This window comes from Scyliorhinus torazame, chromosome 5, assembly GCF_047496885.1.
Source record: "Scyliorhinus torazame isolate Kashiwa2021f chromosome 5, sScyTor2.1, whole genome shotgun sequence".
NCBI lineage: Eukaryota > Metazoa > Chordata > Chondrichthyes > Carcharhiniformes > Scyliorhinidae > Scyliorhinus > Scyliorhinus torazame.
The window spans coordinates 205678984-205823162 of NC_092711.1; the positions used below are offsets into that span (position 1 = coordinate 205678984).

Sequence of the window (144179 nt, forward strand, 5' to 3'; positions counted from 1 at the left end):
TAGAGGTTAGCTTAGGTTGTCCTTGGTTAGGATTGATAGAAATATCCTTTTGAGTGTAGGATCAAGCTGAGCACAAGGCTTCACATAGAACTATCTCACGATATGGCCCCGCGTCACTGTCTGTGTGGAGTTTGCACATTGTGTGTGTGTCTGCGTGGGTTGCACCCCCACAACTCAAAAAGATGTGCAGGGTAGGTGAATTGGCCATGCTAAATTGCCCCTTAATTGGAAAAAAAAGAATTGGACACTCTAAATTTTTTATAAAATAATTTACATTAACCACTTGCAGTACATCTCTGTCAACTTTCTGATTATATATGTGATTTACATTAACCTCCAGACACCATCCAGGACAAAGCAACCAGTTTGATTGGCACCCCATCCACCACACTAAATATTCACTCTCTCAAACACTGATGTACAGTAGCACCATACACAAGATGCACTGTAGCAACTCACAAAAGCTTTGTTGACAGCACCTTTCAAACCTGTGACCACGACCACCAAGGCGTCAGAAGATGCATGGGAACATCACCACCACAGGTCCCCCCCAAGCTACTTAGAACGGCATTGCCTTTCCAATCTTTCAGTCACTTAGGAAGAAAGTTCCAGGATTTTGACCCAACAGCAATGTGGGGGTACCTATACCATAGGGACTCCAGCAGTTCAAGGCAGCAGCCACCATCACCTTCTCACTGGCAACTTGGGATGGGCAATAAATGCTGGCATAGCCAGCAACACCCACCATGTAAAATAAATAAAATATCTGAAAAGCTGCAGTTGTCCCAGCATCACAAAGCCCAGGGGGAGGGAAAAGAGAAGGGGAAGTTCTAGATTTCTACTATTCTTTGTGTAGCAAAGTACTTCCAGTTTTCACTCCTGAATGGCCTAGATCTCGTTTGATGAACCCCCCTTTGTTCTTGATTCACCAAAAAGGTTTGATAAACTCGTGAATCTATACAGTTCTGTCAACTTACACGTCCTGCAATATGGTGCACAAGCATAATGCTCCAGACGGGCTCGAACACAAGTCATACTTCCAACAGGTTTCCATGCTGCCCCAGCCCTCCCACCTTTCTGTAATATCTCTATCTCAGCTCATGCCCTCTCCAAACTCAACTTGCCCACGAGTCCATCTCCTTTCAGCTAATTCCCACTAAACTGACCACCCGATTTCCATTCAGGATCCCGTGTCAGCAGATAGTAAACCCCCCCCCACCATCAATTTATCATCCTTCTGCTCAAAAAAACATTGATCTGACCTTGTGAGACCATGGTCAACTGTCTCTCATCATCCTTCTTGATCTCTCTGCAGCCTTCAATATGGTTGACCATACTGTCCTCTTCCATAGACATTTCTCTGTTGTCCTGTTGAACAATGACTCCCCTCAATGTGATTCCTTTTTAATCCAGTTGTAACCAGAGAGGCGGCGGAATTGGTTTCTCTTCCCACTCACAGCAATTCCTGGAGATCTTCAAGGATCAATCTGGGACCTCTTCTATTTGTCATCTACACTATGCCCCCTGGCAACATCATCCAAAAACACATCAGGTTCCACATGTATTTTGACAATGCCTAGCTCCAACCTCCACACAACATATTTGACATCCAGTCCTGAAGGAGCAACAATTTCATTTAAATATTGGCAATGCTGAAGCAATTTTTCCAGTTCCTGCCACAAACTACATTCAACAATCATCAAACACAGCCCACTCTTTATGCACTGTCTAAACTAAACAGGTCAAAACTGTAACATCCTACTTGACACAACAAAATTTTGATCAGATGAACACCAGCACAAAGACTGCACACGCTTACTTCTGTGAAATTGTTCATTTCCAGCCTTACTTCAGCTCATTTGCTGAAACCCTCACGCAGGCCTCGGTTAGCACTAGCTTTGACTATTCTGCTGCTCTCCTGGCTGGCCTCCCAACTTCACCCTCTAACCTTCTGCCTGGTTCCTGCTCACCAGCTCCATTTACCTGTCACCCATGCTCACTGGCCAACAGTGGATCCTGGTCCAGCAATGCTTTGATTTTTTTCATCCTTTTCAAATCCCTGCCTTGCCTCGCTCCTCCCTTTCCCTAACCTCCTCCAGCCCTAAAGCCCACTACATTTGCAGAACTCCTTACATCCTGATTTCCTTGAGCATCCCAACTTTTAATTGTCCCACCATTAGCGGCCTACTTCCAATTGCCTGGGGCCTAACCTGTTGAATTCCCTTCTTTCTTTCTTTTTAAAAAATAAATTTAGAGTACCCAATTCATTTTATCCAATTAAGGGGCAATTTTAGCGTGTTCAATCCACCTAGCCTGCACATCTTTGGGTTGTGGGGGCGAAACCCACGCAAACACAGGGAGAATGTGCAAACTCCACACGGACAGTGACCCAGAGCCGGGATCGAACCTGGGACCTCGGCGCCGTGAGACTGCAGTGCTACCACTGCGCCACCGTGCTGCCCTTGAATTCCCTTCTTGAAGCCACTCTCTCTCCTATCAAGATTTTTCTTAAAACTTACCACCCCTTTGACCAGGCTTTTGATATCTCATGTAGCCAAGTGACAAATTTCCTTTCATTAAGGTCCTGTAACATGCCGTTAGAATTTATTACATTAAGCGCACTATAAACTGCAAGCTCTTGTTGCGAGGACCGCTGATTTCCACTCTACTAGCATCAGTCGTATTGCCTATCGAACCCAACAAATATCCTAGTGTGCACATGTCCAACAGGAAATGAGTGTGCGAGTGAGGGCACACAGAAAAGGGAGGCTGAGCACGAGCAAGGAAGGACGAGAGGGAGAGGTAAAAAGCCTCAGGCAGTGTGCAGATGAGGGCATGGAGCAAGGACAGGCCTGTATCTGCTTGATGGTCAAATAGATAATTGACATCACTTTGGACACAAATGAATAATGGCCATCTGTATCAAGCAGAAGGACCATTAAGGGCCAAGCAGAAACAAAGAGTCCTCAGGACAAAGAAACACAGCAATCACTATTTTGCCAGACGTCTCAGTAGAGATGCTAGATATCTCTTCGCTTGAGCAGCTCTCCTTTATCATTTTGCCAAGGGGTCTGTGCCAATGATTTCCGAGCAAGTGGATCTCAGGAACCTGAAATATCCCAATACACAGCAAGTCTTTCACCGCCATTTTCTGCAGAGGCATTGGCACAATTAAGTACACTTGACCCAGGATTTTCAGGAGGAAGCCAATTGTACCTCCACTCTGTTCCTCATCAGACAGGTATGACCATTAAAAGAGTTAAAGAATCCAGAATATTTTTGGAGCAACCTTTATTTATACATTTTGCTTATTTCAGACGTTTAAAACCGTCAATAACATTTTCTAGCACCGCAGATCCAGAAATGTTATTTCATTGGTATTGAATAGTCGTATTTACACAGGCTCTCCTATTTGAGAGCCCTGTGTTGCAATAGTACACATTTTCGCTATTTACCACAAAAAGTCGAATTCAATACTTTTTTATACACACTGTTTGAACATCAAATGGTCTTAATACAACCCAATATAGTAAAAGGTCATCCGTTCCGCCCAGTTCTAGTAAAGTAACATTTGGCGAAAACAAAAAGGAAATTTGACACCTGTAAAGTGGTACATTGAGTAAAAGGGAAAGCACAAGAATTGAACATACAAAACAAAGGAAAGCATGTGGCTGGATTATCAGTGCCCTTGCACTCTTAAAAGAATGCACTTTGAGTTTTACAACAGCTCGTTAACACCAACCCCCCCCCCCAAAAAAAACACTCCCCGTTTCCATGGCTGCAGCAAACGGAATTAAAGTTGTATTTCCCAGTGATTAGTTTGACTTGGCACCAGTTTTTAAAAAAAAAATGCAACACTTAATTTTAGTGACTGAATGTATATGGTACTTTTCTGTTAAATCAGTTCAGCCACAACATAGCAGAACTTTATTATACAGCATTCGCTATTAGTATAATTAAGATTGCCATCAATATGCTTAGCACAATTCTACCAGAACCGTTTTTAAAATCAGCTCCCTTACAAGGCACACTATGATCTATGGAATAAATTTGCATTCTTTGAAGCAGAAAATCTAATAATTGATTCCCAGGCTGGAACTTGCACACATAAACAACTTCAATACATAAACAATACTATACTGCACTTGGACACAGAGGAACTTAATGGACTAGTCTTCTGCCCTTTAAGACCCACACATAAGGATATTTACAATAATTTCTGTAGCCGTCAAAATAAACACACGGTTTGCCAACAAAGCTGTTCTCTAACATCCAAACCAATTTCTATGTTAAATACTGAGGGTCATAATAAAGTTGTTGGCCATTGCAACACTTTGATTTCTGCTTCAATCCATTGGTAATTAAAAGCCCAGGTGTTTGCAACAGATTATAATGTGCCACATCAGAATTCAGTTTCGATACAATGCCAGAAAGCAATTAGTTCTTCTTTTTACTGATGAAAACTTTGATTGCTCCAGTGAAATCGGCCGACAGGAGTACCTCGGTTATATCTGCTTTCAATGCACCTGAAATGAAAGAGAGATTAGTGACAGATCTCAGTCTTTACCATATGCACATCTCAATAGAATGCAACAGTTGCTGCTCCTCCACTAAAGATCACTGTACTACAGAGAAAAAAAAATAGTTCTTTAAAACACAATTGAGCTCTCCTTACAGCTTCCCTCCCACCTTCCACACCCACTCTACTTTTCTCAAGGACAGTACTTCCTCCCAAGCCCTTTGAACTGATCAAGATAGGTTATGTTGCCTTCTGTGGAGTTGGTCTCACTAGTGTTACTTCCCGTCCTGCAAACATATACAGACAGTCCCATTCAAAGAATTGGGACAAAACACACTCAACTCTGCCCAAATACCAACAAAAACACATCTATTCAGGACACCCAGCTCAGAATGAACAAAAGGACTGGGGTCTCGAAATAGAACCAAGCTCCTATAAACTCCTGAATTGACCTTGTGGATTACTCAATTGTTCCTACTTTCTCCATTTTGGGTAATGTGACAATATCACTACGAAACTCTCCAAGATAAAACGAGACTGCACCATCACTATTTACCAGTCTGTAACAATCTATGCAAATATTGATAACATACCAGAAGGTATATGATCTGTATCAATACCGACACCATCACCCTCTGCTTTCTCGGACTGTGGGACATCAGATAGCATCAAACTTGGATTTGGTGCAAAAATCGCTGAAGTGACAACTGCATTATGTGCTACACAAGAGAAAAAGAGATGATTAACGAAAGAAATAATGTTGGTATTTTCAGGTGTTCACGGATTTGTTAAGACATATTATCCATAAGAAAAAGGTTTCATATTCAGCAATGTTCAAAACATAGTTAAGCCAAATATAGCAGCTTAATCTCAGATGAAGTCGGAGAAAGGAACAGTTATTGTACTGCAATGTTTTCAAATGGCACTGTTCCTGGAGAAGCACGTTGACCTCAGAGAATAAGTACAATGAGTAATACAGAGTTACCAGCACAGAGAAATAAAGGTGCAACTAAGTACAGTTACAGACATCAGCAGAGAGGGGCGGTGCTATGGGGATAGAGAGAATGGGATTGATTATATTGCTCTAGAGAGAGCTGGCATGGACTTGATAGACTCATTGTTCTCCTTCAGTGCTGTAATGACTCTATGGCACTAAATAAGTGATTTAACAGTGAGCAGAGGTGCCAAAGGTGTGGCTGAATACAAGTAAGATAATTTCATTCTGCAGTGCAGCAATTTCATCACTCCTCAAACCATTTCTAACTTCCTGAAATGAGAATCAGTCCCTCTGAGTGAAAGGAAACTACATTATGTATAATATGCATGAAGTTGATGAGAGGGGAATGAAACCCTTGTGTAACAATACCTGGATTGAGAGCCAATAGGCCACTAGTAAGCAAGGCAGAATTTCCATTTTTTCCCCCCCCGTGTACATGACCTGGCCAGGGTATGTGAACGTCACAACATTAACTGCGTTGGCAGAAGCTATACCCTTACAAATGTGCACACAGAATCAGGCCACCTGGTTAACAAGACAAGCTTTAGACTCAATCCATTTGATTCCACATAATTAACCATAATTTACTCAAGACACTGAAAAGAATGAAGGAAAGGGACAGGATTTCCAAGAACATTTTCAACAGAACTGGACAGTTCCACGGCCACTGAACTCAGGTCCATCAGCTGTGGCTGCCTGGTCAAAGGTAAATTTTCACACGACTGCCCTCCATTGATCTGTCCATCTGGAGATTGTGTGGATTCAATAGGAGAGCCCAGTTATATTATAAAAAATGTTTCAAAGGAAGCAAGGTAAATTGGGTAGAAGGTCAGAGGTCTAAAGCCTGTCAAAATCTCTTCAGAAATGCATACTGCTAAAGCTCTAGACAAAATCCACCCACACCCAGTGCTTTGACGGAACAAAACTAAACCTGGTGAATGATCAGTATCCACCACCTCGACTTATTCTGTATTTGGAGGGTTAGGATAAGAGAGATATACGGATCCTCTTCCAGAATGAGGGAGCATATTTACATACAAACTCCACCCATTGTTTGAAATGAAAGGTTTTAAACCAAAAGTAACAGATCCAAGATGATAACCATAATTCTTTGTGATCACTTGGCTTTGAGCTAAGTGAAGGAGGTTTCAATAAACTGGCTCCCAGGGAAATGTTCAATGGTTTCTTTGTTAAAAAATGCATTTAAGGGATGTGGGCATCACTAGCTGGGCCAGCATTTATTGCATATCCAAAAATTGCCTTTGAACTGAGTGTTCGGCCATGAGTCAACCACATTGCTGTGGGTCTGGAGTCACATACAGGCCCGACCAGGCAAGGACAGCAGATTTCCTTCCCTAAAGGACATTTGTGAACCAAATGGGGTTTTACGACAATGGTTTTATGGTCATCATTAGGCTTTTAATTCCAGATTTCTATTGAATTCAAATTTCACCATCTGCCATGGTGGGATTCGAACCCTGGTCTCCAGAGCATTACCCAGGGTCTCTGGATTACTAGTCCATTGACAATATGACTATGCCGCCACATCCCCAAATTTAAAGTACCTGCTTGATTGAAGTGATCTTAAAAAGCATCAACGTTCTTTGAAAGAGAATGACAGACTGACGCTTAAAAGGCTTAACTGGGAAAAATCAGAACAATTTTGTAAGATGCATCTTTAGGAGATCACAGTTTTAGCAGATTACAAGTTACCTTTAATCCCTTCCCAAAAGTCATTACGATCTCTTCGCACTGAAGTAAACTTGCTGACATCATGGTAAGTGCTCCAAATGTAAAAGTATCTATCTTCAGATCCACTTATTATGTAAGTGAAATCATGGCTAAAAAACAAAAATTAAAAGGACATAGAAACGCATAGTTACAGGTGCAAATGGAAGAACAATTTAAAACTATATTAGCAATACAAAATGTAACGGTAACAGAATCATCAGGGATCAGGTAGAATGATTTCTGGTCAAAAGCAATGTCCATCTATCTCAGTTTAATCAATGCAGTACAGACAATGGCTGTTCAAGGAATATTTCTAATCGGAGGCTGAGCTTCATTTGCTGCTGGGCTACACAAAAACAAAAGCATCCCACTGCCATGCCGGCTGATCCCAATTTTCTTGCACCACTGGCTCACTTGTCAAACAGGTGAGAAAATGAATGAGAATCAAAAGCGCCAGAGGGAGGAGCTTACCCACAAGGGAATCTCTCCCTTTTGCCATAACATTTCAGTGTTGCAAAGTCTCTGCCAAGCGTAAGTCAGCATCACTTATTAAAACCTTTAAATAAATAAATAATGTTTATTGTCACAAGTAGGCTTACTGCAATGAAGTTACTGTGAAAAGCCCCCAGTCGCCACATTCCGGCCTCTGTTCGGGATTCTCAGCTGGTACAGAAATTGAACCCGTGCTGCTGGCCTTGATCTGCATCACAAACCAGCTGTCTAGCCCACTGAGCTAAACCAGGTCCAACAGTGTTTGAAATAAAAAGATGCCATAGAAATCTTTAAATAGGACAGGTTGGCCACTCTATTCAGGCCTACAACAGAGGTTAGTTTCATTTGCTAAAGTCTGGTATGAAAATGATGGCCAGAGATCAGATCTCTGACAAATTCTTGGGCATTGTTTGAAAGCTGTACCATAAACGCAATCTAGTAGGAAAGCTTGAATTGTGATACTAGATAGTAGGGGAGCACAAAAGCCTTCACTGGCCAAAGCACCAATTGGTAGGTCAAGTCCAAGGCAAACATCTCATCAAGATTACAGGCTAGGTACAAGTACAGTTATCCTTGTGTGAGCCATGGGTAAATTGCCAAATATTCATCATAATATAAGAAACAGGAGCAGTGGTGGGCCACTTGGCCCCACAAGCCTGCTCTGCAGGGGCTGGTTTAGCATAGGGCTAAAGAGCTGGCTTTTAAAGCAGACCAAGACAGGCCAGCAGCACGGTTGAATTCCCGTAACAGCCTCCCCGAACATGCGCCGGAATGTGGCGACTAGGGGCTTTTCACAGTAACTTCATTTGAAGCCTACTTGTGACAATAAGCGATTTTCATTTCATTTCATTTGAGAAGATCATGGTTGATCTGATTGTGGCATTAACTCCACTTTCCTGTCCTTACAGTCTTAAATGGGTGGCCGCTTAGTTTGAAACTGTGTCCCAGCTCCAGATTCCCCATATCCTCTCGGGTTCGAACTTGTTAAGCCCCCTCACACTCTTGCATGTTTCAACAAGATCATTTGAAGCAGATTTAACAATCTTCATTTTCCACAAGACTATTTTGCCGCTTCCTAACTTTTTCTCCTATCGATGCATTATTCGCCAACCAATAGACTAGATTGCCAATACTTTGTTGGAACAAACGTCAGAAATCCAATTCAGGACTTGAGCCAGAAATTAACCAAAGGTTTACACTTAAGCTACTGTCTTTAATATGGAAAGACATCCAAAGCACTTCACAAAGGCACAAACGAAACTGATGTCAAGACAAAGGTGGCATGTGTGGCGACTACAATCTTGGTCACAAAAGGTGGGGCATAAAGAAGGGGTTTCAAGGAGGAGAGTTAATGAAATGGTTTCAGCAGAAGATTTTCATAAAATGAAATAGGCAATTGAAAGCACAGGAATGCACAAGAGACTATGTCAGAGGAGTGAAACGTCCATGTTTGGTGGATGGCGTTGGATTTCAGGTGGTATTGTAGATGTGGAGTGGAGCCAGACGATGAAGGAATTTGAGAGCATCAAGAATTTAAAATCTGAGATTCTAAGAGACTGGGAGCTCCACTGATCAACGAAGGCAGCTGTGACAGTCAAGGTCCTGGTGTAGGTTATGGATTTTGAACAAGCTAGTACTCTTGGACACTGAAGATGAGAGGTCGGCAAGCAGATTGCTGCAGCAATTGAGATCAGAAGCATCAAATACATTCAGCAAAGTTTCATTAGCAAAGGAGATAGGCGTCAGTGGAAGCAAACAGAGTCAAAGAATTGGAAGTAGTTGATAGAACCAGGCACTTGAGAGCAGCACTGAGGGAGAGCTGGGCTGCTGACGGTATCGTTTTTCAGATGTGATGTTAGTGCCTTTGCTTGTTCCAGTGGTTCAATTCCACATTTAAAATCCAACAGGAAGAGCAATGAGTTTTGTTAACACCCTGCACCCTGTCTAATCTTCCTCCCTTAGTCAACATAACGGAAAACAGTAAACTGATGTTGTTGCTGTTTGCAACATATGCTTTGCAAAAAACAGCTGTCATTTTCCTATGTCACAATCATAACATAGAACAGTGCAGAAGGAGGCCATTCGGCCCATCGAGTCTGCACCGACACACTTAAGCCCTCACTTTCACCCAATCCCCGTAACCCAATTACCCCTCCTAACCTTTTTGGTCACTAAGGGCAATTTATCATGTCCAATCCACCTAACCTGCACGTCTTTGGAATGTGGGAGAAAACCGGAGCACCCAGAGGAAACCCACACAGACACGGGGAGAACATCACAGACAGTGACCCAGCAGGGAATCGAACCTGGGACCCTGGCGCTGTGAAGCCACAGTGCTATTCACTTGTGCTACTGTGCTGTTCTCCGTAACAATCTACAATAATGCCAAACTCATGAAGCCATAAGACTTTGCTGAAATCACGATATAAATGATGTGGCGATGCCGGCGTTGGACTGGGGTGAGCACAGTAAGAAGTCTTACAACACCAGGTTAAAGTCCAACAGGTTTGTTTCGATGTCACTAGCTTTCGGAGCGCTGCTCCTTCCTCAGGTGAATGAAGAGGTATGTTCCAGAAACATATATATAGACAAATTCAAAGATACAAGACAATGCTTAGAATGCGAACATTTGCAGGTAATTAAGTCTTTACAGATCCAGAGATAGGGGTAACCCCAGGTTAAAGAGGTGTGAATTGTCTCAAGCCAGGACAGTTGGTAGGATTTCGCAAGCCCAGACCAGATGGTGGTGGATGAATGTAATGCGACATGAATCCCAGGTCCCAGTTGAGGCCGCACTCATGTGTGCGGAACTTGGCTATAAGTTTCTGCTCGGCGATTCTGCGTTGTCGCGCGTCCTGAAGGACGTCTTGAAGAACGCTTACCCGGAGATCAGGGGCTGAATGCCCTTGACTGCTGAAGTGTTCCCCGACTGGAAGGGAACATTCCTGCTTGGTGATTGTCGCGCGATGTCCGTTCATTCGTTGTCGCAGCGTCTGCATGGTCTCGCCAATGTACCACGCTTCGGGACATCCTTTCCTGCAGCGTATGAGGTAGACAACGTTGGCTGAGTTCCACGAGTATGTACCGCGTACCTGGTGGGTGGTGTTCTCACATGTAATGGTGGAATCCATGTCGATGATCTGGCACGTCTTGCAGAGATTGCCATGGCAGGGTTGTGTGGTGTCGAGGTCGCTGTTCTGAAGGCTGGGTAGTTTTGCTGCAAACAATGCTTTGTTTGAGGTTGCACGGTTGTTTGAAGGCAAGTAGTGGGGGTGTGGGGATGACCTTGGCAAGATGTTCATCTTCATTGATGACGTGTTGAAGGCTGCAAAGAAGATGTTGTAGTTTCTCCGCTCCGGGAAAGTACTGGGCGACGAAGGGTACTCTGTCGGTTGTGTCCCATGTTTGTCTTCTGAGGAGGTCGGTGCGGTTTTTGGCGCGTTGGAACTGTCGATCGATGAGTCGAGCGCCATATCCGTTCATACGAGGGCAACTTTCAGCATTTGTAGATGTCTGTTACGCTCCTCCTCGTCTGAGCAGATCCGGTGTATATGGAGGGCTTGTCCATAGGGGATAGCTTCTTTAATGTGTTTAGGGTAGAAGCTGAAGAAGTGGAGAATCGTGAGGTTATCCTTGGGCTTGCGGTAAAGCGAAGTGCTGAAGTGACCGTCCTTGATGGAGATGAATGTGTCCAAGAATGCAACTGATTTTGGAGAGTGGTCCATGGTGATCTGATGGTGGGATGGAACTTATTGATGTCATCGTGTAGTCATCCATGGGTCCAAAGGAAAAAAAATGTCATCGATGCATCTGGCGTATAACGTCGGTTGAAGGTCATGTGCGGTGAAAGACGCCCTCGTACGAATGGGATATGGCGCTCGACTCATTGATCGACAGTTCCAACACGCCACAGCAAAAAAACGCACCGACCTCCTCAGAAGACAAACACGGGACACAACCGACAGAGTACCCTTCGTCGTCCAGTACTTTCCCGGAGCGGAGAAATGACGACATCTTCTTCGCAGCCTTCAACATGTCATCAATGAAGATGAACATCTTGCCAAGGTCATCCTCACACCCCCACTACTTGCCTTCAAACCACCGCGCAACCTCAAACAAACCATTGTTTGCAGCAAACTACCCATCCTTCAAAACAGCGACCACGACACCACACAACCCTGCCAGGGCAATCTCTGCAAGACGTGCCAGATCATCGACATGGATACCACCATTACACGTGAGAACACCAGGTATGCTGTACATACTTGTACGACTCGGCCAATGTTGTCTACCTCATACGCTGCAGGAAAGGATGTCCCGAAGCGTGGCACATTGGCGAGGCCATGCAGACGCTGCGACAACGAATGAACGGACATCGCGCAACAATCACCAGGCAGGAATGTTCTCTTCCAGTCGGGGAACACTTCAGCAGTCAAGGGCATTCAGCCTCTGATCTCCGGGTAAGCGTTCTCCAAGGCGGCCTTCAGGACGCGTGATAACGCAGAATCGCTGAGCAGAAACGTATAGCCATGTTCCGCACACGAGTACGGCCTCAACCGGGACCTTGGATTCATGTCGCATTACATTCATCCCCCACCATCTGGCCTGGGCTTGTGAAATCCTACCAACTGTCCTGGCTTGAGACAATTCACACCTCATTAACCTGGTGTTACCCCTGTCTCTGGATTTGTAAAGACTTAATTACCTGCAAATGCTCGCATTCTAAGCATTGTCTTGCATCTTTGAATTTGTCTATATATATGTTTCTGGAACATACCTCTTCATTTACCTGAGGAAGGAGCAGTGCTCCGAAAGCGAGTGTTCGAAACAAACCTGTTGGACTTTAACCTGCTGTTGTAAGACTTCTTACCACGATATAAATGCAAGTCCTTTTCCAACTTCTGGACCAGATCAGAGAGCGCACAGCTGACTATTAGAAACTGGCTGGTTCACCGCCTATAGTTTTCCAAAACGACCACTGCCTTGAACTTCCATGCAGATTTTAGCTTCTTCTGAAACGGAGATTCATTTAAAAACAAGAAAATTACAACGTTCCTGAACTTCGCTTGCTCCTTGAATTGGCCAAAATCCTCCACATAGTTGAGTGTCCTGGGTGTTCGTTACATGTACATGCTTCACCCCTGAATGAGACTTGTTTAAAAACCATGGCTGCAAGCCCCCGCTGTGGCGCATTTCTTTTTTTTTTCCTTTTTTAAAAAAAATATATTTTATTGAAATTTTTTTCCCTGAGCAACATTTTTCCCGCTTACAAAACAAGCGAAACGATAACAGTAACAAAACAGAAATGTTTAAACTTTTTAACAATAATAATAATAGTAATAATAATATACAAGTAACAAAACCTCGTACTCTATTGACCTATACTCAACTGCCTCCCCCCGGGTTGCTGCTGCTGGTCATCCGTCTTCCCTCTAACGTTCCCCTAGGTAGTCGAGAAATGGCTGCCACCGCCTGGTGAACCCTTGAGCCGATCCTCTCAGGGCAAACTTTATCTGCTCCAGTTTAATAAACCCCGCCATATCGTTTACCCAGGCCTCGAGTCCGGGGGGTTTCGCCTCCTTCCACGAGTAGGATCCTGCGTCGGGCTACGAGGGACGCAAAGGCCACGACATCGGCCTCTTTCGCCTCCTGCACTCCCGGCTCTTCCGCAACTCCAAATAGAGCTAACCCCCAGCTTGATTTGACCCGGGCCTTCACCACCTGCGAAATCACTCCCGTCACTCCCTTCCAGTGCCGGGCATGCCCAAAACATATGTGCGTGGTTTGCCGGGCTCCCGCCACACCTCCCACATTTGTCCTCCACTCCAAAGAACCTGCTCAATCTTGACCCCGTTATGTGTGCTCTATGTAGCACCTTAAATTGAATCAGGCTAAGCCTGGCGCATGAGGAAGAGGAATTTACCCTGCTTAGGGCATCAGCCCACATACCCTCCTCTATCTCCTTCCCTAATTCTTCTTCCCACTTTCTTTTTAGTTCGCCCACCGACTCCTCCCCTCTTCCCTCATCTCACTATAAATCTCTGACACCTTGCCCTCTCCGACCCACACCCCTGAAAGCACCCTGTCCTGTATCCCCTGTGTCGGGAGCCGCGGAAATTCCCTCACCTGTTGTCTAGTAAACGCCCTCACCTGCATATATCTCAAGAAATTCCCCCGGGGTAACTTATACTTTTCCTCCAGTGCTCCCAAGCTCGCAAAAGTCCCATCTATGAATAAATCTCCCACCTTCCTAATTCCCAACTGGTACCAGCTTTGAAATCCTCCATCCATTCTTCCTGGGGCGAACCTATGGTTGTTCCTGATAGGGGACCCCACCAGGGCTCCCCGCACTCCTCTCTGTCACCTCCGCTGTCCCCATATGTTCAGTGTTGCTGCCACCACCGGGTTCGTGGTGTACTTTTTCGGTGAGAACGGTAGCGGCGCCGTCACCAGCGCCTCTAGACTCGTCCCTTTACAGGACCTTCTCTCCAGCCTTTTCCACGCCGCTCCCTCACCCTCCATCATCCATCTACGTATCATTGCCACATTGGCGGCCCAATAATAATCTCCCAAGTTCGGTAGTGCCAGTCCTCCTCTGTCCCTACTGCGCTGAAGGAACCCCCTCCTTACTCTCGGAACTTTCCCTGCCCACACAAAGCTCGTAATGCTCCTATCTATTTTATTAAAAAAGGTCCTGGTGATTAAAATAGGGAGACATTGAAATACAAATAAGAACCTCGGGAGGGCCATCATCTTAATTGCTTGCACCCTGCCCGCCAGCGATAAAGGCTGCATGTCCCACCTCTTAAAGTCCTCCTCCATTTGTTCTACCAGCCGTGTCAGATTAAGTCTGTGCAAGGTTTCCCAGCTCCTAGCGATCTGAATCCCCAAGTATCGGAAGTTTCTTTCCACTTTCCTTAGCGGTAAGCCTTCTATCTCTCTACTCTGGTCCCCTGGATGTATCACATATAATTCACTCTTCCCCATGTTTAACCTATACCCCGAAAATTCCCCGAACCTCCTCAAGATTCGCATAACCTCTATCATCCCCCCGCTGGGTCCGACACGTATAGCAATAGGTCATCCGCGTATAACGAAACTTGGTGTTCTTCTCCCCCTCTAGTCACCCCTCTCCATTTCCTGGAGTCTCTCAGCGCCATGGCCAGAGGTTCAATTGCCAGCGCAAACAACAATGGAGACAGTGGGCATCCCTGTCTTGTTCCCCTATATAATCGGAAATACTCCGATCTATGTCGACCTGTAACTACGCTTGCCGTCGGTGCCCCATAAAGTAGTCTAACCCAGCGAATAAATCCGTTCCCAAACCCAAACCTCCTTAATACTTTCCATAAATACTCCCACTCCACCCTATCAAATGCCTTCTCTGCGTCCATTGCCGCCACTATCTCTGCCTCCCCCTCCATCGAGGGCATCATTATCACCCCTAATAGCCGTCGCACGTTAACATTCAATTGTCTCCCTTTTACGAACCCTGTCTGGTCTTCGTGCACCACCCCTGGGACACAGTCCTCTATCCTCGATGCCAGCACCTTTGCTAGCAGTTTGGCGTCCACGTTCAATAGTGAAATAGGTCTATAGGACCCACACTGCATCGGATCTTTGTCCCTCTTCAAAATTAGCGATATCATCGCCTCCGACATTGTCGGGGGTAGTGTCCCCCCTTCCCTGGCCTCATTGAACGTCCTCGCCAACAACGGGGCCAACAAGTCCACATATTTTCTGTAGAATTCCACCGGGAACCCGTCTGGCCCCGGGGCCTTCCCTGCTTGCATGCTTCCCAGTCCCTTAATAACCTCGTCCACCTCAATCGGCGCCCCCAGGCCTGCCACCGCCTGCTCCTCCACTTTCGGGAACCTCAACTGGTCCAGGAACTGCCCCATCCCCTCCTCTCCCTCTGGGGGCTGAGACCTATACAGTTCTTCATAAAAGGTCTTAAACACCTCATTTATCTTTCCTGCCCTTCGCACGGTGTCTCCCCTTTCATCCCTAATTCCTCCTATCTCCCTCGCTGCTGCCCTCTTTCGCAGTTGGTGCGCCAACAGGCGACTAGCCCTTTTCCCCATATTCAAACCTCCTCCCCTGTGCCTTCCTCCACAGTACCTCCGCCTTTCTGGTGGTCAGAAGGTCAAACTCGGTCTGGAGTCGTCTCCTCTCCCTGTACAGCTCCTCCTCCGGGGTCTCTGCAAATTCCCTGTCCACCCTTAAAATCTACCCCAGTAATCTATCCCTTTCCTTGGCCTCGGTTTTCCTTTTGTGGGCCCCAATAGAAATCAGCTCTCCTTTGACCACCGCTTTTAGTGCTTCCCAGACCACTCCCACAGGGACCTCGCCGTCGTCATTGACCTCCAGGTATCTCTCGATACACCCCCTCACTCTTGCACACACTCTCTCATCCGCCATCAGTCCCACATCTAATCGCCAGAGTGTTCTCTGCTCCCTGTCCTCTCCTACTTCCAGGTCCACCCAATGTGGGGCATGATCCGAAACCGCTATGGCTGAGTATTCAGCTTCTTCCACCCTAGAGATCAACGACCTTCCTAAAACAAAAAAATCTATCCAGGAGTACACTTTATGGACGTGGGAGAAGAAGGAATACTCCCTAGCCCTGGGTCTAAGAAATCACCATGGATCCACTCCCCCCATTTGGTCCATAAACCCCTTAAGTACCATGGCCGCTGCCGGCCTTCTTCCAGTCCTTGAGCTGGATCTATCTAGCCCCGGGTCCAGCACCGTATTGAAGTCCCCTCCTAAAATCAAATTTCCTGCCTCCAGGTCCGGAATACGCCCCAGCATCCGTCTCATGAACCCCGCATCGTCCCAATTTGGGGCATACACATTAACCAACACGACCTCCATTCCCTCCAGCCTACCACTCACCATTACATATCTACCTCCACTATCTGCTACAATGTTCTTTGCTTCAAATGCTACCCGTTTCCCCACCAAAATGGCCACCCCTCTGTTCTTTGCGTCCAGTCCTAAGTGGAACACCTGTCCCACCCATCCTTTCCTTAGCCTAACTTGGTCCGCCACCTTTAGGTGCATCTCTTGGAGCATAACCACGTCTGCCCTTAGCCCTTTCAAATGCGCAAGCGCTCGGGCCCTTTTTATCGGCCCATTCAGGCCTCTCACGTTCCACGTGATCAGCCTCACTGGGGGGCTACCTGCCCCCCTCCCGTGTCGACTAGCCATTACCTTCTCTAGGCCAGTCCCATATCCCGCCTCCGCGCTCCCGCTCGCTCCCCCAGCGTCGCATTCCGCCCCCGACCACCTTCTCTTTAGCCATTTCCTTTTGGATTTCCGCAGCAGCAACCCAGTTGTCCCCTCCCCCCCACCCCCGCTAGATCCCTATCTAGCTTGATTGCTTCCCCCCATATCACTTCCGTAAGTCAGCTGGCTTCAACTGACCCCGGCTACTCCTGCTCGCTCCTCGGCCCCCCCCGGTGTGAGGGAACTCCCATCCGCCTTGCGTCTGTTTTCCCGCCTTATTTGGCGCAGTATTTCATTGAACTCACCTTATCAATGTGTGGTGAGATGCAATTGGAGAAATCATTCACTCTGGGAGAGGTGTATAAATCCTCAGAGGCAAGTCACATATTTTTAACTGCTGGCTCTCATTTTTGGTCGAAACTATGTTTGCCCAAAGCAATCAAGAATCAGACCCCAAATCTACACAAAATTCCCACAGAATCCAGGATTTGTTTCAATGTACAATATTAGCAAACGCTATTAAGCCAAAACTGAACAGGAACATAAGAATTTGTAAAAATTTACACCATGAGAAAGCAGCAATTGACTGTGCAAAAATCAGACTGTTTTGTCCAAAGATGGAAGCAGAAAATAGCTCGGAGGTTAAACCATGGGAAAATACACATACTTACCTAAAGCTTGCTTTGATTTGGCTACTGCTGTTAACATAGCCTTTATATTTCATAGAAATGGACAAATCTCTAAGGTCGTACAGGCGAATTCTTGAATCATTGGAGGTCACAAGGATCTAAATTCAAGAGTTCAAAATGTTAAGACGTACACGGTCACTGAAACACAAATCATTGCACCCTGCCCCCACAGACGTACCCACCTTATTTTCACCAGGCAATGGCTCAATGCCCGTGATTTTTCTCCCAACTCGGTTTCTCCCCCTGGTGGAGCGGACATGTATCTGTGTGTGGTACTTCAAATGCTGAGGGGGGAATGGTTCAATAAATAGCCAGAGTTGCATCGTTTATATCCTTTAAACAATTTTATACAATAAATTGATTGTGAATGTATTTGGCAAGTACAGCCATTTCAAAACCCATATAGGACACAAACCATAGCAAAGTCAAGTTTTCCTTAAGACCCACATTGCAGTAATATTGCAAAATGTAGAGAGAACCCACATCATGTACTGAAACTAAATCTATCTCGTCTATCAAACTATGATTACCTCTGTGTCATAGAAGATGCACCTGCCATCATAGGTGCCAATTACTGCATATTTTCCATTTTGGCAGAAGTTTGCCGCTGTTATTAGTTTTGTTTGTCCATCAATTTCGTTCCACAATGCTACCTTCTTGTCAGGAATGTTCCACAATCGGAGTTTCCCATCAAGCGATCCACTTAAAAAATATCTATCGTCCTGGAGAGAAACAAAGATGGAACAATCTCATTGGCACCTGCAAGACTCTATTTTACTCTGGGTTAAAGTTCTGCTCCTGTACAGCAACAGAAACGAGTTGAGCAAGTCAAGAAAACTAGTCACTGTAACCATACTGGCCTGCCCATTGCATTAATTCAGCAAATACAAATGAACAAACTCCAGATGAGTTATAGCTCTGACTTGTGAACGGTGTATCTATAGGGAGACTCTTCCGGGAAGGAGAACTGATTGCCTGAATTTAACATATTTGTACTTTGTGTACACTTGTGGGATCAATAATAATAATCTTTATTGTCACAGGCTTATATTAACACTGCAATGAAGTTAATGTGAAAATCCTCTAGTCCCAACATTCCGGCGCCTGTTCGGGTACACAGAGGGAGAATTCAGAATATTAAATTCACCAAACAAGCTCGAGGGAGAATTCAGAATATTAAATTCACCTAACAAACACGTCTTTGGACTGTGGGAGGAAACCGGAGCACCTCCCGGAGGAAACCCACGCAGGCACGGGGAGAACCTGCAGACTACGCACAGACAGTGACCCAAGCTGGGAATCGAACCTAGGACCCTGCCGCTGTAAAGCAACAAGCTGCATTACAAGGCATAAGTACATAATATAATCAAGCCCCTGTGCAGTACAGGGTGTGTTGACCTACAGGAGGATGTCAACTTCTGGGCGGCATGGTGGCACAATCATTAGCACTGCTGCCTCACAGCTCCAGGCGCCCAGATTCAATTCCAGCCTCAGGTAACTGTCTTGTGTGACGTTTTCACTTTCTCCCCGTGTCTGCGTGGATTTCTTCCGGGTGCTCTGGTTCCCTCCCACAGTCCAAAGATGTGCAGGTTAGGTGGATTGGCTATGCTAAATTGCCCTTTAGTGTCCAAAGGTAAGGTGGGGTTACTGGGTTATGGGAATAGGGTGGAGGCATGGGCTTAAGTAGGGTGCTCTTTCCAAGGACCGGTGCAGACTCGATGGGCCGAATAGCCTCCTTCTGCACTGGAAGTTCTATGAAATCTATGAACCGTAAGAGCTTATCCGTCAGTCCCGATGTTACCACCTGAAGAGAAGCAGGGAGTTCTCAACCTCTGTCCTTATACCCACGCCCTGCCGGAATTAGAACTCTCCATAATAGACTAACTGGACATTCTTCTAGCTTCTAGATGCTTGAGATGTCATAAGGTGTCATAATGACTCATGGTCTTTCTTAAAAAAAGTATTTAAAGTTAGACAATAATTGCAGATGCCCAAATCTGATAGTATGCCTATTAAATGGTGTGGTATTTACAAAAAATGTTCTATGCGAACTGTGTGCTCAATTAGCAGAGGCCACCTGGCCTGGTTGGCCTTGTGTTTTGAAGAAGAACATGTGAAACTTGCAGTGCAGATGTACTTTCGTGAAACATGACTCAAACGCCTTGTAAAATTAGTTAAAAAATAAAACAGTGACAAAATTACTTCCCTCCTGTCCCAGTACAAGATGACATATCCTGTTAAATATCACTCTGGCACAGCCGTAGCAATAATACAGGTGAACCTTGGTCAACAGGTACAAGGTTAAGCCGATACAAAGCTAGGCAAGAATGTTAGTAGAGAGGAAGAACCGAGGCTGCAAAGAGACAGAGGCAGGTTAAGCGAGGACCAACAAAGCAGCAGATGGAGTGAAACTATTAATTTTGATGATTAGAAAAGCAGAATTTATTTTGCAAGATGTTAATCCTTTCAAATTGCGATGGTCAGAGGGATATGGATGTATTCATATAACAATTGTACAATTGGGGTTTAAGAATAAGGAAATCTTGTTACAATTCTATAGAGCTTTTGTGAGATGACACCTGGAGCAATGTGCGTAGTTTTGGTCTCCTTACATAGGAGGGATATATCTGACTTGGAGGTGATACAGCAAGCTTCACTAGATTCCCAAGATGAAAAGGCAATCCAATGATGAAATGCTAGGTAAATTGGGCTTCTACGCTCTGGAGCTTTGAAGAATATGAGGTAATCTAATTGAAACATGAAAGATTTTGGAGGGGTTTGATAGGGTGGATGCAAGCGGTTGCTCCCCCTGGTGGGGGCGTCAAGAACATGGGGGCACAGTCTCAGGAAAAGGGGTTGATCATTTCAAACCAAGATAAAGAGAAATGTTTTCCTTTCAGGATAGTGAATGTTGGAAGGCTGTATTGCTCAACCATTGAGTATATTCAATGCTGAGATTAATAATTAATTGGGTGGCATGGTAGCACAGTGGGTAGCACTGTTGCTTCACAGCTCCAGGGTCCCAGGTTCGATTCCCGGCTTGGGTCACTGTCTGTGCGGAGTCTGCACGTCTCTCACCGTGTCTGCGTGTGTTTCCTCCGGGTGCTCCGGTTTCCTCCCACAAGTCCCAAAAGACTGCCAGGTGAATTGGATATTCTAAATTCTCTCTCTGTGTACCTGAACAGGTGCCGGAATGTGGCGACTAGGGGCTTTTCACAGTAACTTCATTGCAGTGTTAATATAAGCCTAATTGTGACAACAAAGATTATTATAGATTTTTGATCTCGGGGAAATCAAGGGTTATGGCAAATGGGTGGGAAAGTGGATTGAAGCAGAAGATTAGTCTTGATCATATTGAGTAGCGATGTACACTCTGGGGGCTGAATGGACTACCACTGCTCCTATTCTTGTTGTTAAGTGCCAACATTTTCAACTGTTACTTGGTCCTCTGTTCTTGTTTTTAGCCTTTCCATAATAAAAGCAAATAGTTAGCATTTGTTACTTACTCTTGGGTGAAACGCTATAGCAGTGACAAAATCAATATGCTGAAAGCAGCACAGGCATTCCCTCCTCGATATATGCCACAAGCGGACAGTTTTGTCCATTGATGATGACAGCAAAAAGTAGTTCTGTGGAGTTCAAAGCATGAAGATGTTGAGAACAGTTCCAAATCAGCAGTAAAATGAGAGGGATTAAACAGCTGCTTAACGTGAGGAGGGATAGAACATACAACAGAAACTCTTCAAAGGGTCACCTGTCACCTCCAGCAGTAAATGCACACTTATTTTATCAAACTAGGAATCTGCATTTCAAAAAGCACCAGTAAACACTGTTAAGTGTCAAGGTAAGGGGAGAGGAAAGAAACTGAAGTGCATAAAAAGGAGTCACAGCTGGTCTTTACATATCAAAAGGCATTACACAATTTTGTTGTGGTCTTTCTTACGCTTTAAGATATTTAAATTCTTCACAGAACTTAGCATTGTCCATCATGCAAAGGGTTCCAAGGAAATCCTTATTAAATGTGAATTTGCTAGTTCCTCATTGTAGTTATTTTCTCTGTCCATATTTAACAAATAGACATGGTTTACTCAACAAGTCAGGATTTTTTTTGAGCCCATCAGAAAGGTTAGCAATATTCTTAAACCCAACTAACTCCCTTCTGACTTTTAACAAATGCAAGTTTGTCATCCACTTTGTCAATACGTTCAGCAGTTTCCCCTTTCCCACTAAGCCAAATATTCCCGTTAAGCCAAATATTCCCGTTACCCTGGAAACACACACCTCAAAAACTCACCTTGCACTTGTGCCTTGCCAACCACCACCACATCTCTTACCTTCCTTTCTTTTCCTTTGAATATCTTGTCACACCCAAAATCTGTATCCATCTACCCCAACTTCCAATTATGTTTCCACCCCCTACAGTCCTAAAAAATAGAAACTATATCTCCGACTGTGAACAATTCTAGCCACTCCGTCTCCAAGTGGCCCTTGACATGCTCAACCAAACCATCATTATCCAACTGCTTTTCATCTTTATCCAGCAAACTGGGATTTCCTTTGCTTGGTTCTAATCTTATCTAATCAACCATAGCCACAGTATCGCCCAACTATGCCCCGCACTCACTCTAGAGTCCCTTCAAAGGAACCTTTCGCTCATCTGCATGCTCTCCCATACTGGTTTCTTCTGTAGACACTGCATCAGCTTCATCGGGTAAGCTAATGATACCATGTCACCAGCTCGCTCTACTGCTTCCATGTTGTCAGACTTCTGATCAGACATCTAGTCTTGGAAGAATTACTAACATGGGAAACTGCTATCTTAAGCCCCTCACCGAAACGGTGTAGCTTTGCCACCAATCTCATCTCCTGCCATACCACTGACTCAGACTGTTTGCAACTTACGGAGCTGAGTGTCCAACCTTTTCCACCACAAAGATCAGCTACTTCAAACTCCATATCATTGTTTACCTCCATCCCTTTTTAACCTAATTGTTGCTGAAGCCATCATCCATGTCTTTATTGCCTCCAGATTCACTATTCCAATTTCCCTCGGTAAAGTTTAGCTGAACCAAATGTTTGATAGCATCATACTATTGTACATCTAGTCCTTGCTGATCTAGACTGGTTCGCTGTCCTCTCCAAGGTCTCCTATTTAAAATTCATGTGTTTAATCCCTTCATGATCACACTTCTCTTGGCACTTTTCCTAGTCCCACATGGGTCTTTGCTTCTCCTACTCCTGCATTTGGCCATCTAATTCACCTCCCTTTGCCTCGCTATTCGCAGCTATACCTTCACCATATATGCCCTAGAATTCCTTCCACTAAACAACCATCTCTCTTTTCCCCTCCTTGAAGGCCCTCCATCTTCAACCAATGTCACCCCTCTATTATTCTTTCGATTTTCCACATCCAATTTTTCTTCATGCCTCTCCGAAGTGCTTTGGGGCATTGTTTTCTATGTTTTTTTTATAAATGTTTTTTATTGGGTTTTTGAACAAAGTATATTTACCATTATGTACACAGAATAAGATATATATAGAAATCTAGAAGAGAAGGACACACACAAACATACCAAAAAGAAAAAAAGTAATAATAAAAAATAAAATAAAGTAACTGGTAAGGTATTATGCACCAGCTCAACTGCAGCAACTCTGTACAATTGGCAATATTATTTACACACACCAGTGGGCATCTGTTTGTGGGGGGAGACGGGAGACTGGAGAGGTAGATATACATTTGGGTGCCGGAGAAACAATTACAAGGCAATACTCGAATGGATCTGGTGTTGGTGTTGTAACTTGCGTCTCCCTGACGGGTTTCGCTGCCGTTGTCGTCTCACGCTCACTTCCGCTTCAGCCGTTTGTCCCGTCTTTCGCCTGGATTCTCCTTGCTCTCTATACCTGTAGATGTCAAGTTTGTTATCCTTTCCCGTGCCCTCCTTCCGGCTATCATTTCCCTGCCTCCCTCCCCACCCCCCCTGGTTCTCCTCTATTATTCCCTGTCTCTTCACTCTTCCCCTTCCCCCTCCTGTGGTTCGCCTTTCTTTCCTCTTTGGTTTCGCTGTCGTCCACCCCCCCCCCCCCCCCCGCCCCCAACCCCTCTCCCGGTCTATCTCTCCCTCATGCCTTGGCTACTTTCCCCTGATTCTTGGCTACCTGGCTATTCTTCTGCTTGTTTGTTGGCCACAAACAGGTCCTGGAACAATTGGGTGAATGGCTCCCACATTCCGTCGTCTGACCCTCGGATGGCAAATTTGATTTTCTCCATTTGGAGAGATTCTGAGAGGTCGGACAGCCAGTCTGCAGCTTTGGGTGGTGCTGCTGACCGCCTGCCGAACAGGATTCTACGGAGGGCGATCAGGGAGGCAAAGGCAAGGGCGTCTGCCCTTCTCCCCAGGAAGATATCTGGCTGGTCTGAAACCCCGAAGGCTGCCACTTTCGGGCATGGCTCCACCCTCATCCCCACCACTTTGGACATTGCCTCGAAGAAGGCTGTCCAGTACCCCGCAAGTCTGGGGCAAGACCAGAACATGTGGGCGTGGTTGGCCGGGCCGTCTTGGCACCGTTCACATCTACCTTCCACCTCCGGGAAGAACCTACTCATACGGGTTCTTGTTAAGTGGGCTCTATGTACCACTTTTAGCTGCATCAGGCTGAGCCTTGCGCACGTGGAGGTGGAGTTGACCCTGTGAAGGGCTTCGCTCCAGAGTCCCCACCCTATTTCAATCCAGGTCCTCCTCCCATTTCTTTCTCGTTGCGTCCAGGACAGTGTCGGCCCTTTCTACCAGTCGGTCATACATGTCGCTACAGTTTCCTTTATCTAGTATGCTTGCGTCCAGTAACTCTTCCAGTAATGTCAGTCGTGGCAGTTGTGGGTACATCCTTGTCTCCTTTCGTAGGAAATTTTTGAGTTGCATGTACCTTAGCTCGTCCCCCTGGCTAGCTGGAATTTCTCTGTCAGTTCGTCCAGTGTTGCGATCCTGCCGTCCGTGTATAGGTCCCTGACTGTCAGTGCCTTCTGTCCTGTCCCCACCTTTTGAAGGTGGTGTCAGTCAGCGCTGGCGTGAACCTATGGTTGTTGCAGATGGGAGCTTTGTCCGACATTTTGGACAGGCCAACGTGCTGCCGTATTTGGTTCCAGGACTGGAGGGTGGCTACCACCACCGGGCTGCTGGAGTGTTTTTTGGGTGGGGATGCGAGTGCCGCCATGGCGAGGGGCCCGGAGGGAGGACTCCATGCAGGAGGCCTCTTCCGCGCGCATCCATTCAGCTTCTGGCTCCTTGATCCATCCTCTTATTCGCTCAGCCGTCGCCACCCAGTGGTAGAATTGTAGGTTTGGGAGGACTAGCCCCCGCTGGATTTTTCTTTTTTGTCGGACCTTCTTTGGGATCCTAGCGTTCATCCATCGCCCCCCCCCCCCCCCCCCATACGAACACCATGATTAGTTTGTCTGGTGATTTGAAAAAGGCCTTGGGGATGTAGATCGGAATGGATCTAAGTAGGAAGAGGTACCTGGGCAGTACGTTCAATTTGATCGTCTGGACTCTCCCCGCGAGGGAGAGTGGGAGTGTGTTCCATCTTTGCAGGTCCTTTTTTACTTCCTCCGTCAGACTGGTGAGGTTCCATTTGTGGATCCCTTTCCAGTCATGGGCTATTTGGATCCCCAGGTAGCGGAATTTGTGTCGGGCTTGTTTAAACCGCAGTCCCGTTAGTGCTGCCTACTTGTGGGTGTACCGGAAAGATCTGGCTGTTGCTCATGTTGAGTTTGTGGCCCGAGAAGGTGCCAAACTCTTTCAGGAGCGCGATGATTCCGTCCATGCTGCTTTGTGGGTTTGAAATGTAGAGGAGCAGGTCATCTGCATAGAGTGAGACTCTGTGCTCCCTGCCGCCTCTTCGGATCCCCCTCCAGCTTTTTGCGGCTCTGAGCGCAATTGCTAGTGGCTCGATCGCTAGAGCGAACAGCAGCGGGGACAGTGGGCATCCTTGTCTGGTGCCCCTGTGCAGCTGGAAGTATCGGGAGTTGTTGGTCCGTACGCTCGCCATGGGAGCGTTGTATCGGGGTTTTACCCAGGAGGTGAACCCTGTTCCAAGCCCGAACCGCTCCAGTACCTCTATGAGGTATTTCCATTCGACCCTGTCGAAGGCCTTTTCTGCGTCATGGAGTTGATCACCTTTGGTATTCTCTCCCCGGAGGGGGTCATTATCACATTCAGCAGGCGCCGGATGTTCGAGGTAAGCTGTCTACCTTTGACAAAGCCCACCGGGTCCTCTGTGACCACCTCTGGTACGCAGTCTTCTCGCCTTTTGGCTAGGCTTTTGGCCAGTATTTTGGCATCTGCGTTCAGCAGTGAGATGGGTCTCTATGACCCACATTCTGCTGGGTCTTTATCTTCCTTAGGTATCAGCGAGATTGAGGCCTTTGCTAGCATGGGTGGCAGTGTGCCCCAGCTAGCGAGTCTGTGAACATCTCCCGTAGGTGTGGGGCCAGTGCTGTCGCAAATATTTTGTAGAAGTCCGCCGGGAACCCGCCTGGTCCCGGCGCCTTCCCTGCCTGCATGGAGCTAATGCTGTCCATGATCTCCCCCAGTGCTCATGGTGCTTCCAGGCCCTGTTTTCTGTCCTCCCCACGACTGGTATGTCCAGTCCATCAAGGAACCATTTCATCCTGGACTCCCCCATTGGGGGGCTCTGAGGTGTACAGCCCTTGGTAGAAGGCCTTGAAGGTTTTGTTGATCTTTTCTGGTTCTGTTTCTAATGTGCCTCTGGTATCCCTGATTTGTGCAATTTCTCTGGTGGCTGCCTGCTTTCTCAGCTGGTGTTTCAACAGGCGGCTGGCTTTGTCTCCGTGTTCGTGTAGGGTCCCACGTGCCTGGTGGAGTTGGTGCAGTGCTTTCCTGGTGGAGAGCAGGTCAAAGTTCCTTTGTAGCTCTTTCCTCTCCGCCTGGAGCTCTATGGTCGGGGCCTCGGAGTATTTACGGTCTACCTTCAGTATGGAGTCGACCAGCTGCTGCCTAGCCGCCCTTTCCTCCCTATCTCTTCGCGCTTTGAAAGCGATGATTTCCCCTCTTGGTACGGCCTTTATTGTTTTCTATGTTAAAGGCACTGTATAAATAAATGTTGCAGTATGAACTTTTTAGATGTTGTGCCTTCGATGACATCCGACACTCAAGATTTACAATCCCATGGAGACTATTATGCACAGAAATTAATTATACACAAGTACTGTCAACATGGATTATTCTTCTACCTTTGACCATGAGAGGTCCAGAAGATCAGCAGTATGTCCCTTGTATTTACAAAATGGGTGCTGCCTAAATGGTGCATTTTTGTCTTCGGAATCAGTATCTTCAGTTCCACTGTATGCCTGAGAAACCACAGCAGAGAATATGTAAGCTATTCTGATTTTTTAGAAAGCAAGCTCTTCCAAATTCTACACATTCACATTTTATTGAATGGTCTAAAAGAATATTTAGTCATTTTCATGCATACAGAATTATAATATCACTGACAAATTTATATTTCTCTCACAACGAATCACTGTCTAGAAGTAAAAATCACTCCAAAGTGAATAATTTGTGAAGGTTTTTTAGAAGTGCTTAATTCATTAAAACAAATAAAATATTAAATTAGACAGGGTGGTACGGTGGCACAGCTATCTCTCAGCGCCAGGGACCAGGGTTCGCTTCCGGGCTCAGGTGACGAGCTGTGTGGAGTTTGCACATTCTCCCCATGTTTGCGTGGGTTTCCTCCGAGTGCTCTGGTTTCCTCCCACAGTCTAAAGATGTGCAGGTAAGGTGAATTGGCCACGCTAAATTGCCTCTTAGGGTGGTGTTGCAGGAATAGGGTGGGGGATTAGGCCTTGGTAGAGTGCTCTTTCTAAGGGTCGGTGCAGACCCGATGGGCCGAATGGCCTCCTTCTGCACTGCAGGGCTTCTATGAAATTAGATGGAGTAGCAGATGCAACATTGAGTCTAGAGCACTGACTGAGGGGGAAAATAATTGATGGCATCTTGGTAAAAATCATACAGCTGCTGTCTGTCCAAAAACAATAAGCATGATAACATGGTTTCTGTTTAATCAGCAGCGTTCTAGTAGAGCTAGTTTCGGCACACACTCCAAGCTTGTTTACTTCCACGATACTGAAAAATAATACAGAGTTATTGTTGGTTATTAGCTCTTTGTTTCAACACAAAATGGGAGTGAAGTTAAGTTTTGGTGTTTGTGCAAAACGGGTGATAGGAAATACCAGTCAGTTGGACATCCCAGCCTGATTTTATTGACTGAAGTCAATGGAAAAGACCTTGTGGGATCTTCCCATGTATTATTGTCCGTATTCTACGACCACCAAAGTTCAATTCTGTCCCATGTTCATTTTGCCTTCAATGTGTACAATTTCTATCTATTTACATACCGTGTCAGTGTCAGACTTTGAAGAACTCAAGCTTTCTTGTGATGGGGATGGTGACACACGACCTACATGAAGTTGAAATATTGTTACCAGCAGTGGCTGAAGAACATAATGTCAGCTTATTACTCCAGTAGCTTCAAAAGAGACGAGTAAGCCACAAACTCTGTTTTCTCTCCCCCGCCCACCCCCAAACTAAACTTAACTCAAGTTAATCCACATGACATCCAAAATAGCACAATAGCAAAGATCCACCTAAGCCAAACAAAAACCAATTTGGCTTGAAGGCCAAGGCCTTGCCTAACCTTTCAGCCAACTTGCATTCCAGCGCAAAGGTTTCCCCGCGCCTTCTTTGCCTGTTGCGTGGATTAGTCAATGAATTTAATTTGACCAGATAGTCGGCCCTTAAGCTGCTGATTTGAACAAGTTATCTTCCTCAAAGTCAACAGCCACGAATATAGTTAATTCGATGGCAAATTTAATGTCCTTTTCCAAAACTAAATGCTGTTTTAGCGGCATTAATAGAGCAACAACTTTCGTACAAGGGACACCTTCTATAGCTAACATGTTCAGGATAGAGTTTACAATTTGAAATCACCTGTCATTTAACTCTGCAGTTTATGGGTAAATTGGCTGGCGTATTTCTCTACATTACAACAGCAGCTTACTGGACGAGAAGCATCCGGAGGACATAAAGGCTTTAAGTGTAAGTTTGTTCTTTCTAAAATTCAAAGTGGATGCCAGGTTTCACCATTAAATCCTGATTATCCATTTGACCCTTATTTCATTACTGCTAATATTAATCTTTTTGAAGGGCTGTGGACAGTCACGATTAGGGAATTATTCTGGATATAGAACCCTGATAATTTGGTAGACAACAGAGAATAAATTATCATCGTTTAGGGATGAATACAAATGGATTTGAATGCCACCATTTCAGACAGGAACCCCCTCCCTCAATAACCAGTTTTACTGACAGCCTGCTAATGCAAACACACGGCAGGAGTGGCCACATTTCGAGAAAAGATTACCTTCAGTGTTGTATTTCATCCTCATAATGTTAAAGTAGTCCCAAGCATTTTTTAAAACCCATATTCGTACAACATTGTCTTGGCCAGCTGTTGCAAGTAAACGGCCACAGTGGGAAAACTTCATTGTCCACACAGCACCCTAAAAGCAAAAATACATTGTTTCACCATATCTCCTTCCATGCATAATAAAAATCTTCTCACATTTTAGATCACAAACAGATGGCGACTAGCCCGCTTTCTGTTTAAGAACAAACCTGTGATACCACCATCACTAACATATGGCTAGCAATTCAATAACCAGCAGAAAACTATTGTTACGATGAAGGCAACGCTTTTACAAATTAAATCATTTTGTTTGGCAAGTTAGTTACCCCTATAAATAACGCTTTCAGAGAGCTCAGAAAATTATATTTCTCAGTGTGGTTTCAAAGCTTGTGCTTTTTGAGACGGACCCTAACTGAAAGGGAAACCAATCCTGTCAGCTTCTAAGGAAATCCAAACAGAAACAAAAACCTTGGGCCAAAATGGAAATGGTTGAAACTGTTATAAAGGGACTGAAAACATCTGAGCTCAGTTGCAGTTGATGGGTCCAGTGGAGGAGTACAGGCAGGCTGAAGATGACAGAGGTTAGATCCAGAAGCTGATTGTAAGCCAAGACACTTTGCTGCAGCTGCAACCATTACTTGAATTGTGACATCATCCAGAACAAGTTGAGGGTGCTTTGCAGACAAATGTTATTTTTGGTGAAGACCATGCCTGCGGAACTCAGGTTGGTTCTCTGCTGCTATCAGCAAGGGATCAGTCTAGCTCCTAGGAGAACAGAAGCTGAAATTCTTCATGAGGGAGGCAGACTATTGAAGGACTTTTGTGGCAGAGTTTGATGACCCATATGCCGGGCCTATTGGTAAGATCTGTCCTGGTTGTCTCTGTCATTTAATGTGCAATTTATGCCTTATAATCAACCATAATTTATCTGTTAATTCATGTTCAATTTATGTTGATTCTGGATGTTGGAGTATGAGAAGTTACCCAAGGTAGTAATTAGTGTTTGTTTTGTTTAACACCTGTACAGTAAAACGTCTCCTGTTTTCGTCCATGGAATCTTGAAATTCTTTTAGTAAATAGCTGGAATTTCAGATTTATTAATAATTACCAGGTCGCCACTGATATTAACCACAGCATAAAGGATGAGGATAGTTTTAACAGCATCAAGTTGTACTACATTTTAAATATAGTTATAAAAAATTACACCCCACATATTAGTTTGATCCTTGCAGAAATTGACCAAAGTATTATTGAGATTAGTGTAAAAGTGCACTGTGTTCTTAAAAGTCTCAATAAGATTGTGACTTGCACAGCAAATTTACAGGAGTATTTGCCTCTTCAAAAGCAATAATCAAAGTGGAACAAATTAGAATTACAGGGGGAAACTCGCAATTAGATTGGCTTCATCCCCCTTAACTTCTGATCTCCTCCCTTGAAATGTTTAATGTTTTGGAACATGCAGATATGACATGTTTCCACTGCGGTATGTGGGAGTGACGAGACTGGAGGATTTATCAATCAGGCCAACATGCATATATTCTAACCAAATAATGAAACTTCCATTGCCATGGCTACATGTTGTCTATATAACTGAGAGTTTCAAAACAAATGTGCCAAACAAATGATGTGGGGGTTGCGGAAAAACAGCACTAGCATGTGCAGTACTCACTAAAAAGCCAATTAACAAAGTATCAAGCATAGCTCCAATTACAAGGTACGTTTGCAGTTCAGCAGATCAGGAAGCAGCTCATAGAACATGGTCTTGTCAGTTCTCCTAAATAGAAGAGGTCCTTGCAGATTAATGCAGTCGGTTTTCCTCGGACTGCTTGTTACAAAAGCAAATAAGGGTTTGTATCCTTTTATATGAAAGCAAATTTCTGCAGATGCTGGAATCTGAAACAAAAACACAAAATGCTGGATAATCTCAGCAGGTCTGACAGCATCTCTGGAGAGAGAGTAGAGTTAACATTTCGAGTCTGGATGACTCTTTGTCAAAACTATTTCCTCTTGCTCTTTGATGTTAACCCCATCAGAGAGATGCACAAAATCGTGGTACTATTTCATCTGCATGAAGTATATATTTTAACTTTAGTGCTTCTCCAAAAATTAATGATGAGCATTGCCAAATATGATGCAGGCTTATTTGCTACATTTCTCAACATAGTTTAATCTAATCATAAACTACTTGGTTGAGGAAAATTATGTCCAAGAACACTTCAAAATTCATGCACGACAGGGAAATATGGTCTTTGTGCTACATTTCCTTATCTACCCTTCACTTCCAAACCCAACGACCACTACCATCTAGAAGGACAAGAGCAGCAGATACCCGAGAACCCCACCACCTGGAGGTTCCCCTCCAAGATTTGGAAATATATCGGCGTTCCTTCACTGTCTCTGGGTCAAAATCCTGGAACTGCCCTTGAACCCTCCCTCACCCTAACAGCACTGTGGGTGTACCTACACCTCAGGGACTGCAGCGATTCAATAAGGCAGTTCACCACCACCTTCTGAAGGACAACTAGGGATGGGCAATAAATGCTGGCCTAGCCAGCGATGTCCACATCCTGTAAATAAATAAATAAATAAACAAACTGGTTCCTAGTATCTACTTTCCTCTCCTGAAACACTGCAGAAATCACATATTCAAAGCCCAATCTCCATTCTACCAAATGGTTAATGTTGGGACTAGTTCAGCCTTGCATCATTAATAATTAATGTAACTATTAGAAACTTAAAAGTCCCATTCCTAGAACATTCAAAGTAACAATAGGATCACAGTACAGGAAGAGGCGATTCAGCCCATCATGCCTGCACCGAATTTTCAAAAGAACTATCCAATTAGTCCCATCTCCTGCTCTTTCTGCACAGCGCTCCATTTATTTTGTGTTTCAAGAAAATACCGAGTCCCATTTTTAAAGTCACTATCAAATCTGCTTCCACTACTTTTTCAGTGCATTCATCAACATTTTCATTTTCACCACGTACATCCTTTGCCAATCATCTTAGGTTTGTGATCCCAAGCATTATTCAGAAATTGCTGCTGGAAGCTGTAATCCAACGGGACAAGGTCAAGCTCAACTGTAAAGCTCTTTGAAACTATTAACATGGTCTTGCTGCCGTTTGGAGGCAGAAGGGAGTGTTACTCTCTTTGTAAAATCTAATTTTTGTTTGTACTTTGCATTTAACTGAAATTTACTGCCTGCATTCTAAATTTCCCAGCCTTAAGTAGGTTTTCAGAGCTCTACTGCAAAAGCATCTAAGTTAACAAAGTAGGGACAGCAAGTACAACCGTATTTTCTCTAACTGGGGTCAGCTAATTCCTTAGTCTCAAAAGGATCAATACATAGATATGTCAGTGCAACGTAGCACGGAGAGTGACTTGAGTGTTGGGAGTTGGGTGATTAGGGAGCATGGGCAGGAGGAGGAAGCAGGTGCTCTTATCTAATCTAGGTTCTAGAACTGGTGACCCTGGTTAAAAATAAGGGGTCACTCATTTAAGACAGAGATAAGGAGAATTGTTTTCTCTGAGTAGAGTTTTTGAATATTTTTAAGGAAGAGGTAGATGGATAAAAAAAGGGGTGAAACGCCATCGGGGTTAGCAGGAGGTTACAATCAGATCATCTATGCTCTTATTCAATGGTGGAGGATATTCCTGATCCTAATTCTTGTGTTCCCATGTCCTGACTTCTTGATTCCGTTGCTTCATGTCGTTGGGTAAAAATCCTAGAATCCCCTCCTGGGATTGGGTGGTGGTGGAGGGGGAAAGGAGGAGAGAGAGAGAGAGAGAGAAGAGAAAGGGGAGAGAGAGACAGATAAGGAGAGGGAGAGAGAGAGAGAGTGAGGTGGTGTCATAGTGGTATTGTCACTGCACTAGTAATCCAGAGACCAAGGTTTCTCTAGTAATACGGGATTGAGCTGATGGAATTTAAATTCAATACAAATCTGGGATGACCATGAAACCGTGGCACAGTGGTTGGCACTGCTGCCTCACAGTTTCAGGGTCTCGGGTTTAATTCCTCCCACAGTCCAAAGATGTGCAGGTTAGGTGGATTGGCCATGTTAAATTGCCCTTTAACTTCCAAAAGGTTAGGTGGGGTTACTGGGTTACGTGGGTTTAAGTAGGGTGCTCTTTCCAAGGGCCGGTGCAGACTCGATGGGCCGAATGGCGTCTTTCTGCACTGCATATTCTATGATTGTTGTAAAAAACCATCTGGTTCACAAACTTTCATTAGGGAAGTAAATCTGTCGTCCTTACCTGGTCTGGCCGACATATAATTCCAGATCCACAGCAAAGTGGTTGACTCTTATATGCCCTCTAAAATGGCCTAGCAAACCATGCAGTTCAACGGCAGATAGGGATGGGCAACAAATGATGGCCTCGCTAGCGATGCTCAGATCCCATGAAATATATATTTTTTAAAAGCACTGTGGGCGTTCCTACACCACCTGGATTGCAGCAGTTCAAGAAGGCAGCATACCACCATTTAAAGAATCCATAGAATCCCGACAATGCAGACGGAGGTCATTCAGCCCATCAAGTCTGCACTAACCCTCTAAAAGAGCACCTTAACCTAGGCCCACTCCTTGCCCTCTCCCCATAATCCCACCTAACCTACACATCTTTGTATTGTGGGAGCATCCGGAGCACCCGGAGGAAACCCATGCAGACACGGGGAGATCATGCAAACTTCAGTCACCCAAGGGCAGAACCCCAGGTCGAGAAAGCAGTGACAAAGTAAAGAAAAGACAAACCAGAGGGGGGAAAATGAAAAAAATGTTTTTAAAAGCTAAATTAGCATCAAACTAGTAATTGGGTCATCTGAAAGTTTTGAATTAAGCCCAGAAATCTTCTGAATATCTTAAGTCATTATTTTTTGAGTAAGCAATATCTACAGCATTTATTCCCCAAACACAAAGGCATAGGCAATGTCAATCACTTCAGGTTTTCAAAAATCCAGGATATGGTTCTTAACTTATGTATACCGTTGTTCAGAGGGACAGCATTGTTTGTAATGTTAGAGAACACACAACAAAACACAGGTTAGAGCATCTTGAGGCACCTTTCTTCAGTGACTTCAACAGCAGAAATATGATGCTGTTCTCACCATCAGGCACTGTAATGTAAACATTTTAAATTGTTGCAATCATCACAGCCTAAAATGTTCAGAGGTCTGGCATGGGGTAGAAGGACTGCAATCCTGACCCAGTAAAGCACCAAGACAAATTTCCCGAAACCCGTATTTCGAGTCAGGACCTGGTCTCAAATCCAAGGCTTTCTTTGCTCTAGGTTCACCAGAGAGCCATCTCTGCAGGGAGATCTAACGGCATCACTGGAATACACAGTAACTCGATTGGTAAATTTCTTAAAATCAGCACTGAGACCCCAGGATTTGGCAGCAAACATAGTGGAGGAGAGTAGGACACGAAGATCAGTCTCCAGAATCAAGGAAAACAGTAAAGCAAAAGCACCTGATACATAAAAGACTGAAAATTAAAAGCTGGCAAATTTGTGACAACCCCTTCAAATTCAAAAACTTTTTGCAATCTGCAAACCACGTTTACTATGGCGAGGAAGAAGAGGAGGGGGATGGCAAGTTACAAGGCCCAAATTTATAACACAAAAGAAATCCCACAATGTGCAGCTTTGCCATCGCATGGTTTGATCAGTGCTCAATTTTGCAGCCTATTTCCAGCACGTGCGACCAAACATTCGTTGAATATTAATTAGGATGTCTCAGCATGTTTTACATAATAATTGGCAAACATTATATTGCTATTCCGTGCAAGTTATCCTATTTGCAGACATTGTGCAGGCAACCTGGCATTGGCTTGTTTTAAACTGCAGTAGTGACAAACATTTTCACAGGCTCAAAATCCTAATTTGGTCTAGTTCGTAAGCAGCGTGTACAGAAAGCAAAGGCTCATAAACAAATAGTCTCTGGCTGTGCTCATGCAATTCCTGGTCTTAGATTTGAAATAGTACAGACACAAGCCTGAGTTTCCTGATGATCTGCCCATTTTCTTGTGGAATGGTGCAAATAGCAAAACAGAAAATATATGCATTAATAGCTAAAGCCACTGAATATTAGCATCTAGCAAAGGAACAAGGCATACAAGAGGAGTCAGTGGCGTCATGGTATTTTCACTGGACTAATGAAGCAGAATAAACCAGAGACGCAGAGTAATGCTCTAGGGACTCAGGTTCAAATCCTGCCACTGCACATCGTGAAATTTGAATTCAATAAAAATCTGGAATTTAAAAGATGACCATTGTCGATTGTTGGGAAAAAATTTCAGGTCCCCTTTGGGGACACCCTAACCTGGTCTGGCCTACATGTGACTCCGGACCCACAGCAATGTGGTTGACTCTTAACTACCCCCTCAAGGGCAATTAGGGATGGGCCTACGATGCCCACGCCTCATGAACAAATTTCAAAAAAAGAATTAAAGGACTTACCATGTGTTCTCCACTTAGATCTTGAACCATTTTAATCTGATCAAAGTCGTAGGGCCCTTTGAAGCCATGGGCTGCTTTAAACTTAGCAGGTCTTGTGTAAGGCATCCCCTCATCATCACTGGAAGAAGCATCATCTTGATCCATATGGAACACTAAGGACAGCAACAACTGACAATTTTACAACAGTAACACCAATTCAACAGGTATGATATTGCACTGCTTAGGACTGTGATATTTGTAAAGGACCTTCCTGTCGAATCCCTTATTTCCCATTTATTTTACTTTGTCATCATAATTTTGATCCATGGATATTTAAGTCCTTTAGGTCGAGCAGAGGAACTTACTGTACTCTTGGAGCTTTAGCTTTTGAACAGCAGAACTCAGACTTTCTGGCACCCAAAAGATCGGAGGGATTCGATTTGATTGATTGGCCGGTGGCCAATGAATTGGTCAAAGGTCGTATACTGTCCGGCAACGGCCAGTGATTAGGTCCTACCTGTGTGGGATGGTTTGCAGAGAACCCAGCAAAGGACATTTGTGTCCTGGATACTGAGGGGAGCTGTGACCTGCTGTCTCTCTTTCTTTCTCCAGAAATGCTGCCTAACTGCTGTTTACTGAACCTGCAGAGAGGATTTTGATGAATCCACAGTGAACACCACTACAGTCTGAAAGCAAAAACCTCCAACTAAAGGCCGAGACTGAAGAAGGGTGAAACAGAGACTTTTATCCTCTTTATTTTTATCCCTCTTTCCCCTCCGTATTGTTCTGCCTAGTGTGTTTAGAGGGGCGAGTTAAGGGGGGGGGGGGGTTAGGAGTTATATAATAGTTAACCAGTTGTATGTGCTGCATATTTAATTATAGTTATAAACAAAAATTGTGTTTATATTTACAAACCTGGTGACTGTAGTTATTGGGCAGCCAGAGACCAAAGTCTTGGGGTCTTTTCTAAGAATTAATTGTTAATTTCAATTGTGTTGCGATTCCGGGTCAAGTGGGGCCAGAATTGATCGTGCAGTAGTCCAGGTATTATACCATAGTACAACATTCCACTTTCAACATGAGAGGCGAAGTGTGCATTGACATGAAAAAGCATTTGAAATTTATTGTCTCTTCCCAAATCCCCTTATAGGCTTCTTCCATACCTCCTTTCGCAATCACAGGGGTAGTTCAAATTATTATATAATTGCTAAAGCAACTTACCCTTCTCAAAAAACATTATAATAAAACAAACCCAATCAGGAGTTCTTTTAAAACATTAAAGCATTCACACTTTAAACTTACCTTCATCTCGGACACTCTTAACTTTATTTACAGCTTTTTCACCATACTCTTCAGCGAGATGCTTGGCTCTCTTCACTGATTTACCCAAAAATTTCTTCAGTTGATTTCTGGAAAGAAAATAACATTTACCAGACAAAACTATACCTTCCAGATCTCCCCACACTGTTCAGGGACAAGCAACCTAGAGTGAAAGTAGCAGCTAAAGTAATAAGTAAAGCTTTAACATTGATACTGAATTGCAAGTGTGAATAAAGGTGAAGATAGTCCATGGTTACAGAGCTTTGTCGCAGGTTTAACACCTTAATGGGTGCAATGAAAGATGACAGGTTTACAGAGCGTCATTGGATAGACCTTCCAAATTCTAGTTATTTTGGGAGAGGAGTGTCAAGGGGGGAATGTGGTTAAGAGAAGAAAAACAGGAAGGGAAGGAAGAGATTTACAAGAATGGTTCCAGTGATGAGAAACATCTATTATTAAGATAGATTGGGGATGTTGGGACTGTTCTCCTTAGAGGGAAGAATAACAGGAGATTTGAAAGAGGCGTTCAAAATCATGAGGGGGCTGGACAGAATAGATATGAGAAACTTTTTAAAAGGATCAAGAACGCAAAGTCACCAATCTAAATTGATTTGGAAAATAAAAAAATATGATACAAGAAAAAAACGTGTCACACAGCGAGTGGCTCAGATCTGGAATGCAGAGGTTCAATCAAGGAATTCAAGAGGGCATTTGATGATCACTTGTGCAATGTGCAAGGGTACTTGGAAAAGACAGGGGATGGAACAAAGTCATAATGCTCATTTGGAGAGCTGGTAGACACGATGGGCTGAATGGCCTCCTTGTGCACTGTGATTCTGCAAATAAATTTGAGTTTGCTTTCATCTGCTGGTTTGGCAATTTAAAATAATTTTCTCTCCAGTAAAATTCTCTGGGAGCTGCTGGGACAGATGGCCGAACAATATTTTTCTGGAACCATGTGTACTGTGAGGACATTTTCATTTTATCAGAGAAAGTATGATTTCTCGAACCAAAATAAACCATTTCTAGTGAAAGTAGTCCAAGAACACTGCATACGTGCCTCTGGTTTCTAGTGGAATATTGAAAGGGTTCAGCAACTGTAAACAACTGCATAGATTTGGTCTGATTGCAAAACATACTGTACACACAGGACAAGTGAATCCAAAGATGCCCTGCATGTCGTCATATTTAAGGTTGCAGTCATACAATAGCCAAAGTCTCAGTTATGCAAATGGACAGAAGTTAGCATCAACCATGCATCACAGCAGATAACCCTGCCTGCCAAAAGTAGTTGTCGCATGGATGACATGCAATATACAGAACAATAGCAGGCTGTGTAACGCACCTATTCTATGATAATGTACACGTTCCATATGAATCACCTGTAGCCATCTCAGATGGCCACCTGCAAAGGACCATGGGAATTATGGCCAACCCAGGACTCAGACACACTCCGAGCTTGTGTGTATTTGCAGCCAGATAGCTAGGCACGATCGAAACCCCCGCTCGTTTGCATTCTAATGGCCCATTTCCACAGAACAAAAGGACTGTACTCAGGTAACCGATACAGATGCAGACTAACCGGCACCACTCCCTTTGCTAAGAAAGCCCAAACAGCCAAGGTCAATGACTGCTCAGGACACGCCCAGCCATCAAGGCACCAGCCCCTTTATTGGCCAAAATCGAAGGCAGTGATCGAAGCCTGTTGAATTATTGGGTCCAAAGCTAAGGACCGCCCCAAAGTGTGCAAAATCCCAGAGAGATAAAAAGGGACACAGCCATGTGTTCGGTCCCTCTTGGCCCTGGCCTATGCCTAAAACCAAGTGTAGCATTACGACCAGAAGACAAGTTCAAGACCAACGATCGCTACCAGACGCCTGAGCCCAGCAGAAACGAAGCCACTCCTTCTACCCAGTCACGCAAGATCCGAACAAAGGCCTTGTTCATCTGCAAAGAGCCGGTTGCCCTGAAATTAAGTATAGGTTATCGTAGTTGTTAGGTGTAATTTAACTTGTAGTGTGTTATGTTGCATGTCGAAGTAATCCTTGTGTGTAAATAAGCTATCTTTGAACTTGAACTGACAAACTGGTTGTTTGGTCCTTTGATCGATATCCGGTAAAGCCTTGTGGTGGTATCATTTGATACCTGGTAACTCTGAAAAGCAATATTATGATTAATAACTGCCATATCTAGTTAATTTGCAACATTATTGGTGACGCTGGTGGGATAGTATTCCACTCATTAAAAAGAGCAACACACCTCAAACTGCACTTGCCTCTTACCACCATACCCCTCTAATTTCTGCTCTCTCATGTTTATATGAAGCTTCCCATTAAAAGTGCTGGATGCAGTAGCTGGTTGTTATACAGTATCTTTAACATTAGGAAACAGCATCAAGAGCTTTACAGAAGCATATCATACAATAATTGACTGAAAGCTTGGTCAAAACAAATGACTCAAACTGATAAAGACAGCATTTCAACACAACTTTAATGCGGAGTTATAGTCATGCCTGTGTCAGGGGTTATAGTCATGCTTGTGTCATAGGACACCCTGAAGAGTCAACAACAAAGCGTCTGTTTAACTGCTCCCCGGGAGGAGTAAGGTTCATGTATTATTGAATAAGAAGGAAAGTCTAAAGAAGTATTCTATTTTCTAGAATAAATTTATTAGAACAATACTCTTGGTGAAAGAAAATGGCTTTTGGCTGTCATCAGGAAATTTCTCTAGTCGGATTTACCTTTTTATGCAACCACCATAGTGAATTACAATAAACATTTCCTGAAGTCTTGGAGTGGTGCCAATGTAAAAAACACAAGGGGTTCCAACCAACCCGAGGTCTTCAACTCAAGATTGAGAGACAAACATCAAAAGTCTAGATTTTTGTAGTGACCCGGTTTGACGTTTTGCCCTGAAGAGTTTGCAACGGAGCCGCTCCATAACACTCTCTAGAGTAACATGCAGTTTTTTAAACATCTCATTTGTGGCTCCCAGATTTCCAGTTATTAGTATTATATGAAAAAAGCCTGACGAAAATGAAGTCAAGAAAAGGAAGAGGTGGGTCTTTATTGTGAAGATAAAAGGTTAAAACGAAGCATCTGGGCATGCATATACTGGAAATATGAAGGGGAAAAAAAGGCGGTTAAAAAACACAACAATTCAGTATTGGGTCTATTTTAATTTAGATTTTTTTTTCCTCTTAAATTCAGTACGTGTATTTCATTTCTTATACATGCAAATTATGCATTTTACGAGACACATGGCAAGACACCTTCATTTGGCTTGGAAATGCAGAATTTTCATAATGTGGCTCTGAATAGAATTTATCTTTTAGAAAAGGGTTCCTCATGAAAAGATAGGTTGTCGGCTCCTGGGGTCTCCAAAATTGATTTAATTCCTTCCATAAATAAATTCCCCAGACTTATCTTTCACATGAATGTCTCATTTATGCTCATCATATTACCATCTTCAAGTACCAGCCTCCCGAACGGGCGCCGGAATGTGGCGACTAGGGACTTTTCACAGTAACTTCATTTGAAGCCTACTTGTGACAATATGCGATTTTCATTCATTTCATTTCATTATAAACATATTGCAATTTAAGGATTCCCCAAGGTATTTGGAATATCTAAAGGAGTGGTGATGGAAGATATTGTATGGTGCTACCTAATCTGGTCTGAAGTGGCTTAGTACAAAAAGGATTTAAAGGCAACAGAGGAGGTGCAGAGAAGATTTATAAAGACAATAGCAGAAATGCAGGGTCATATATACTTAGACGAGGAAAGACTGATCTCACTTTCCTTGAAAAAAGGCTGCAGTGTGTCCTTCAAATTATGACTGGTTTTGATAGAACGGATGCAGAGAATGTTTCCTCGTGTGGGGAAAAAGCATAACTAGAGGTCACCAGTAGATGATGTCACCAAGAAATCTAATAGGGAATTCAGAAGACCTTTTTTTAAAAAAAAACGAATAGAGCGATAAGAATGTGGAACTCACTACCTAGGGAGTGGTTGAAATTGAAGTGAGTAGTATCGATGCATTTACAGGGATGGTAGGTAAGATTGAGGGAGAAGAGAATAGAGGCTGACGATGGTAGATTTAAATGAGGAAAGATTGGGTGGTGTAGCCACCTGGGTTGGCCACTTCATGACTTAAAATGGAGAACCGCAAAGACTAAAGGGAAATTCAGCCAACACAGGCAAAAACGAGCAAGTGCAGAAATCCTGTGTATTGGAACTTGCAAAAACCGGACAGCACTGAAACCAGCAGCCATCTGCATAGTAATGAGCGATTTCAAGGCACAATTGCTACACTTAAGGTGAATAAAGCCAAGCCAGACTCCTCGGCGCCAGCAGGAGCCAAGACAAAGGAAGGCCAACGGACATTTAGGGACTGCCCAGTGATCAGGGAACAACTCCAGTATTGGAGAAATCGATCTAAGTGATCGGAATGCAGTCCAATCATTTGGAACCAGGTACGGGGTCCGCCCCGAAGGGCGGGAAGCCCCTGGGGACTATAAAGTAAAGCCGCCAAGTTCAAATCGGTCTTCTTGGCAGGGTCACTCAACAACACGAATCAACCCCGGAGAGTGAACTGCCCAGCTGTCGCACCAACCAAGTCCCCAGTCAACACTTGCTACGAGATAGGCACTCCTAGCTACAAGTCCATACCAGCTTTTGAATCCTGCAGACTCAGGGCCTGAACGAAAGGCCATCTGTTCCCCTGCCCTGGTGGGCCAATTCCGAAACTAAGTATAGGCCTTTTAGTGATAGAAATAGTCTAGAAAGTATAGTTATATGCATAAGTAGTGACTTACTGTATATAATAAATGTGTTTTGATTTGAATCTTACTAATTGGTGTGTTAAGTTATTGATCAGTACTTGAACTTGAACCTCGTGGCGGTATCATAAAGATGAAATGAAATGAAAATCGCTTATTGTCACAAGTAGGCTTCAATGAAGTTACTGTGAAAAGCCCCTAGTCGCCACATTCCGGCACCTGTTCGGGGAGGCTGTTACGGAAATTGAACCGTGCTGCTGGCCTGCCTTGGTCTGCTTTCAAAGCCAGCGATTTAGCCCTGTGCTAAACAGCCCCTCGACTAAACAGTCACCAGATACCTGGCGACTGGAGAGCAAAGGTTAAACAAACAGAGCAAATTACGAATTAACAGCCAACCAAAAGTTAGCAACAGTGGGCAGCTCAAGTGGACCACAAACATGGTCATGAACTGACTGGGTCGAATGGCCTGTATCTGTGCCATATAGCCAATCGCATCCTATGCAACTTAAAAACATGAACTAATTAGGGTGGCACGGTGGCGCAGTGGTTAGCACTGCTGCCTCACAGCACTGAGGAACCGGGTTCAATCCCAGCCACTGGGTTACTGTCGGTGTGGAGTTTACACATTCTCCCCGTGTCTGCGTTGGTCTCACCTCCACAACCCAGGGTAGGTAGATGGGCCACACTAAATTGCTCCTTAATTGGGAAAAAAAGAATGGGGCACTCTAAATTTATTTTTAAAAACATGCTCCAAATTATTTTGCAAATACAAATTAAGTATCAACAATAACACTTCCTCAAAGCATTGCCAAGCGTTTTCTATTGAGCAAGCCTACTTGAAACTTACACCACAGTAAAACTTACGTTTTCTGTTTGATTTTGTGGCCATCCTGTTCAGTTTGAGATGTCTGAATTTTTTCTTCATCATCTGACTGCGCAGCATCATTACTACAATGGCAGAAACCACTCTGATTAAAGCTTACCATTGATTGTTAACGTATGGATATTTTACATGCAGTTATCAGTCTACATTCCGCACAAATTAATACACCAACCCAGTTTAAAATCAGGTCCAAGTTGATTCCTTGTACTAGGTTCATACACATTTCTCCTATTAACTGATGTTAGGCATCAACTGAAGTAATGAACCACAGTGACTCTGAAGTGTGCAAACGAGGTACAGAGGCAATTACATCTGAATAGACATTAAACACAATTAGGAATATAATTTGCTCGCTTTATTAACTAAACAGACCATTCATGTATAAGAAAGTGAAACTTGCCTTGTGCTCTTTCTGACTTTGAAGAAAAATGTCTTCCTTAGCTGGTATATTTGGGAAAACATTGTACACTGTCACTTTAATTCTGCTGGAACTTAATTTATAATTTGTAACAAGCACAAAACCTCACCAATTGTGTTGTGTTACGTGCCATATCTTTGCCAATTCTTTAATTGATATACAGAAACTTTTATGGTTTGGCACTTCAGCCAAAAGAACAGTTAACTGAAGTCATGGCTTATTACAAATTCATCATTAGTTGGTTTAATCTAGAAGCAACTTTTCGCTAGAAATTAGAATACAAGTCAGCCTGTGTAAGGTTTTCGGGCAATTCGGCCCTTTTGGAGAAACTCAGAGACTGTAAACTGACTTTCCAGCCAAGGGAACAGAACCAGTTTTCCCAGCAGGCTTGGCCCGCTGAGCTGAGTAGGGACATAAACACATAAATATTTGCAAACACCCCCCTAGGAGCTACAAGGAAGAAGGAGCCAGACAACAAGATAACATCAAAACACAGACAAAGGGGCACGGGAATACACAGGAGGCTTGCATGCAAGCAGGACAATGGGATGGTCATAGCCCCATGCAAATGTAAATGACCTGGCCTCCACCAGAGCAGAATCCAATTAACACCCCATCAACATAGCGAGGTGAGAATAGCAGCCATCTCCGGAGCAGCTGGAAGACACTGAAATTCTCCACAGAAGAGCCTAACCTCGTTAAACTAGAAATCAGACTGTCTGAGTCCAGCATATTGCGCTGGAAAAGCCCCTAGAAAATCAGAGGTCTGAAAAAAACCAAGTTGGAGGCGGACCTGGGGGAGGTACTCCAAGCTTGACAGAAGCTACCGGCAGAAAAACCAAGTTGGAGGCGGACCTGGGGGAGGTACTCCAAGCTTGACAGAAGCTGCCGGCAGAAACTCACTGAAAGAAGGGGGCGGAGCCAGCGCCAAATTCAAATCGCGCAGGTCTGCCTAGCTGGAAGAAGCGGACCTGCAAGGAATACCCGGAAACATACAGCTCTGACCGGCTCAAAGGGGGCGGGACCAGCGGGAACTTTAAAACTTATCTTTTTCAATGCAAAAGGGGCTGGCCGATCACAGAACAAAGCCAGGTATAACTATATAAAAGGGGCTGTGTTTTCGAGTAGGGGTCTGTTCGTTCGTGGCTCGACCTCTGCACCCCTGACTTGACCTCTGCAGCCTGTGACCGTAAGTACTCCGCAGCAGCTTACGAAACTCCCTTGATTTTAATAGTGGTTGAGGCTTTGGGGAAGGGAACTTGTTTTGTGCCTGTGATATTGCTAAAACCTGTGTAAGCATAAGAATTTTCGTTGTGTCCGCTATATTACCTTTGAATAGACATAGTGTATATTAGAGCATAAGATTGTATTGTGTTTCTTCTGTGGATGATTTTGACCTGGGTTTTACAATAAACCTTGATTTAATGATAATTGGAGTCGTTTAAATTCTTCAATCTTTCACCAGCGACCTCTGACCAAGTCATTGTTAAAATACTCCTCACCTTAATTCCGGGTTCAGGAATCGAGGGTCATCTTGAGCGATTCACTCAGGACAGACTGCTGGTTAGGGAATAAACAGCAGTGTCCTATTCTCTCTCTTGGGAAAGCTACTCTAGTGGAGTAGGAACCGGGTGGCTGTTGCACCACCGGCAAGAGAGAGAATCACCTGGGCATTGGTAGGGGTCTGGAGATCTGTGTGATATAAGTCTCAGGCTGTCGGTTAGGAATAAACGGCAGGCTTGAATCAGTGCTCTCTTCAGTGGAAGTGTCCCAGTGCGACATCCCCTGGCCTCTGAAGTTTCAGTGCCAGCTGGAGAGAGACACACACAGATATTCAAACCCCAGATATCGGCCCAGTAGTGGAGTAGCGGAGATGGCACCCTCTACAATGGCGACCGCGGCTGGAGCCCGGTGGTTTGGAGTATGTGACTTGGCAGAGGGGGTGAGGGAACGAAGCAAAATGGAGGAGAGAATATCCTCATATTTGTGGCAAAAGGTCAACCTCACCAAACCTTGGGTCTCAGAATTGATCAATGCGGAGCAACCGGTAATGGCAGCGGCTGCATGGACAGAAAGCAAGGCGCACAAAAGGCACTTGGAGAAGGCAGTTTGGCTGGTTTGCCTGTCCGAGCAGGTAGTCAAGACAGAGGATAGGGTCGAAGAGTTAGAGCAGGAGTTGAGAGAAGTGAGGGCCAGCGCAGGGGACAGCGCTAGCGCAGCGGAACGACTGCGGGAAGAAATGGCAGAAATTAAACAGGACAGCGCGAGTGTAGCGGAACGACTGCGGGAAGAAATGGCAGAAATGAAACAGGAAAGCGAGTCTAACCGGTGTGAGAAGGACTATCTCCACTGCCAGATAGTGGAGGGTAAAGAAAAGGAACGGAGGCTCCAGGAACTCTATGCTCGCAGTACAGAGCAGTGTAGGAAGCTGGAGGGGAAGTTCCGGGACATCCAGGCAGCGTACCGAGTGGCTCGCGAGGAAGTAGGGGACTGTGCCCATGGGCCGTGCCAGGCACGAATAACGGAGTTGGAGGAGGCCTTGTCCAGGTTCAGGGGACAGATACACCTGGGAGGTCCAGGGGGGTTCCCTAGGGGCAAGGTGCTCCTCGCAGCGGATGATTCCCCAAAGGCCAAGGGGAATAGACCGCCTCCTGAGGCACCGGGATTGTGTCCGGGCCGGCAGGGGGGGATCGGACTGCACGTTCAGGGGCAAGTCCAAGGGGGGTCGGCAGGGTACCCCCAGCTGGCGGCGTGTCCGCCTGGTTTCGTATGTGGGTCCCCATGGGATGGGGACAGACCGCTGCCTGGGATGCCGGTGATGGGGCCGGGTCAGCAGGTAGGGTTGGGACCGCCCGGTCAGGGGCAGGTCCAAGGGGGGTCAGTGGTGTATCCCCAGATAGCGGCGTCTCCTATATGGGTAGTTAGCCCGGGGACAGGGGGGCTACCCAACGAGGCAGGAGAGCTGGACAGTGGGGAGGAGGAGCAGGAACCCCGGGTAGGGCAGATGTGCCCTGTCAGGCAAAGAAGGTATGGTCCCCCGGCGGGGATGGCAAACAGGGGACCGGTTGAGGGCGACATTATCGTTCCTCATGGGGCATCCGCGCTCAGGGGGATGGTGGCCCACGTTCCCAGACTAACTCCAAAGGGGGATCCGTCGCTGCATTTTATGGAGGTGGAACAGGCTGCCAACATCAATGACTGCGACGAAGGGGAGCAAATAAAGATGCTCCTGATAACCCTAGATGCCCAGCTATGCAGGACAGTGACCTCTGGGAATGGGGGAAGACCTGACACCTGGGCGGCAGCACAGACTGCTGTTCTGGAGGCAATGGGCTTGAATCTGGGGAGCCCTTTCATGAGGGTGGGGGAAACCAAGCAGCAACCAGGGGAATCTCCCACTATGTTCGCAGACAGGCTGTGGACTGTCTATGTGGAGGCGTGTGGGGCTCCCGCGGATAGGCAGAATTTAGATGAGAGAACAGCCCACTGGCTGAAGACCCTCGTAGCTAACTGTCTCCCTCACATTAGGGCAAAGGCCGAACACTGGTTCGACCCGCAGAGTCCGGACCTTAATGAGGCAGAGGTCCTTAGGAAACTCACCCTTGCATATCGTAATGGGGAGAGGGGTGAGGACAAGCCCCTTAAGGGTAGGGTGCATGAAATCGCGCCAGCAGCCCCTAAGAGAGAGTGGAAGCATGAGGGCACCCGGACCTCCGACGAGAAACCGGTATGCTACGGGTGTGGGAAGGCCGGACATTTCAAGAGGGAATGTAAAAACCCTAGCAAGCAGGAGAGGGCTCCCGCAGTAGAGAGTCAGACCCCGGCGGTAGGAGCAGCTGCCCCGGGAACCATCGAGATAAGTAAAATTTTAGCCCTTTTGCAAGGCTCAGGACAGGGGGCAATGGCAACGGGCCAGGGCCTGCCCGCACCCACACCACAAGAACCCGTATGACTACCCAGGGAGCAGCCTCAGGAAAAAGGGAGCGCAGGGGTAGTTCTAGCCCCAGACCCTGGTCCGGTCCAGGTGCAGGGTCCCATTCTGGAGGCTGCCTCAGGGGCTATTTGCAGTTTAAATCCCTTAAGGTGGGACCCATGCGAACGCCACATCAGTCAATTTAAATTGTTCCACCCCATAAGGACAAAAAAGAGCAAGGTGGGGGGAAGACGGGGGGTGGTAGTGGAGAAACCCCCCGTAGAATTAACGACGGTGGGGGAGGTCCCTGACTCCACGGTCACACAACCGGTGACAAGGTGCTGTCCCGAAGGGGCAGCCCCAAAGAGACCGACAGTGCTGCAAGCACCCAGCCCAGGGACAGGAACGATTCCCAAGCCCTTACCTGTGGGTCAGGTGGCCTGCCTTAGTATAGAGGCTAAGGAGGCGGAGGAAGTGGAGGTATCACCTTGGGTTTGGGAACCAGTCAGGGGACGAAGGAGCAATCGGGTCTCCAAGCCCCCGGTAAGATGGTCCCCATCACACCTCCCTGTCACCCGGTCCCGCAGTAAGGGGGCCCGAGTAGAAGGGAGCGATGAGGGATCACCGAACCCTGTTGGGAAAGGAGAGGCAAGGGGCAGCCCGAACCCCCGGGAGGGGACGGTCTGGCCCGAGCCGTTCGACCAAACAGGTGGACTGCCCCAGTTTAGCGGGGCACAGTTTTAATTTGGCCACCCGGAGACGGGTGGCATTGTATATATCATATTCCTTTTTCTTTCCCCCTGTTAGTTCTAATTAGTGTGTAGTTGTGTGTGAAGTATTTAGGATCGTGGGAACACAGAAGCGCCTGGTGCAAGGGTAAAATGATGAAGCACCAGGCACTAGGACCCTGGGGAGCCGGGCTGTGGACACAGAACCACAGACAGGCTGCGGCAACTTCAAAGCGGGAGCTGCTGCTGCCACTGGATAGAACCCATGCACTTTAAGGTAGGTAGGGCTGTAGAGGCAAGAATGTGTTTTGTTTTTTACAGATGGGGCACCCGACGATGTGGAGTTTGAGGATCTTGGCGATGGTGGGACCGGGAGAACTCCGCAGAGGCGAGACAGAAGAGTCCTTCGACTGACCGGGTTAGGGTGACTGGGGGCAGGCGGGTGTGTTTAACCTGTGAGGGGGACGTTCCTTTGGGGAGATGGTGGTGGCCCAGGAAGCTGAGGCTGGACATGAGGGATCGGTCCTCGGACTGGGAACGGACTGGACAACACCTACCGGACCATCACGGGGTCACCGGGTAGGATCACCGTTTGCTGGGATAAGTGGTGGGCTTCTGACCAGGGCATTTATTTGTGTTCATGGGGATCTACCAAGGCGTGCCCACAAGGGGCATTAATCACTTTTGTAAGGTGGTGGCAGAACCCAGGGAACGGGATAAATTGACCACAGTGGGGAGGGATGTGTAACGCCCAGGGAAGGGATGACTGTAGAAGCTACCGAACTGCTGGTTCAGGTAAAGCGACCCCTGCCCACAGCCCAACCGATCGACCCTCACAACTGTCCGATCACCACCAGGGGGGGGCCTGAGAATGGTTTAGTGTTTGCCCCACAAAGGAAATGTTGTACAGGGGGTACATTGTGCTGTCGCCTCAGTTGGACTAAACCTCTCAGCTGCAGGTATCGACGATGGAGAGTAAATGAAGAGCCCTCATCGGGAAGAAGCGAAGTGCAGCCAAGAAAGGAGGATCCTTGGTGAAATAAACAGATGCAATTGTAAATAGTTGTATGGATTCGCGGGTTACAGGGACCCTTACGTTTGGGGTTCCGGTGAAATGTGTACTTGATTGTGATATATGTACAGGGACCCTTACGTTTGGGGTTCCGGTGAAATGTGTATATGTTACTGTGTGTTTAAATTAGATATGGTCTTGTCTTTCCCTTTCAGTGAAACCAGGGGTAGCCTAGACTAAGGGAACTGTCTTGGGAATTGTAATTTCGCATGTTGCTGAGGGGGGGACCTACGGTCCACACAAAGGCAAACAATTGCCCTTCACCTGTGTCGATACGGTCCAAGCAGGTAGGGACGTATCGAAGGGGCATCTGTAAGGTTTTCGGGCAATTCGGCCCTTTTGGAGAAACTCATGGAGACTGTAAACTGACTTTCCAGCCAAGGGAACAGAACCAGTTTTCCCAGCAGGCTTGGCCCGCTGAGCTGAGTAGGGACATAAACACATAAATATTTGCAAACACCCCCCTAGGAGCTACAAGGAAGAAGGAGCCAGACAACAAGATAACATCAAAACACAGACAAAGGGGCACGGGAATACACAGGAGGCTTGCATGCAAGCAGGACAATGGGATGGTCATAGCCCCATGCAAATGTAAATGACCTGGCCTCCACCAGAGCAGAATCCAATTAACACCCCATCAACATAGCGAGGTGAGAATAGCAGCCATCTCCGGAGCAGCTGGAAGACACTGAAATTCTCCACAGAAGAGCCTAACCTCGTTAAACTAGAAATCAGACTGTCTGAGTCCAGCATATTGCGCTGGAAAAGCCCCTAGAAAATCAGAGGTCTGAAAAAAACCAAGTTGGAGGCGGACCTGGGGGAGGTACTCCAAGCTTGACAGAAGCTACCGGCAGAAAAACCAAGTTGGAGGCGGACCTGGGGGAGGTACTCCAAGCTTGACAGAAGCTGCCGGCAGAAACTCACTGAAAGAAGGGGGCGGAGCCAGCGCCAAATTCAAATCGCGCAGGTCTGCCTAGCTGGAAGAAGCGGACCTGCAAGGAATACCCGGAAACATACAGCTCTGACCGGCTCAAAGGGGGCGGGACCAGCGGGAACTTTAAAACTTATCTTTTTCAATGCAAAAGGGGCTGGCCGATCACAGAACAAAGCCAGGTATAACTATATAAAAGGGGCTGTGTTTTCGAGTAGGGGTCTGTTCGTTCGTGGCTCGACCTCTGCACCCCTGACTTGACCTCTGCAGCCTGTGACCGTAAGTACTCCGCAGCAGCTTACGAAACTCCCTTGATTTTAATAGTGGTTGAGGCTTTGGGGAAGGGAACTTGTTTTGTGCCTGTGATATTGCTAAAACCTGTGTAAGCATAAGAATTTTCGTTGTGTCCGCTATATTACCTTTGAATAGACATAGTGTATATTAGAGCATAAGATTGTATTGTGTTTCTTCTGTGGATGATTTTGACCTGGGTTTTACAATAAACCTTGATTTAATGATAATTGGAGTCGTTTAAATTCTTCAATCTTTCACCAGCGACCTCTGACCAAGTCATTGTTAAAATACTCCTCACCTTAATTCCGGGTTCAGGAATCGAGGGTCATCTTGAGCGATTCACTCAGGACAGACTGCTGGTTAGGGAATAAACAGCAGTGTCCTATTCTCTCTCTTGGGAAAGCTACTCTAGTGGAGTAGGAACCGGGTGGCTGTTGCACCACCGGCAAGAGAGAGAATCACCTGGGCATTGGTAGGGGTCTGGAGATCTGTGTGATATAAGTCTCAGGCTGTCGGTTAGGAATAAACGGCAGGCTTGAATCAGTGCTCTCTTCAGTGGAAGTGTCCCAGTGCGACATCCCCTGGCCTCTGAAGTTTCAGTGCCAGCTGGAGAGAGACACACACAGATATTCAAACCCCAGATATCGGCCCAGTAGTGGAGTAGCGGAGATGGCACCCTCTACAGCCTGACTTGGTATAAAATAAGTTTTATGATTGTTTGGACAAAAGGTATAATCATTAGAGATGTGGTGGGGGCAGATATTAGCTCTGGCCACATACCTCACATACTCCTTTGTTCGGCGCATGATGTGTAACGTCAGTGGGTTAAGACCTTTGGGAAGCTTTTCCTCTGCCATATTGAGAGGGATTTCTTCCCCAGTGTCGAGGTTCTTCACCATCACGCTCGCGAGAATTTCCTTTTGTAAAGCAAGAAACTGGTCAAAATGCTTCGAAAGAAAGTCTGATAAATCTCACAGATTAAGTGCCCATAATGAAGTTTCTGATATGAAAAGACAACGTAGAGCATAATGTGCAGCAAGATCCACAAAGTTGTTGTCATGCACAAAAACAATGTTATTGCTGTTATTATTTAATAGACATTCTGACATCATTGAGGAAAAGGAGACAAGGAGGAGTGTGCTAATTTACCTCTGCACTGCAACAATTGCATCACTCAACTACTTGCAGCTTCCATAAATTAATAAGAATTTACACCAAGGGTTTTTCCACATGTTTGGCCTGTACAGGCAGGACACGTGAAGGTCAAATTGTTAAGTTAGATAAGGTGCCTGCTTAAGGGTGAACCTATCCTTACAAATGAAAATGGACATAACAATAGAACATTACAGCGCAGTACAGGCCCTTCGGCCCTCGATGTTGCGCCAACCTGTGAAACCACTCTAAACCCCATCTACACTATTCCCTTATCGTCCATATGTCTATCCAATGACCATTTGAATGCCCTTAGTGTTGGTGAGTCCACTACTGTTGCAGGCAGGGCATTCCACGCCCTTACTAGTAAAGAACCTACCTCTGACATCTGTCCTATATCTATCTCCCCTTAATTTAAAGCTATGTCCCCTCATGCTAGATATCACCATCTGAGGAAAAAGGCTCTCACTGTCCACCCTATCTAATCCTCTGATCATCTTGTATGTCTCAATTAGGTCACCTCTTAACCTTCTTCTCTCTAACGAAAACAGCCTCAAGTCCCTCAGCCTTTTCTCATAAGATCTTCCCTCCATACCAGGCAACATTCTGGTAAATTTCCTCTGCACCCTTTCCAATGCTTCCACATCCTTCCTATAATGCGGCGACCAGAATTGCACGCAATACTCCAAATGCGGCCGCACCAGAGTTTTGTACAGCTGCAACATGACCTCATGGCTCCGAAACTCAATCCCTCTACCAATAAAAGCGATAACATTGTACGCCTTCTTAACAACCCTCTCAACCTGGGTGGCAACTTTCAGGGATCTATGTACATGGACACCGAGATCTCTCTGCTCATCCACACTACCAAGAATCTTACCATTAGCCCAGTACTCTGCCTTCCTGTTATTCCTTCCAAAATGAATCACCTCACACTTTTCTGCATTAAACTCCATTTGCCACCTCTCAGCCCAGTGCTGCAACTTATCCATGTCCCTCTGTAACTTGTAACATCCTTCCGCGCTGTCCACAACTCCACCGACTTTAGTGTCATCTGCAAATTTACTCACCCATCCTTCTTCGCCCTCCTCCAGGTCATTTGTAAAAATGACAAACAGCAGTGGCCCCAAAACAGATCCTTGTGGTACACCACGAGTAACTGGACTCCAGTCTGAACATTTTCCATCAACCACCACTCTTTGTCTTCTTCCAGCTAGCCAATTTCTGATCCAAACTGCTAAATCACCCTGAATTCCATGCCTCCGTATTTTCTGCAGTAGCCTACCGTGGGGAACCTTATGAAACGCTTTACTGAAATCCATATACAACACATCAACTGCTTTACCCTCATCCACCTGTTTGGTCACCTTCTCAAAGAACTCAATAAGGTCTATGAGGCACGACCTACCCTTCACAAAACCGTGTTGACTATCTCTAATCAAATTATTCCTTTCCAGATGATTATACATCCTATCTCTTATAAACCTTTCCAAGACTTTGCCCACAACAGAAGTAAGGCTCACTGGTCTATAGTTACCAGGGTTGTCTCTACTCCCCCTCTTGAACAAGGGGACAACATTTGCTATCCTCCAGTCTTCTGGCATTATTCCTAGAGACAAAGATGACTTAAAGATCAAAGCCAAAGGCTCAGCAATCTCCTCCCTAGCTTCCCAGGGAATTCTAGGATAAATCCCATCCGACCCAGGGGACTTATCTATTTTCACACTTTCCAGAATTGCTAACACCTCCTCCTTATGAACCTCAAGCCCTTCTAGTCTAGTGGCCTGAATCTCAGTATTCTCCTCAACAACATTGTCTTTTTCCTGTGTGAATACTGACGAAACATATTCATTTAGCACCTCTCCTATCTCCTCTGACTCCACGCACAACTTCCCACGACTGTCCTTGACTGGCCCTACTCTTACCCTAGTCATTCTTTTATTCCTGACATATCTACAGAAAGCTTTAGGTTATCCTTGATCCTACCAGCAAAAGACTTCTCATGTCCCCTTCTGGCTCTTCTTAGCTCTCTCTTTAGGTCCTTCCTAGCTAACTTGTAACTCTCGAGTGCCCGAACTGAACCTTCATGTCTCATCTTTACATAAGCCTCCTTCTTCCTCTTGACAAGTGTTTCGACTGCTTTAGTAAACCACGGTTCCCTCGCTCGACCACTCCCTCTCTGCCTGACAGGTACATACTTATCAAGGACACGCTGTAGCTGTTCCTTGAACAAGCTCCACATTTCCATTGTGCCCATCCCCTGCAGTTTTCCTCTCCATCCGTGCATCCCAAATCTTGCTTCATCGCATCATAATTGCCTTTCCCCCAGATATAACTCTTGCCCTGCGGTATATACCTGTCCCTTTCCATCACTAAAGTAAACGTAATCGAATTGTGGTCACTATCACCAAAGTGCTCACCTACTTCCAAATGTAACACCTGTCCTGGTTCATTACCCAGTACCAAATCCAATTTGGCCTCGCCTCTCGTTGGCCTATCTACATACTGTGCCAGGAAACTCTCCTGCACACATTGGACAAACGGACCCATCTAAAGTACTCGAACTATAGCGTTTCCAGTCAATATTTGGAAAGTTAAAGTCCCCCATAACAACTACCCTGTTGCTTTCGCTCCTATCCAGAATCATCTTTGCAATCCTTTCCTCTACATCTCTGGAACTTTTCGGAGGCCTATAGAAAGCCCCTAACAGGGTGACCTCCCCTTTCCTGTTTCTAACCTCAGCCCATATTACCTCAGAAGACGAGTCCACATCAAACATCCTTTCTGCCACCGTAATACTGTCCTTGACTAACAATGCCACCCCTCCCCCTCTTTTACCACCTTTCCTGAGATTACTGAAATATCTAAACCCCGGCACCTGCAACAACCATTCCTGCCCCTGCTTTATCCATGTCTCCGAAATGGCCACAACATCGAAGTCCCAGGTACCAACCCATGCCGCAAGTTCACCCACCTTATTCCAGATGCTCCTGGCATTGAAGAAGACACACTTTAAACCATCTTCCTGCCTGCCGGTACACTCCTGCAACTTTGAAACCTTACTCATGACCTCACTACTCTCAACCTCCTGTATACTGGAGCTACAATTCAGGTTCCCAATCCCCTGAACTAGTTTAAACCCTCCCGAAGAGCATTAGCAAATTTCCCCCCCAGGATATTGGTACCCCTCTGGTCCAGGTGTAGACCATCCCGTTTGTAGAGGTCCCACCGACCCCAGAATGAGCCCCAATTATCCAGAAATCTGAAACCCTCCCTCCTGCACCATCCCTGTAGCCACGTGTTCAACTCGTCTCTCTCCCTATTCCTCGTCTCGCTAGCACATGGCACGGGTAACAACCCAGAGATAATAACTCTGTTTGTCCAAGATCTAAGTTTCCACACTAGCTCCCTGAATTCCTGCCTTACATCCCTACCCCTTTTCCTACCTATGTTGTTGGTACCTATGTGGGCCACGACTTGGGGCTGCTCCCCCTCCCCCTTAAGGATCCCGAAAATACGATCTGAGATATAGATGAAAGGTTTTACTGCATGCACTTATGCCACCTCGAGTGTTATTGCAATATAGGGCGGAAGCAACGTCAGATTGCCAGTTATTTGTTAACCAAAAAAACTGGTATATTTCCCAAGGGTTGACTGGTTGCATTCCTTGGGCCCCTCTGGAAGTCTGCATCAGATCCAATCCACAGCTGCTGAACACAAGTACTGGCTACTGATTGTCTCTGGGTGTATAGGTTCTGGGTGGATAGGTTAACCAGTGTAACTATACCAGTAACTGCAGGGCTAAATTGCCCCTTAATTGGAAAAAAAGAATTGGGTACTTGGAAATTAAAAAAAAACGATACCAGTAACTGATCAGTGTTGCACCTAAAGATGAAACATCATATAGCCTGTGCCAACAAACCAAATTCAAAGTGCTCCCACTAGATTTTGTTTCCTCCCATCCCAAACACAGGGACATAATTTTTTTTTCCCAATTAAGGGTCAAGTTAGTGTGTCCCTTTCCCTTCTGTTGGTACAGAGGCGAGGGTATCTGGTCTCTCCAGCGCAAAGTTTAGTGCTTGTACCATTTGTTTTTTGTAGAAATGTGTTGTGAACTGTTTTAATAATCAGAGTATCCCCCCCCCCCACCCCCCCTCCCCGTACATTGGTACTGAGGGGAGGGTACCCTGTTTCTCCAACACAAAATTAGTGTTTGTAACATTTGGTCTTGTATATATTTTTACTGTTTTAATAAAATGATATGGCCAATACACGTGCCCTGCCCATCTTTGGGTTGTGGGGGTGAGACCCACACAGACAAGGGGGGGAATGTGCAAACGCCATGCTGACAGTGACCCAGGGCCTGGATCGAACCCGGGTCCTCGGCGCCGTGAGGCAGCAGTGCTAACCACTGTGCCACCATGCCGTCCCACACAGGGCCATCATAACAAAAGAAAATATGAAATGACAATTTAAGGAGGATCATATTAAAGATGTGATTGCGCACTTCTAAGGGTAGAAGCCATTTACTGCCACATGTTTCATTGCCTTAGTGACAGATAATCCATAAAATAAAATGTGAATCAATAGACCAGACTCAATTTATCTATCTACCAATAGTGAAATTTTATCTCTCAGCATTAGGTCGCAACAGCAGTGAGATCATTGTGCACAAGTGGACCAACAAATTGTGAATGCAATTCAATTCACTGACCCTGCAGACAACATTTCACAATATGTGTACTGAGGGGGGAGAAATATCAGAGCGAGATGGAATTATTTTATTTCAGTAAATCAACTACTTTCATGTTCAGAACTACATAGCTCAATGGATTTGCTAAAAAAAAAATCCTTTGTGCAAAAAGAGGAGAAACATGAAAATTCAATTTCTGTGCAGCCAGAATGCTTGACTCCTGTCAAGTCCTACTGAAGGGTACATGTGAGAGTGTGAAAGTTAAGCAGCATCAGTTTTTATGCTGATGCTCCCACAGGGTTGAACACCACAAAGATACTCATCATTAAACCTTAAATTAAGAGGAGCGGCCACATGGTTGAGGTATTAATTGGAGTCAAGAACTCGGCATCCATGGCCAAGACTATAAAATTGGAGGGGTACTTGTTTAAAACAGTGCCAGTGTTGTCACGTATTTTCAGAATCAATACATTTCACACAGATATGCTGTCAAGGGAGTCCTTTTAACCACTGTCCTTCAGTGTGCTGTTTCCATCTTCGGCGATCAATCGAATTAATATGCACTGAATATCACAATTTGTAACTACGAAAATAGCCATAGTTTTCTGTTTACAAAGCAGGTAACTAAATACAGAGCATTTGCTCCACACCTTCTGAACACATCTTTGGAGGTCCCAACATGTGTATGCTAGGCCATCAGTTCTTCAAAACAAATGGAATATTAAATAACTCAGTCTCATATTAAACATCTGGGGCGGGATTCTCCCCTACCCGGCGGGGCGGGGGATTCCGGCGTAATGGAGTGGCGGGAACCACTCCGGCGTCGGGCCGCCCTCCGCACCTTTAGGGGCCAAGCCCTCACCTTGAGGGGCTAGGCCCGTGCCAGAGTGGTTTCGGCTCCGCCGGCTGGCGGGAAAGGCTTTTGGCGCCACGCCAGCTGGCGGCGAAAGGTCTTCGCCAGGCGATGCATGCGCAGGAGCGTCAGCGGCTGCTGACGTCAACCCCGCGCATGCGCAGGGGAGGGGGTCTCTTCCGCCTCCGCCATAGAGAAGACCACGGCGAAGGCGGAAGAAAAAGAGTGCCCCCGACTGGCGCGATTTCCGCCCCCGCCAAATCTCTGGTGGCGGAGAATTCGGGACATGGCGGGGGCGGAATTCCCGCCAGCCCCCGGCGATTCTCCGACACGGTGGGGGGTCGGAGAATCACGCCCCTGATCTAGAGATGATGATTACAACAGTTTTGAAATGGATTACAAATTAAATTATAGAGTTAACAATTTAATTCAGAACATCAATCTGAATATCTACAAGGATTGCCACACTTTAAACAGAGAATATATATTACTTTTCACTTAATTTTGCTCGACAAATCACTTCAATTTTTCTCACCTCATCTGTAAGCTCTCTTCCAGAGTTTGATCTTGGTCTTTGTGGTCCTATTACTTCAGCTTCATGAGTATCAGATGTTGATTCTCCAGCCCCTTTCCCATTTTCCTGAAAATTGGATTGAAAAAGCTCACTCATCAGATGAAAAATTGGCAACGAGGTACATGGTAACATAAAATCATCTGGGTTGTTCAGCTTTGTTTTCACTTAATGGACACTAAATAATTCAAATGTTCTTGGGAGGTCATTATGCCAATGATCTCAAATGCACAAGATCCAATTTCTCGTGCATTTCAAAGTGAAATGGAGCTCTGTCAAGTAATTTATATTTGGAAGGAAGATTCTGCACATTTCCCAGAACAGATTTCAGACACTACAAGCATAAAGCAAGTGATTACATTAGTTGTCCTACCTCTAAAATTAATAGAAAATAAAGTTTTAAAAACGAGGATATCAGTGATGATAGATAGAATTAGATAGAAATAAAGTAGGCCATTCAGTCCCTCGAGCTTGTTCTGCAATTGATGAGATCATTTCACATCTGCATCCTAACTCGTCACCTGCTTTAGCTCCATATACTTTTATATCTTTTAGCAAAAAAATAAATCTAAAATTGTTACTTGAGCAACTACAGCTTTATGGGAAGGAATTTAATACTTCATCTTTTCAAAGAATCCCTACAGTGCAGAAGGAGGTCATTCAGCCCAAGTCTCCAAAAGAGCACCCCACCCAGGCACACTCCCCTACCTATCCACGTAATCCCACCTCACCTTTGCCCACTAGGAGGAAATTTAGCGTGGCCAATTCAACTAACCTGGGCATCTTTGGACTGTGGGAGGAAACCGGGGCATCTGGAGGAAACCCATGCAGACACAGGGAGAATGTGAAAACTCCACACAGTCACCCAAAGCCAGAATCGAACCCGGGTCCCTGGCACTGTGAAGCAGCACTGCTAACAACTTGTGTGAGGAAGTGTTTTAGAACTTCCCTGCTACATGGCCTGGTTTTAATTTCAAGATTTCCCTCCGTGTCCTCTAATCTCGAGAAAATGTTTCCATCTACCCTATTAATTCCTTCCAAAATGTTAAAAACCTAATTTCAATCACAATGTAACCGTTAATATTCCAAGGAAACACACCTAGTTTATATTATCTCTGTTTATAATATAACACTTGTGCCCTGGTAACTCTCTACTGCACACCTTCGAAAGCCAACTTTCTGCCCTTTATATTCTTGCTTTTTGATGTTTTTTGTACCTGAGCCCTACACTTTACTGACCTATGTACATGGACCCCTAAACCTTCCCTGCTTTTCACCATTTAACTGCGAAGTGCTCCACCCCTTTTAGTTCCAAATTGATGACCACACACTTACTGCATTGAAACCTCAGTTTCACCCACTCAATTAATCCCTCTCTCTCTTTGATAAGGTTATGGTCCCGTCTACACTACTTACTGTACCACCAATCTTTGTTGTTGGTAAACTTGGATATATGGCTCTCTATCATGTCACCCAAGGCATCATCTCCACACTCTATCTTCCAACACCTAATCAGTCTTAAATTCAAGTTTTTAATTTCAAGCTTTCAATTTCAAGTTTTAATTTTATTTAAACAGTATCTTATGTGGAGCCTCATTCAATGCTTTCTGGAAGTCCATAATAACCACATCCAGAGATATTTCTTTATCCACTACTTCAGTTACTTTCTCAAAAAACTCAATTAGGTATGCCACGCATGGCCAACCTTTACAAATTTACATGGGCTCTGTCCAATGAGCTAAATTGCTCGAAGTGCTCGATTTCTTCGTCCTTAATTACAAGAGATGTTAGACGAACAGGTCTATAATTTCTTGCTACCTTTGACACTTTTTTTGGACAATAGTTTAGTATAGAGCTCAAACATATTCTTATTTTGATTTCTTGTTCACCATGTTTTCAGTTAAGGTGGCGAAATGGTCAGTGGACAACAGGAGGAAGCCACGAACATCTTTAAGTGCCAAACCTGAGACATGTACAAACAATTATAATGCACAGATCATTTCTCAAACTGCATTCAGTTGAGATTGTAAATCTAGAACAGAAACAGCCGAGTTTCACTCATACAGCCATATCTAAACCCGCAGAGTCAATTATCTGAAGCATTGATGAATTAAATATTCTCTTTACCTGTTCAAATGCTATGTTAATCTCACCCCCCAATCTTGAACTGGATTTATAATTTACTTAAGTGGAGAGGACATTTAACGTGACATGCTGTCTTTGTTCTGAAATTTACAACTTCGTGTTAGATTCTAATGGTTTCCGCATATCTGACTAATTACAATAATTAACTTCCAATTGACAGATCCAACAAATCCATTCAATCATTTCCAAGTTTAGCACTTTGAACTGACACAACTCATAACCCAAGCCCCTTTCAAAAGTTTCAAGTTGCTTTCTTTCCAAAACAAACTCATTGAAGTTAGTTTAATAAAAGGTAAAGCATTAAAATCATTACCAGGCCCACCGATTAATTTATCTCTGAGAACTGACGACCAATCATGGAATTCTGACATTGCAGGAGGTCATTCAACCCATTGAGTCTGCACCGACACTTTGAAAGAACACCCAATCAAGACCCACTCCCCCATCCTATACCCGTAACTCCACCTAGCTTGCACACATTTGGACTGTGCGTGAGAGAGAGAGAGCGCGAGGGAGAGAGAGAGCGCGCGCGAGGGAGAGAGAGCGCGCGCGAGGGAGAGAGAGCGCGCGCGAGGGAGAGAGAGAGCGCACGCGAGGGAGAGAGAGAGCGCGCGAGGGACAGAGAGAGCGCGCGAGGGACAGAGAGAGCGCGCGAGGGACAGAGAGAGCGCGCGAGGGAGAGAGAGAGAGCGCGCGAGGGAGAGAGAGAGAGCGCGCGAGGGAGAGAGAGAGCGCGCGAGGGAGAGAGAGAGCGCGCGAGGGAGACAGAGAGCGCGCGAGGGAGAGAGAGAGCGCGCGAGGGAGAGAGAGAGCGCGCGAGGGAGAGAGAGAGCGCGCGAGGGAGAGAGAGAGCGCGCGAGGGAGAGAGAGAGCGCGCGAGGGAGAGAGAGAGCGCGCGAGGGAGAGAGAGAGAGTGCGAGGGAGAGAGAGAACGCGAGGGAGAGAGAGCGCGCGAGGGAGAGAGAGCGCGAGGGAGAGAGAGAGAGCACGAGGGAGAGCGCGAGGGAGAGAGAGAGAGCGCAAGGGAGAGGGAAAGAGAGAGCGCAAGGGAGAGGGAAAGCGAGGGAAAGAGAGAAAGCGCGAGAGGGAGAGAGGGGGAGAGAGGGAGAGGGCGGGAGAGAGGGAGAGGGCGGGAGAGAGGGAGAGGGCGGGAGAGAGGGAGAGGGCGGGAGAGAGGGAGAGGGCGGGAGAGAGGGAGAGGGCGGGAGAGAGGGAGAGGGCGGGAGAGAGCGGGAGAGAGGGAGAGGGCGGGAGAGAGGAAGAGGGCGTGAGTGAGCGCGGGACGGAGGGAGGGCGGGTGCGAGGGGGGCGCGGGTGCGAGGGGGGCGCGGGTGCGAGGGGGGGCGGGTGCGAGGGGGGGCGGGTGCGAGGGGGGGCGGGTGCGAGGGGGGGCGGGTGCGAGGGGGGGCGGGTGCGAGGGGGGGCGGGTGCGAGGGGGGGCGGGTGCGAGGGGGGGGACGGGTGCGAGGGGGGGGGGCGGGTGCGAGGGGGGGGGGCGGGTGCGAGGGGGGGGGCGGGTGCGAGGGGGGGGGCGGGTGCGAGGGGGGGCGGGTGCGAGGGGGGGCGGGTGCGAGGGGGGGCGGGTGCGAGGGGGGGCGGGTGCGAGGGGGGGCGGGTGCGAGGGGGGGCGGGTGCGAGGGGGGGCGGGTGCGAGGGGGGGCGGGTGCGAGGGGGGGGCGGGTGCGAGGGGGGGCGGGTGCGAGGGGGGGCGGGTGCGAGGGGGGGCGGGTGCGAGGGGGGGCGGGTGCGAGGGGGGGCGGGTGCGAGGGGGGGCGGGTGCGAGGGGGGGCGGGTGCGAGGGGGGGCGGGTGCGAGGGGGGGCGGGTGCGAGGGGGGGCGGGTGCGAGGGGGGGCGGGTGCGAGGGGGGGCGGGTGCGAGGGGGGGCGGGTGCGAGGGGGGGCGGGTGCGAGGGGGGGCGGGTGCGAGGGGGGGCGGGTGCGAGGGGGGGCGGGTGCGAGGGGGGGCGGGTGCGAGGGGGGGCGGGTGCGAGGGGGGGCGGGTGCGAGGGGGGGGCGGGTGCGAGGGGGGGCGGGTGCGAGGGGGGGGCGGGTGCGAGTGGGGGGCGGGTGCGAGGGGGGGCGGGTGCGAGGGGGGGCGGGTGCGAGGGGGGGGCGGGTGCGAGGGGGGGGGCGGGTGCGAGGGGGGGGCGGGTGCGAGGGGGGGCGGGTGCGAGGGGGGGGCGGGTGCGAGGGGGGGCGGGTGCGAGGGGGGCGCGGGTGCGAGTGGGGGGCGGGTGCGAGGGGGGGCGGGTGCGAGTGGGGGGCGGGTGCGAGGGGGGGCGGGTGCGAGGGGGGGGCGGGTGCGAGGGGGGGGCGGGTGCGAGGGGGGGGCGGGTGCGAGGGGGGGCGGGTGCGAGGGGGGGCGGGTGCGAGGGGGGGCGGGTGCGAGGGGGGGCGGGTGCGAGGGGGGGCGGGTGCGAGGGGGGGCGGGTGCGAGGGGGGGCGGGTGCGAGGGGGGGCGGGTGCGAGGGGGGGCCGGGTGCGAGGGGGGGCGGGTGCGAGGGGGGGCGGGTGCGAGGGGGGGCGGGTGCGAGGGGGGGCGGGTGCGAGGGGGGGCGGGTGCGAGGGGGGGCGGGTGCGAGGGGGGGCGGGTGCGAGGGGGGGCGGGTGCGAGGGGGGGGCGGGTGCGAGGGGGGGCGGGTGCGAGGGGGGGCGGGTGCGAGGGGGGGCGGGTGCGAGGGGGGGCGGGTGCGAGGGGGGGCGGGTGCGAGGGGGGGGCGGGTGCGAGGGGGGGCGGGTGCGAGGGGGGGCGGGTGCGAGGGGGGGCGGGTGCGAGGGGGGGCGGGTGCGAGGGGGGGCGGGTGCGAGGGGGGGCGGGTGCGAGGGGGGGCGGGTGCGAGGGGGGGCGGGTGCGAGGGGGGGCGGGTGGGCGAGGGGGGGCGGGTGGGCGAGGGGGGGGGCGGGTGGGCGAGGGGGGGGCGGGTGGGCGAGGGGGGGGCGGGAGGGCGAGGGGTGGGCGAGACGGGGGCGGGTGGGCGAGACGGGGGCGGGTGGGCGAGACGGGGGCGGGTGGGCGAGACGGGGGCGGGTGGGCGAGACGGGGGCGGGTGGGCGAGACGGGGGCGGGTGGGCGAGACGGGGGCGGGTGGGCGAGACGGGGGCGGGTGGGCGAGACGGGGGCGGGTGGGCGAGACGGGGGCGGGTGGGCGAGACGGGGGCGGGTGGGCGAGACGGGGGCGGGTGGGCGAGACGGGGGCGGGTGGGCGAGACGGGGGCGGGTGGGCGAGACGGGGGCGGGTGGGCGAGACGGGGGCGGGTGGGCGAGACGGGGGCGGGTGGGCGAGACGGGGGCGGGTGGGCGAGACGGGGGCGGGTGGGCGAGACGGGGGCGGGTGGGCGAGACGGGGGCGGGTGGGCGAGACGGGGGCGGGTGGGCGAGACGGGGGCGGGTGGGCGAGACGGGGGCGGGTGGGCGAGACGGGGGCGGGTGGGCGAGACGGGGGCGGGTGGGCGAGACGGGGGCGGGTGGGCGAGACGGGGGCGGGTGGGCGAGACGGGGGCGGGTGGGCGAGACGGGGGCGGGTGGGCGAGACGGGGGCGGGTGGGCGAGACGGGGGCGGGTGGGCGAGACGGGGGCGGGTGGGCGAGACGGGGGCGGGTGGGCGAGACGGGGGCGGGTGGGCGAGACGGGGGCGGGTGGGCGAGACGGGGGCGGGTGGGCGAGACGGGGGCGGGTGGGCGAGACGGGGGCGGGTGGGCGAGACGGGGGCGGGTGGGCGAGACGGGGGCGGGCGGGCGAGACGGGGGCGGGCGGGCGAGACGGGGGCGGGCGGGCGAGACGGGGGCGGGTGGGCGAGACGGGGGCGGGTGGGCGAGACGGGGGCGGGTGGGCGAGACGGGGGCGGGGTGGGCGAGACGGGGGCGGGTGGGCGAGACGGGGGCGGGTGGGCGAGACGGGGGCGGGTGGGCGAGACGGGGGCGGGTGGGCGAGACGGGGGCGGGTGGGCGAGACGGGGGCGGGTGGGCGAGACGGGGGCGGGTGGGCGAGACGGGGGCGGGTGGGCGAGACGGGGGCGGGTGGGCGAGACGGGGGCGGGTGGGCGAGACGGGGGCGGGTGGGCGAGACGGGGGCGGGTGGGCGAGACGGGGGCGGGTGGGCGAGACGGGGGCGGGTGGGCGAGACGGGGGCGGGTGGGCGAGACGGGGGCGGGTGGGCGAGACGGGGGCGGGTGGGCGAGACGGGGGCGGGTGGGCGAGACGGGGGCGGGTGGGCGAGACGGGGGCGGGTGGGCGAGACGGGGGCGGGTGGGCGAGACGGGGGCGGGTGGGCGAGACGGGGGCGGGTGGGCGAGACGGGGGCGGGTGGGCGAGACGGGGGCGGGTGGGCGAGACGGGGGCGGGTGGGCGAGACGGGGGCGGGTGGGCGAGACGGGGGCGGGTGGGCGAGACGGGGGCGGGTGGGCGAGACGGGGGCGGGTGGGCGAGACGGGGGCGGGTGGGCGAGACGGGGGCGGGTGGGCGAGACGGGGGCGGGTGGGCGAGACGGGGGCGGGTGGGCGAGACGGGGGCGGGTGGGCGAGACGGGGGCGGGTGGGCGAGACGGGGGCGGGTGGGCGAGACGGGGGCGGGTGGGCGAGACGGGGGCGGGTGGGCGAGACGGGGGCGGGTGGGCGAGACGGGGGCGGGTGGGCGAGACGGGGGCGGGTGGGCGAGACGGGGGCGGGTGGGCGAGACGGGGGCGGGTGGGCGAGACGGGGGCGGGTGGGCGAGACGGGGGCGGGTGGGCGAGACGGGGGCGGGTGGGCGAGACGGGGGCGGGTGGGCGAGACGGGGGCGGGTGGGCGAGACGGGGGCGGGTGGGCGAGACGGGGGCGGGTGGGCGAGACGGGGGCGGGTGGGCGAGACGGGGGCGGGTGGGCGAGACGGGGGCGGGTGGGCGAGACGGGGGCGGGTGGGCGAGACGGGGGCGGGTGGGCGAGACGGGGGCGGGTGGGCGAGACGGGGGCGGGTGGGCGAGACGGGGGCGGGTGGGCGAGACGGGGGCGGGTGGGCGAGACGGGGGCGGGTGGGCGAGACGGGGGCGGGTGGGCGAGACGGGGGCGGGTGGGCGAGACGGGGGCGGGTGGGCGAGACGGGGGCGGGTGGGCGAGACGGGGGCGGGTGGGCGAGACGGGGGCGGGTGGGCGAGACGGGGGCGGGTGGGCGAGACGGGGGCGGGTGGGCGAGACGGGGGCGGGTGGGCGAGACGGGGGCGGGTGGGCGAGACGGGGGCGGGTGGGCGAGACGGGGGCGGGTGGGCGAGACGGGGGCGGGTGGGCGAGACGGGGGCGGGTGGGCGAGACGGGGGCGGGTGGGCGAGACGGGGGCGGGTGGGCGAGACGGGGGCGGGTGGGCGAGACGGGGGCGGGTGGGCGAGACGGGGGCGGGTGGGCGAGACGGGGGCGGGTGGGCGAGACGGGGGCGGGTGGGCGAGACGGGGGCGGGTGGGCGAGACGGGGGCGGGTGGGCGAGACGGGGGCGGGTGGGCGAGACGGGGGCGGGTGGGCGAGACGGGGGCGGGTGGGCGAGACGGGGGCGGGTGGGCGAGACGGGGGCGGGTGGGCGAGACGGGGGCGGGTGGGCGAGACGGGGGCGGGTGGGCGAGACGGGGGCGGGTGGGCGAGACGGGGGCGGGTGGGCGAGACGGGGGCGGGTGGGCGAGACGGGGGCGGGTGGGCGAGACGGGGGCGGGTGGGCGAGACGGGGGCGGGTGGGCGAGACGGGGGCGGGTGGGCGAGACGGGGGCGGGTGGGCGAGACGGGGGCGGGTGGGCGAGACGGGGGCGGGTGGGCGAGACGGCGGGTGGGCGAGACGGCGGGTGGGCGAGACGGCGGGTGGGCGAGACGGCGGGTGCGAGAGGGGGCGGGTGGGCGAGGGGGGCGGGTGGGCGAGGGGGCGGGTGCGAGAGGGGGCGGGTGCGAGAGGGGGCGGGTGCGAGAGGGGGCGGGTGCGAGAGGGGGCGGGTGCGAGAGGGGGCGGGTGCGAGAGGGGGCGGGTGCGAGAGGGGGCGGGTGCGAGAGGGGGCGGGTGCGAGAGGGGGCGGGTGCGAGAGGGGGCGGGTGCGAGAGGGGGCGGGTGCGAGAGGGGGCGGGTGCGAGAGGGGGCGGGTGCGAGAGGGGGCGGGTGCGAGAGGGGGCGGGTGCGAGAGGGGGCGGGTGCGAGAGGGGGCGGGTGCGAGAGGGGGCGGGTGCGAGAGGGGGCGGGTGCGAGAGGGGGCGGGTGCGAGAGGGGGCGGGTGCGAGAGGGGGCGGGTGCGAGAGGGGGCGGGTGCGAGAGGGGGCGGGTGCGAGAGGGGGCGGGTGCGAGAGGGGGCGGGTGCGAGAGGGGGCGGGTGCGAGAGGGGGCGGGTGCGAGAGAGGGCGGGTGCGAGAGAGGGCGGGTGCGAGAGAGGGCGGGTGCGAGAGGGGGCGGGTGCGAGAGGGGGCGGGTGCGAGAGGGGGCGGGTGCGAGAGGGGGCGGGTGCGAGAGGGGGCGGGTGCGAGAGGGGGCGGGTGCGAGAGGGGGCGGGTGCGAGAGGGGGCGGGTGCGAGAGGGGGCGGGTGCGAGAGGGGGCGGGTGCGAGAGGGGGCGGGAGTGAGAGGGGGCGGGAGCGAGAGGGGGCGGGAGCGAGAGGGGGCGGGAGCGAGAGGGGGCGGGAGCGAGAGAGGGCGGGAGCGAGAGAGGGCGGGAGCGAGAGGGGGCGGGAGCGAGAGGGGGCGGGAGCGAGAGAGCGCGCGAGAGAGATCGCGAGTGAGCGCGAGAGAGCTAGAGAGAGATACGGAGAGAGCGCAAGGGAGAACGCGAGAGAGCGAGAGCGCGAAGGAGAGCGTGAGAGAGCGCTAGAGAAAGCGCGAGAGAGAGAACGCGAGAGAGAGAACGCGAGAGAGAGAGCGCGAGAGAGAGAGCGCGAGAGAGAGAGCGCGAGAGAGAGAGAGCGCGAGAGAGAGAGAGCGCGAGAGAGAGAGCGCGAGAGAGAGAGCGCGAGAGAGAGCGCGAGAGAGAGCGCGAGAGAAAGCGCGAGAGAAAGCGCGAGAGGGAGCACGAGAGGGGGCACGAGAGGGAGCGCGAGAGAGAGCGCAAGAGAGCGCAGGAGAGCTCAAGAGAGAGTGCGATTGAGTGAACGAGCGTGAGAACACGAGAGCGCGAGAGCGAGCGCGAGAGAGCGCGAGAGCGAGCGCGAGAGAGCGCGAGAGAGAGCGCGAGAGAGAGCGCGAGTGAGAGCGCGAGAGAGAGCGAGAGCGCGAGAGAGATCGCGAGAGAGAGCGCGAGAGAGAGCGCGAGAGAGAGCGCGAGTGAGAGCGCGAGAGAGAGCGCGAGAGAGAGCGCGAGAGAGAGCGCGAGAGAATGAGCGCTAGAGAGCGCAAGAGAGAGCGCGAGAGAGAGCGCGAGAGAGAGCGCGAGAGAGAGCGCGAGAAAGAGCTTGAGAGAGCGCGAGAGAGAGTGCGCGAGGGAGAGAGCGCGAGGGAGAGAGCGCGAGGGAGAGAGCGCGAGGGAGAGAGCGCGAGGGAGAGAGCGCGAGGGAGAGAGCGCGAGGGAGAGAGCGCGAGGGAGAGAGCGCGAGGGAGAGAGCGCGAGGGAGAGAGCGCGAGGGAGAGAGCGCGAGGGAGAGAGCGCGAGGGAGAGAGCGCGAGGGAGAGAGCGCGAGGGAGAGAGCGCGAGGGAGAGCGCGCGAGGGAGAGCGCGCGAGGGAGAGAGCGCGAGGGAGAGAGCGCGAGGGAGAGAGCGCGAGGGAGAGAGCGCGAGGGAGAGAGCGCGAGGGAGAGAGCGCGAGGGAGAGAGCGCGAGGGAGAGAGCGCGAGGGAGAGAGCGCGAGGGAGAGAGCGCGAGGGAGAGAGCGCGAGGGAGAGAGCGCGAGGGAGAGTGCGCGAGGGAGAGAGCGCGAGGGAGAGAGCGCGAGGGAGAGAGCGCGAGGGAGAGAGCGCGAGGGAGAGAGCGCGAGGGAGAGAGCGCGAGGGAGAGAGCGCGAGGGAGAGAGCGCGAGGGAGAGAGCGCGAGGGAGAGAGCGCGAGAAAGAGCTTGAGAGCGCGAGAAAGAGCTTGAGAGCGCGAGAAAGAGCTTGAGAGCGCGCGAGGGAGAGCGCGCGAGGGAGAGCGCGCGAGGGAGAGAGCGCGAGGGAGAGAGCGCGACAGAGAGCGCGACAGAGAGCGCGACAGAGAGCGCGACAGAGAGCGCGACAGAGAGCGCGACAGAGAGCGCGACAGAGAGCGCGACAGAGAGAGTGCTAGAAAGGAGGGGGGAGATTTGGGAAAGGAGTGCAGCTATTAAGCAAGAGATGGAGGGGGTGTTCGGCAACAGGCAGCTTTGCTTATCTTTAACATAAGAGTTTATTTTAATTATGTAAATAATTAACAATTTTTTAATAAACTTTATTTTTCCTTCTAAAACCCTCCTCCTGGGCTTGTCACTCCAAACTACTGCTGGAACAACAGTGACCAAATAAAAAAGATAAATCCTTTCCAATAACTCAGATCAATAAATTATTTTATGAGTGTAAAGTTTAAAGTAGGGCGATCCAGGGTCGAGGACGAAAACTTACTGTCACGGAAATCCAGTATTTGTTCCCCTGAGGTTTTTCTTTAAATGTTTCCAGAATTAAAGTGTCAGTGTAAAAGACTTTGACAGCTGCTGAGCGAGTGCATTCTTCTCCCACCCCCCCACACAAAATGGTTGTAATTTGCAGAAACCGTTGCGAGTTCAGTCAACCCTGAAGAGTTCTATTTTGCTTTAATACCAGTCATTGGAGGACAACGACAGGGTTTTTTTTGTGTGTGTGCGTGTGCGCGTGTGGTGGTGGTGGGACGGAGGGATTCATCCTCAGCTGCCCAACATTGAGGGTCTTGTTCATTCCACGATTCTATCATTTTTAATATCTTTTAATGAAGGCATAAAGTGAGTTTACGTATTCCTACTTTGAGAACAAAACGCAGGTCCCAATAACCAGAAGAGAAGCCCTCGAGACAATCTCGATAATTACTCTTGGAAAGAAAACTGATTTTGGCCCCTGCTTGGAAACAGAATCACTGGGTAGAAGACCTTTAGTAATGAGGACGGGATTCAATAAATGTCTGTATCTGTGTTGCCAAAGTAAACCAAAACCAAATACGGGTACTTTAGACACTTATCTCATTTAACAAATTGTTACACAGGAGGTTTTAAACTAGTATGGCAGGGGGGGTGGGTACCGGAGCAAAGGTCAGAAGGTGAAAGCATTGAGGGAGAACTAGGGAATCGGGCCAGTATGGCTCTGAGGAAGAAAAGACAGGGAGAAGTTGCTGAACACAGCGGGTCTGGTGGCCTGAAGTGCATAAGTTTTAATGCAAGAAGTATTACGGGTAAGGCAGATGAACTTAGAGCTTGGATTAGTACTTGGAACTATGATTTTGTTGCCATTACAGAGACCTGGTTGAGGGAGGGACAGGATTGGCAGCTAAACGTTCCACGATTTAGATGTTTCAGGTGGGATAGAGGGGGATGTAAAAGGGGAGGCGGAGTTGCGCTACTGGTTCGGGAGAATATCACAGCTGTACTGCGGGAGGACACCTCAGAGGGCAGTGAGGCTATATGGGTAGAGATCAGGAATAAGAAGGGTGCAGTCACAATGTTGGGGGTTTACTACAGGCCTCCCAACAGCCAGCGGGAGATAGAGGAGCAGATAGGTAGACAGATTTTGGAAACGAGTAAAAACAACAGGGTTGTTGTGATGGGAGGCTTTAACTTCCCCAATATTGACTGGAACTCACTTAGTGCCAGGGGCCTGGACGGGTTTGTAAGGAGCATCCAGAAGGATAAATACGGCAAATTTGGGAACCTTGGATAACGAGAGATATTGTAGGCCTCGTCAAAAAGAAAAAGGAGGCACTTGTCAGGGCTAAAAGGTTGGGAACAGACGAAGCCAGTGTGGAATATAAGGAAAGTAGGAAGGAACTTAAGCAAGGAGTCAGGAGAGCTAGAAGAGGTCACGAAAAGTCATTGGCAAATAGGGTTAAGGAAAATCCCAAGGCTTTTTACCCATACATAAAAAGCAAGAGGGTAGACAGGGAAAGGGTTGGCCCACTGAAGGATAGGCAAAGGAATCTATGTGTGGAGCCAGAGGAAATGGGCGAGGTACTAAATGAATACTTTGCATCAGTATTCACCAAAGAGAAGGAATTGGTGGATGTTGAGTCTGGAGAAGGGTGTGTAGATAGCCTGGGTCACATTGAGATCCAAAAAGACAAGGTATTGGGCGTCTTGAAAAATATTAAGGTGGATAAGTCCCCAGGGCCGGATGGTATAGACCCAAGAATACTGAAGGAGGCTAGAGAGGAAATTGCTGAGGCCTTGACAGAAATCTTTGGATCCTCACTGTCTTCAGGTGATGTCCCAGAGGACTGGAGAATAGCCAATCTTGTTCCTTTGTTTAAGAAGGGTAGCAAGGATAATCCAGGGAACTACAGGCCGATGACCCTCACGTCAGTGGTAGGGAAATTACTGGAGAGAATTCGTCGAGACAGGATCTACTCCTATTTGGAAGCAAATGGACGTATTAGTGAGAGGCATCATGGTTTTGTGAAGGGGATGTCGTGTCTCACTAACTTGATAGAGTTTTTCGAAGAGGTCACAAAGATGATTGATGCAGGTAGGGCAGTGAATGTTGTCCATATGGACTTCAGTAAGGCCTTTGACAAGGTCCCTCATGGTAGACTGGTACAAAAGGTGAAGTCACACGGGATCAGGGGTGAGCTGGCAAGGTGGATACAGAACTGGCTAGGTCATAGAAGGCAGAGAGGATCAATGGAAGGGTGCTTTTCTGATTGGAGGGCTGTGACTAGTGGTGTTCCGCAGGGGTCAGTACTGGGACCTTTGCTGTTCATAGTATATATAAATGATTTGGAGGAAAATGTAACTGGTCTGATTAGTAAGTTTGCAGACGACACAAAGGTTGGTGGAATTGCGGATAGCGATGAGGACTGTCAGAGGATACAGCAGGATTTAGATCGTTTGGAGACTTGGGCGGAGAGATGGCAGATGGAGTTTAATCCGGACAAATGTAAGGTAATGCATTTTGGAAAGTCTAATGTCGGTAGGGAATATACAGTGAATGGTAGAACCCTCAAGAGTATTGAAAGTCAGAGAGATCTAGGTGTACAGGTCCACAGGTCACTGAAAGGGGCAACACAGAAGGTAGTCAAGAAGGCATACGGCATGCTTACCTTCATTGGCCGGGGCATTGAGTATAAGAATTGGCAAGTCATGTTGCAGCTGTATATAATCTTAGTTAGACCACACTTGGAGTATAGTGTTCAATTCTGGTCGCCACACTACCAGAAGGATGTGGAGGCTTTAGAGAGGATGCAGAAGAGATTTACCAGGATGTTGCCTGGTATGGAGGGCATTAGCTATGAGGAGCGGTTGAATAAACCTGGTTTGGTCTCACTGGAACGACGGAGGTTAAGGGGCGACCTGATAGAGGTCTACAAAATTATGAAGGGCATAGACAGAGTGCTTAGTCAGAGGCTTTTCCTCAGGGTAGAGGGGTCAATTACTAGGGGGCATAGGTTTAAGGTGCGAGGGGCAAGGTTGAGAGGAGATGTACGAGGCAAGTTTTTTTTACACAGAGGGTGGTGGGTGCCTGGAACTCGCTGCCGGAGGAGGTGGTGGAAGCAGGGACGATAGTGACATTTAAGGGGCATCTTGACAAATACATGAATAGGATGGGAATAGAGGGATATGGACCCAGGAAGTGTAGAAGATTTTAGTTTAGACAGGCAGCATGGTCGACACGGGCTTGGAGGGGCGAAGGGCCTGTTCCTGTGCTGTACTTTTCTTTGTTGCAACAAGTCAAAATGATTGCTTTCCACATACCTGCGCAGTAACAATTTTGTCGCCACTGGTTGCACTTGCAAGATCTAATGAATGCTGAAGTTCTTTGGCTAGATTCTCCACAGCTGTGTTGGGACTCACAAGACCACTGGATGCAACAGGATCTGCTGGAATTGCATTTAAAAGATTACAGCACTTCTAAACTAGAATTCCTCACTCAAACCCGTTATATCAGATGGCTTTTAGAGCAGTTTAATAATTATGCATCAATCAACAAATTCAATGTCTCTCCGAAGTTAAATCATCCAAAATATTACAGATAAACGTAGTTCCTTATACACAAAGTTGTTGGGGACTATTTGGCAGAATTTGCCAAGTTGTCACACCTCTGGAACATGGGACGCAAATTTAGGGAGGGGTGCACAATAAAGACAAAGGAGACTACAAAAGAAGCTATATTGAAAGAAAGCAACTTTTCAGATTTTAACGTAACAAAGTGAATGTTTTGTAAGGGTCCAAACCTTTGCACTCCCTCTAATATGGGATCTGGCCTAAGGCAGTAATTAGAATTAGCAAATTAACAATTATCTAACCATATGTGGTGTGTAAATGTACACGTTCCAGTTATTCAGAAAATATTTTGAACTCATTGAATTTATGGTATTCAAGATTGACATTTCAACTTCGGATAACATTGAAACACTCCGAACCTGGTTCAGCCTTTACAGCAATATAATAATAATAAACAAGACTTAACATTCCAGGCTCCAGTTTTTCCAGAGTTCCACGGTAACAGTTCTGTACTGTGATATTCCACAAGTAACATTTGCAAATGTACCTAAAAGTCTTCAGGACAGATACATTTTAGAAGAAAGCTTAGTTGGCTGCCATGTCCTCCCCTATCTGTCGATTCTACATAAACGATTATCAAACAAAGTTTCCTTGATTATCCAATTTTGATTGACAACTTCATTTGTGAGACTTAGTCAGGAAGTAACATTGCCACAGCTATTTCCTCAAGCACAGATATAGAGCAGCCAATATTTAGAGAGCCAATGTCTGCTTAGATTTATTTTTAAATTATTATATTTATTTTATGTTCAACAATAAATCAAGATGCCCTGACCATCACTTGATTAAATCCAATCAACCTTCAATTAGTATAAAAATAAGTCCTAAGTTTGGTTATAGAAGTAGCTGAACGGCACATGTTTCTTAGACCTGGAGAACCTTTCACTTCAGAGCACGTCACTTCCTGGATTGCTGTCTATTGCTTTTAAAGCAGGTCACAGCAGAGTTAACCATCAAATTGCAAGTGCAGCATTTAAAGAGGAAATTCTGCTCGCCAATTATACCCAAGCAGGAGTTATTTTTGGTTCCTGCACAGATCAAATTTAAGACATCTGCTTTGGTTGATTTGCATCAGTTACACTCATTCGGTCACCAACAAAGTTTTGCATCAGTTACACCATTAGGTCACCAACCAAGTTATCTAGTTTTTTTGTTTGGTTCTGATTGGAGCGCTCAGATCTGGTCAGTCTTAAAATGGTTCCAATGAATGAAGACCAACAGCACAAAGCTCTACATATCGAGTACACCGAGACACTCAGAATACGGATGGCTGAGTGAGATGCTGGTTTGGAGAATTAAAGAAGATTGTCAAAGTTGAAAGCAAACCTTATTCAAGTAGTAACCAGCCACCTAACATTCTATAGCTATCACAGAAAGTGCCTATTCTATCTCTCAGTGGTAGGATTCTCATCAACAAGCACAAGATTTGCCAGAAAAACAGTGATAAAACAGATGATGTACTCCAAGCAGTGACATACTTTGGTGCAAAAACAGAGACAAATAAAAATATTTTTGAATTTGCAAGGAACACATTCAGGACTATTTTCAACTCTCAAGCAATGCAAGCCATATAATAAAATTATTTTATTTCACAATAGAATACATGACAACGTTCACTGGTCATCAGAGAATTTGAATATACAATTCTTTAGGATATTTTGAGATATGTCTTACCACAAGAAAACGAGAAAGAGTTGACTGAATCAAGAGTGAATTAGCAAAACAACCATGCCAAAAACAGATGCAGCAATGTTTTTAATATGCATCAAGTCTTCTGTATTGCTGCTCAATATATGCCCTGTAATTCTCTCATCCATATGCGTAGTTGTGAACATCTGACCCCATTCACTATAATTGCAAAAACCAACGATTGAGCCATCAGATTGAGCCATTTTCTACACAGAATAAGAAACCTTCGAAGCAGATTTGAGCAAATAATTATACTACTTATTTATTCTAAACAGGGTCCTTTGAACACAGAAGCAAAATGTTGCCTATTAATCAAGTGTTAGTAACATAAGCTACTTTTGCTATGTAAAATACTGAAGCATAACAGAGACCCGAGTTTTGGAAAGAATTCCATTCTTCACTCAGAACTGACTTGCAAATCATTTGAGAAATTAGTTCAAGAGGAGCAAAGCACAACACTCACCAAAGCTTCTGAAGCGTATACATACATCTTGGAAACAGAAGACAGATCTCATCTACATGTTATGTCGAAGACAGTGACTCAAAGGCCTCAGTCAGCAGAACTGTACTGAGCTGCTCAATAGTTAATCAGGATGTCACGCATCCATTTTACATAAATCAAATGTCACAAACAGCAACTCACTGAGGATCCTGCAACATCACCTTCCAAACTCACAACCTCTACCATCTAGAAGGACAAGGGTGGCAGCAAATGCATCGGAACACCACCCCTATTAGCCCTCCCTACATACCGCATTCCATCCCGACTTGGAACTATGTCACCGCTCCTTCACTGCCACTGGGCCAAAATTGTAAAACTCTTCCCTACAGCACTATGGACGTGTCTATACCACATGGATTGCAGCAGTTCAAGAGAGTGGCTCACCATCACCCTCTCAAGGGAAATTAAGGATGGGTGACAAATGCTGGCCCAGCGAGTGACAGGCACACCTTGTGAAAACATTTTTTAAAGCACTTGGAGAGATGTGAACTAAGTCAATCAAGGCTGGGGCAGTACGGTGGCGCAGTAGTGAGCACTACTGCCTATGGCACTGAGGACCCAGGTTCGATTCCAGCCCCGGGTCACTGTCCGTGTGGAGTTTGCACATTCTCCCAGTGTCTGCCTGGGTTTCACCCCCACAACCCAAAGATGTGCAGGTTAGGTGCACATGTGCACATCATTTCCAGGTTGGAAAAAAATAATTGGGTCCTCCAAATTTTTTTTTTTAAACAGTCAAGGCTGATAAAATCGGCATTGTAATGTCAGTGATGCAGCTCTAAAATAAATGGAAACTATATCTTTGGACATTCCTTGCAAAGCATTTTCAAAACTCTTTCCAGGCAGATAACAATGTACACACATCAAGGCATGGTGTAAAATTGGCACTGTTCGTATCAGAATCTTTGAATATTTTTGAGGTAGAGCCAGATAGATTCCTGATTACAGGTTATCGGAGGCAGGCAGGAATGTGGGGTTGAAGTTACAATCAGGTCAGCCATGATCTGATGGATCATGCTGAACTTGCATCCCAAGATCATGGGAACTTGCGTCCCAACTTATACCAATTTATTCCAGTTTGATTTATATCTTGTTCTAGGCTGTCTTCTAAGAAACATTTCTGCTGGCCTACTGGTAGTTGTGTGAGGATATGCTAGTTTGTGATTTAATGATAACTGATGCTTATTCCAATGTTTATATAGCATTTGTTTAACAAGATCACACGTAACAATTTTACTGTGCACTCTGCTGCTCTTTATGAAGTTGAATGATACTGTGCAATTCATGTGTTTTACCCTGTTCAGTCTCATGAAATTTAAAAATTCTTCTGAACAAAAAAAAAAGAAAAGGGGCAGCACGGTAGCCTTGTGGATAGCACAATTGCTTCACAGCTCCAGGGTCCCAGGTTCGATTCTGGCTTGGGTCACTGTCTGTGCGGAGTCTGCACATCCTCCCCGTGTGTGCGTGGGTTTCCTCTGGGTGCTCCGGTTTCCTCCCACAGTCCAAAGATGTGCGGGTTAGGTGGATTGGCCATGATAAATTGCCCTTACTGTCCAAAATTGCCCTTAGTGTTGGGTGGGGTTACTGGGTTATGGGGCTAGGGTGGCGGTGTTGACCTTGGGTAGGGTGCTCTTTCCAAGAGCCGGTGCAGACTCGATGGGCCGAATGGCCTCCTTCTGCTCTGTAAATTCTATGATCTTACTGAATGGCGGAGTAGGCTCCAGAGGCCGCGTGGCCTACTCCTGCTCCTAATTTGTATGTCTGTTAATAGCAGCTCACTTACCATCCAGACCTAAAGAACCTTGCAGCTCCAAAGTAGTTTCGTTCTTCTTCTTTCGAGGAGGCGGAGCAGGCCGTGCAGGTGGTGGTGGCCGTGGAGGAGGAACACTTGATCCTGGTGGTGGAGGTCGTAGTGGTGTGGGTTTCTTGGTGCTAGCTACTATATCAGGTTCTACGTTAATCTGCTTCGTTTGTTTTGAAGGTTGTGGCTCTTCAGGTGTTAGCACATCGTGCAGAGGGAGACAGTCTGCGGAAACATGTTCTAAAATGTCTGCTTTCTTGACCTCCTCAGCTCTATCTGATGACTGTTGTGAAAATGTACAAGAGTCTTCACTGCATTTTTCCAGACACAAACTACTAACAAACTCGGTTGATGGTGTATCCCCATCATTCAGTGACACTACTGAGAAAGATTCGAAAGATGGCAGAGTATCTGACAGGAGGTTTGCCTGCTCAATCTTTACATCGAAGCTGCTTTGCTCCGTCACGTCCTTTGGCTTTGCATGCAATGGCTGCTCAATGGTTAAAAGTCCAGAGATATTGGTGAACAGATCAGCTTCAGCTAATGCAGGAACTGCAACCTGATCTGCTTTTAAAACCTTCTCCTCTTCACCAGTGTCTGGGGATTCAGCTTTCAGCTGGTTCTTTTGCTGGTGCCACTCCTCTGCTTTCCCAAGAACCTGAGAAGAGTAAAAACCAAGGCAGAATTTATTGCAAGTTCAAAAGCACATTCACAAACATGAACCGGTTTCAATTTTTAAAACAAAAGGTCGCCAATTTTTGCTTTGACGACGAATAATGACTTGAATAATGCTACGGACACTGGACTTAATGAGAAAATTAGGTTCAAAACGTCTCCTTTAACTGGAGACAAAATTGGGAAATCCGGAAGCACCCAAACTCTAGTCGCGGCAATGAAGTCTGGTTGTTATAGGGTTAAGAAGCCCCAACAGAAACGTATTTAAATCAAAAGGCCGTTTTCAAATATGCACAGTAACTTGCAGAACGAGGTCAGCTCCTTTTTGAGAGAGAGAGAGAGAGAGAGAGAAGGCCGGTACGTGCGTGGAGGAACAAAGTAGCTGCTTCTAAGAGTTCATTTTCTGTTCAAAAGGAAAGGAACAGATCAGATGAGACTTTTGGAGATTTAAGGAACAAGGAGCTACCGTGGTGGACCTTGCTCATGGAAGTCAAATCTAGAAGACGTGGGCTGAGGGGAATAACTCTCAAAGGACAACCAAAGTTTCAAACTAGCGCAGCTGGGAGAAATGTGCCTGTTGGAGGACCATGAATAACTTCAAGACTTGCGTACACACAGTGAAAGGGGTATCTCGAGTACATAAGCTAGTTAATTTGAATGAAAATTTTGCTTCGGTTTGATCGATTAGTTACCTGTTAAGTATTGTTTGTTTTGTAGTGATTTTAGTTTGTTTGTAACAGTAAACGTCTTAAAATGTGAAATTTCGTCCAAAAGTTTTTTCTGTTGATCAGCTGCGAAATTCTTCTCTTTTTAAAAGTTTCAGTCTCCATGGGGATCATAATCATAATTGCACAGATACAGTGCCAGTAACTGCAGCATTTGAAGAAAAGAAAATATCCTAATTTCTGGGCTAACTTCTTCTGGATCATTACATCATTATGTTAATACAACATGGGTAATCTTATAAATGCAGATCAATGCTGTACCATACAAACAAATTTAGTATTCATTTTAAGTTTGCTTTTTAAAGCTAAATAGAAAACAGAACCAATTGGAGTTCTTTAATAGTTATCTTATGGAGAGGGCGTTATGGGTGCAGGTCACCCGGAAGACAGGGAAGATAGGAGATTCCCAAAACCTATTCCTTCAAGTTAGTCAGGCCTCAGTGAAAGCAAAGGCTGCTGAGCCCTTAAGACCATGTCTAGGTCTGGTTAGACAGGGGGAGGAGACAAGAATGGACAAGAGGAGTGTAGTTTGCAACGGGAGAAATCAGAGTTCACTGGAAATTTAAAAATTACAGAGGGAAAAGTTTGCAACCCTTTTAAGTATGTCCTGTAATCATTTGTATTACAGTACAAATGCTCTCTATTCGTAGAGGTCGAACAATACTTTTGAAGCACTGAAAAGCACATTTGCAAAAAAAGCGGTGCAGTAATGAGTGAATGTAGCACTGTCAGAAGTATTCTTTCAGATGAAACATTAAGATAAAAACCCACCAGCCCTCTGAAGAGGATGAAACAGGTCCCTCAGCACATTTCAAACAGTAAGGGAGCTCTCCCATTTATCCATCAACCATTATTAACTGGAGTTATCTGAACTTTATTTCATCACTATTTGAAGGAACGTTCCATGTTTTCACATTTCTGCCACACGTTAAAAGTATGTTGTTAGTTGTGAAGGGTTTTTAGAAACCTTCGTCATAAAAAATACCGGGACCATTGAAGGATATATTGGTATTGGACAAGGTGCTCAATTGATTTACGAGAATGACTGCTGGACTCCACTGGTTAAAATTACAAGGACAACAAACTATGGCTGTATTCCCTGGAATTCAGACAGTTCAAGGATGATTGGATTGAAGTTTTCAAATTATTAAAGGAAACAGATAGAAACTATTTCTGTCCAGGGCAAGTAGATTATCTGAAAATTAGAGACTGACCTTTCAGGAGGCAAGTTAGGAAAACATCTTTATCCACAAAAGGGTGGAAGAAACTTAGAACTCTTCAGCAAATGGAAACTGATGCTCAATAAGTGAATCGACAGATTTTGGTTAATCGAAGGTATGAGCTGTGCCAGCTTTTCAACTGGAGATATCTACTCAAATCCCCTTTCCCTACCCTCTCTCAATTCCTTTTTGACAAATACTTATACAATTCACTTTTTTACTACTTTATACTCTCATCTTCAACAGCCATTTGTGATAAAGCATTCAATTCCCGGTAACTGTGAAAATATTTATTTCCCACATTAGTTCCTTCTGCTGACAATTCCAAGTCTATACTTTCTTGCGACTGCCTGGGGAATGCATTTTGTAATGGTTTGCAGCAATGATTGGATGACTTACCTATTTTTGCTTTCAAAACTATTTGAAGACACATGTCTCAGTAAATGAGACAAGGTGAAACAACATAAGCAGGATAATTTCTTCATTTTTTAAACATGTGGTCCACACAAGATCCTTACTTTCTAAGTGACCCTGCTTATAGACACATTCAGCACGACAGAATGGTGCATTAAATGTTTTTTAGAATTCATTCATGAGATGTATCAATCGCTGGCTTGGCCAGCATTTATTGCCCACCCCTACTTGCCTTTGAGAAGGCTATAGTAAGCTGCCTTCTTGAACCGCTGCAGTTGGTGCATCTGCAGTGCTGTTCATGTGGGAGCGCCAGAATTTTGACCCAAGGACAGTGAAGGAACGGCGATATATTTCAAAGTCAGGATGGTGAGTGGCTTGGAAGCGAACTTCCAGATGGTGTTGTTCCCATGTATCTGCTGCCCTTATCTTTCTAGATGGTAGCCATCATGGGTTTGGAAGATTTTGCTGAAGGAGCCTTGGTCAGTTCCTACCATGCATCTTGCAGAGGGTACACACCGCTGCTACTGTTAGTCGGTGATGGAGGAAATGAACGTCTGTGCCAATCAAGCGGGCTGCTTTGTCCTGGATGGTGAGTGTTGCTAAAGCTGCACTCACGCAGGCAAGCTATGACTAAGACTGAAATGCAACAAAACAAAAAATAGACCAGTGCCAAACAAATTTATTAACTCCTGCGCATAAATCCTGCAGCTCAAATGGTCAATACACTGTGCCCATCAATGCAGTAAAATATTTGTTCACTTCTCATCATATAAGTTTGAACCATATATGTTATCGTAAAATTAGGAAAAATACCGTAATGATTTACAGACAAAATAACAAACCTCATTTTTCTCTTCATTACTCTGATCAAATGGAAAATCTTGATCGAGTTTCTGTGCTCTGTTGCCAGTTTTATCCTGTTAAGGAATAACAAAAAAAAAATTGAAGTACCATTCTACCATGCTGTCTCCAGAGATTTATTTATAAAATAGATACCAATTCTTCCTGCTCATCCTACAATATAATAACACATTGGGCATGATTCAGCTGCCATGCTGAGCCCAGAACGAATCTGAACGCGCCTGGTGAATAGCAGAGGGTCAAATATTGTGATTCACTCAGCCCACTCCCGATGGGAAGTTCAAGATAACGCCCAAAAATGGTGAGAATATCATTCACCCTCATTTGTGTTAATTTTAATCTTATTAATGAGATTGAAGTCGAATGCAGTGGCCTCCCGGGAATTACCCGGCACCCCAGCAGGGAGGTCGGGGATCGCCCCTGGTCCGGGTGGGTAAGGGGCTTTGCGTCTATTAGGCCTTCAAGTCATCTTTAAATATTGTGGAGACCCATAACAGGAGCAACCACAGCTGCAACCTCTCTGTCCTACCAGTCTCTTCCAGAACAGAGCTGTGGCTTCTATCGTGAAATTCAATTTCACTCCCTTTGACTGTGAGCAGCCTCTGCTGAAGGCTATTTCATATGAGGAGTTAGCCTTGTTAGTTGTGAGAGCACCTCCGCTCCTCAACTCTCAAGTGCCTTCTCGAGGGCACACTTGTCATGACTCAAAGGATACTTTGTGCATTGCATGTCAACCTTTGTTGCCTGAACAGTGTGCCTGAATTCTCGGACGCCAGCACCATCGAGACAGCTGCCAACAATCAAACACTAAAGAGCAGGGCTTTTGAACTGAGGATCTTCTTGCGGCCAAAGGATAGGTATGTCGATGAGCGGAGGGCAGCTGAGCACTGTCTCCCTAATGTTCACAGCAGAGGTCTGGAGTGTAGCGGCTTGATATGGTCACGGGTGAGTGTACAGGGTGAAGTTTGGCAGCACAACTTGCTCACGAGATAGCACTCAGAGAAGGTGGGACAGTCATGTTAAACAGTTGGGGGAGGCTTGGAGGATCCTGGGAAGAAGCACTAGGATTTAAGTTGGAGCTGGCTGTGCATACTGGAGAGCAATTGTGATTATTGCAGTTGTAGGTTTATGGGATTGATAACTCCAGACCGCACAGTGAGGAAATGTTGTTAGACTACAGGAAGTCAGAGGCATGAAATTACCCAACAAAAACATATGTAACAGTTAATACAATATGAGGAAACTTAAAATTTGAACCTTAGCTGAGCTCATCTCTTTAAAGTAAAGCACAACAACCTGGCTTCCTCTTGACACACTTGGCAACGTCACCAGCAGTCTATCTCATTAGTCTTTAGCCCATGAAGAAGGCCTGAATGTGTCTTTCTCCCCAGTGTAATTCACCCTATATTTCCCTCACCAGCACAACCTCCAACCCATCCCTCTCCACAACTTTAAACGTGTAACTTAATTTTCTGCAATTTTAGGCCCTCGTTAAAAGAATATTGCGCCAGAAGCAGGCCCCACCAACACAACTGGTCAATTAATCCTTTTACAAATAGTTTTCTTTTAAAAAGCTGTCCCATTATGCTGGTCTGCTGCAGATTTTGCATTCAGCAACATACAAATTGTCTTTGTCCAGAGACTCGCCAACACTATCTTCCTTGAAATGGGAACAATTCTATGTGCAATTCGCACCCAAAGCTGAAATATTATTTGTTTTAAAAGAACTTCCTTTCCACAGTCATCACCAAGTTGAGTGACAGTTAATGACATTTTCACCTCCTAAACACAGATAGAATGGACACAGCAAGACACAAAACGTTCACTTGAGCAGTAAAGGGAGCAAGCAAAAACAACTCATTCAAGACATATGGCAACAGCACCTCCGGTAATGGTTTCAATCATCCATGCGAGCTTGGATTGCTAGGACTGTTATGAACGTTGCATTCTCTGGAGAATGGGAAAGGAGGGAGCAAGAATACATTCAAAATGAAACACTCTTGCATGTGGAACCTGAACTGCATTGCCAGAGTGTAATATTACTGCAATAAGATAAATCACGTGATGCGATGCATGGAAAATCACATTTTGGGGAAAGAATGATGGAATTCTAAGTTGGAGTCAATAAATGCATTTAGCCAGCAGAATGTGTTTGTTACGCCATATATCAACGAGGTGATATGCAAATGAAACTTCTTAGCCAACATTATTCAATCTTAAGGGGACTTTTCATGGCCGCGAGGCAAACTATTTTGAAGAGGTACATGGTAACACGGATATATTGTTGATTTAAATACAGATTCAAGCAAATATTATTCAATCATCATATTTTGAATGAAATGTTGACGGCTATAGCTTCGATAGTGAAAATAACATTTTTCAAGGTTGCTCTGCTTCAGATCATTGTAGAATACAACATATTACAGTGCACTTACAACATCAAATGATGTGAAACAGCTTTGCTTCACAGCAACACTGCAATAGTATAGTAACAATTCTTAGAATTAACACTCCACTTTGCTTCCAAGCCAATTCAGATCCTAACACTGAATCCTTCAGACAGAATCCAGCATTGGTGGAAAGGAAATCTATTGAGCCTCTTAACAATTTAAAATCAACTCACGAAAATAAAAAATCATCTCTCCTTTCGGAACAAAAATCGATTTTAAATACTCAGGCTTCACAATCCATTCAACTCAGAAGTCAAAGAACTGTGAAAAATTATAGCATCAAGTCCTGCATCTATTTGCACATTTCTCAAAAGGTTAAACATTACAGTTGATTTTTATTCAGCGAGTTGTTGTATGGGAATCTGGAAGGTGAGTGGAAGGAAGTTCTATGACAACTTTTAAAAAGCAAATCAGACGAATATTTGAACAAAAAGAGGCTTGCAGAGCGAAGAGGAAATTGCAGAGGAGTGGACTTAATTGGCTAATTCTTTCAAAGAGCAGGTCGAAACATGTTGGGCTGTATCAGCTCGATTGTTAATTCACACTTCATGGAATTACAAATAAGTACCAAGTTTTCTCTCACTGTATGCAGCAAGGTCTGTCAGCATTAAGCTCTTGTGTGCCTTTTGATGAGTACATCACATTTTTTTAATAAGTTCATGATAAAATCTTATGAAAAATATTTCCATGAAACCCCAGAGTTTGCCATTGAAATTCCAAGAACAATCAACATCCGAAAATAGTTAATTTCAACACGCTAAAATAGTTAATTTCACATTCTTTTTCCCTCCTTCACCTTGTACTAAATGGCAGATTTAACACTTTAGGAATCAGTCATCTGTGACCGTGACATTTCTATCACAAGCAGAAGATTTAGATCGTAACAGATCTGCATACCAAGAACTGCTAAATTTGGTCAACTCAACACAACAGCTAACATCCTTTTTCCATTGTTAAGGTCTTTACATGGCAGAACGAAAAGCAAAACAGTCATTTCAAAATTCCAAGTGACAAAATTAAAAATGTCGCAAAGTGCTTCAGAGAAGAATTGTCTTTTTGAATGCAAGTTTCATGTTGGCAAATGTGATAGCTGTTGCGCAGCACCATCAAATCATAAACAAAGATATAACCATGTTCTTGGTACTCATTGAAGTACGAGTGTTGGTTAGGACACCTATAAAACTGCCTCCTGTTTCAACAGCATAATAGGATCTTTAACATTATGAACAGGAAAGGCCAGTTGTCGTGGTCCATGTAGGTACCAACGACACAGGTAGAACAAGGACAGAGGTTCTGTTAAGGGAGTATGAACAGCTAGGAGCTAAATTAAAAAGGTATTTAATCCCCAGATTACCACCTGAGTCACAAGCTAATTGGCACAGGATCAAGAGTAAGGAGGTAAATGCGTGGCTCAAAGATTGGTGTGGGAGTAATGGGTTTGAATTCTTGGGACATTGGTACCAGTACAGGGAAAGAGGGGACCTGTTCCAATGGGACAGCCTTCTACTGAATCATGCTGGGACCAGAATCCTAGGGCTGTAGATAGGGCTTTAAACTAAATAGTGGAAGGGAGGGTTGGGGGGGGGGGGGGGGGGGGGGGGGGGGGGGGGGGCGTGGAGGAGAAAAGAGTTCAGTTGCATGGAGAATTAGAAAATCAAACTTAAAGGAGAAGGTAGAAGTGCAGGTTAATGACACGGACTTTAAACTAGTTAAAGGAGCCAAGGGCTCAGGAGAGGTTAGTAAAGTTTCCAGAACACGTCATAGACCAGAGAGCATAGAAGGTGGCAGAAATCTAACTTCAGGCAGAGCAAAAAAGGTGACAAGTATGAGAAGGGAGGTAGTCAATGCAGGAATGAGGGTGTTGTACCTAAATGTGCACAGTACACGGAACAAGGTAAATGAGCTTGTTGCGCACAATGAAATTGGCTGGTACAATGTTGTGGGCAACTCAGAGATGTGGCTGCAAGTGGATCAGAGCTGGTATCTAAACATCCAAGGATATATGTCCTATCTAAAGGACAGACAGGTGGGCAGAGAGGACGGGATCGTATTACTAGTAAGGAATGTAGCATAGTGGTTAGCACTATGGATTCACAGCGCTAGAGTCCCAGGTTCAATTCCCGACTTGGGGCACTGTCTGTGCGGAGTCTGCACGTTCTACCCGTGTCTGCGTGGGTTTCCTCCGGGTGCTGCGGTTTCTTCCCACAAGTCCCGAAAGACGTGATATTAGGAAATTTTGACATTCTGAATTCTCCCTCTGTGTACCCGAACAGGCGCCGGAATGTGGTGATTAGGGGCTTTTCACATTAACTTAATTGCAGTGTTAATTTAAGCCTACTTGTGGCAATGATAAAGATTATTATTATTATTAATTAAATCGATAGCAAGAAGTGGTATAGGCATAGAATCTGTGTGGGTAGAGTTGAGGAATCACAAAGAAAAAAAGCTGATGGGAGTTATGTACAGGCCGCCTCGCAGTAGTCAAGATGTGGCAAAGAAAATAAATCAGGAGACAGAAAAGGCACATAAAGGCAGTATTACAATAATCATGGGGGACTTCAAAATGCAGGTGGACTAGGAAAATCAGGTTGGTGGTGGATCCCAAGAAAAGGAATTTGCAGAATATCTAAGAGATGTTTTTTGGAGCAGCCTGTGACAGAGACCACCCAGGGAACAAGCAATTCTGGATTTGGTGATATGTAATGAGGCAGACTTGTTTAGGGAACTCAAGGTGAAGGAACCCTTAAGGGGCAGTGACCACAATATGATAGAATTTACCCTACAGTTTGATGGGGAAAAGCTGGAATCAGATGTATTACAATTGAATAAAGATAACTACAAAGACATGAGGGAGGAGCTAGCCACACTTGATCGGAAAGGGAGCCTAGCAGGGAAGTCAGTGGAACAGCAATGGCAGGAGTTTTGGGGGGTTATTCGGGAGGCGCAACAGAAATTCATCCCAAGGAAGAGGAAACATGCTCAGAGCAGGGCATCCCTGGCTGATGACGGAAGTCAAGGACAGCATAAAAGCAAAAGAAAAAGCAGAAAAGTGGTAAGGATTAGTGGGAAGTCAGAGGATTGGGATGCCTTTAAAAGCGAGCAGGGGACAACTAAAAAAGCAATAGGGGGGGGGGGGGGGGGGGGGGGAGAGATGAAATAGGAGTGTGAGCTAGCTAGTAAAATAAAAGAGGATAGCAAGAGTTTTTTTTAAAAAAAATACGTAAAACGCTAAGAGAGAGGCAAGAATAGCCATCGGACCACTGGGAAGCGTGGCTGGAGTAGTAATAGGAAACAAAGAAATGGCAGAGGAACTGAATAGTTCCTTTGCATGAATCTTCACGGTTGAAGATACCAGTGAGATACCAGAACTCCAGGAGAATCAGGGGGCAGAGGTGAGTGTAGTGGTCATCACTAAGGAGAAGGTTCTGGGGAAACTGAAAGGTCTGAAGGTGGATAAATCACCAGAACCGATGGACCACACACTAGGTTTCTAAAGGAGATAGCTGAGGAGATTGTGGAGGCATTGGTGGTGATCTTTCAAGGAATTGCTGGAGGCAGGGAGGGTCAGGCTAATGTAACACCCCTGTTTAAGAAGGAAAAGAGGTAGAAGATGGGAAATTATACACTGGTTGGCCGGACAATGGTCATTGGTAAAATTTGAGAGTCCATTATTAAAGATGTGGAGTACTTGGAAGTGCGTGACAAAATAAGACTGAGTCAGCACGGCTTCGTCAAGGGGAGGTCATGTCTGACAAATCTGTTAGAGTTCTTTGAGGAGGTAATAAGGAAGTTAGACAAAGGAGAATCAGTGGACGTGATAAATTTAGATTTCCACAAGCCCTCTGACAAGGTGCCCTATAGGAGGCTGTTAACGAAGTTAATAGCCCATGATGTTAAGGCTAAGATACTGGCATGGATAGAGGATTAGCTGACTGGCAGAAGGCAGAGAGTGGGGAAAAAGGGGTCTTTTTCAGGATGGTGGCTGGTGACTTGGGATCACAATTTTTAACACTGAACATCAACAATCCGGAAGAAGAAACCAAGGGCATTGTTGCTAAGTTTGCAGATGATACAAAGATCTGCAGAGGGACAGGTAGTATTGAGGAAACAGGAGGTCTGCAAAAGACTTGGACAGGCTAGGTGAGTGGGCAAAGAAGTGGCGGATGGAATACGATGTGGAAAAGTGTGAGGTTATGCACTTTAGTAGGAAGAATGAAGGCATAGACTATTTTCTAAATGGGGAAATGCTTCGGAAATCAGAAGCACAAAGGGACTTATGAGTTCTAGTTCAAGATTCTCCTCAGGTTAACGTGCAGGTTCAGTCAACAGTTAGGAAGGCAAATGCAATGCTCGCATTCAAATCGACAGGGGTAGAATACAAGTGTAGGGATATACTTCTGAGGCCATACCAGGCTCTGGTCAGGCCCCAATTGGAGCATTGTGAGCATCCCTCTCAATTTAGAAGGATGAGGGGGGGATCTTTTTGAAACTTACAGGATACTGAGAGGCCTGGATAGAGTGGACGTGAAGAGGATGTTTCCAAGCATCGGAAAAACTAGAAACCGTGGGCACAGCCTCAGGCTGAAGGGACGATCCCTTTAAAATTGAGTTGAAGAGGAATTTCTTCAGCCAGAGGGTGGTGAATCTGTGGAATTCTTTGCCGCAGAAGGCTGAGGAGGCCAAATCACTTAGTGTCTTTAAGACAGAGATGGATAGGTTCTTGATTAATAAGGGGATCAGGAGTTAGGGGGAGAAGGCAGGAGAATGAGAAAAATATCAGCCATGATTCAATAACGGAGCAGACTCGTTGGGCACTACTAACAATGCAGCGCTCCCTCAGCACAATAATTAACTGTTAGCATTGATTATGTGCTCAGCTCCTTGTCTGCAGCATGCACATACAAGGCAGGAATCCAATAAAGCATGCCAATCCAGCACGTTATCAGAAAAACTGTACTATTAATCTCAGGTCAGGTTTCATGTGTAGCATTATCTACATTGCCAAGCCTATGTGCTTAAACTACAATTTTCTGTCTGCTTAAACTACAATTTGCTGTCAGCAAGTAGTTTCCCCCATCATACACCAACAGACACGGTACTTGGGACAAAGCTAAATGAAACAGCAATGTAGAACTGCACGTTAACTCTGACATGGATTAGACTTTCTCTTCCCTCCACCCCCGAACACCCAGATTAGTAGAACATGGGTGGGTACTGGAACTATAATCCTCCCACCCAACATTGTTGTATTTTGTAGATCTACAGTGCCTACCTTTGAGGAGGTAATGATCTTTGCTGGTGATCTAGAAGGGAAAAGAGACACATGTTATTCTGTTAGGGTAATTGGCAAGAGATATTTTAACATTATAGCTCATGACAACTAGCACCATTATATCACTCAGAAACTACAAAGCAGACAGAATACTTTTGGTAAAGAAAAAATGTTTTGACTTTGCAAAGGCAGGTGAATTGGAAGAGCTATATCGCCAGATCAGTTGAATCACACATGTCAAGTGAAATTGAAGCTGCCACTTGTGAAGTTGAGGAGAATGGCTCGCAAATAGCCCATTAATTTCACAAATTACCCAACAGTGGAATTATTGAAAGTTTACAAATTAGGACCCGCAAAATGATTTCAGGATGAACATCAATCAATACTCGGATTCAAATTGTGCTTCAGTTCAGTTCCGGTGAGTAGAAGGTACACAAGTCACATGTAGTGAAATTGACAGGATCTTCAGTGATTACTTACAACAGACCATTCATTGTCAGCCTTGTTCACATAGAAAATATTCCACTTCAGATAAGGTCACCTGAAGAATGAGGTAGGTCAGTCCATTTAACTTATACTTACCACCAGAACATTCAACTAATTTTTTTTATTGGTTTATATTTTTGTCACTACTGCTCTTTCTTGGTCTTCGGTTTTTGACACCTCCTGACAGTCAGTCTGAACTTGCACTGAACTCCCATAGTTCCATTGGCTGCTTTCCCACTTGACAGAGAGCTGACTGATGGCGATTTAACCTGAGGGTCACTGCACCTCATGCGAGGTCGAGAAGGTGGGGCCTTCATGAATAACCTCAGCCAATATAGGAATTGAACCCATGCTGTCGGCGTCGATTCAGCCAGCCAGCCAACTTAGCTCACCGACCCCCCCCAAGAAAGAAATATGGAACACTTCACAAATTTGCGTGTCATCCTTGCGCAGGGGCCATGCTCATCCCCCTCTGTATCGCTCCAATTTTAGGATGTGTGCTGCCAAAGCGAGCACTAAAAAGCATGAAATGAAAGTCACCATAGACTCAGTGGACCATAGGCTGCTCTTCCCTTTGAGAGAGAGCTGACTGGTGGTGATTTAGCCAGAGGGTCACACCACACCTCAGGCGAAGTACAAGGTTGAGAAGGTTTCAGGGTAACCTCAGCTGGTACGGGAATTGAAGCTGCACTGTTGCCTTCACTCCACATCATGAACCAGTCATCCAGCCAAGTCAACACTTTCCTTACAATTGCAGTTTTAACTTGAAATTATGCATTTGTTCTCGGTATCTTTATGTCTCAAGGGTTTTGTAATTTAGCGCCAATGTCAAGGCCGACAAATCTGAGGGTTTTGTTTTTCATTCCTGATCCTATCATCTGATTCTAGAAATTAGCCATGGGGCTCTCAATGTTGATTCTGAACAGGGATGTTTGTGCCTTCATCAGAATTAAATGCACTAAGGGTGCTACAGCGGTGTAGTGGTTAGCACTGCTGCCTCATGGCACAGAGGACCTGGGGACGATCCCGGCCCCGGTCACTGTCTGTGTGGAGGTTGCACATTGTTCCTGTGGCTGCCTGGATGTCACCTCCACAACCCAAAGATGTGCAGGGTAGGTGGATTGATCACGCTAAATTGCCCCTTAATTGGAAAAAAAAAAGGAAAAAATAGTTAAATGTACTATTCAATGACCAGGCCAGATGGATTGATTGATTCGGACCTGGATTCCACAATAAATCACAATGACATTTTTGTCGTTCACCATTTACAGAGCAAGAGTTCCACCTAATCAGTTTTAAATCTACTGCCCCAAGATATTTAAGCCCTTCATCAAACCAGCTCCATATTAGTAAGTATATTTCCAGTTTCCTCCTAATGTGCAATGCCTTCAATTTCATCATGCTTGGATTTATCTATTTGCAAATTTTCTATTTTTTGTAGCTTTTTAAATTCATTCAAAGAACAAAGAAATGTACAGCACAGGAACAGGCCCTTCGGCCCTCCAAGCCCGTGCCGACCATGCTGCCCGACTAAACTACAATCTTCTACACTTCCTGGGTCCGTATCCCTCTATTCCCATCCTATTCATGTATTTGTCAAGATGCCCCTTAAATGTCACTATCGTCCCTGCTTCCACCACCTCCTCCGGTAGCGAGTTCCAGGCACACACTACCCTCTGCGTAAAAAAACTTGCCTCGTACATCTACTCTAAACCTTGCCCCTCTCACCTTAAACCTGTGCACCCTAGTAATTGACCCCTCTACCCTGGGGAAAATCCTCTGACTATCCACTCTGTCTATGCCCCTCATAATTTTGTATACCTCTATCAGGTCTCCCCTCAACCTCCTTCGTTCCAGTGAGAACAAACCGAGTTTATTCAACCGCTCCTCATAGCTAATGCCCTCCATACCAGGCAACATTCTGGTAAATCTCTTCTGCACCCTCTCTAAAGCCTCCACATCCTTCTGGTAGTGTGGCGACCAGAATTGAACACGATACTCCAAGTGTGGCCTAACTAAGGTTCTACACAGCTGCAACATGACTTGCCAATTCATATACTCAATGCCCTGGCCAATGAAGGCAAGCATGCCGTATGCCTTCTTGACTACCTTCGCCAACTGTGTTGCCCCTTTCAATGACCTGTGGACCTGTACTCCTAGATCTCTTTGACTTTCAATACTCTTGAGGGTTCTACCATTCACTGTATATTCCGTACCTGCATTAAACCTTCCAAAATGCATTACCTCACATTTGTCCGGATTAAACTCCATCTGCCATCTCTCCGCCCAAGTCTCCAAACAATCTAAATCCTGCTGTATCCTCTGACAGTCCTCATCGCTATCCGCAATTCCACCAACCTTTATGTCGTCTGCAAACTTACTAATCAGACCAGTTACATTTTCCTCCAAATCATTTATATATACTACAAACAGCAAAGGTCCCAGCACTGATCACTGTGGAACACCAATGGTCACAGCCCTCCAATTAGAAAAGCATCCTTCCATTGCTACTCTCTGCCTTCTATGGCCGAGCCAGTTCTGTATTCACCTTGCCAGCTCACCCCTGATCCCGTGTGACTTCACCTTTTGTACCAGTCTACCATGAGGGACCTTGTCAAAGGCCTTACTGAAGTCCATATAGACAACATCCACTGCCCTACCTGCATCAATCATCTTAGTGACCTCCTCGAAAAACTCTATCAAGTTAGTGAGACACGACCTTCCCTTCACAAAACCGTGCTGCCTCTCACTAATACGTCCATTTGCTTCCAAATGGGAGTAGATCCTGTCTCGAAGAATTCTCTCCAGTAATTTCCCTACCACTGAAGTAAGGCTCACCGGCCTGTAGTTTCCTGGATTATCCTTGCTACCCTTCTTAAACAGAGGAACAACACTGGCTATTCTCCAGTCCTCTGGGACATCCCCTGAAGACAGCGAGGATCCAAAGATTTCTGTCAAGGCCTCAGCAATTTTCTCTCCAGCCTCCTTCAGTATTCTGGGGTAGATCCCATCAAGCCCTGGGGACTTATATTTTTTAAGACGCCCAACACCTCGTCTTTTTGGATCTCAATGTGACCCAGGCTATCTACACACCCTTCTCCAGACACAACATCTACCAATTTCTTCTCTTTGGTGAATACTGATGCAAAGTATTCATTTAGTACCTCGCCCATTTCCTCTGGCTCCACACATAGATTCCCTTGCCTATCCTTCAGTGGGCCAACCCTTTCCCTGGCTACCCTCTTACTTTTTATGTACGTGTAAAAAGCCTTGGGATTTTCCTTAACCCTATTTGCCAATGACTTTTCGTGACCCCTTCTAGCCCTCCTGACTCCTTGCTTAAGTTCCTTCCTACTTTCCTTATATTCCACGCAGGCTTGGTCTGTTCCCAGCCTTTTAGCCCTGACAAATGCCTCCTTTTTCTTTTTGACGAGGCCTACAATATCTCTCGTCATCCAAGGTTCCCGAAAATTGCCGTATTTATCCTTCTTCCTCACAGGAACATGCCGGTCCTGAATTCCTTTCAACTGACACTTGAAAGCCTCCCACATGTCAGATGTTGATTTGCCCTCAAACATCCGCCCCCAATCTATGTTCTTCAGTTCCCGCCTAATATTGTTATAATTAGCCTTCCCCCAATTTAGCACATTCATCCTAGGACCACTCTTATCCTTGTCCACCAGTACTTTAAAACTTACTGAATTGTGGTCAGTTACCGAAATGCTCCCCTGCTGAAACATCTACCACCTGGCCGGGCTCATTCCCCAATACCAGGTCCAGTACCGCCCCTTCCCTAGTTGGACTGTCTACATATTGTTTTAAGAAGCCCTCCTGGGTGCTCCTTACAAACTCCGCCCCGTCTAAGCCCCTGGCACTAAGTGAGTCCCAGTCAATATTGGGGAAGTTGAAGTCTCCCATCACCACAACCCTGTTGTTTTTACTCTTTTCCAAAATCTGTCTACCTATCTGCTCCTCTATCTCCCGCTGGCTGTTGGGAGGCCTGTAGTGAACCCCCAACATTGTGACTGCACTCTTTCTTATTCCTGATCTCTACCCATATAGCCTCACTGCCCTCTGAGGTGTCCTCCCGCAGTACAGCTGTGATATTCTCCCGAACCAGTAGCGCAACTCCGCCTCCCCTTTTACATCCCCCTCTATCCCGCCTGAAACATCTAAATCCTGGAACGTTTAGCTGCCAATCCTGCCCTTCCCTCAACCAGGTCTCTGTAATGGCAACAACATCATAGTTCCAAGTACTAATCCAAGCTCTAAGTTCATCTACCTTACCCGTAATACTTCTTGCATTAAAACATATGCACTTCAGGCCACCAGACCCGCTGTGTTCAGCAACTTCTCCCTGTCTGCTCTGCCTCAGAGCCACACTGTCCCTATTCCCTAGTTCTCCCTCAATGCTCTCACCTTCTGACCTATTGCTCCCACGCCCCTGCCATACTAGTTTAAACCCTCCCGTGTGACACTAGCAAACCTCGCGGCCAGGATATTTATGCCTCTCCAGTTTAGATGCAACCCGTCCTTCTTATACAGGTCACACCTGCCCCGGAAGAGCTCCCAGTGGTCCAGATAACGGAAACCCTCCCTCCTACACCAGCTGTTTAGCCACGTGTTTAGCTGCTCTATCTTCCTATTTCTAGCCTCACTGGCACGTGGCACAGGGAGTAATCCCGAGATTACAACCCTCGAGGTCCTGTCTTTTAACTTTCTGCCTAGCTCCCTGAACTCCTGCTGTAGGGCCTCATGCCCCTTCCTGCCTATGTCGTTAGTACCAATATGTACAACGACCTCTGCCTGTTTGCCCTCCCCCTTCAGGATGCCCTCTACCCGTTCGGAGACATCCTGGACCCTGGCACCAGGGAGGCAACATACCACCCTGGAGTCTCTTTCACGTCCACAGAAGCGCCTATCTGTGCCCCTGACTATAGAGTCCTCTATTACTATTACTCTTCTGCACTTTGACCCTCCCTTCTGAACATCAGAGCCAGCCGTGGTGCCACTGCTCTGGCTGCTGCTGTTTTCCCCTGATAGGCTATCCCCCCGACAGTATCCAAAGGGGTATACCTGTTCGAGAGGGGGACAACCACAGGGGATTCCTGCACTGACTGCCTGCCCTTTCTGGCGGTCACCCATTTCTCTGCCTGCACCTTGGGTGTGACCACATTTACATAACTGCGATCTATGACGCTTTCCGCCACTTGCATGCTCCTAAGTGCATCCAATTGCTGCTCCAACCGAACCATGCGGTCTGTGAGGAGCTCCAGTTGGGTGCACCTTCTGCAGATGAAGCCATCCGGGACGCTGGAAGCCTCCCGGACCTGCCACATCTCACATTCAGAGCACTGCACCCCTCTAACTGACATTGCGTCAATTAATTAAAATTTAAATTTAAATTTTTTTTTTTTAATTTCAAAGTTACTGTTAACTATCTGTTTCCTAGCACTAGATTTCTAATAGAAATGCGAAAGCTAAATATAGTACTCTGATCTCTGGCTTAGATATCCCTCTAAATTATAATTAAGTAATTATGTTTAATTAGTTACCAATGCTTAATTTTTTAAATTTAGAGTAGATTCCCAACCAGCCACTCAGGCCACAGCTTTTCTGTGATGTCACTTCAGTTTCCCCCCGACACACACAATTTGAAAAAGGTATAAAAGTAAAAATGAGTAAAAATCACTTACTTACCTTCTTACCTTCTGAGTGTCTTAGATGTTCTCAGGTTCTCTCCCTGACAGAGACTGCTCCTCCTCCTCCGAACGGCTCCCGAAACTAGGCCACGATCTTTTAAAATCTCCGCTCCGACTCGCAGCTCCCGCGCTTTTTAAATCTCCCGCCCTGTTTTCACTGTCCCGGCTCACTCAGCTCCCACACTGTTTTCACTGTCCCGGCTCACTCAGCTCCCGCGGTCCCGGCTCACTCAGCTCCCGCGCTGTTTTCAGAGTCCCGGCTCACTCAGCTCCCGCGCTGTTTTCAAAGTCCCGGCTCACTCAGCTCCCGCGCTGTTTTCAAAGTCCCGGCTCACTCGCCTCCTGCGCTGTTTTCAAAGTCCCGGCTCACTCAGCTCCCGCGCTGTTTTCAGAGTCCCGGCTCACTCATCTCCCGCGCTGTTTTCACTGTCCCGGCTCACTCAGCTCCCGCGCTGTTTTCAAAGTCCCGGCTCACTCAGCTCCCGCGCTGTTTTCACTGTCCCGGCTCACTCAGCTCCCGCGCTGTTTTCAAAGTCCCGGCTCACTCAGCTCCCGCGCTGTTTTCACTGTCCCGGCTCACTCAGCTCCCGCGCTGTTTTCAAAGTCCCGGCTCACTCAGCTCTCGCGCTGTTTTCACTGTCCCGGCTCACTCAGCTCCCGCGCTGTTTTCACTGTCCCGGCTCACTCAGCTCCCGCGCTGTTTTCACTGTCCCGGCTCACTCAGCTCTCGCGCTGTTTTCAAAATTTTCACAGGATGTAGGCATCACTGGCTAGCCCTGCACGTATTACCTATCCTTCATTGCCCTTGAGAAGGTGGTGGTGAGCCGCCTTCTTGAACGGTTGCAGAGCATGCGGTGTAGGTACACACAGTGCTGTTAGGGAGAGAGTTCCAGCATTTTGACCCAGCAACAGTGAAGGAACGGCAATATATTTCTAATGAGTGACTTGGAGGGGAACCTCCAGGTGGTGGTTCTTATGTGTTTGCTGCCCTTGTCCTTTAAGATGGTAGTGGTCGTGGGTTTGGAAGGTACTGTCGAAGGAGCCTTGGTGATTTGCTGCATTGCATCTTGTAGATGGTACAGACTGCTGCTATTGTGCATCAGTGGAGGAAGTGAATGTTTATGATAATCCCAATCAAGCTGGTTGCTTCGTCCTGGGTGGTGTCGAACTTCTTGAGTGTTGTTGGAATTGCACTCAGCTAAATGAGTGCGACTTGTGCCTTGTAAATAGGACAGTAAGAAGTCTTACAACATCAGGTTAAAGTCCAACAGGTTTGTTTCGATGTCACTAGCTTCCGGAGCGCTGCTCCATTCACCTGAGGAAGGAGCAGCACTCCGAAAGCTAGTGACATCGAAACAAACCTGTTGGACTTTAACCTGGTGTTGTGAGACTTCTTAATGTGCTCACCCCAGTCCAACGCCGGCATCTCCACATCTTGTAAATAGGAGGCAGGCTATGGGGAGTCATAAGCAAGTTCCTTGTCCCAGGATTCCTTGTCTCTGACCTACTCTTGTACCACAGTATTTATGTCTAGTCCAGTTCAGTTTCTGGTTAATAATAAGCCCAGGATGTTTATTTTGGGGGATTCAGGGGCGATAATGCCACTGAATGTCAAGGGACGATAGATAGATCCTCCCTTGTTGGAAATGATCTTTGTCTGGCATTTGTATGATGTGGCGATGCCAGCGTTAGAGTGGGGTTGGCACAGTAAGAAGTCTTACAACACCAGGTTAAAGTCCAACAGGTTTGTTTCGAATCACTAGCTTTTGGAGCACAGCTCCTTCATCAGATGACTCACCTGAAGAAGGAGCTGTGCTCCGAAAGCAAGTGATTCGAAACAAACCAGTTGGACTTTAACCTGGTGTTGTAAGACTTCTTACTGTGACATTTGTGTGGCATGAATGTTCATTCGCCAGCCCAAGCGTGGATATTGTACAGGTCTTGCTGCATGTCGATGAAAATGGCTTCAACATCTGAAGAGTCACGAGTGGTATTCAACATTGTGCAATTATTTAATTCAATTTATCTGCAAAGATCTTTACTTTTGACCTTATGATGGAAAGAAAGTCATTAATAAAGCAGCAGATGATGGTCGGGCCTGGGACACTACTCTGATGTACTGCTGAAGTGATGTCCTGGAACTCAGATTATTGACCTTCAACAACCACAACTATCATTCTTTGTACCAGGTATGACTCCCAACCAGTAGAGAGTTTTCCCCGATTCCCATTGACTCCAATTTTGCTCAGGCTCCATGAAGGCACAATCGATCAAATGCTGCCTTGATGTCAAGGACAGTCACTTCCATCTCACCTCTGGAGTTCACCCTTTTTGTCTAGGTTTGAACCTAACTTATAATGAGGTCAGGAGCTGAGTGACCCTGACGGAATGCAAATTTAGCATCCGTGAGCTCGTTATTGGTAAACAAGGGCTGCTTGATCACATTGTTGATGACCCGTGTCATCACTTCACTGATGATTCAGAGCAACTAATTGAGCAGCAATTGGCTGGGTTGGATTTGTCCTGCTTCTCGAGTACTAGGCAGGCCAAGGACAATTTTTCACATTACCAGTTAGATGTCAGTGTTGGAGCTGTAGTGGAACAATTTGGCAAGGGGCGCAGCAAGTTCTGGAGTACAAGTCTTCAGGACTTTTACTCGAATGTCAAGGCCCATAGCCATTGCAGTATCCAGTAGTGCCTTCAGCAATTTCTGATATCAGGTGGAGTGGATCGAATTGGTTGAAGACTGGCATTTGTGGTACTGGGGACACGGGAGGCCAAGATGGATCATCCACTGAGCAAATCTGGCTGAACATTGTTGCAAATGCTTCAGCCTTATCTTTTGCACTGATGTGCTAGGTTTCCTGCATCATTGAGGATGGAGATATTACTGTATCCTCCAGTGCACTGCTTAATTGTCCAGCACCATTCGTGGTTGGATGAGGCACAACGATAGAGCTTAGATCTGGTCTGTTGGTTATGGAATCACTTAGCTCTGTCTATCACTTGCTCCTTATGGTGTTTGACAGAGAAAGAAACATAGAAAAAATTTTGCAAAAAGACGCACACACACACTGGACTGATAACCACAAGATTTAGATGGAGTGTGAACTGAAGCCGTATTTATCCAAAAGTGTGTTTTAATTTTTATTTTGAATATTTGCAATTTCTTGTGGCTCAGCTACTGGAATCTATTGGAACAAAGGGTTAGATGGATATCTTGCATTCAGTTAATTGAGTTCCAGATTTTTATGGAATTCAAATTTCACGATCTGCCATGGCAGGATTCGAACCCAGGTTCCCAGGGCATTGTCTGGGCCTCTGGATTAATGGTCCAGTGACAATACCACGATACCATCACCTCCCCTTAATCTCTTAAACGGACCATTTGTATATGATAGACTCCAAGCTTGTTTATTCATTTACAGGATGTGGGTGTCATTGGCTGGGCCAGCATTTATTGCCCACCCCAAAATGCCCTTGAATTGAGCGGCTTTCAAGGCCATTTCAGAGGGAAGTTCAGGGTCAAAGACTTTGCTGTGGGTCTGGGGTCACATTTGGGCCAGACATGGCGAGGTTGGCAGATTTCTCTCCTCAAACGGCATTAGTGAACCAGATGGGTTTTTACGACAATAGATTCATGGTCATCATTAGACTTCTAATTCCAGATTTTATATTGAATTCAAATTGCACCGTCTGGTGGGATTGGCACCAGTGTCGCAGAGTATTGCCGTCGGTTACTGGATTATTAGTGACAAGACCATAATACCACTGACTCCCCTTCAGATACTTTATTTTCAAAAGTTAAAACTTTAATTCCTAAAACTAAAAATATTTTGGAACACATGAACTATATATTCACAACAATAAAAACGTAATATCTGCTGAGGTAAAGTTAAAATTAATAGAATTTTGGAGTGGGAGGTGGTGCATGGCTGAAGAAACTAAATTTACTAAAAGAAATGTATTATTCCAATATATGAAATTTTCCATCTGTCTTTGAAGTCCTTGGGCAAGTTAAAAGTGACTAATTAGTGGTTACATCGAGTGGTGTTTAGAAGAAGCTGTGGCGTAGTGATATTGTCACTGGATGAGTAATCCAGAAACCCTGGTCAACAGCCAATGAATGAATTAAAAAATGATATTTTTGAAATGCAATCAATGGCGCACGGCAAGGTTTCACAGAGCGAGAGACATTGACATCACTATGGAACAAATTTCTGCAAACCCAAATTTTAATATTACAATCCCAACTTTCAAGATATGGAATTTTTAAAAAATAATTTAAAAAGTGGTCATAATGCTGCTCAAGATTATTGCCGAGGGTCAGAGGACGTTTTGTGATTCCCAGACAGGTGAAGGCTGAACTCAAGTCTGAATATGCCTCTGGCAGGTTCTGAACATGCAAATGGCAGAGGGTGGAATGCCTCCCTTGCTTATACATCACAATGTGAAATCAGGTGAGTCCAAACTTCATATGTCTAAGTTCAACAAATATTTATGCAGAAATCATGGTCCAGCCACCATTAAAACCTCATTGTGTCTCCACAGCTTCCAATTCTGAATTAATTGACAATGGAAGGACTGATCAAGAGCCAAAAATGTCTTCAGATGATCAACAGTACTTACTCCAATCACTAGGGAAAGATCAGATCAAAACCAACAGGACAAGAGACAATTTCTCCAGCTAAGAGAACCAGAACCCTGACTAACAATCAGACAACTAATGCATTACGAGGGGGGGACTAACTGATTTCTACCTGTCTCCACAGAAACCCTGCCCATCACCTCATCTGGATTTCCGGAGACTTCCAAATTGCATTCATCTCCAAAGAGCCACAAGAGAGACCCCATCCAGGCCTGCACCGTGTATACCTTAAAGGACTTGATCAGAATGTGATTTTCTTAGTGTATTCTGTTAATATTCTAGCTGCATGTTTCATTCTCTGGAATCCATCTTTACTTGTGTATTTCCCTATGCGTGACGGAGTGAGCGTTTGTCATTTGTGTTTACATTTTAGGATGCTGTGGGAATAAACGTTGTATTTTCTTCTGATTTAATCTTACCCGAAAGCCCGCTTTATGTTTATTACTAAAAGTCACGACATTAAAAAGGCGAAACAATCGCTCTAAATTCACATCTTATTACAGACAACTGAGAGGTAAGGGGGAAAAATTATCCCACCATCTCTCCCCACTAATAACAGATGGAAACATAGAAAATCGGAGTAGTCCAGTCAGCCCGCCGAGCCTGCCCGCCACCATTCAATATGATCATGGCTGATCTTCTACTTCAACACCATACTACCATGCTCTCCCCATACCCCTTGACATTTTCATCTAGAAATCTATTTCCTTCTTAAATGCCTTCAGTGACTTGGCCCCCACAGTGACTTGGCCCCAAGTGACTTGGTCCCCACAGCCTTCTGTGGCAGAGATTTCCACAGGTTCACCACCTTAATCAGTCCTAAATCGCTGAGCCCACATCCTGAGACAGCAACCCCTTATTCTAGATCACCCCCCCCCCCCACCCCCCCCTGCTTTGCAGGCCAAACATCACCCCTGTATCCAGTCTGTCCAGCCTTGTCAGCATTTTATACATTTCAATTAGACCCTCTATCGTTCTTCGGAACTCCAGTGAACACAGGCCTCGACGACCCAATCTTTCCTCATACGACAATCCTGATATCCCAGGAATCAGTCTGCTTAACCTTCCCTCCATGACAAGTGTATGCTTTCTTTGGTAAGGAGGCCTAAAATGAACACAATACTCCAGGTGTGGTCCCGCCAAGGCCCTGTACAGCTGCAGAAAGACATCTTTGCTCCTGTACTTAGTCCTCTTGCAATGAAGGTCAACCATCATTTGCCTTATCTGTTTGCTGTAACTGCATGCTTTCTTTCAGGGACTGGTGCACAAGGACACACAGGTCCCTTTGTATGTCAACATTTGCCAACTTATCACAATTTAACTAATACGCTGCCATTCTGTTTTTCCTACCAAATTGAATAACTTCAGACTTTTCCATGTAATACTGATAAGGTTCCCCATGGTCGGCTCATGAAGAAAGTAAGGAGGTGTGGGATCGAGGGAAATTTGGCCAATTGGATAAGTAACTGGCTATCACATAGAAGACAGAGGGTGGTGGCGGATTGAAAATTTTCAGAATGGAGACCAGTTACCAGCGGTGTACCACAGGGATCAGTGCTGGGTCCTCTGCTATTTGTGATTTTTATAAATGACTTGGAGGAGGGGGCTGAAGGGCGGGTCAGTAAATTTGCTGATGACATCAAGATTGGTGGAGTAGTGGATGAGGTGGAAGGCTGTTGTAGGCTGCTAGGAGACATTGATAGGATGCAGAGCTGGGCCGAAAAATGGCAGATGGAGTTTAACCCTGATAAGTGCGATGTTGGCAGCACAGTGGCGCAGTGGGTTAGCACTGTTGCCTCACGGCACAGAGGTCCCAGGTTCGATCCCGGCTCTGGGTCACTGTCCGTGTGGAGTTTGCACATTCTCCCCGTGTTTGCGTGGGTTTCACCCCCACAACCCAAAGATGTGCAAGGTAGGTGGATTGAACATGCTAAATTGCCCCTTAATTGGGAAAAAAAATGAATTGGGTACGCTAAATTTATAAAAAATAAATAAATAAATAAGTGCGAGGTAATTCATTTTGGTAGGACAAATTTGAATGCGGATTACAGGGTCAACGACAGGGTTCTGAGGAATGTGGTGGAACAGAGAAATCTTCGGGTTCATATCCACAGATCTCTGAAGGTTGCCACTCAAGAGGATAGAGCCGTGAAGAAGGCTTACAGTGTGTTAGCGTTTATTAACAGGGGGCTTCAGTTTAAGAGCTGTGAGGTTATGCTGCAACTATGCAGGACCCTGGTGAGACCACATTTGGAGTAACCTCATTGTAGGAAGGATGTGGAAGCATTAGAAAGGGTGCAAAGGAGATTTACCAGGATGCTGCCTAGATTGGAGGGTAGGTCTTATGAGGAAAGGTTGAAGGAGCTAGGGCTTTTCTCATTGGAGTGAAAGAGGATAAGAGGCAACTTAATAGAGGTTTATAAGATGATGAGGGGGATAGATAGAGTGGACGTTCAGAGACTATTTCCTCGGGTGGATGTAACTGTTACAAGGGGGCATAACTATAAAGGTTCATGGTGGGAGATATAGGAGGGATGTCCAAGGTAGTTTCTTTACTCAGAGAGCGGTTAGGGTGTGGAATGGACTGCCTGCTGTGATAATGGAGTCGGCACTTTAGGAACTTTCAAGCGGTTATTGGATAGGCACATGGAGCACACCAGGATGACAGAGAATGGGATAGCTTGATCTTGTTTTCGGACAAAGCTCGGTACAATATCGAGGGCCGAAGGGCCTGTTCTGTGCTGCACTATTCTATGTTCTACTGCATCTGCCATGTATTTGTGCAGTCACTCAATTTGTTCAAATCAAATTGAAGACTTTTAAAAAAATTGGAGTACCCAATTATTTTTTTCCCAATTAAGGGGCAATTTAGCGTGGACAATCCACCTACTCTGCACATCTTTGGGTTATGGGGGTGAGACCCACGCAGACATGGGAGAATGTGCAAACGCCACACGGATAGTGACCCGGGTTCGATACCGTGAGGCAGCAGTGCTAACCACTGCATCACCATGCCGTTCCAACTTGTAGACTCTTAACATTGTCTTCACCACTCACATTCCCAAGTTTCATGTCGCCAGCAAACTTCGAAATATTACATTTGGTTCCTTCTTCAAAATCATTGATGTACATTGTGAATAGCTGGGGCCCTTGCCAGTTTACTCTCGGACTCTTATTTTTTCCACTGTGAATCAATCTTTGGGTCCTCCTTTGTGGAATATTGAACTGCTCCAAATCCTCAAGCTTGCTACTTGTTCTAGTAACTTCATATGGCAAACATAATACAATTCATATTTTCTAATTTTCTCCTTTTGTATCTGCAGGTGCAGAAGACTAAATTTTGTCATCCTGTTTTATTTGCCATCAGTCATCTCCATGAGCCAGCAATGGAACAGCTTGTAAAACAATTGTCTGCAACACTGGCTTCAATATGTATTTTTGGCTTCAACTAACTATCTTTGTGTTGAAAATAACAAGGCATACAGACTATTTTAAAAATAAAATTAACTTGCAATCCCATTTATTAAACTGCTCAGGTCTGATCCTAGACTGCAAGTGCATTTTTCTACGTGAAATGTAAATTGTTAGAAAGCAAGAGAAGGGATTAAAGAAGCACAAATCTATCTGTTCCTATAAAAGAGCTTGTTCAAGATTATCCAGTGTATTATTAATGCTCGGTTGAAAGAAGAGGCTTATAATGTTCTCAAAAATAGTACTAAGACCTAAGATCGGGAGAATTTTAAAATTCAGCAAGCGATGACCAAATAATTGGTGATGAAGGAGGAAAACAAATGAGAATAAACCAAGAGGCATGAAATCAATTCAGTGCTTTTCAAACTTTATTTTCCCGGGACCCAATACCGGGCGGCACGGTAGCACAGTGGATCGCACTAGGGACCCAGGTTTGATTCCCGGCCTGGGTCACTGTCTGTGCAAAGTCTGCACATTCTCCCCGTGTCTGCGTGGGTTTCCTCCAGGTGCCCCGGTTTCCTCCCATAAGTCCCAAAAGACGTGCTTGGTAGGTGAATTAGACATTCTGAATTCTTCCTCTTGTGTACCCGAACAGGCACCAGAGGGCGGCAAAATTTCACAATAATTCCATTGCAGTGTTAATGTAAGCCTACTTGTGACAATAATAAAGATTATTATTATTGTTCTCTCATACTATACTGAGCCAGTTTAGCTCACTTGGCTAGTCAGCTTGTTCATGATGCAAAGCAAGGCCAGCAATTCTGCCTTCTCAATCTTGCCGCTCGCTGGAGGTTAAATCACCACGAGTCCGCCCACCACCTCAAAGGGGAAAGCATCCTATGGCCACCTGGGACTATGGCGACTTAACCTTATGCTATAATTTCACCGCATCTGTATAAAATGTCTGAGATGTGCACAGAATTTCTGTTCTGAAATATTCTCCCGTGTCTGCATGGGTTTCCTCCGGGTGCTCCTGTTTCCTCCCACAGTCCATGTGCAGGTTAGGTGGATTGGCCATGTTAAATTGCCCTTCGTGTTAAGGTTGGGTGGGGTTGCAGGGATGGGATGGAGGTGTGGGCTTAATTAGGGTGCTCTTTCCAAGTACTGGTGCAGACTCGATGTGCCGAACGGCCTTCTTCTGCACCGTAAATTCTATGATTAGTCAGCTCAGCTTTGTAATATAGCTGAGCACCACAGTTGTGCTTTTATCAGAAAAATCCTTGTTTGAATCCTCAAACAGAAGAAACCCTTCCCATATGGAATTAAAATCTTAATGATGTCTTTAAGATTTTGAATAATGCTGTAAAAAATCGTTTGCAAAAGGTCCATGTTGACTGCCATATTTTTGTTAGCGGCAGCTCGAAGGATTGGTAAAATTGATATTAATTGACTTTTGTGGCTGGAAATAAGAAAGGGGGTTAAATAGAATGTTTTTATGGTGTGGAGTTGGAACCACAATGGCACACTTGATGATAGATGGGCACAAAATTGAATTCCTGTGGTAAAATGTTACACAATATCGGAGCTGCCAAGAACTGCAGTGCAATGATGTCCTGTCAGTGTGTCTTATCAATGGAACCTGGTGAGGTGGACCAATATGTCAGCTATAATTGTTCTCACTTGGCTCAGGTCCCACCCACCTGCCTCCATTCCAACACGGATGCAAGCATGAAAATATGGTCTTAGATGAGGAAAAGCAAAATATCGAGGATGCTGGAAATCTGGAACGTAGACAGAAAATTCTGGAAACACTCATCAGAAATGACAGTATCGGTGGAGAGATATACAACTAACAGGTATCAGGAGCAAGTCACATATCAATACCAATCAATTACTTCAGATGGTATTGAAGTCGAAACTGCTAAAGCTCAAAACAAATGAAAAATCAAATCTCTATCCAAAACACTAACTGTTTACATTTCAGGTGCCAAAGGGGCTGTGTATTTCTGGGAGTTTCTGACTATCTCAGATATTTTGATGACTTTGCTGTTTTAGCAAACATTTGGTAAGTTTCAAATAGAGCAGGACAGGCTTCCAAACTTGCAGTTGGTACTTTCCAAACAGAGCAACACATAAAATCAATGCTGGGACAATCAACTTCTTTGGATTCTGCGGTGATAGGAAATTGAGGTAGTTTTCCTGGAAGGTTGGTTCACCCACCCCAATTACTCAATGGACAGGGCATTGCCTTACACATGTATTCCATGTTTAAGCTTGCGAACCTAAAAAAAGGGAGTGACTACTTGCAAATTTTAAATGACCTTTATACTTCCCTGAATGTTTGCTAAACTTATCATTGTAATCCTTATCCTAGAGTGCTTTCCAGTTGATTCCACCGCCCCCCCCCCCCCCCCCCCCAAAAGCAACTTTGGAAATCAATGTTTTATTTCAAAGACAGCAAACAATATGCTTCATGCCTACTGGAATAGCACAGCCATTTAGACACAACAACACAAAAGTCCTGACCAGGATTCTTGAAGATGCGACGTTGAGATATCCAAAAAAGGATAGCAGTCTCAACTACGTCTGACCAGAAGAGTTTCATGATTCTAGGATCTACACAAAAGGATTTTAATTTTCTGAGATGGCATAATCATGCATGTCTCTTGGCCACCACATCTGCACAGTGCTGACCAGTCCAGCATCAAATCTTGGAAAAGCCGCAACTTCCAACAGGGGTAAATGCAAAATCATCTTCAGGCCTTGCCTAAACTCCATGGCCCCCAGCCTGAACCACTCATTAATTGAACCAGACTGTTCCATGGACTTACCTCTCCCAAACAATGTAACCTCCTTCACCCCAATATCCCTCCCATCCCCAAATACTAATCTTTCCTCATCCCACCACTGGCGGCCATGCCTTCAGCCATCCAGTTCCCATTCTGAGGACCTGCCTTCCTAATTTATTGACATAAACTCAAAACCACTTATTTTGGATACCTCTGTTCATTCTCCACCTTGATCTTAGAAGCCTTTCTCCCTCCCATTCTCCAGTCTGTGAAACACCTTTGGATGTTTGCCTGTCCAAAGGTTCTATATAAACGCAAGCAACCTTTGTTGCGATTTATATGGGAACATAATTCACAATGCACTTTTGTTTCAGGAACATTGCTGGTTCAGTGAAATAACATACATAAATGAATAAAAATATTACTCTATCGCAAAGATCTAACTTTATTAAATGTGAAAACTATTCCAACGCGTTTCAGCTAGTCCTGCCCAGAGTGCATGTCTTCACCCATACATCAAACTCCTGTAAGTTCTCACCGAAAATGGCATAATTGAGTTCAGGAAGTGATTGTCCTGCACTTGAGATAGCAACCTTTTCGCTGAAAGCACCCAGCAGTAATCCTGAGACAAAGGGGCGATTCTCAATGGTCATGACACGCTTTCACCGAAATTCTTTGAGAGAAGATTTCATCGAGAGATCAGCTCGTCAAATATCCTTCAGACCTGGTTCAATAATCTCTGCACCCTTGAAGATGCAACATCGAGATATCCAAACAAGGATAGCAGTCTCAACTACATCTGTACAGAAGAGTTTCATGATTCTAGGATCTACACAAAAGGATTTTAATTTTCTGAGATGGCATAATCATGCATGTCTCTTGGCCACCAGATCTGTACTGCTTCCTCCAATCCAACTCATTTATTTTGATACCCAGATACTTAGAATCATAGAATCATAGAAGTTTACAGCATGGAAACCGGCCCTTCAGCCCAACCAGTCCATGCCGCCCAGTTTTTACCATTAAGCTAGTCCCAGTTGCCCGCACTTGGCCCATAACCCTCTATACCCATCTTACCCATGTAACTATCTAAATGCTTTTTAAAAGACACAATTGTACCCGCCTCTACTACTACCTCTGGCAGCCCATTCTAGACACTCACTACCCTCTGAGTGAAGCAATTGCCCCTCTGGGCCCTTCTGAATCTCTCCCCTCTCACCGTAAACCTATGCCCTCTAGTTTTAGACTCCCCTACCTTTGGGAAAAGATGTTGACTATCTACCTTATCTATGCCCCTCATTATTTTATAGACCTCTATAAGATCACCCCTAAGCCTCCTACGCTCCAGGGAAAAAAGTCCCAGTCTATCCAGCCTCTCCTTATAACTCAAACCATCAAGTCCCGGCAACATCCTAGTAAATCTTTTCTGCACTCTTTCCAGTTTAATAATATCCTTTCTATAATAGGGTGACCAGAACTGCACACAGTATTCCAAGTGTGGCCGTACCAATGTCATGTACAACTTCAACAAGACGTCCCAACTCCTGTATTCAATGTTCTGACCAATGAAACCAAGCATGCCGAATGCCTTCTTCACCACCCTGTCCACCTGCGACTCCACCTTCAAGGAGCTATGAACCAGTACTCCTAGATCTCTTTGTTCTATAACTCTCCCCAACGCCATACCATTAACTGAGTAGGTCCTGGCCTGATTCGATCTGCCAAAATGCATCACCTCACATTTATCTAAATTAAATTCCATCTGCCATTCGTCGGCCCACTGGCCTAATTGATCAAGATCCCGTTGCAATCCTAGATAACCTTCTTCACTATCCACTGTGCCACCAATCTTGGTGTCATCTGCAAACTTACTAACCATGCCTCCTAAATTCTCATCCAAATCATTAATATAAATCACAAATAACAGTGGACCCAGCACCGATCCCTGAGGCACACCACTGGTCACAGGCCTCCAGTTTGAAAAACAACCCTCTACAACCACCCTCTGCCTCCTGTCGTCCAGCCAATTTTGAATCCAATTGGCAACCTCACCCTGGATCCCGTGAGCTTTAACCTTCTGCAACAACCTACCATGCGGTACCTTGTCAAAGGCTTTGCTAAAGTCCATGTAGACAACGTCTACTGCACTGCCCTCATCTACCTTCTTGGTCACCCCCTCAAAAAACTCAATCAAATTTGTGAGACATGATTTTCCACGCACAAAGCCACGCTGACTGCCCGGAATCAGTCCTTGTCTCTCTAAATGCTTGTAGATCCTGTCTCTCAGAATACCTTCTAGCAACTTACCTACTACAGACGTTAGGCTCACCGGTCTGTAGTTCCCAGGCTTTTCCCTGCTGCCCTTCTTAAACAAGGGCACAACATTTGCCACTCTCCAATCTTCAGGCACCTCACCTGTGGCTGCCGTTGATTCAAATATCTCTGTTAGGGGACCCGCAATTTCCTCCCTAGCCTCCCACAGCATCCTGGGATACATTTCATCAGGTCCCGGGGATTTATCTACCTTGATGCGCTTTAAGACTTCCAGCACCTCCTCCTCTGTAATATGCACACTTCTCAAGACATCACTATTTATACGTGTGCCACAGCTACAAAATGCGCAACTTCAGCAGAGCTCTTGCTCCCCCAGCACAATTCTGAGGTCGTAGGCCGAAGAAAGTGAAGCTTGAACAATTTGTGTTGATGTTAATTTATGTAAATGGAAAGAAAATTGTCTGGACAGCATAGCCAAAATATGGCCCTTTCCTCACATCACCATCCTGGAACAAAAGCTCCCTGATTAAGGGCAAATGACAGTAAACTGTGTATCGGGCACTCCACCAAGCAGAATTCTCTGGTAACTGGAAGTTCTGACAGTTCAATTTGTTTAAAAAGCCAATACCCATTCTTTAAAATATCTGATCATACCAATAGATTGCAGGTCTGCAGTTGTTCTTGGGTTTTAGGTTGAAATTGGGGTCAGTTTGGGTGATTGTGCCTGAACAAAGATATACTGTACGTCATCTTGTGTCCAGGAGTCATGGAACACCCCGTTAACTGGCATTTTTAATGAACTGGCATCACCCATACCCCAAGAATGCCAGATAACAAAGATTTTAAAATTATGTTCTTTTTGAAAAAGCGGAAAAAAAATCTCAATTGTTCTCTCTCTGAGCAGCCTTCTTCATAAGCTGCCCAGAACAGAAAACTGGGGGTGGGAACTGTCCCAGAGGAAAGAGGTGGCTGCGGAAGAGGAGTAACCTCAAAATACCTCACCCAGACCGGCAGGTCCTCCTCCACCACCGCCCCCCCCCCAACCCCCCAGAGTCCAACACAACCAACCCCCCTCCACCCAAACACAACCCCTAACTTTCGCCAACCCCCCCCCCCCCCCCCACTTCCTCGGACCAAACTCTCCCAACCCCCCCCCCCCCCCCCCCCAAACCATCACCATTAACTCAGCAATATGAAGCCAACTGCAGAACTCCTATGGTTACCCAGGCTAAGGGTCATCTAACAACACTGATGAGTCTGGAACCTTCTGGTTTGCATGGCTCAGTTCCAGGACAACTGGAGTCATCCAGCAGTCAGTACATGATTCAACAGCAAACGTCTGAGCTTACAGATCAACTTGGACAGATCATGAACATAGAACATACAGTGCAGAAGGAGGCCATTCAGTCCATCGAGTCTGGGGGGGGGGGGGGGGGAGGGAGGGACCTCCATATGAACCCCTCTACTCCAGACCCCTCCTCCTCAAAACCCCAAGTCAATCCATACCCACTCCACCTCAGCCCGACCCCCAGTCCCTCCCCCACCGCAGCCCCCAGTCCCTCCCCCACCGCAGCCCCCAGTCCCTCCCCCACCGCAGCCCCCAGTCCCTCCCCCACCGCAGCCCCCAGTCCCTCCCAAAATCCACTCGGCACTTACGCGACCGGCGACGGGGCCAAGTGGACATCCTCCGCCGCATCATAAAACTCCTCGGCGTCACTGGTATCGGACGCCATTTACGTGCGCCGCAGACCGGGGAGTGAGAGACCGGAGCTTAGTCCGGGGGCTGGGGGGTGAGAGAGAGAGCGAGAGGGAGGTGAGGCCTGGAGAATGCGCGGCTGGGCGCCGCCGGACCCGGGGCTGAGCATGCGCCGAAGGCACTCGGAACTGAGCATGCGTATCGCTCGCCCCAGGTCCGGGAGCCGAGCCTGCGCACTGAGCACCCACAGGAAGACCGCCCCCTGGGGGAAGGGCCAATAATCACCCTGAGTCCTGGGAGGGTAGGCGTTGAACTCAAACAACATTTATTCAAAATGCTGGAAATATATGGCAGTGATCTGGATCTTGCAGTGCAGGGGACAATGTCAAAGTTCACAGATGACACAAAACTTGGAAGTATTTTAATCTGCGAAGCAGACAGTGTGGAACTTTAAAAGGGCATAGACCAGTTGGTGGAGTGGGCAGATAGGTGGCAGATGTAGTTCAATGCGAAGAAGTGTGAGGTGATGCATTTTGGTATGAAGAACATGGAGAGACAATACAAAATAAGGGCTAAAACTCTTAACGGGGTTCAGCAGCAGAGAGACCATTTCTACATGCATCTGTTATTTCTTTGTTTATTGCCTGCCCCACCATAATGTTACTATTCGGTGGCCTATAGACTACTCCTATCAGTGATTTTTTCGCCTTACTTTTCCTGATTTCCACCCAAATGTATTCAACCTCATTCTCCATAGCACCGATCTCATCCCTTACTATTGCCCAGATGTCATCCTTAAATAATAGAGCTACACCACCTCTCTTACCATCCACTCTGTCCTTCCGAATAGTTTGATACCCTCGGATATTTAACTCCCAGTCGTGACCATCCTTTAACCATGTTTTAGTAATGGCCACTAAATCATAGTCATTCACGATGATTTGCGCCATCAACTCATTTACCTTATTCCGAATACTACGAGCATTCAGGTAAAGTAAACATGTTGGCTTTTATACCTCTGTTTTGAATCTTAACACCTTGATCAGTAACCTCTCCTAAGTTATATTTCCTCTTAACTTTTCTCCTAATTTTCCTTGTCATTGAACTCATATCTTCATGTAACAACCTGCCGCATCGCTTACCATTGATGTTTTTACTTCCCGTTTTATTCCTTTCAGTATTACTGGTCCTATTCACTGAGCTCCCCTCAGTCACTGTACCTTGTACTGTCGCCCTTTTTGATATTTGTCTATGACTTCTCTGCCTTACACTTTCCCCCTTACTGCCTTTTGTTTCTGTCCCTGTTTTACTACCTTCCCCCTTCCTGTATCGGTTCCCATCCCCCTGCCAGATTAGTTTAAACCCTCCCCAACAGCTCCAGCAAACACCCCCCCCCCCCCCCCCCCCGGGTACTTAATCTATAAGGTGTGACTGCCTCCTGAAAGAGAGCATCCAGGTAACTCTCCCCTTTCCGAATGTGCCACAGTGTCCGAAGCTCAGCCTCCAGCTCATCAATTCTGTGCTGGAATTCCTCGAGTGTGTGTGTATGTGTTTGAGAGAGAGGGTGAGAGTATATGGGCACGATTCTCCACTCCCGCGCTGGTTGGGAGAATCGCCTTGCCCACCAAATTTTCCCGCGACGCCGGTCCGACGCCCTCCCGCGATTCTCCCAAGCGGCGGGAACGGCCCCGTCGAGTTCCGCACAGCGCAGGTCGGAGAATCGCCCGAGGCACCCAAAATGGCGATTCTCCGGTACCCCTGCTATTCTCAGGCCCGGATGGGCCGAGCGGCCAGGCCAAAATGGCGGGTTCCCCCCGGCGCTGTCCACACCTGGTCGCTGCCGTCGGGAACAGCGCGGGAAAGCTGGGGGGGGCGGCCTGCGGGTGGTGGGGGACAGGGGGGATCCTGCACCGGGGGGGTACCTCAAATGGGGTCTGGCCCGCGATCGGTGCCCACCGATCGTCGAGCCATCCTCTCTGAAGGAGGACCTCCTTTCTTCCGCAGCCCCGCAAGATCCGTCTGCCATCTTCTTGCGGGGCGGACTCGGAGAGGACGGCAACCATCCAACCCACGCATGCGCGGGTGACGCCAGTTATGCGGCGCCGGCCACGTCATGTATGCGGCGCCGCCTTTACGCGGCGACAAGGCCTGGCGCGTGTAAATGATGCGGCCCCGCTCCTAGTCCATTATCGGGCCCTGAATCGGTCGGGATAGGGGCTGTTTCACGCCGTCGTGAAACTCGACGGCGTGGGCACTTCGGCGCAGGAGTGGAGAATCCTGTCCCATCGGTGCGATTCTCCACTCCCGCGCCGGTTGGGAGAATTGCTTGGGCCGCCAAATTTTCCCGCGACGCCGGTCTGACGCCCTCCCACGATTCTCCCGAGTGGCGGGAACGGCCCCGTCGAGTTCCGGGGGAAGGCCCTAGCGGCCAGGTCTCTGGCACTGAGTCTGGCTCTGGGGCTCAGAAGGGAAGGGGGGAGAATAGAAAAGCAATAGTTGTAGGAGATTCAATGGTTAGGGGAATAGATAGGAGATTCTGTAGTCGCGAGCGAGACTCCCGGAAGGTATGTTGCCTCCCGGGTGCCAGGGCCAGGGATGTCTCAGATCGTGTCTTCAGGATCCTTAAGGGGGAGGGGGAGCAGCCAGAAGTCGTGGTGCACATTGGTACCAACGACATAGGTAGGAAAAGGGGTGTGGAGGTAATAAACAAGTTTAGGGAGTTCGGCTGGAAGTTGAAAGCCAGGACAGACAGAGTTGTCATCTCTGGTTTGTTGCCGGTGCCACGTGATAGCGAGGCTAGGAATAGGGAGAGAGTGCAGTTGAACATGTGGCTGCAGGAATGGTGTAGGAGGGAGGGCTTCAGGTGTTTGGATAATTGGAGCGAATTCTGGGGAAGGTGGGACCTGTACAAGCAGGACGGGTTGCATCTGAACCAGAGGGGCACCAATATCCTGGGAGGGAGGTTTGCTAGTACTCTTCGGGAGGGTTTAAACTAATTTGGCAGGGGAATGGGAACCGGATTTGTAGTCCAGCAACTAAGGTAGCCGATATTCAGGACGCCAAAGCTTGTAATGAGGCAGTGGGGAAGGGAACACTGACAAAGGAGAGTATTTGCAGGCACGGAGATGGGTTGAAGTGTGTATACTTCAACGCAAGAAGCATCAGGAATAAGGTGGGTGAACTTAAGGCATGGATCGGTACTTGGGACTACGATGTGGTGGCCATCACGGAAACTTGGATAGAAGAGGGGCAGAAATGGTTGTTGGAGGTCCCTGGTTATAGATGTTTCAATAAGATTAGGGAGGGTGGTAAAAGAGGTGGGGGGGCGCATTATTAATTAGAGATAGTATAACAGCTGCAGAAAGGCAGTTTGAGGAGTATCACCCTATTGAGGTAGTATGGGTTGAAGTCAGAAATAGGAAAGGAGCAGTCACCTTGTTAGGAGTTTTCTATAGGCCCCCCAATAGTAGCTGAGATGTGGAGGAACAGATTGGGAAACAGATTTTGGAAAGGTGCAGAAGTCATAGGGTAGTAGTCATGGGCGACTTTAACTTCCCAAATATTGAGTGGAAACTCTTTAGATCAAATAGTTTGGATGGGGTGGTGTTTGTGCAGTGTGTCCAGGAAGCTTTTCTAACACAGTATGTAGATTGTCCAACCAGAGAAGGGGCAATATTGGATTTAGTACTGGGTAATGAACCAGGGCAAGTGATAGATTTGTTAGTGGGGGAGCATTTTGGAGATAGTGACCACAATTCTGTGACTTTCACTTTAGTAATGGAGAGGGATAGGTACGTGCAACAGGGCAAGGTTTACAATTGGGGGAAGGGTAAATACGATGTTGTCAGACAAGAATTGAAGTGCATAAGTTGGGAACATAGGCTGGCAGGGAAGGACACAAGTGAAATGTGGAACTTGTTCAAGGAACAGGTGCTACGTGTCCTTGATATGTATGTCCCTGTCAGGCAGGGAAGAGATGGTCGAGTGAGGGAACCATGGTTGACAAGAGAGGTTGAATGTCTTGTTAAGAGGAAAAAGGTGACTTATGTAAGGCTGAGGAAACAAGGTTCAGACAGGGCATTGGAGGGATACAAGATAGCCAGGAGGGAACTGAAGAAAGGGATTAGGAGAGCTAAGAGAGGGCATGAACAATCTTTGGCGGGTAGGATCAAGGAAAACCCCAAGGCCTTTTACACATATGTGAGAAATATGAGAATGACTAGAGCGAGGGTAGGTCCGATCAAGGACAGTAGCGGGAGATTGTGTATTGAGTCTGAAGAGATAGGAGAGGTCTTGAATGAGTACTTTTCTTCTGTATTTACAAATGAGAGGGGCGATATTGTTGGAGAGGACAGTGTGAAACAGATTGGTAAGCTCGAGGAAATACTTGTTAGGAAGGAAGATGTGTTGGGCATTTTGAAAAACTTGAGGATAGACAAGTCCCCCGGGCCTGACGGGATATATCCAAGGATTCTATGGGAAGCAAGAGATGAAATTGCAGAGCCGTTGGCAATTATCTTTTCGTCCTCACTGTCAACAGGGGTGGTACCAGGGGATTGGAGAGTGGCGAATGTCGTGCCCCTGTTCAAAAAAGGAACTAGGGATAACCCTGGGAATTACAGGCCAGTTAGTCTTACTTCGGTGGTAGGCAAAGTAATGGAAAGGGTACTGAAGGATAGGATTTCTGAGCATCTGGAAAGACACTGCTTGATTAGGGATAGTCAGCACGGATTTGTGAGGGGTAGGTCTTGCCTTACAAATCTTATTGAATTCTTTGAGGAGGTGACCAAGCATGTGGATGAAGGTAAAGCAGTGGATGTAGTGTACATGGATTTTAGTAAGGCATTTGATAAAGTTCCCCATGGTAGACTTCTGCACAAAGTAATGAGGCATGGGATAGTGGGAAATTTGGCCAGTTGGATAACGAACTGGCTAACCGATAGAAGTCAGAGAGTGGTGGTGGATGGCAAATATTCAGCCTGGATCCCAGTTACCAGTGGTGTACCGCAGGGATCAGTTCTGGGTCCTCTGCTGTTTGTGATTTTCATTAATGACTTGGATGAGGGAGTTGAAGGGTGGGTCAGTAAATTTGCAGACGATACGAAGATTGGTGGAGTTGTGGATAGTAAGGAGGGCTGTTGTCGGCTGCAAAGAGACATAGATAGGATGCAGAGCTGGGCTGAGAAGTGGCAGATGGAGTTTAACCCTGAAAAGTGTGAGGTTGTCCATTTTGGAAGGACAAATATGAATGCGGAATACAGGGTTAACGGTAGAGTTCTTGGCATTGTGGAGGAGCAGAGAGACCTTGGGGTCTATGTTCATACATCTTTGAAAGTTGCCACTCAAGTGGAGAGAGCTGTGAAGAAGGCCTATGGTGTGCTCGCGTTCATTAACAGAGGGATTGAATTTAAGAGCCGTGAGGTGATGATGCAGCTGTACAAAACTTTGGTAAGGCCACATTTGGAGTACTGTGTACAGTTCTGGTCGCCTCATTTTAGGAAGGATGTGGAAGCTCTGGAAAAGGTGCAAAGAAGATTTACCAGGATGTTGCCTGGAATGGAGAGTAGGTCTTACGAAGAAAGGTTGAGGGTGCTAGGCCTTTTCTCATTAGAGCGGAGAAGGATGAGGGGCGACTTGATAGAGGTTTATAAGATGATCAGGGGAATAGATAGAGTAGACAGTCAGAGACTTTTTCCCCAGGTGGAACACACCATTACAAGGGGACATAAATTTAAGGTGAAAGGTTGAAGATATAGGAGGGATATCAGAGGTAGGTTCTTTACCCAGAGAGTAGTGGGGGCATGGAATGCACTGCCTGTGGAAGTAGTTGAGTCGGAAACATTAGGGACCTTCAAGCAGCTGTTGGATAGGTACATGGATTACGGGAAAATGATATAGTGTAGATGTATTTATTCTTAAGGGCAGCACGGTAGCATTGTGGATAGCACAATTGCTTCACAGATCCATGGTCCCAGGTTCGATTCCAGCTTGGGTCATTGTCTGTGCGGAGTCTGCACGTCCTCCCCGTGTCTGCATGGGTTTCCTCCGGGTGCTCCGGTTTCCTCCCACAGTCCAAAGATGTGCGGGTTAGGTGAATTGGCCAATGATAAAATGCCCTGAATGTCCAAATTCCCCTTGGTGTTGGGTGGAGGTGTTGGGTTTGGGTGGGGTGCTCTTTCCGGGGGCTGGTGCAGGCTCGGGGGGCCGATTGGCCTCCTTCTGCACTGTAGATTCAATGATAATCTATGATTAATCTAGGACAAAGGTTCGGCACAACATCGTGGGCCGAAGGGCCTGTTCTGTGCTGTATGTTCTATGTTCTATGTTCCGCACGGCGCAGGCCGGAGAATCGCCCGAGACACCCAAAATGGCGATTCTCCGGCACCCCTGCTATTCTCAGGCCCGGATATGCCGAGCGGCCAGGCCAAAACGGCGGGTTCCCCCCCGGTGCAGTCCACACCTGGTCGCTGCCATCGAGAACAGCGCGGGAATGCTGGGGGGGGCGGCCTGTGGGGGGGGGGGAGGGGGGATCCTGCACCGGGGGGAACCTCAGATGGGGCCTGGCCCGCGATCGGTACCCACCGATCGTCGGGCCGTCCTCTCTGAAGGAGGACCTCCTTTCTTCCGCAACCCCACAAGATCCGTCTGCCATCTTCTTGCGGGGCGGACTCGGAGAGGACGGCAACCACGCATGCGCGGGTTGGTGCCGGCCAACCGGCGCATGCGCGGGTGACGCCAGTTATGCGGCGCCTGCCGCGTCATGTATGCGGCGCCGCCTTTACACGGCGACAAGGCCTGGCGCGTGTAAATGACGCGGCCCCGATCCTAGCCCATTATCGGGCCCTGAATCGGTCGGGATAGGGGCCGTTCCGTGCCGTCGTGAACCTCAATGGCGTTGTCACTTCGGCACGGGAGTGGAGAATCCCGCCCTATGTGTCTGAGAGGTGAGAGTGTGTCTCTGGGAGAGGTGTGTCTGAAAGAGAGGTGAGAGTGTGTCTGAGAGAGAGAGGTGAGGTGTGTGTCAGCGTTTCTGGGCGAGAGGTGTGAGTGTGTGTATACGTCTGAGAGAGAGTTGAGACTGTGTGCCTGAGAGAAGTGAGAGTGTGCCTGAGAGAGAGGTGAGTGTGTCTGAGAGAGAGGTGAGTGTATGTGTCTGAGAGAGAGATGAGTGTAAATGCCGGAGAGAGGTGAGAGTGTGTGTGTCCAATATGAGAATCTGCCAATTCTGCAGCACTCTTCCCACTTGAATCAAAGGAGCAGTAACCAAATAAAATGATAAAAAGGTCAGATCGGAGTGTTTTTTTCAATAAGAGACTTTAAAATTAGAGTAAACAAATGCATATAAAAAATACAAAAGACTAAAATATTTTTTTGTATATTTGTACCTATTGCAATATGATTTTTTGTGATTTGTCTCTTCAGTCCTCTTAGGAGTTCTGTGGCTGCAAAGGTTTGGGATATGAGGAATGACAGGTATATGGAATTAGGTCACAGATCAGCCTTAATCTCATTGAATAGTGGAACAAACTCATGGCCTCCTGCTATTTCGAATGCTTCATTCTGTTTTGCCTGTTGTTTGTGGTCCTTCTTGCCTGAGCTCATTACTTTGTGATTGTTAACATTGAAATTAATTAGTTGTTGTTTCTGAGCCAATGTTTCTGGAAGTTTCTATCTCTGGACATTCTGCCTTGATTATTTGCACCCCTCCAAACCCACCTTGGGTGCAAATTCTGCTGCTTTTGTTCTCTGCTTTTGATTTGTGTATTCATACATAGAAACTTACATACTAATTAGAAGCAGTAAGGGGCCATTCGGCCCTTCGAGCCTGCTCCCCCATTCATTATGATCGTGGCTGATCATCAAGTTCAATACCCTGATCCTGCCCCCCCCCCCTAACCTTTTGACCCCATTCGCCCCAAGAGCTATATCTAATTCCTTCTTGAAATGACACAATATTTTGGCCACATCCACAGTTCATTTTTACAGAAACCTGCGCTATGATTTCAATCTGTATATTCCCTGTGGAAATGCATAAAATCATACAGTATAGATGGAGGTCACTCAGCCCATCATGTTAGCACTGACCCTTTGAAAGCACTGACCTCCTACTTTTAGTCCATTGTATGGCAGATTTTTACTTTTTCAAGTACATGCAGTATGAACAGCATGGAGACACATTAGTTAGCACTGCTGCCTCGCAGTGCCATGGACCTGGATTCGATTCCAAGCTTGCGTGAGTGTCTTTTTTGAGGTTTGTACATTCTCTGTGTCTGCGTGTGCTCCGGTTTCCTCCCACAGTCCAAAGGCTAGGTGGCTTGCCCACGCTAAATTGCCCCTTAGTGTTCAAATGTTTGTTGGAATATGGGATTACAGGGATGGGGTGGGGTACGGTGCTCTTTCAGAGGGTCGGTTTAGACTTGATGGGCCGAATGGCCTCCTTCTGCACTGTATGGATTCTATGAGTCTATGCCTAATTCCTTTTCGATGTCACTAGCTTTCGGAGCGCTGCTCCTTCCTCAGGTGAATGAAGAGGTATGTTCCAGAAATATATATATAGACAAATTCAAAGGTACCAAACAATGCTTGGAATGCGATCATTAGCAGGTGATTAAATCTTTACAGATCCAGAGATGGGGTAACCCCAGGTTAAAGAGGTGTGAATTGTGTCAAGCCAGGACAGTTGGTAGGATTTTGCAGGCCAGAATCTAATCCAACACCTAATCAGTCTTAATTTCAAGTTTTTAATTTCAAGCTTTCAATTTCAAGTTTTAATTTTATTTAAACAGTATCTTATGTGGAGCCTCATTTAATGCTTTCTGGAAGTCCAGATGGTGGGGGATGAATGTAATGCGACATGAATCCCAGGTCCCGGTTGAGGCCGCACTCATGTGTGTGGAACTTGGCTATAAGTTTCTGCTCGGCGATTCTGCGTTGTCGCGCGTCCTGAAGGCCGCCTTGGAGAACGCTTACCCGGAGATCGGAGGCTGAATGCCCTTGACTGCTGAAGTGTTCCCCGACTGGAAGGGAACATTCCTGCCTGGTGATTGTTGCGCGATGTCCGTTCATTCGTTGTCGCAGCGTCTGCATGGTCTCGCCAATGTACCACGCTTCGGGACATCCTTTCCTGCAGCGTATGAGGTAGACAACGTTGGCCGAGTCGCACGAGTATGTACCGCGTACCTGGTGGGTGGTGTTCTCACGTGTAGTAGTGGTAGCCATGTCGATGATCTGGCATGTCTTGCAGAGATTGCCATGGCAGGGTTGTGTGGTGTCGTGGTCACTGTTCTGAAGACTGGGTTGTTTGCTGCAAACAATGGTTTGTTTGAGGTTGCGCGGTTGTTTGAAGGCAAGTAGTGGGGGTGTGGGGATGACCTTGGCAAGATGTTCATCGTCATCAATGACGTGTTGAAGGCTGTGAAGAAGGAACATACCACACCTGAGGAAGGAGCAGCGCTCCGAAAGCTAGTGACATTGAAACAAACCTGTTGGACTTTAACCTGGTGTTGTAAGACTTCGTACTGTGCTCACCCCAGTCCAACACCGGCATCTCCACATCATAATTCCTTTTAGTAATCTAGGATTGAATCTGCTTCCGCCATCCTTTCAGGCAACGCATTCCAGTCACCAGCAATGAGGTTAGTAACACGTTAATGATTTTGTTGGAACTTATTTGGAATTTGTAAATTCTGTTGCTCCATAAGTTAGTTCTAGCTCCTGAAAGCTGCTCCATCGCTTCTTAACAAATGTGTTATTTAGAATCTAGAATCCCTACAGTGCAGAAGGAGGCCATTTGGCCCATTAACTGGAGTACCATTTCAACATGCGCAAGCACTAAGTGAAATGAAATAGGCAGTGATTTAAGTTCATATTTACTTGTTCAACACTGCAGTGTGTGCGCTTTGGCAATTCAGTGTTGTGTTTTACTTCTTCTTGTGACTCACAAATAATGCCTCTTTCAAGACTAATTTTCATTATATGGCCCTCAGGGGCCAAGCACTATGTTGTATCTGATTCCCCTCCGACACCATGGAATATTAATTCCCCCGCTAATTGAGGTGGATGAGCCCCCCCTCCCCCACCCTGCTGACTGCGAGGAGCCTCACAGGATACAATATATTCTGACGATGATCTTTGCATCCTCACTCTCCACTGGAGTAGTACGGGATGATTGGAGGGAGGCGAATGTTGTTCTCCTGTTCAAGAAAGGGAATAAGCAAATTATAGCGATTTTGGGGGAATTTGGCCAGTTTTCGGGGTATAAACTGAATATGACAAGAGTGAGATGTTTGTAGTCCAGGCGAGGGGTCAGGAGGGTCGGCTGAGGGAGCTGCCGTTTAGGTTAGTAGGGGACAGTTTCAGATACTTAGGGATACAAGTGGCTCGTGACTGGGACCGGTTACACAAGTTGAACTTGTCCCGGTTGGTTGAACAGATGAGGGGCGGGTTTCGGACATGGGATGCGCTCCCGCTGTCGTTAGCTGGGAGAGTGCAGACGGTCAATATGACAGTCCGACTGAGATCTTTGTTCGTATTTCAGTGTCTCCCAATTTTCATCCCGCGGTCCTTTTTTAAGAGGGTTAATAAAATGATCCTGGGCTTTGTGTGGGCGGGTAAGGCCCCGCGAGTGAAGAAGGTGATGCTCGAGCGGAATTGGGGGGGGGGGACTTGCGCTGCCGAATTTCAGTAATTATTACTGGGCGGCTAACATAGCCATGATAAGGAAGTGGGTGGTGGGGGCGGGGTCGGTTTGGGAGCGAGGCAGCTTCGTCTAGGGGCACCAGTCTGGGGGAGTTGATGACGGCACCTCTGCCGTTCCTGCTGGCGAGGTACTCCACCAGCCCCATAATGGTGGTGGCCCTGAGAATCTGGGGTCAGGGGAGGAGGTACGCTGGAGCAGTGGGAGCATGGGTCTGGTCCCCAATACGTGACAATCACCGGTTTGCCCCGGGGAGCTTGGATGTGGAGTTCCGAGTATGGCGAAGGGCGGGGATTGAGAGGATGGGGACCTGTTTTTAGAGGGGAGCTTCCCTTGCTTGAGGGCACTAGAGGGGAAGTTTGGGTTGGCAAGGGGGAACGAATTTTGATATTTACAGGTGCGTGACATTCTGCGTAGGCAGGTATCATTCTTCCCAATCCTGCCACAAAGGGGGATCCAGGATAGTGTTGCTCTGTTTATCTGGTTATAAATATGGCGGTCAATATGGTCGCCTTTCTTAATCCTAATTATGTTTCTACTTTCAGAGTCGCCAGGTATCTCTCAATACCGCCACAAGGTTCAACCCGAATACCGCTCAAAGAGCCAATACATCAATTAGTTAGTTCAAAGTCAATACTATTTATTTACACACACAGTAAGATCTCCTCATGCACAACAATACTACAAACTAAACTATCTCTAACTCTAACACCTATACTTAACTTCGGGTGCCCACTTAGTCAGAGGAACAATGGCCGTTGTTCGGATCTGAGGCTGTTGGGTTCGAAGAGGTAACAGGGGAACAGCTAAGGTTGTCTGCCTGGTAGCGAGCGTTGCCCTTGAACTTACTTGCTTCTGGTGATGCTGGTGGATGGGTCTCTCCGCTTTGAGAGCCAATTCCAAGAGAGCGAATCTCTCGTGGGAGTTCCTTCTTATGCTTGGAGGGGCTTCGCGTGCTTTTAGGTGGGCCTTAAACGTGGTCCCAATTAATTGGGCACCTTCTCGATCATTGTTATCGATCTTAACCAATAAAAGGGGTGGGTACCCTAATGGCTGGGTGTGTCTTAGGTGGCCGTTGGCCTTGCTTCGTTTGTGTCTTTCTGGTGCCGGGATGTCTGTAACAGTATCAACTACCTTAGTGTTAGTCCTTTGTTCCTCGGAGATGGTCCATCAGTATGCTAATCGACCCAGAGTTTCAATTCCGTCTGGTAACTGCTTCCCAAATATACATTCAGGCACTGTGCCAGCTTGTTGTCTAGTATTGTCCACATTTCCGTACATTCTTTGTGAGCGTCCATTTTGTATTCTGGAAGTGGCCATCCCAGATGGCTACAATAGGGTAGTGTGGGAGAGGGGAGCATCTCGGACCTCTACAAAGAACTCATGGGGGCGGAGGAGACGCAGACGGAGGAGCTGAAGCGTAAGTGGGAGGAGGAGCTTGGTGGTGAGATGGAGGATGGCTTATGGGCGGACGCGTTGAGTAGAGAACGCGACCGCAACATGCGCCAGGCTCAGCTTGATCCAATTCAAGGTGGTCCATCTGGCCCACATGATAGTGGCCCGGATGAGTAGATTCTTTGGGGTAGAGGACAGGTGTGCAAAATGTGCGGGAAGACCAGCGAACCATGTTCACATGTTCTGGGCGTGTCCAAAACTTAGGGGATATTGGCAGGGATTCGCAGGCGTCATGTCCAGAGTATTAAAAACAAGGGTGGCAATGAGTCCAGGGGTGGCGATTTTCGGAGTGTCGGAAGACCCGGAAATCCAGGACGAGAAAGAGGCAGATGTTCTGGCCTTTGCTTCCCTGGTCGCCCGGAGACAGATTCTGCTAGCTTGGAGGGACTCAAAGCCCCCAAAGTTGGAGACCTGGCTAACTGACATGGCGAGCTTCCTCGTCCTAGAGAAGATGTAAGTTCGCCTTGAGAGGGTCACTGTTAGGGTTCGCCCTGAAGTGGCAACCATTCATTGACTTCTTCGCGGAGAATTAATCGTCAGCAGGGTGGGGTGGGAGGGGGGTTAGGGTAGCGTAGAATAGGGGGTCAATCAGGCGGGTCTTGGCGGGATGGGAGTCGGTGATTGCACTCTGTTTATTGTTCTTTGTACATTGTTTTTATACTGTTGCTGTTTGTAATGCCAAAAATACCTCATTAAAGTTGTATATTAAAAAGAAAAGAAAGGGAATAAGCATGGCTTTGTGAGGGGCAGGTCATGCCTCACATGCCTCATTGAATTCTTTGAGGATGTGACATGACACATTGATGAAGGTTGGGCAGCGAATGTGGTGTATATGGATTTCAGTAAGGCATTTAATAAGGTTCCCCATGGTAAGCTCATTCAGAAAGTAAGGGGACATGGGTTACAGGGAAATGTGGCTGTCTGGATACAGAATTGGCTGGCCGAAAGAAGACAGTGAGTGGTAGTGGATGGAAAGTATTCTGCCTGGAGGTCGGTGACTAGTGGCGTCCAGCAGGGATCTGTTCTGGGACCTCTGCTCTTTGTGGTTTTTATAAATGACTTGGATGAGGAAGTGGAAGGGTGTATTAGTAAGTTTGCTGATGACACAAAGGTTGGGGAGTTGTAGATAGTGTTGAGGGTTGTTGCAGGTTACAGCAGGACATTGACAGGATGCAGAGCTGGACTGAGAAGTGGCAGATCGGGTTCAACCTTGATGAATGTGAAGTGATTCATTTTGGAAGGTCGAATTTGAATGCTGAATACAGGGTTAAAAGCAGGATTCTTGGAAGTGTGGAGGAACAGAGGGGTCCACGTACATAGATCCCTCAGAGTTGCCACCCAGGTTGATAGGGTTATTAAGAAGGCGTATGGTGTGTTGGCTTTCGTTATCTGGAGGATTGAGTTGGACGAGCCGCTAGGTTTTGCTGCAGCTTTATGAAACCCTGGTTAGACCACACTTGGAATATTGTGTCTGGTTCTGGTCGCCTCATTATAGGAAGAATGTGGATGTTATGGAGAGGGTGCAGAGGAGATTTACCAGGATGCTGCCTGGACTGGAGGGCATGTCCTATGAAGAAAGAAAGGTTGAGGGAGCTAGAGCTATTCTCACTGGAGCGAAGAAGGAAGAGAGGTGACATGATAGAGGTGTACAAGGTGATGAGAGGCATGGATAGAGTGGATAACCAGAGACTTGTGGCTGTCACGAGGGGACATAATTTTGAAGTGATTGGAGGAAGGTATAGGGGAGATGTCAGAGGTCGGTTCTTTACACAGCCAGCGAGGGGGTGGAGTCAGAGTCATTAGGGACATTTAAGTGACTCTTGGATAGGCACCTGGACAGCAGTAAATTGAAGGGGTGTACGTTAGGTTGATCTTAGATTAGGATAAATGGCCAGCACAACATCGTGGGCCGTATGGCTTGTACTGTTTTATGTTCTATACAAACCCCGGGCTGGGTGCAGGTCAGGGAGGGTGTCCCTTCGAGATGAGGAGTTGTAGTACTTGTGGTTATTGTGGAAAGTGTAAATACACTTTGTTCTTATCCAGCCTACCGGACGTTCCATGAGGTTGCTTCCTTCGCCTACTACACTTTTCACATGGGTTCGCACATTTGCTAATAAGCTACACCAAGCTCGTTTAAGATGCACCACCAGCAGCTGTAACGATTGCGGTATTTCCTTAATGAGGTCTACTATTGATTAGGACTTGCTGCTTTCCTCGGTGTACAGAAGTTTTTGTGTACGTTTACAAGGCATATAACTGTATGCATAGATTGAGCAGGTAATGAATACGTGAGGTGCACAGACTGACAGTATGAGAGCTGTCCCCAGGATTCCAAACAGAATGAGCTAGAGATCTCAGACTGGTCACCGGATGAGGCCTTGTGTAAAGTGATTGCATTCCCGTACCAAGACAGGTGAGTCTCTCCAATTCCTCTGAATATGTAGCTCAGTGATACCATTCTTATTTCTCAGTCATGAGATATTGGTGTCAGGTCCCAGTCCAGAGATTTCAGGACAAAATCCAGATTGACACTCCAATCGTGTGTTCAGGCAGGTGCCACCTGTGAGATCTGTCATCAAGCCATGATTCTGTCTGCTCCTTATGGTGGACATAAAAAATTCCAGGTTATTATTTTGAAGAAAAGGGGAGGTTTTTTTTATTTGTCTCTCACCCAACCCTGATGGGTGGGCGACACCATGGTCAATCAAGAGGCTGCCTTTGGAATGATTGCACCACTGGCATCAGTGATCCCAATTTGGTCCCAACATCTGGGTCCTGAAGGCCATGGTAAAATGCAGCCTTATACTTCAGAAAAAGGACTTGATTGACTGAAGTGCTTTGGAATGTCCTGTTGTTCGATCCCTGCCGGTTGGTAGAGAACACAGAGCATTTCCTGCACCCACTTTTTCCCTTGGGATGTGAAATTTGGGATAATCCAAAGCCAAAACAGAAGAAAATCACATTTCTGACTGATGAACAGAAATATTCATTATTAAATGCAGCAAATTCCAAGATAAAATAATCCACTGTTCTCTTTCATTTAAAATTTTCCGGTGTCGGTTGAACACAAAATAGCTTCATTCAATTTTTTGCCATTTGATCTCAAAGGAAGAACTTACCCCCCCCCACCAGATCACTACAGAACATCCCAAATGCTCCACATAAAATACGTTATTGGTGTTGTGCAAGCAGACCAAAGGGGCTGGGTTTCACATTCTTTTCAATTTATTTATTGTGTATCATATTGCTCGACCCCAATTGCGAGAGTCAGCTGGCAGCCATCTGAGCTTTAAAAAAAAAAGCCCCAGCCATAGAATTCCGACAATGCAGGAGACTATTTGGCCCATCATGTCTGCACCGACCCTCTAAAAGAGCACTCTACCTATCTCTGTGACCCCACCAAACCTGCACAGCTTTGGACACTAAAGGGCAATTTAGCTTGGCCAATCCACCTAAGCTGCGCATCTTTGGGCTGTGGGAAGAAACCGGAGCACCCGGAGGAAACCCACGCAGAGACAGGGAGAACGTACAAGCTCCACACAGCCAGTTGCCCAAGGTTGGAATCTAACCCATGCCCCTGGCGCTGTGAGACAGCAGTACCAACCACTGTGCTGCCCCTCAGCTGCAACGTGCAATCGATTGAGTTAAACAGGCTGAGAGTGGAACTTCCATCCCTCACTATGAGGTGATCCCGTCCTTGAGAGGCAATGGCATCCAGATCGAGGTGAGGGGGACCCTCGGGGCCAGAAGCGATCAGGAACCTCGGGAAACAGGGGTGGCTGAGAGTGAGTAGGTTAGGGAGGATGGGGGTGGTTGGCTGGGGGGAGGGTGGGGGGGGGGTGGGTTTGGAGGCCGGCCAGGGAGGCACAAAGTTGGTTTGTCCCCCGAAATGCACAGGGCGTTCCCCAAAGAATGTCCCCCACCACCATCAACATAGTAAACACATTTAGAAAAAAACATCCCAGCCATTCTCACTTGCACATCCATGCCAACCATATTGTGGCATTGGCAGCATAATATACAGGTTAAGCAGGCTGGTAACGAACTCGATTGACCACTAATTATTTATGTAAGAATGACAGATGGGCTCGCAATGTTGGCACCCAACCGCCTACTATATCATGGAAAATAAGTTTGGGCATAAAATCCAGCCCAACAGTTAAACTTTCACACAGCAAGATCCCCAAAACAGCCATTCAATAAACAACTTCTACATTTGGTTCAGTCGACTACCCCTGCTGCCCTCTACACCCCACCTTCTTCATTGGCTAGGAAATTGGAGAGACAGTCAGCAGCTCTTAAGTTCTGGCAGCCAGCCCTAAGCACTGGTGCACTATTAGCAAGTTACAATGAGGCGATTGAAATTCATACCTTTCAGTCAGAAGGTTGCAAGTTCAAGTCTTTTTGATATTCTTTCATAGAATGTGGGCATCGCTTGCTAGTGATCCCCTTGAGAGGGTAATTGTACATCAAGGCTGTGGTCATTTACCGTTGGTATTGCCACATTGTTGATTGGTAACGCATCCCAAGACTATGACCCAGCCATGATAAAGGAATGGCAAGATATTTTGATGTGGAGATGCCGGCGTTGGACTGGGGTGAGCACAGTAAGAATCATTACATTCATCCCCCACCATCTGGCCTGCGAAATCCTACCAACTGTCCTGGATTGACACAATTCACACCTCTTTAACCTGGGGTTACCCCATCTCTGGATCTGTAAAGATTTAATCACCTGCTAATGCTCGCATTCCAAGCATTGTCTGGCATTTTTGAATCTGTCTATATATATGTTTCTGGAACATACCTCTTCATTCACCTGAGGAAGGAGCAGCGCTCCGAAAGCTAGTGCCATCGAAACAAACCTGTTGGACTTTAACCTGGTGTTGTAAAACTTCTTACTAAGATATTTTGAAGTCAGGATGGTGCATGATTTGAAGATAAATTGCAATTTGTGGTGTTGCCATGTGCCTCCTGTCTTTGTCCTTCTAGGTGGGAGAGGCACCTTACAAACACTAATGTTTTTTAACTCCACACTTTTTAATTTAAAGCTCAGCAGAGCTAAAACCTTTGACAGCTTTGACAGGTCAATGAGGTTTTACAGTTCCATTGGGATTTGTCAGTTCCAATGACTTTTGACAGTTCTTTGAGCACTTCGGCAGTTCTTTGACAGCGGCACAGTTCTTTGACAGCTTTGACAGTTCCAATGAGTTTTAAAAAAATATTTTTATTCTCCATTTTCACATTTTCTCCCAAATTTACACCCACCAACAATAAACAATAATCAGTAACAAATATGTCAATCCCCATATCAATAACAATAATCCTATCCTCCCACCAAGCCCCAAACATTAGCCCGCATGTTCACATAAACAAATGACAAAAAGGAATCAGGAATCACCCTTGTCACCATTAACACACACCGTCCCCCTCCCCCCAACCCTCCCAACCACCCCCCCCAACTAATGTTCGATGTTATCCAGTTCTTGAAAGTGCACAATGAATAATGCCCATGAATTGTAGAACCCCACCATCCTTCCCCTCAGTTCAAACTTAACCTTCTCAAGAGTCAAGAATTCCACAGGTCCCCTCACCACACCAGGGTGGAGAGGTTGCTCTCCAACCCATCAGGATCTGCCTTCGGGCAATCAACGAGGCAAAGGCTTCAACACCTGCCTCCGCACACGTTTCCAACCCGGATGGTCCAACACCCCGAATATGGCCTCTTGAGGGCCCGGTTCCAGTTTCACGTGCACCACTTTAGAGATTACTCTAAAAACCTCCTTCCAATAATCCTCCAGCATTGGACAGGACCAAAACATATGAACTTGATCGTTCACACACATCTTCTACCCCTTCAAAGAATCGACTCATCCTCACCCCTGTGAGGTGTGCTCTGTATACCACCTTCAGCTGTATCAGCCCCAACCTCGCGCATGAGGTGGAGGCGTTCCGGAGCAGCTCACACCAGAACCCATCCTCCATATCCTCTCCCAACTCTTCCACCCACTTTGCTTTGATCCCTTCCAGTGGTGCCTTCTCCTCCTACAAAATAGCTCCGTAAACCGCCGACACTACCCCCTCCTCCAGCAATGTGGAGGCTGGGTCCACCTGGAAGCTCTGTACCTCCTTTCTGGCAAAATCTCAAACCTGCATGTATCTAAACATTTCCCCCTGCTCTAGCCCATACTTCGCTTCCAGCTCCTTCAGTCCTGCAAACCGGCCCCCAAGAAACAATTCTTTTAGTGTCTGAATCCCCTTCTCCTCACACTTCCCTGGCTCAAATCTGTGGTTCCCCCGAATCAGCATTTCCCTTGACCCTGCCCCCAACCCGAAGTGTTTGCGTAACTGCCTCCAAATTCTCAATGAAGCAATTATTACCGGACTCCTTCCCCGGGGCGGAATTGGTCCATCGGGAGCGGCGCTGTTGCTAGTGCCTTCAATCCCGACCCCATGCACAAACTCTCCTCCATTCTGACCCACTGGGAATCAACCCCTCTGACCCAGCTCCGCACCTTCTCCACATTCGCCGCCCAGTCATAATACATCAGGTTCGGAAGACCCAAAACCCCTGCCTGCCTTCCCCTCTGCAGTAGCAGCTTTCTAAATCTGGGCACCTTCCCTCCCCATATGAACAAAGTAATCATTCCTTCAATCTCTCTGAAAAATGCCTTTGGCAGGAAAATCAGCAGGCATTGGAAAAGAAACAGAAATTGCAGCGGCACGTTCATTTTAACCGCCTGTACCCGACCCGCCAGTGACAGAGGGAGACCATCCCACCTTGCCAGATCAGCTTTCACTCTCCCCACCAAACTAGAAATGTTGTACCTGCGGAGCCCCCCCACTCCCGGGCAACCTGCACCCCCAGGTATCTAAAGTGAGTCCCTGCCCTACGGAATGGCAGCCCCCCCACCCCTGCTCCCATCCCCGGCCGAGCCACCCCAAAATACTCACTTGTCTAGATTTAGTTAGTACCCCGAGAAAGACACAAACACCCGAAGCATCTCCAATATTCCCCGGATTGACACACTCGGTTCCGACACTTATAAAAGCAAGTCATCGGCATATAAGGACACCCTATGCTCTGTCACCACCCCCCCCCCCCACCCCCCCCCCCCGCCACCCCCCCACACACACTATTTCTTTCCATACCCCCGAACTTCTTAATGCGATGGCCAACGGCTTAATCGCGAGTGCAAACAGCAAGGGGGACATAGGACATCCCTGCCTAGTCCCACGGTAGCATCTTTTATCTCCTGCTCCACTATTGCTCCTTCTCATGCAGCCCTGTCCCCCTCCCCTAACCTTGCATATTCCAACCCATTAGCAAGTTTGCAGATGATACTAAGATTGGCGGAGTTGCAGATAGCGAGAAGGACAGTCAGAGAATACAGCAAAATATAGATAGATTGGAGAGTTGGGCAGAGAAATGGCAGATGGAGTTCAATCCAGGCAAATGCGAGGTGATGCATTTTGGAAGATCTAATTCAAGAGCGGACTATACGGTCAATGGAAGAGTCCTGGGGAAAATTGATGTACAGCGAGATCTGGGAGTTCAGGTCCAATGTACCCTGAAGGTGGCAACGCAGGTCGAGAGAGTGGTCAAGAAGGCATACAGCATGCTTGCCTTCATCGGACGGGGTATTGAGTACAAGAGTCGGCAGGTCATGTTACAGCTGTATAGGACTTTGGTTAGGCCACATTTGGAATACTGCATGCAGTTCTGGTCGCCACATTACCAGAAGGATGTGGATGCTTTAGAGAGGGTGCAGAGGAGGTTCACCAGGATGTTGCCTGGTATGGAGTGTGCTAGCTATGAAGAAAGGTTCAGTAGATTAGGATTGTTTTCGTTGGAAAGACGGAGGTTGAGGGGGGACCTGATTGAGGTCTACAAAATTATGAGAGGTATGGACAGGGTGGATAGCAACAAGCTTTTTCCAAGAGTGGGGATGTCAATTACAAGGGGTCACGATTTCAAGGTGAGAGGGGGAAAGTTTAAGGGAGATGTGCGTGGAAAGTTTTTTACGCAGAGGGTGGTGGGTGCCTGGAATGCTTTGCCAGCGGAGGTGGTAGAAGCGGGCACGATAGCATCAATCAAGATGCATCTAGACAGATATATGAACGGGCAGGGAACAGAGGGAAGTAGATCCTTGGAAAATAGAAGACAGGTTTAGAGAAAGGATCTGGATCGGCGCAGGCTAGGAGGGCCGAAGGGCCTGTTCCTGTGCTGTAATTTTCTTTGTTCATCTAGAAATTCCTGCATCTCCGGTCTCCACCAGGCGGCTCTGACTTGTATAACCTCTCATAGAATTCCTCAAAGACCTTGTTAATCAGATCCAGAGCCACCACCAACTTCCCTGCCCTGTCCCTCACCTGAACAATTTCCCTTACCGCTGCCTCCCTCCGAAGCTGACCTGCTAACATAACTGCCTTCTCTCCATGCTCGTAAACTGCACCCCTTGCTCGTCTTAGTTGGCGCACCGCCTTCCTGGGAGATAGTCGGTCAAAGCTCACCTGTAGTTCCTTCCTCTTTTCCAGCTTCGCTGGGTCCCCATCTTCTGCATAACTCCTATCTACCTCCAACATCTCATCTATTACCCTCTGCTGCTTCACCTCTCCTCTTTGTCCACCCTGGCCTTAAACGAGATCACCTCACCCCTCACCACCGCCGTTAGAGCCTCCCAGGCAACTGCCCTGAACACCTCACCCGTACAGTTGAAACCTACATCTTCCACAATTACCTTTTCAATTTTGTCACAGAATCCTCGGTCCCCCAACAGTCCCACATCTAATTTCCACCCCGGCCTCTGCGCTACCCCCTTCTCCAGCACCATATCCACCCAATGCGGAGCATGATCTGATACTGCAATTGCCGAGTATTCCAACCCCCTAACCCCAGCCTGCAAAGCCTTCCCCACCATGAAAAAGTCGATCTGCGAGTATACCTTATGGACTGCTGAGAAAAACGAGTACATCCGCTCCCTCTGGTGCAGAAACCTCTAAAGGTCCACACCTCTCATTTCCACCATTAGCCCAGCCAAAGCCTTCGCCTGCCCCTCTGATGGGACCAGCGAGCGCGGCCGTGACCTGTCCAACCTTGGCTCCTGCACCAAGTTCCAGTCCCCCCCACTATCAGTTTGTGTGTGTCCAAGTCGGGGATAGTCCCAAAAACCTTCGCGAATCCCACATCATCCCAATTGGGACGATATACACTTACCAGCGCCACGAACCTTCCCTCCAGTGACCCTGTCACAATCACATATCTACCACCCTGATCTGCCACCACCTTCTCCATCCGGAAATGTACTCTTTTGCTGACCATTACCGCTACCCCTCGAACTCTTCCGTCAAATCCAGAGTGAAACACCTGACTAATCCAGTCCTTTATAAGTCTCACCTGGGCCTTCACCCTCAAGTGAGTCTCCTGCAGCATTGCGACATAGGCTTTCAAACTTTTAAGATGCGCAAGCACCCTTATCTCTTAACCGGATCTCCTAACCCCCTCACGTTCCACGTGACTATCCCAACTGGGGGTCTCTCATTCCCCCCCCCCACCCTTCATTGGACATTGAAAACAGCGCGAGAGGAGAGAAAGCCGGGACATTGAAAACAGCGCGAGTGGAGAGTGAGCCGGGACATTGAAAACCGCGCGAGAGGAGAGAAAGCCAGGACATTGAAAACAGCGCGAGAGGAGAGAAAGCCGGGACATTGAAAACAGCGCGGGAGGAGAGAAAGCCGGGACATTGAAAACAGCGCGAATGGAGAGAGAGCGGGAGATTTCAAAAGCGCGGGAGGAGAGAAAGCCGGGACATTGAAAACAGCGCAAGTGGAGAGTGAGCCGGGACATTGAAAACAGTGCGAGTGGAGAGAGAGCGGGAGATTTAAAACAGTGCGAGAAGAGAGAGAGCCGGGACATTGAAAACAGCGTGGGAGGAGAGAGAGCGGGAGATTTAAAACAGCGCGGGAGGAGAGAGAGCCGGGACATTGAAAACAGTGCGAGTGGAGAGAGAGCCGGGACATTGAAAACAGCGCGAGTGGAGAGAGCCGGGACATTGAAAACAGCGCGAGTGGAGAGAGAGCCGGGACATTGAAAACAGCGCTAGAGGAGAGAAAGCCGGGACATTGAAAACAGCGCGAGTGGCGAGAGAGCCGGGACATTGAAAACAGCGCGAGTGGAGAGAGCCGGGACATTGAAAACAGCGCGAGTGGAGAGAGAGCCGGGACATTGAAAACAGCGCGAGCGGAGAGAAAGCCGGGACATTGAAAACAGCGCGAGAGGAGAGAAAGCCGGGACATTGAAAACAGCGCGAGAGGAGAGAAAGCCGGGACATTGAAAACAGCGCGAGTGGAGAGAAAGCCGGGACATTGAAAACAGCGCGCGAGGAGAGAAAGCCGGGACATTGAAAACAGCGCGAGTGGAGAGAGCCGGCACAGTGAAGACAGCACGGGAGGAGAGAGAGCCGGGACATTGAAAACAGCGCGAGAGGAGAGAGAGCCGGGACAGTGAAAACAGCGCGAGTGGAGAGAAAGCCGGGACAGCGAAAACAGCGCGAGAGGAGAGAAAGCCGGGACATTGAAAACAGCGCGAGTGGAGAGACAGTCGGGACAGTGAAAACATCGCGAGAGGAGCGAAAGCCGGGACATTGAAAACAGCGCGAGAGGAGAGAAAGCCGGGACATTGAAAACAGCGCGGGAGGAGAGAAAGCCGGGACATTGAAAACAGCGCGAGTGGAGAGATAGCCGGGACATTGAAAACAGCGCGAGTGGAGAGAGAGCCGGGACATTGAAAACAGCGCAAGAGGAGAGAAAGCCGGGACATTGAAAACAGCGCGCGAGGAGAGACAGCCGGCACAGTGAAAACAGCGCGGGAGGAGAGACAGCCGAGACACTGAAAACAGCGCGAGTGGAGAGAAAGCCGGGACATTGAAAACAGCGCGAGAGGAGAGAAAGCCAGGACATTGAAAACAGCGCGAGAGGAGAGAGAGCCGGGACATTGAAAACAGCGCGAGAGGAGAGAAAGCCGGGACATTGAAAACAGCGCGCGAGGAGAGACAGCCGGCACAGTAAAAACAGCGCAACAGGAGAGAAAGCCGGGACATTGAAAACAGCGCGATTGGAGAGAAAGCCGGGACATTGAAAACAGCGCGAGAGGAGAGGCAGCCGGGACAGTCAAAACAGCGCGAGAGGAGAGAAAGCCGGGACATTGAAAACAGCGCGAGAGGAGAGAAAGCCGGGACATTGAAAACAGCGCGAGAGGAGAGAAAGCCGGGACATTGAAAACAGCGCGAGAGGAGAGGCAGCCGGGATATTGAAAACAGCGCAAGAGGAGAGAAAGCCGGGACAGTGAAAACAGCGCGAGAGGAGAGAGAGCCGGGACAGTGAAAACAGCGCGAGAGGAGAGAGAGCCGGGACAGTGAAAACAGCGCGAGTGGAGAGAAAGCCGGTACAGTGAAAACAGCGCGAGTGGAGAGAAAGCCGGGACATTGAAAACAGCGCGAGAGGAGAGGCAGACGGGACAGCGAAAACAGCGCGAGAGGAGAGAAAGCCGGGACATTGAAAAAAGCGCGAGAGGAGAGAAAGCCGGGACATTGAAAACAGCGCGAGAGGAGTGTCAGCCGGGACAGTGAAAACAGCGCGAGAGGAGAGAGAGCCGGGACAGTGAAAACAGCGCGAGTGGAGAGAAAGCCGGTACAGTGAAAACTGCACGAGAGGAGAGAAAGCCGGGACATTGAAAACAGCGCGAGAGGAGAGGCAGCCGGGACAGTGAAAACAGCGCGGGAGGAGAGACAGCCGAGACATTGAAAACAGCGCGGGAGGAGAGACACCCGGGACAGTGAAAACAGCGCGAGTGGAGAGAAAGCCGGGACATTGAAAACAGCGCGAGTGGAGAGAAAGTCGGGACATTGAAAACAGCGCGAGAGGAGAGGCAGCCGGGACAGTGAAAACAGCGCGGGAGGAGAGACAGCCGAGACATTGAAAACAGCGCGAGTGGAGAGAAAGCCGGGACATTGAAAACAGCGCGAGAGGAGAGTGAGCCGCGACATTGAAAACAGCGCGAGAGGAGAGTGAGCCGGAACATTGAAAACAGCGCGAGAGGAGAGTGAGCCGGGACATTGAAAACAGCGCGAGAGGAGAGAAAGCCAGGACATTGTAAACAGCGCGAGTGGAGAGAAAGCCGGGACATTGAAAACAGCGCGAGTGGAGAGAGAGCCGGGATATTGAAAACAGCGCGCGAGGAGAGACAGCCGGCACAGTGAAAACAGCGCAACAGGAGAGAAAGCCGGGACATTGAAAACAGCGCGATTGGAGAGAAAGCCGGGACATTGAAAACAGCGCGAGAGGAGAGGCAGCCGGGACAGTGAAAACAGCGCGAGAGGAGAGAAAGCCGGGACATTGAAAACAGCGCGAGAGGAGAGGCAGACGGGACAGCGAAAACAGCGCGAGAGGAGAGAAAGCCGGGACATTGAAAAAAGCGCGAGAGGAGAGAAAGCCGGGACATGGAAAACAGCGCGAGAGGAGAGGCAGCCGGGACAGTGAAAACAGCGCGAGAGGAGAGAGAGCCGGGACAGTGAAAACAGCGCGAGTGGAGAGAAAGCCGGTACAGTGAAAACTGCACGAGAGGAGAGAAAGCCGGGACATTGAAAACAGCGCAAGAGGAGAGGCAGCCGGGACAGTGAAAACAGCGCGGGAGGAGAGACAGCCGAGACATTGAAAACAGCGCGGGAGGAGAGACACCCGGGACAGTGAAAACAGCGCGAGTGGAGAGAAAGCCGGGACATTGAAAACAGCGCGAGTGGAGAGAAAGCCGGGACATTGAAAACAGCGCGAGAGGAGAGGCAGCCGGGACAGTGAAAACAGCGCGGGAGGAGAGACAGCCGAGACATTGAAAACAGCGCGAGTGGAGAGAAAGCCGGGACATTGAAAACAGCGCGAGAGGAGAGTGAGCCGCGACATTGAAAACAGCGCGAGAGGAGAGTGAGCCGGGACATTGAAAACAGCGCGAGAGGAGAGTGAGCCGGGACATTGAAAACAGCGCGAGAGGAGAGAAAGCCAGGACATTGTAAACAGCGCGAGTGGAGAGAAAGCCGGGACATTGAAAACAGCGCGAGTGGAGAGAGAGCCGGGATATTGAAAACAGCGCGAGAGGAGAGAAAGCCGGGACATTGAAAACAGCGCGAGTGGAGAGAAAGCCGGGACATTGAAAACAGCGCGAGTGGAGCGAAAGGCGGGACATTGAAAACAGCGCGAGAGGAGAGTGAGCCGGGACATTGAAAACAGCGCAAGAGGAGAGTGAGCCGGGACATTGAAAACAGCGCGAGAGGAGAGAAAGCCAGGACATTGAAAACTGCGCGAGTGGAGAGAAAGCCGGGACATTGAAAACAGCGCGAGTGGAGAGAGAGCCGGGATATTGAAAACAGCGCAAGAGGAGAGAAAGCCGGGACATTGAAAACAGCGCGCGAGGAGAGACAGCCGGCACAGTGAAAACAGCGCGGGAGGAGAGACAGCCGAGACACTGAAAACAGCGCGAGTGGAGAGAAAGCCGGGACATTGAAAACAGCGCGAGAGGAGAGAAAGCCAGGACATTGAAAACAGCGCGAGAGGAGAGAGAGCCGGGACATTGAAAACAGCGCGAGAGGAGAGAAAGCCGGGACATTGAAAACAGCGCGCGAGGAGAGACAGCCGGCACAGTAAAAACAGCGCAACAGGAGAGAAAGCCGGGACATTGAAAACAGCGCGATTGGAGAGAAAGCCGGGACATTGAAAACAGCGCGAGAGGAGAGGCAGCCGGGACAGTGAAAACAGCGCGAGAGGAGAGAAAGCCGGGACATTGAAAACAGCGCGAGAGGAGAGAAAGCCGGGACATTGAAAACAGCGCGAGAGGAGAGAAAGCCGGGACATTGAAAACAGCGCGAGAGGAGAGGCAGACGGGACAGCGAAAACAGCGCGAGAGGAGAGAAAGCCGGGACATTGAAAAAAGCGCGAGAGGAGAGAAAGCCGGGACATGGAAAACAGCGCGAGAGGAGAGGCAGCCGGGACAGTGAAAACAGCGCGAGAGGAGAGAGAGCCGGGACAGTGAAAACAGCGCGAGTGGAGAGAAAGCCGGTACAGTGAAAACTGCACGAGAGGAGAGAAAGCCGGGACATTGAAAACAGCGCAAGAGGAGAGGCAGCCGGGACAGTGAAAACAGCGCGGGAGGAGAGACAGCCGAGACATTGAAAACAGCGCGGGAGGAGAGACACCCGGGACAGTGAAAACAGCGCGAGTGGAGAGAAAGCCGGGACATTGAAAACAGCGCGAGTGGAGAGAAAGCCGGGACATTGAAAACAGCGCGAGAGGAGAGGCAGCCGGGACAGTGAAAACAGCGCGGGAGGAGAGACAGCCGAGACATTGAAAACAGCGCGAGTGGAGAGAAAGCCGGGACATTGAAAACAGCGCGAGAGGAGAGTGAGCCGCGACATTGAAATCAGCGCGAGAGGAGAGTGAGCCGGGACATTGAAAACAGCGCGAGAGGAGAGTGAGCCGGGACATTGAAAACAGCGCGAGAGGAGAGAAAGCCAGGACATTGTAAACAGCGCGAGTGGAGAGAAAGCCGGGACATTGAAAACAGCGCGAGTGGAGAGAGAGCCGGGATATTGAAAACAGCGCGAGAGGAGAGAAAGCCGGGACATTGAAAACAGCGCGAGTGGAGAGAAAGCCGGGACATTGAAAACAGCGCGAGTGGAGCGAAAGGCGGGACATTGAAAACAGCGCGAGAGGAGAGTGAGCCGGGACATTGAAAACAGCGCAAGAGGAGAGTGAGCCGGGACATTGAAAACAGCGCGAGAGGAGAGAAAGCCAGGACATTGAAAACTGCGCGAGTGGAGAGAAAGCCGGGACATTGAAAACAGCGCGAGAGGAGAGATAGCCGGGACATTGAAAACAGCGCGAGTGGAGAGAGAGCCGGGACATTGAAAACAGCGCGAGTGGAGAGAGAGCCGGGACATTGAAAACAGCGCGCGAGGAGAGAAAGGCGGGACATTGAAAACAGCGCGAGTGGAGAGAAAGCCAGGACATTGAAAACAGCGCGAGAGGAGAGAGAGCCGGGACATTGAAAACAGCGCGAGAGGAGAGAAAGCCGGGACATTGAAAACAGCGCGCGAGGAGAGACAGCCGGCACAGTGAAAACAGCGCAACAGGAGAGAAAGCCGGGACATTGAAAACAGCGCGATTGGAGAGAAAGCCGGGACATTGAAAACAGCGCGAGAGGAGAGGCAGCCGGGACAGTGAAAACAGCGCGAGAGGAGAGAAAGCCGGGACATTGAAAACAGCGCGAGAGGAGAGGCAGACGGGACAGCGAAAACAGCGCGAGAGGAGAGAAAGCCGGGACATTGAAAAAAGCGCGAGAGGAGAGAAAGCCGGGACATGGAAAACAGCGCGAGAGGAGAGGCAGCCGGGACAGTGAAAACAGCGCGAGAGGAGAGAGAGCCGGGACAGTGAAAACAGCGCGAGTGGAGAGAAAGCCGGTACAGTGAAAACTGCACGAGAGGAGAGAAAGCCGGGACATTGAAAACAGCGCAAGAGGAGAGGCAGCCGGGACAGTGAAAACAGCGCGGGAGGAGAGACAGCCGAGACATTGAAAACAGCGCGGGAGGAGAGACACCCGGGACAGTGAAAACAGCGCGAGTGGAGAGAAAGCCGGGACATTGAAAACAGCGCGAGTGGAGAGAAAGCCGGGACATTGAAAACAGCGCGAGAGGAGAGGCAGCCGGGACAGTGAAAACAGCGCGGGAGGAGAGACAGCCGAGACATTGAAAACAGCGCGAGTGGAGAGAAAGCCGGGACATTGAAAACAGCGCGAGAGGAGAGTGAGCCGCGACATTGAAAACAGCGCGAGAGGAGAGTGAGCCGGGACATTGAAAACAGCGCGAGAGGAGAGTGAGCCGGGACATTGAAAACAGCGCGAGAGGAGAGAAAGCCAGGACATTGTAAACAGCGCGAGTGGAGAGAAAGCCGGGACATTGAAAACAGCGCGAGTGGAGAGAGAGCCGGGATATTGAAAACAGCGCGAGAGGAGAGAAAGCCGGGACATTGAAAACAGCGCGAGTGGAGAGAAAGCCGGGACATTGAAAACAGCGCGAGTGGAGCGAAAGGCGGGACATTGAAAACAGCGCGAGAGGAGAGTGAGCCGGGACATTGAAAACAGCGCAAGAGGAGAGTGAGCCGGGACATTGAAAACAGCGCGAGAGGAGAGAAAGCCAGGACATTGAAAACTGCGCGAGTGGAGAGAAAGCCGGGACATTGAAAACAGCGCGAGTGGAGAGAGAGCCGGGATATTGAAAACAGCGCAAGAGGAGAGAAAGCCGGGACATTGAAAACAGCGCGCGAGGAGAGACAGCCGGCACAGTGAAAACAGCGCGGGAGGAGAGACAGCCGAGACACTGAAAACAGCGCGAGTGGAGAGAAAGCCGGGACATTGAAAACAGCGCGAGAGGAGAGAAAGCCAGGACATTGAAAACAGCGCGAGAGGAGAGAGAGCCGGGACATTGAAAACAGCGCGAGAGGAGAGAAAGCCGGGACATTGAAAACAGCGCGCGAGGAGAGACAGCCGGCACAGTAAAAACAGCGCAACAGGAGAGAAAGCCGGGACATTGAAAACAGCGCGATTGGAGAGAAAGCCGGGACATTGAAAACAGCGCGAGAGGAGAGGCAGCCGGGACAGTGAAAACAGCGCGAGAGGAGAGAAAGCCGGGACATTGAAAACAGCGCGAGAGGAGAGAAAGCCGGGACATTGAAAACAGCGCGAGAGGAGAGAAAGCCGGGACATTGAAAACAGCGCGAGAGGAGAGGCAGACGGGACAGCGAAAACAGCGCGAGAGGAGAGAAAGCCGGGACATTGAAAAAAGCGCGAGAGGAGAGAAAGCCGGGACATGGAAAACAGCGCGAGAGGAGAGGCAGCCGGGACAGTGAAAACAGCGCGAGAGGAGAGAGAGCCGGGACAGTGAAAACAGCGCGAGTGGAGAGAAAGCCGGTACAGTGAAAACTGCACGAGAGGAGAGAAAGCCGGGACATTGAAAACAGCGCAAGAGGAGAGGCAGCCGGGACAGTGAAAACAGCGCGGGAGGAGAGACAGCCGAGACATTGAAAACAGCGCGGGAGGAGAGACACCCGGGACAGTGAAAACAGCGCGAGTGGAGAGAAAGCCGGGACATTGAAAACAGCGCGAGTGGAGAGAAAGCCGGGACATTGAAAACAGCGCGAGAGGAGAGGCAGCCGGGACAGTGAAAACAGCGCGGGAGGAGAGACAGCCGAGACATTGAAAACAGCGCGAGTGGAGAGAAAGCCGGGACATTGAAAACAGCGCGAGAGGAGAGTGAGCCGCGACATTGAAATCAGCGCGAGAGGAGAGTGAGCCGGGACATTGAAAACAGCGCGAGAGGAGAGTGAGCCGGGACATTGAAAACAGCGCGAGAGGAGAGAAAGCCAGGACATTGTAAACAGCGCGAGTGGAGAGAAAGCCGGGACATTGAAAACAGCGCGAGTGGAGAGAGAGCCGGGATATTGAAAACAGCGCGAGAGGAGAGAAAGCCGGGACATTGAAAACAGCGCGAGTGGAGAGAAAGCCGGGACATTGAAAACAGCGCGAGTGGAGCGAAAGGCGGGACATTGAAAACAGCGCGAGAGGAGAGTGAGCCGGGACATTGAAAACAGCGCAAGAGGAGAGTGAGCCGGGACATTGAAAACAGCGCGAGAGGAGAGAAAGCCAGGACATTGAAAACTGCGCGAGTGGAGAGAAAGCCGGGACATTGAAAACAGCGCGAGTGGAGAGAGAGCCGGGATATTGAAAACAGCGCGAGAGGAGAGAAAGCCGGGACATTGAAAACAGCGCGAGTGGAGAGACAGTCGGGACAGTGAAAACATCGCGAGAGGAGCGAAAGCCGGGACATTGAAAACAGCGCGAGAGGAGAGAAAGCCGGGACATTGAAAACAGCGCGGGAGGAGAGAAAGCCGGGACATTGAAAACAGCGCGAGTGGAGAGATAGCCGGGACATTGAAAACAGCGCGAGTGGAGAGAGAGCCGGGACATTGAAAACAGCGCAAGAGGAGAGAAAGCCGGGACATTGAAAACAGCGCGCGAGGAGAGACAGCCGGCACAGTGAAAACAGCGCGGGAGGAGAGACAGCCGAGACACTGAAAACAGCGCGAGTGGAGAGAAAGCCGGGACATTGAAAACAGCGCGAGAGGAGAGAAAGCCAGGACATTGAAAACAGCGCGAGAGGAGAGAGAGCCGGGACATTGAAAACAGCGCGAGAGGAGAGAAAGCCGGGACATTGAAAACAGCGCGCGAGGAGAGACAGCCGGCACAGTAAAAACAGCGCAACAGGAGAGAAAGCTGGGACATTGAAAACAGCGCGATTGGAGAGAAAGCCGGGACATTGAAAACAGCGCGAGAGGAGAGGCAGCCGGGACAGTGAAAACAGCGCGAGAGGAGAGAAAGCCGGGACATTGAAAACAGCGCGAGAGGAGAGAAAGCCGGGACATTGAAAACAGCGCGAGAGGAGAGAAAGCCGGGACATTTGAAAACAGCGCGAGAGGAGAGGCAGCCGGGATATTGAAAACAGCGCAAGAGGAGAGAAAGCCGGGACAGTGAAAACAGCGCGAGAGGAGAGAAAGCCGGGACATTGAAAACAGCGCGAGTGGAGAGACAGTCGGGACAGTGAAAACATCGCGAGAGGAGCGAAAGCCGGGACATTGAAAACAGCGCGAGAGGAGAGAAAGCCGGGACATTGAAAACAGCGCGGGAGGAGAGAAAGCCGGGACATTGAAAACAGCGCGAGTGGAGAGATAGCCGGGACATTGAAAACAGCGCGAGTGGAGAGAGAGCCGGGACATTGAAAACAGCGCAAGAGGAGAGAAAGCCGGGACATTGAAAACAGCGCGCGAGGAGAGACAGCCGGCACAGTGAAAACAGCGCGGGAGGAGAGACAGCCGAGACACTGAAAACAGCGCGAGTGGAGAGAAAGCCGGGACATTGAAAACAGCGCGAGAGGAGAGAAAGCCAGGACATTGAAAACAGCGCGAGAGGAGAGAGAGCCGGGACATTGAAAACAGCGCGAGAGGAGAGAAAGCCGGGACATTGAAAACAGCGCGCGAGGAGAGACAGCCGGCACAGTAAAAACAGCGCAACAGGAGAGAAAGCCGGGACATTGAAAACAGCGCGATTGGAGAGAAAGCCGGGACATTGAAAACAGCGCGAGAGGAGAGGCAGCCGGGACAGTGAAAACAGCGCGAGAGGAGAGAAAGCCGGGACATTGAAAACAGCGCGAGAGGAGAGAAAGCCGGGACATTGAAAACAGCGCGAGAGGAGAGAAAGCCGGGACATTTGAAAACAGCGCGAGAGGAGAGGCAGCCGGGATATTGAAAACAGCGCAAGAGGAGAGAAAGCCGGGACAGTGAAAACAGCGCGAGAGGAGAGAGAGCCGGGACAGTGAAAACAGCGCGAGAGGAGAGAGAGCCGGGACAGTGAAAACAGCGCGAGTTGAGAGAAAGCCGGTACAGTGAAAACAGCGCGAGTGGAGAGAAAGCCGGGACATTGAAAACAGCGCGAGAGGAGAGGCAGACGGGACAGCGAAAACAGCGCGAGAGGAGAGAAAGCCGGGACATTGAAAAAAGCGCGAGAGGAGAGAAAGCCGGGACATTGAAAACAGCGCGAGAGGAGAGTCAGCCGGGACAGTGAAAACAGCGCGAGAGGAGAGAGAGCCGGGACAGTGAAAACAGCGCGAGTGGAGAGAAAGCCGGTACAGTGAAAACTGCACGAGAGGAGAGAAAGCCGGGACATTGAAAACAGCGCGAGAGGAGAGGCAGCCGGGACAGTGAAAACAGCGCGGGAGGAGAGACAGCCGAGACATTGAAAACAGCGCGGGAGGAGAGACACCCGGGACAGTGAAAACAGCGCGAGTGGAGAGAAAGCCGGGACATTGAAAACAGCGCGAGTGGAGAGAAAGTCGGGACATTGAAAACAGCGCGAGAGGCGTGGCAGCCGGGACAGTGAAAACAGCGCGGGAGGAGAGACAGCCGAGACATTGAAAACAGCGCGAGTGGAGAGAAAGCCGGGACATTGAAAACAGCGCGAGAGGAGAGTGAGCCGCGACATTGAAAACAGCGCGAGAGGAGAGTGAGCCGGAACATTGAAAACAGCGCGAGAGGAGAGTGAGCCGGGACATTGAAAACAGCGCGAGAGGAGAGAAAGCCAGGACATTGTAAACAGCGCGAGTGGAGAGAAAGCCGGGACATTGAAAACAGCGCGAGTGGAGAGAGAGCCGGGATATTGAAAACAGCGCGAGAGGAGAGAAAGCCGGGACATTGAAAACAGCGCGAGTGGAGAGAAATGCGGGACATTGAAAACAGCGCGAGTGGAGCGAAGGGCGGGACATTGAAAACAGCGCGAGAGGAGAGTGAGCCGGGACATTGAAAACAGCGCAAGAGGAGAGTGAGCCGGGACATTGAAAACAGCGCGAGAGGAGAGAAAGCCAGGACATTGAAAACTGCGCGAGTGGAGAGAAAGCCGGGACATTGAAAACAGCGCGAGTGGAGAGAGAGCCAGGATATTGAAAACAGCGCGAGAGGAGAAAAAGCCGGGACATTGAAAACAGCGCGAGTGGAGAGAAAGGCGGGACATTGAAAACAGCGCGAGAGGAGAGAAAGCCGGGAAATTGAAAACAGCGCGAGTGGAGAGAAAGGCGGGACATTGAAAACAGCGCGAGAGGAGAGATAGCCGGGACATTGAAAACAGCGCGAGTGGAGAGAGAGCCGGGACATTGAAAACAGCGCGAGTGGAGAGAGAGCCGGGACATTGAAAACAGCGCGCGAGGAGAGAAAGGCGGGACATTGAAAACAGCGCGAGTGGAGAGAAAGCCGGGACATTGAAAACAGCGCGAGAGGAGAGAAAGCCGGGACATTGAAAACAGCGCGAGAGGAGAGAAAGCCAGGACATTGAAAACAGCGCGAGAGGAGAGAGAGCCGGGACATTGAAAACAGCGCGAGAGGAGAGAAAGCCGGGACATTGAAAACAGCGCGCGAGGAGAGACAGCCGGCACAGTGAAAACAGCGCAACAGGAGAGAAAGCCGGGACATTGAAAACAGCGCGATTGGAGAGAAAGCCGGGACATTGAAAACAGCGCGAGAGGAGAGGCAGCCGGGACAGTGAAAACAGCGCGAGAGGAGAGAAAGCCGGGACATTGAAAACAGCGCGAGAGGAGAGGCAGACGGGACAGCGAAAACAGCGCGAGAGGAGAGAAAGCCGGGACATTGAAAAAAGCGCGAGAGGAGAGAAAGCCGGGACATGGAAAACAGCGCGAGAGGAGAGGCAGCCGGGACAGTGAAAACAGCGCGAGAGGAGAGAGAGCCGGGACAGTGAAAACAGCGCGAGTGGAGAGAAAGCCGGTACAGTGAAAACTGCACGAGAGGAGAGAAAGCCGGGACATTGAAAACAGCGCAAGAGGAGAGGCAGCCGGGACAGTGAAAACAGCGCGGGAGGAGAGACAGCCGAGACATTGAAAACAGCGCGGGAGGAGAGACACCCGGGACAGTGAAAACAGCGCAAGTGGAGAGAAAGCCGGGACATTGAAAACAGCGCGAGTGGAGAGAAAGCCGGGACTTTGAAAACAGCGCGAGAGGAGAGGCAGCCGGGACAGTGAAAACAGCGCGGGAGGAGAGACAGCCGAGACATTGAAAACAGCGCGAGTGGAGAGAAAGCCGGGACATTGAAAACAGCGCGAGAGGAGAGTGAGCCGCGACATTGAAAACAGCGCGAGAGGAGAGTGAGCCGGGACATTGAAAACAGCGCGAGAGGAGAGTGAGCCGGGACATTGAAAACAGCGCGAGAGGAGAGAAAGCCAGGACATTGTAAACAGCGCGAGTGGAGAGAAAGCCGGGACATTGAAAACAGTGCGAGTGGAGAGAGAGCCGGGATATTGAAAACAGCGCGAGAGGAGAGAAAGCCGGGACATTGAAAACAGCGCGAGTGGAGAGAAAGCCGGGACATTGAAAACAGCGCGAGTGGAGCGAAAGGCGGGACATTGAAAACAGCGCGAGAGGAGAGTGAGCCGGGACATTGAAAACAGCGCAAGAGGAGAGTGAGCCGGGACATTGAAAACAGCGCGAGAGGAGAGAAAGCCAGGACATTGAAAACTGCGCGAGTGGAGAGAAAGCCGGGACATTGAAAACAGCGCGAGTGGAGAGAGAGCCGGGATATTGAAAACAGCGCGAGAGGAGAGAAAGCCGGGACATTGAAAACAGCGCGAGTGGAGAGAAAGGCGGGACATTGAAAACAGCGCGAGAGGAGAGAAAGCCGGGAAATTGAAAACAGCGCGAGTGGAGAGAAAGGCGGGACATTGAAAACAGCGCGAGAGGAGAGATAGCCGGGACATTGAAAACAGTGCGAGTGGAGAGAGAGCCGGGACATTGAAAACAGCGCGAGTGGAGAGAGAGCCGGGACATTGAAAACAGCGCGCGAGGAGAGAAAGGCGGGACATTGAAAACAGCGCGAGTGGAGAGAAAGCCGGGACATTGAAAACAGCGCGAGAGGAGAGTGAGCCGGGACATTGAAAACAGCGTGAGAGGAGAGTGAGCCGGGACATTGAAAACAGCGCGAGAGGAGAGAAAGCCAGGACATTGAAAACAGCGCGAGTGGCGAGAAAGCCGGGACATTGAAAACAGCGCGAGTGGAGAGAGAGCCGGGATATTGAAAACAGCGCGAGAGGAGAGAAAGCCGGGACATTGAAAACAGCGCGAGTGGAGAGAAAGGCGGGACATTGAAAACAGCGCGCGAGGAGAGACAGCCGAGACATTGAAAACAGCGCGAGTGGAGAGAAAGCCGGGACATTGAAAACAGCGCGAAAGGAGAGTGAGCCGGGAGATTGAAAACAGCGCGAGAGGAGAGTGAGCCGGGACATTGAAAACAGCGCGAGAGGAGAGTGAGCCGGGACATTGAAAACAGCGCGAGAGGAGAGAAAGCCAGGACATTGAAAACAGCGCGAGTGGAGAGAAAGCCGGGACATTGAAAACAGCGCGAGTGGAGAGAGAGCCGGGATATTGAAAACAGCGCGAGAGGAGAGAAAGCCGGGACATTGAAAACAACGCGAGTGGAGAGAAAGGCGGGACATTGAAAAGAGCGCGAGTGGAGAGAAAGGCGGGACATTGAAAACAGCGCGAGAGGCGAGTGAGCCGGGACATTGAAAACAGCGCGAGAGGAGAGAAAGCCGGGACATTGAAAACAGCGCAAGAGGAGAGAGAGCCGGGACATTGAAAACAGCGCGAGAGGAGAGACAGCCAGGACATTGTAAACAGCGCGAGTGGAGAGAAATGCGGGACATTGAAAACAGCGCGAGAGGAGAGTGAGCCGGGACATTGAAAACAGCGCGAGTGGAGAGAAATGCGGGACATTGAAAAGAGCGCGAGTGGAGAGAAAGGCTGGACATTGAAAACAGCGCGAGAGGAGAGAAAGCCGGGACATTGAAAACAGCGCGAGAGGAGAGAAAGGCGGGACATTGAAAACAGCGCGAGAGGAGAGAAAGGCGGGACATTGAAAACAGCGCGAGAGGAGAGAGAGCCGGGACATTGAAAACAGCGCGAGAGGAGAGTGAGCCGGGACATGGAAAACAGCGCGAGAGGAGAGTGAGCCGGGACATGGAAAACAGCGCGAGAGGAGAGACAGCCAGGACATTGTAAACAGCGCGAGTGGAGAGAAATGCGGGACATTGAAAACAGCGCGAGAGGAGAGTGAGCCGGGACATTGAAAACAGCGCGAGTGGAGAGACAGCCGAGACATTGAAAACAGCGCGGGAGGAGAGACACCCGGGACAGTGAAAACAGCGCGAGTGGAGAGAAAGCCGGGACATTGAAAACAGCGCGAGTGGAGTGAAAGCCGGGACATTGAAAACAGCGCGAGAGGAGAGGCAGCCGGGACAGTGAAAACAGCGCGGGAGGAGAGAC

General features: G+C 48.3%; 1 protein-coding gene and 1 non-coding gene across 3 annotated transcripts; both read right to left on the bottom strand.

The window, feature by feature from the left end:
• Positions 1-3276: 3276 nt before the first annotated feature.
• wdr44 (WD repeat domain 44) lies at positions 3277-108225 on the bottom strand. 2 transcript variants are annotated; one of them, XM_072505052.1, is made up of 20 exons: positions 108016-108225; positions 87050-87080; positions 79309-79383; positions 75415-76090; positions 71135-71256; positions 57152-57256; positions 50699-50835; positions 42544-42627; positions 36882-36988; positions 35601-35752; positions 29096-29234; positions 28071-28132; positions 26907-27023; positions 21166-21288; positions 18190-18381; positions 17842-17943; positions 17642-17757; positions 7230-7357; positions 5113-5238; positions 3277-4526 (listed from the first exon to the last, which is right to left on the bottom strand). In XM_072505052.1, the coding sequence occupies exons 1-20, from the start codon at positions 108090-108092 to the stop codon at positions 4438-4440; spliced, it is 2760 nt and encodes a 919-aa protein (XP_072361153.1). In that variant the 5' UTR covers positions 108093-108225; the 3' UTR covers positions 3277-4437. The 2 variants fall into 2 exon arrangements, with proteins under 2 accessions (XP_072361153.1, XP_072361152.1); XM_072505051.1 differs by having other exon boundaries at positions 71135-71259; positions 108016-108224.
• LOC140422855 (U6 spliceosomal RNA) lies at positions 87944-88051 on the bottom strand. Its single transcript, XR_011947635.1, has one exon. It is a non-coding gene; the product is annotated as a U6 spliceosomal RNA (small nuclear RNA).
• Positions 108226-144179: the final 35954 nt, after the last annotated feature.

What these genes read in the sequence shown, in the direction of transcription:
- wdr44 (XM_072505051.1), bottom strand. Translation starts at nt 108,092, where the DNA reads ATGGCGTCCGATACCAGTGACGCCGAGGAGTTTTATGATGCGGCGGAG. An exon ending in CGAACAAAGGAGTATGTGAG is followed by an intron (nt 42,628 to 50,698) that starts GTATGTGGCCAG and finishes CTGCCATTGTAG; the next exon opens with TAATGATGCTGCGCAGTCAG. An exon ending in TACAGATCATATACCTTCTG is followed by an intron (nt 4,527 to 5,112) that starts GTATGTTATCAA and finishes CTTTCATTTCAG; the next exon opens with GTGCATTGAAAGCAGATATA.